General features: G+C 45.3%; 4 protein-coding genes and 1 long non-coding RNA gene across 15 annotated transcripts; 4 read left to right on the plus strand and 1 right to left on the minus strand.

Annotated features, from left to right (window-relative positions):
• Positions 1–5,177: 5,177 nt before the first annotated feature.
• Positions 5,178–62,637, minus strand: LOC138991475 (uncharacterized). Of its 6 annotated transcripts, none has more exons than XR_011467428.1 (5): positions 62,452–62,637; positions 62,206–62,294; positions 45,701–45,787; positions 18,747–18,956; positions 5,178–10,793 (listed from the first exon to the last, which is right to left on the minus strand). It is a non-coding gene; the product is annotated as an uncharacterized lncRNA (long non-coding RNA). The 6 variants fall into 6 exon arrangements; XR_011467432.1 differs by having other exon boundaries at positions 18,747–18,837; positions 62,452–62,631; XR_011467431.1 differs by lacking the exon at positions 18,747–18,956 and having other exon boundaries at positions 62,452–62,617.
• ALDH2 (aldehyde dehydrogenase 2 family member) lies at positions 26,085–51,777 on the plus strand. Its single transcript, XM_070386039.1, has 13 exons — positions 26,085–26,289; positions 36,702–36,806; positions 37,918–38,058; positions 38,880–38,959; positions 41,215–41,326; positions 41,816–41,944; positions 42,566–42,679; positions 44,441–44,543; positions 45,149–45,333; positions 47,749–47,913; positions 49,566–49,723; positions 50,797–50,911; positions 51,351–51,777. The coding sequence occupies exons 1-13, from the start codon at positions 26,167–26,169 to the stop codon at positions 51,381–51,383; spliced, it is 1,563 nt and encodes a 520-aa protein (XP_070242140.1). The 5' UTR covers positions 26,085–26,166; the 3' UTR covers positions 51,384–51,777.
• Positions 62,638–62,735: 98 nt separating the features above from the next.
• Positions 62,736–96,339, plus strand: MAPKAPK5 (MAPK activated protein kinase 5). 6 transcript variants are annotated; one of them, XM_070386040.1, is made up of 14 exons: positions 62,739–63,430; positions 71,291–71,364; positions 71,959–72,034; positions 72,831–72,928; positions 74,390–74,502; positions 75,939–76,024; positions 76,799–76,894; positions 80,676–80,756; positions 83,237–83,424; positions 85,598–85,718; positions 89,194–89,324; positions 89,594–89,715; positions 90,715–90,819; positions 92,927–96,339. In XM_070386040.1, exons 1-14 carry the CDS (start codon positions 63,398–63,400, stop codon positions 93,019–93,021), a joined length of 1,419 nt encoding a protein of 472 aa, XP_070242141.1. In that variant the 5' UTR covers positions 62,739–63,397; the 3' UTR covers positions 93,022–96,339. The 6 variants fall into 6 exon arrangements, with proteins under 6 accessions (XP_070242146.1, XP_070242141.1, XP_070242143.1 ...); XM_070386041.1 differs by having other exon boundaries at positions 62,750–63,430; positions 89,594–89,709; XM_070386045.1 differs by lacking the exon at positions 72,831–72,928 and having other exon boundaries at positions 62,736–63,430; positions 74,390–74,498.
• A 446-nt stretch (positions 96,340–96,785) lies between these two features.
• LOC102273933 (disintegrin and metalloproteinase domain-containing protein 1a-like) lies at positions 96,786–100,498 on the plus strand. The gene is given in 2 exon segments (XM_014480397.2): positions 96,786–98,411; positions 98,413–100,498. Coding segments are annotated over 2 exon segments (2,538 nt in total). The 5' UTR covers positions 96,786–97,959.
• A 5,279-nt stretch (positions 100,499–105,777) lies between these two features.
• On the plus strand, positions 105,778–111,773 carry LOC102270371 (disintegrin and metalloproteinase domain-containing protein 1a-like). Its single transcript, XM_005911642.2, has one exon. It carries the CDS (start codon positions 108,931–108,933, stop codon positions 111,355–111,357), a length of 2,427 nt encoding a protein of 808 aa, XP_005911704.2. The 5' UTR covers positions 105,778–108,930; the 3' UTR covers positions 111,358–111,773.
• Positions 111,774–125,440: the final 13,667 nt, after the last annotated feature.

Raw genomic sequence — 125,440 nt, forward strand, 5'->3', positions numbered from 1 at the left:
GACGTCAAGAAAATAAAAGATTTCTCTATATAGTGATATATATAACATACATTATTAAAGAGAAAAATCACTGACCCTAAATGGCATCACTTGTGCTAATGCCCATGACACCAAACCTAGGTTTAGTATCTAACCTAATTGCTGATTTTCTTTTTTTACATTTTTGTTTTATTTTTTAATTTTTTGGCCACAGCACATGGCATTCAGGATCTTAGTCCCCCGACTAGGGATTGAACCTTTACCCCTTGCAGTGGAAGTGTGGAGTCTTAAATACTGGAGTGCCAGGGAAGTCCTCTAATTGCAGTTTTGACCTTCATAGAAATGCAATCTTAATTAACCAGTTTGGAATTTTCTGGTCAGCACCAACGAAATAATCTATCACGTGGACCCTCTCCATTTCCCTGGCCCTGCCCAGTGGATGAGGAGGCAACCGACACAACAATATCTTTGTCTGTTCCCTCTCTCAAAAAAGATATCCTGGCCAGAAAACAATCCTTTATTTACTTCTGCTAATAGCTGCCTTGTCCCACCCTTCTTCCTATAAGAAAGTTCCATTTTGCACAACCCCTGGGAGTGCCCTTCTAGTCGCTGGATGAGATGCTGCCTGTGTGTGGCCATTAAGGCAGGGTTTCTCAGCATTGGCACTGTTGACATTTGGGGCAGTTATTAGTAATTCTCTATGATGTGGGGGCAGCCTGTGCAACAGCAGGAGCTGGTACCACCTCCAGGTCCGAAGGTGCAAGCGCAGGCTCCAGTTTTAACTACTGCACGATATATAACTCCAAACCTGTGTGTCTGTCAACAGCGACAGCAATGATTTTACTCACAAATCTGCAGTCTAGGGACATAATGCGTGTTTGACAGAATGCCACCCCTGGGGTGGCTTGCAGGCCGAAGGCTGGGATCACCTGAAGCCTTGCTCACACCCCTGCATGGGGCAGAGGAGAGCTGAACCTCCCTCTGTGTCTCTGTGGTTTTACACCTGGTCTCTCCAGTATGGCAGCTTCTGGGTAGTTGAACTTCATACCTGATGGCTCAGGGCTGCAAAGGTGTGTGTTCTGAGAGGACAGGGCTGTGCACAAGCTGATCACCTTTTCTGTCCTTATCTCTGGAGTCACTCAGCACCACTCCCACCTGCATTATAATTGTTAGAAGTGAGATGCTTCCAGAGGTGAAAGATGAGACTTTTCTTTTTGTGGTAGGAAAGTGAAAGTGAAGTTGCTCAGTCATGTCTGACTCTTTGTGACCTGTGGACTGTAGCCTACCAGGCTCCTCCCTCTGTGGGGTTCTCCAGGCAAGAATACTGGAGTGGGTTGCCATTTCCTTCTCCAGGGGATCTTCCTGACCCAGGGACTGAACCCAGGTCTCCCGCATTGAAGGCAGATGCTTTACCCTCTGAGCCACCAGGGAGTGTTAAATTGCAGGGCTTCCCTGGTGGCTCAGTGGTAAAGAATCCACCTGCCAGCGTAGGAGACACAGATTTGATCCGTAGTTCAGGAGGATCCCACATGCTGTGGAGCAACTAAGCTCATGGGTCACAAAACAGAGCCTATGCTCTAGGGCCTAGGAGCCACAACTCCTGGAGCCCATGAGCCTAGAGCCCACGTTGGGCAACAAGAGAAGCCACCGCAATGAGAAGCCCACGCATCTCATCTAGAGAGTAGCCCACGCATCTCATCTAGAGAGTAGCCCCTGCTCGCCCCAACTAGAGAAAGTCTGGGCAACAGTGAAGTCCCAGCAGAGCCAAAAAATAAAATAAATAAACCAAAATTTAAAAAAAGTTTAAAAAATTGCAGACCTGGGCCACCTCCCCGCCCCTCAGCCTGCCAGGCTGCAGGCTACCCACCTGCTCCCTTTGTCTCTGCCCCTTGCCTCACTCGCCCTGGCTCCTCCACCTCCTGTTCCCCCTCTAGGCCTCTGCCACTTCCTGGCCCTCTTGGCAGGGCAGCTCCCTTCTCAACAGGTCTTTCTGGTCCCATGCCACAGGGTTGGCGCCCGTCTCGGCCTCCTGGTTCTCCTGGGCTGCTACCTCCCCTCTCTCTGAACCATTATCTGATGCCAGCCAATGGGCGAGCTGCGCCCTTAGCCTATCGGCCTGGTCCTCGTCCATCTAGCCCAGCCCTCCGCCTATGGGCGGCATTTGAGAGAACCCCTGGAGAATCCCAGGGACGGCGGGGCCTGGTGGGCTGCCGTCTATGGGGTCGCACAGAGTTGGACACGACTGAAGCGACTTAGCAGCAGCAGCAGGAGCAGCTTCCCGGTTGAGGAGTTATTTTTTGTAGGCCTCATTAAATAGATGGGTTTAACGCTGAAGAGGACAAGTTCACGAGCTACACTCTGGAAGCCAGGAAAGATCTTGGAAAGTCATGCAATGATGAATCCTTCTCCCTGCTGGTATTTAAAGCAAAGATATGGCGCCTCCAGCCTGTGGTCTGGATCAGCCTGCTTTCTTGGTATCTCTGCCTGCCAAGGCTTCAACTCCTACAATAAAGTTTTCCATCAGGAAACCTACACCCACTGGCTCTACATTTTCTTTACCATCAGATCCCTTTAGAACCTCGTCATGCCAATAACTGTTCCCTTAAAGGTTATCCTTCATTGTTCTCTATCAGCCATTATATCCAGCATGTCTTTGCAGATCATCACCATGGACCTGTGCCACTCTGAGTCTCCATCCATAAATCTGACTCTCTCAGTCTTCTGGAAACACGATATGCAAGAAAGAGCAGGCGCGTTACAGTCAAACATTCTGGATCAGGCAGACCTGTCCAGATCTGAAGTGACTGCATAGCCTTTAGCTTAGTGAGTTAACCTCTCTAATCCTTAATTTCCTCATCTCTATAATTGAAACAATCATATCCACCCAACAGCATGGTTATGAAAAAATAATAATGCTAAATCCTTGGCACATAGTATTAAATGGATGTCAGTTTTTATCTTTCTTTTGTATGTTCAACCATTTCCTTGAAATCGAAAGGTGAACTTCTTTCAGCAAAATCTCCCTTGTTATTCTCATTTACTCTTTTTTTTTTCCATCAACTATCTCTTCTTTGAGGCTCCCACTCAAATATCCAGCTCCACAGTAAGTGCTTTTTGAAAAATTCTGAAGTCTTAAGTCACTTGTATGTTTTAATATTAGTCATCTAATTTGAACAAATACAAGGAAATTAAAAAAAAAAAATCCAGCCCTGTTTTAAAACCATCTCAGGCAAGGAGTAAATTACAAGAACCTAGACACAGTCATTGCTATATGGTGAGGGCTGCCTGACCAAAACTCTGGCCCTCGAGAGAGGAATACAGCTGTTCCTTGGCCTTCTGCTGAAGGGAGGTGGGCAATTAACATGCGGGCCTCTTCCCATCGCCTGCTGGTGTCCGCATTGTCTGAGCCCATCTGAGCCAGACAAGGGAGCTGGTGGATGCAGCCCATGCGGGCTCCTGGGCACCTGGGGCACAGAAGTGGTGGGGCAGGGCGTGCTTCTGAAGGGGCCAACACAAGACGCCCAGCATGGAATACAGCCTAGCGGTCAGTTTCCTTAGAGCTGTCTCCATTAAGACTAAACAACCTGCTATTCCATCCAGAAAAGACCAAGGGGCTTGCCATTCTTGACTGCTGTAAGGTCTGCTGTGCTACAGCAGAATGGCTGGTGGTAATCCTTTCATTCGCCAGGCGCTAACTTTGCAGGGTGCTCCATACGGGTTGTGTGGACCTCACCTCACTGAGTCCCCACTACTCCCCAGAAGGTCCATCTTATTATCTCCATTTTACAGAGAAGGAAACTAGAACGGAGAAGTGACTTGAGTCACTTGCCTAAGGTACTAGCCCCTCACAGCAAGCAGAGAACCCAGAGTCCAGGACTGGTCTGATTCTGAAGACTATACCAAAGCCATCATGTTTCCACTGACAGGCTGCCAGTGAGAAGGTGGCAATTTTCAGCCTCTTGTCTCCCAGTTATATTTTCAACTCGACGCAGTGCTTTTTTAAAAAATGGCTCTTATGATGTTGGATTTCTTCCTTACTGGGACAAAAATCAATTGCTCTTATAGCTGATCAAGGGCATGCACATCCTCATCTGATCATGGAAAGTCTTTTTTTTTATTATTATTATTATTCTGGCTGCGCTGGGTCTTTGCTGCTGCACGGGCTTTTCGCTAGTTGCAGCGAGCAGGGGCTTCTCTCTAGTTGCAGTGCCTGGGCTTCTCATTGCTCTGGCTTCTCTCGTTGCAGAGCACAGGCTCCCGGGCATGCAGGCTCCAGGAGTTGTGGCTCAGGGGCTCAGTGGTCGTGGTTCCCGGGCTCTAGAGCACAGGCTCAGTATTTGTGGGGCACAGGCTTAGTTGCCCTGAGGCATGTGAGATCTTCCCCGGTCAGGGATTGAATTTGTGTCTCCTGCATTAGCAGGTGGATTATTTACCACTGAGCCACCAAGGAAACCCACAGGAAGTCTTAAAGGGGCCCCGTCTGCTCGCGGGCTTCAGCTTCCCTGGACTAGGGCTACGTGTACAAGGAGACCTGATGGCGCTGGCGTCAGAGGACGGGAGTCTGTCTCTCCCTTCCTAACAGGCACCCTGGGTCCCCGCTGGCAACTCTGCGTTTATGGGAAAAACAGGCCCAGCTGCCCCATGCTACTAGCAGCAGTCCGTGCTCTTGGTTCTTGGATACTCAGGATAAAAGTCATCTGGCCTTTGATGGTGTTGGGGCTGGAGGAAGCACCAGGTCATCCCCCCTGGGAGCACTTTGCCTCTCTGTGTGGGTCTGGGTCTGAGCCTGGGAAAAGGCTTTGGGCAGCCCTTGCTCCAGTGTAGGAAGTAACACCTGTAAGGGTGTGATGACATTTGGGAGGCCACGGGCTCCTGCATTTTCCCTTCATCCATGAGTATCATCCATGTTGGCAAGTTTCAGACAGGGCCACAGAGGACGGAGCAGGAGGCAGGAAGTGCCCTCCAGACCCCCCTTGTGGACCCCAGTGAGGACAGCCGGCCTCCTGGCCTGAAGCTTCTCTCACAGGGAGTCTTTTTCTCTTCTGATGACATTCACGTTTTGCCTTCACTGTTTCGGAAGGGGCACTACGTTGTTAGAGTCAACAGGGAGTTACAGCTTAAGGCAGAGTCATGTTTCATAATAGGAAGGTCAAACTATTCATTTGATATTGTAAATCAGTGATTTATTTTCCATCTTTAACAGGCTCCTTCCTGCCCTTCCTCCCCCTTCAACCATGTCACAGTTAGAAGGCTACCAAAAGGCAGGAATATTGCTGTAGATGACCTGAGGCAAGGGATAAGTACATCGGAGGAAAATGGGTACACGGGTCACTCAGGGGAACCCTCTGGGTCTTTCAGGTGGCCACGCAAAGTCCTGTTCCAGCAGGTGCGTGTGCCCAAGGAGAACATGGTCCTGAGTCTGGCCCAGGCTTTGTGATCCTCCAGGGCTGAGTGGGTTCCGACAGGATCCGTCACTGCATCCGGCTGATCGGATACTTGGAGAGGGCACTGGTGCTCGGGAAGGCCGGTCTGTTTTCTTATTGGACGTCAAATCCCGTTTTCTGAGAGTAGACTTGGCTAGTGAAGCAAGATGATGGTCTTTCAAGGAGCTGTGTCCCTGTCTTTGCTTCGTATCTGCTACTTTGCTGAAGTCCGAAAGGTAGAGAATAGGCCTCACTCTGCTGAGGTGGCCAGAAGGGGAAAAGTCCAGGTCGTGTGGCAGCAGAGGGCAAGGTTTCAAGGTCCACAGGGTGATGGCCCGCTGATGGCCACCCCTGTTACCAGATCATCTTTAAAAACCAGTTACCAGGGGGAACCTGGGGTTCCAGCATCCAGCCCTGCACCACCCTTCTCCTGCTATGTGTCCTAAAAACTTTGCTCTGCTGTGACCTCCTCAAAGGTTGGAAGCCCACACAAAAGGAAATTCTACCTGGGATCCGTAATTCAAATCATTGGTATCGATTTCACAGAGATGAAACAAACAAATATTTCACAAGATACTCTGTACAAAGAATGGAGAATCCATTGTGTTTGGATTACTGAGCAAACCTGAGACTTACACCCTTTTCAGGGTGACCAGTTTTTTTTTTTTTTCTTTGAAAACGCCTTTCTTGGAACTTCTCTGGTGGTCCAGTCTGCCTTTCAATGCAGGGGACACAAGTTTGATCCCTGGTCCAGGAAGATCCCACGTGTTTTGGAGCAACTAAGCTCGTGCGCCACAACTACTGAGCCCATGCACTGCAACCATCGAAGCTGATGCACCCAGAGCCTGTGCTCCAAAGCGAGAGAAACCACTGCAATGAGAAGCCTGTGCACTGCACTTGTCGCAACTAGAGAAAGCCTGCTCACAACAACGAAGACCCAGTGCAGCCAAAAACAGATGCATAAACAAAATTTTTTAAAAAATTCCTCTCTCTAAGGGCTCATGTATAGTACTCCAGTCCCATTCTGCAGAGCAGTTTGACTGTATGTGTTAGAAATCTTAGAAGGTAGGACCTCCCTGGTGAGGCAGTGGCTAAGATTCTACACTCCAATGCAAGGGGCCCAGGTTCTATCCCTGGTCAGGGAACTATATCCCACCTGCTGCAACAAAGATCGAAGATCTCGTATGACACAAATAAGATCCAGTGCAGCCAAACAAATAAATTTTTGAAAAAAAGAAGTCCTTTTTGTGGACCATATGTTTTGTGTGTGGCAGTTTAAGTTATTAGTTTTTAAAATCATTACTTTTTTTAAAATTTTATTTTATTTTTAAACTTTACAATAGTGTATTGGTTTTGCCAAATATCGAAATGAATCCGCCACAGGTATACATGTGTTCCCCATCCTGAGCCCTCCTCCCTCCTCCCTCCCCATACCATCCCTCTGGGTCGTCCCAGTGCACCAGCCCCAAGCATCCAGTATCGTGCATTGAACCTGGACTGGCGACTCGTTTCATACATGATAGTATACATGTTTCAATGCCATTCTCCCAAATCTTCCCACCCTCTCCCTCTCCCACAGAGTCCATAATACTGTTCTATACATCAGTGTATCTTTTGCTGTCTCGTATACAGGGTTATTGTTACCATCTTTCTAAATTCCATATATATGTGTTAGTATACTGTATTGGTGTTTTTCTTTCTGGCTTACTTCACTCTGTATAATAGGCTCCAGTTTCATCCATCTCATTAGAACTCATTCAAATGAATTCTTTTTAATGGCTGAGTAATACTCCATTGTGTATATGTACCATAGCTTTCTTATCCATTCATCTGCTGATGGACATCTAGGTTGCTTCCATGTCCTGGCTATTATAAACAGTGCTGCGATGAACACTGGGGTACATGTGTCTCTTTCCCTTCTGGTTTCCTCAGTGTGTATGCCCAGCAGTGGGATTGCTGGATCATAAGGCAGTTCTATTTCCAGTTTTTTAAGGAATCTCCACACTGTTCTCCATAGTGGCTGTACTAGTTTGCATTCCCACCAACAGTGCAAGAGGGTTCCCTTTTCTCCACACCCTCTCCAGCATTTATTGCTTGCAGACTTTTGGATCGCAGCCATTCTGACTGGTGTGAAATGGTACCTCATAGTGGTTTTGATTTGCATTTCTCTGATAATGAGTGATGTTGAGCATCTTTTCATGTGTTTGTTAGCCATCTGTATGTCTTCTTTGGAGAAATGTCTATTTAGTTCTTTGGCCCATTTTTTGATTGGGTCATTTATTTTTCTGGAATTGAGGTGTAGGAGTTGCTTGTATATTTTTGAGATTAGTTGTTTGTCAGTTGCTTCATTTGCTATTATTTTCTCCCATTCTGAAGGCTGTCTTTTCACCTTGCTAATAGTTTCCTTTGTTGTGCAGAAGCTTTTAAATTTAATTAGGTCCCATTTGTTTATTTTTGCTTTTATTTCCAATATTCTGGGAGGTGGTCATAGAGGATCCTGCTGGGATGTATGTCGGAGAGTGTTTTGCCTATGTTCTCCTCTAGGAGTTTTATAGTTTCTGGTCTTACGTTTAGATCTTTAATCCATTTTGAGTTTATTTTTGTGTATGGTGTTAGAAAGTGTTCTAGTTTCATTCTTTTACAAGTGGTTGACCAGTTTTCCCAGCACCACTTGTTAAAGAGATGGTCTTTAATCCATTGTATATTCTTGTCTCCTTTGTCAAAGATAAGGTGTCCATATGTGCATGGATTTATCTCTGGGCTTTCTATTTTGTTCCATTGATCTATATTTCTGTCTTTGTGCCAGTACCATACTGTCTTGATGACTGTGGTTTTGTAGTAGAGCCTGAAGTCAGGTAGGTTGATTCCTCCAGTTTCATTCTTCTTTCTCGATAGCTTTGGCTAATCGAGGTTTTTTGTATTTCCATACAAATTGTGAAATTATTTGTTCTAGCTCTGTGAAGAACACCCTTGGTAGCTTGATAGGGATTGCATTGAATCTATAAATTGCTTTGGGTAGTATATTCATTTTCACTATATTGATTCTTCTAATCCATGAACATGGTATATTTCTCCATCTATTAGTGTCCTCTTTGATTTCTTTCACCAGTGTTTTATAGTTTTATATATATAGGTCTTTAGTTTCTTTAGGTAGATATATTCCTAAGTATTTTATTCTTTCCGTTGCACAAGCACGGAAATTGAAACTGTAATCAAAAATCTTCCAGCAAACAAAAGCCCAGGTCCAGATGGCTTCACAGCTGAATGCTACCAAAAATTTAGAGAAGAGCTAACACCTATCTGCTCAAACTCTTCCAGAAAATTGCAGAGGAAGGTAAACTTCCAAACTCATTCTATGAGGTCACCATCACCTTAATACCAAAACCTGAAAAAGATTCCACAAAAAGAGAAAACTACAGGCCAATATCACTGATGAACATAGGTGCAAAAATCCTTAACAAAATTCTAGCAATCAGAATCCAAAAACACATTAAAAAGATCATACACCATGACCAAGTGGGCTTTATCCCAGGGATGCAAGGATTCTTCAATATCTGCAAATCAATCAATGTAATACACCACATTAACAAATTGAAAAATAAAATCATTACTTTTTAATGAAAACAACTTGACCAAAAATCTGTCACAGAATTTGAGACCCATTAAAAAAAGTTTAATGAGAAAAATAATGATAAAAAAATAAAAAAAATCAAAAAAGAAGTCCTAGAAGGTGCCATAGTATTGATGTGGCCATTCCACTAGAAGACGTGGTCACAAGGAGTAATTAGATTTGATATTTGATACTAGGAGGTTCATCACAGCAGTGATTATAAAATGTTGAAAACAACTTATAAGGCTAACAACTGAAGCCTGGTCAGATAACGGTGGTATGGGCATGCAGGAAATTCCAAAATAAAATTTATTTCTTAATATATAGAGAGATGCTCCTAAATTTAAAAAATCAGGCTGTAAAGCATTATATAGAGTATGACTCCACTTTTGGTAAGAAATGCAGATGTATGTATGTGTCTGCGTGTGCTCAGTTGTGTCTGACTCTTTGTGACCCCATGGACTGTAACCTGCCAGGCTCCTTTGTCCATGGAATTCTCCAGGCAAGTATACTAGAGTGGGTTGCCGTTTCCTCCTCCAGGGGATCTTCCCAACCCAGGGATTGAACCCGAGTCTCTTGCACTGGCAGGTGGGTTCTTTACCACTGCGCCACCGGGGTGGCCCATGTAGGTATATGCATGTACAAAAAGTGCAAGAGGGTATCCACCAAACATTAGGCGTAAGTCACAGATGATTGGGTACTGGGTATTTGCATTTTCTTTTTTTTTTTTGTCTACAAATGTATACTATTTCTGCCATGAGATATATTATTTGTGTCATAATTGTATTTGGCTTTAAAAAAAGTTGGGAGACTTCCCTAATGGTCCAGTAGCTAAGACTGAGCTTCCAATGCAGGGGGCCCGGGTTCAATCCCTGGTCAGGGAACTAGATCTCACATCCTGCAACTAATGATCCCGCGTGCATCTGAGACCTGACAGAGTCAAAAAAGAAAAAAAAGGTGAAGGGAAGGACCCCATATAACCTTTCCTGATTGCCTGTGGCTCTCAAAGAGGCTTGGATCCCTCTTGCAACAGGAATTGCTCACAAGTGGGGTCTGGCACCCAGACTTTGCTCCCGAGAGCCCGGCAGGACGTGAAGCAGGTCCTGCCGCCAGCAGAGGGCGTCCTCCTGGCCTGTGTGAGGTGCCCACCATCTCTGCCTGATTCCCTGCGGAGCCCTGGGCCTGAGGCGGCGCAGAGCAAGCTCTGTCCTGCCTGGTGGCCGGGCCTGCCCGAAAGGGGCGGAAGGGCTGGAGTAAAGGGGTTCCCAGAGGTAATTTGTGCAGGCACCAATGTGACTAGCCCACGATGCCCTCGAACATTGTCTGCGTCTGGTTCTTCCTCCTGGAAGTTTCTGGGGGCTGGAGAGCAGGCCAAGCGGCAGATGAACTGCGCAGTCTGCCTCCAGCCCCCTCCCCCCTGCCGTCTCCTGTGCTTCCACCCACCTCCTCGGAAGGGCGCAGCCCCGCGCCTCCGGTCCTGTCTCCTGTGTCCACAGGTGAAGTCCCTGATAGAGCAGGGCACGGTCCTGGCAGAAGTCTCCCAGTCCCTCGTAGAGATGGAGCAGCCCACCTCCCGGATGTGGTGGGAAGGAGGCAGGAGGCCTTGGGGGGCGGGGGCCTCACAGAGGGCAGGTCCTGAGGTCACGGCGAGGGCCTGAATCTGAACACGCGAACTCTTCCCTTCCGGTTCTGCACACCTCAGAGAAAGCGCTTGGCTCCTTGACATAAATGTGATCAACTCTTCTTGGAACTGCTTGAGCAGCTCTTCAAAACTGAAAAAGCTACGAAAAGAAAAAAAGAAAAGATACAATAAAAGAGGACTGAACTTTCTGTGTTATCAACCTGATGAATTTCCGGGTCCTAGACAACAGGCTTGACGGGGCCACATGGCCCCCAGCCTCAGCTACGTCCCCCCTGGACTGCCCACACATCAGGTACACTAAGAGTAAGCAAAGGAATTAGCCAGAGGAGAAGCTTTACTTTCAGATGTGACGTTATTCCTCAAACGGCTCTTTCTGAGTGCTTCTAACACCAGGCATGGTGCTGTGCTGACACCTGCCTGCTCCAGCTCTCCATGGGGCCTCCACCCCTTAGCTGAGAGGCCTTGGTTGGGGGGGCAGTGTTGGGAGGGTGAAGGGGTGGAGGGGTGGGGGTGACCCAGGCTCAAGTTCCCAGTTTTGCAGCAATCTAGTGCCAGGTATGAGGGCTGTCAGGGGATCAAATGCCCACACTCAGGGTAGATCCTCGCAGCTCAATTCCCCCGAGTCCTGGCTGGCCTTGGTCCACTGTCCAGTTGGAAACAGAGCTGGCCGCAACCCCGAATGAAGCACAAGCCATTCCCACTCTGGGGACACTGCCAGTCACCTGGGAAGATGCCCGGAGTCTGTCCTTGACCAGACACCTGCTCACACCATACCACATGCTGAGTCACCATCCTGGTCACCACCGCCACCCCCTCCACCCCCCTTGGTGCTGGACACACACCGTGCACCAGGCAGGGCTGCCTCACGGTCCGGCGGGACCCCAGGTCTCAGTTCTGAGCCATGGTTTCTACTCCTCCCTGTGAAACTGATGGTTCTTCCAAGCATTCCGCCCTTGGGTCTGCCCTCCTCACCACGGCTCCTCGTCCTTAAAGTTTGCAGCTCTGGATATTGCCATGATTCAAGTGGTAGCCCTGTCCATGGCCTCCCAAGCGGCTGATAGTGCATTCAGGTGAGCACAGTTAAGATCACTGGTTCTTCTGAATCATTTACAACAGATGCAAGACTCCCTCTCCTTCAACTTGCCCAACCTCCTGTAGACTAACAGCCTCTCTTTGTTGCATACTCACCACACGTGACTTTCCTCTTCCTCCTCAGAACAACCCTAGGAGGGGTCCTAGTCCCTCCTCCATTTTGAATATGTGAAACAGAAGTACAAGAAAGTGAAGTGACTTGTCAAGGTCACTCACTTTGCAAGGAGCTCAGCTCAGATTTGGGGGAACCTAAGGCAATGGCACCCCACTCCAGTACTCTTGCCTGGAAAATCCCGGACGGAGGAGCCTGGAAGGCTGCAGTCCATGGGGTCGCTGAGGGTTGGACACGACTGAGCGACTTCACTTTCACTTTTCACTTTCATGCATTGGAGAAGGAAATGGCAACCCACTCCAGTGTTCTTGCCTGGAGAATCCCAGGGACGAGGCTGCCGTCTATGGGGTCGCACAGAGTCGGACACGACTGAAGCGACTTAGCAGCAGCAGCAGCAGGTTGATCTGTCCCTGGGTTGGGAAGATCCCCTGGAGGAGGGCATTGCAACCCACTCCAGTGTTCTTGCCTGAAGAATCCCATGGACAGAGGAGCCTGGCGGGCTACTATCCATAGGGTCACAAAGAGTTGGACGCGTCTGAAGCAACTTAGCATGCACGCATGCACAGGCCGTTTTTAGGGGCTTCCCTGGTGGTTCAGATGGTGAAAAACCTGTCTGCCACGCAGGATGCCCTGGTTTGATCCCTTGGTCGGGAAGATCCCCTGTAGAAGAGAATGGCTACTGACTCCAGTATTCCTGCCTGGAGAATCCCATGGACGGAGGAGCCTGGTGGGCTACAATCCATGGAGTCACAAAGAGTTGGACACCACTGAGTGACGGACACTTTCACTTTACATTCAGGTCCTTCTTACACCAGGCCCAGCCTCCTAACCATGCCATGCCTCCTCCCCAAGTCTCAATCCCTTGGTCCCTGTCTCAGTACATCAGTTGCCTCCCCATATTTGAGTTTACACAAGATCCTGCCCCTGGGGTTGCAAAGAGTCAGACACGACTGAGCACACACACACAAGATTCTGCCCAGTGCATTGGCCCACCTGCGTACAAGGAGGGCACAGACGCAGTGAACCCCCGCCCTCCGAATCAGCCGTCTCACTCCTGCTTATGGTAAGGTTAGCAAAGGACCATGATGTTCTGGTGTGTGAGGGCCAACGTCCATTGCTCTGTAGCCAGAATGGTTGTTGGGGAGGGGGACGTGGGGGGCAGTATGCCACTACAGTTCCGAGAGCAGTACTCGTGGAGAAAGGTGGACATGCTCACTCACTTGAGATCTGAGCTCTTCAAGGAGTGGGTGCCTGTGAACCCAGGTGGTGGGCAGAGATAAGCCACTGGCTGTTGACCTGGTCTGCTAATCTCATGATTTGGGATGATGTGGCCAACAGTTGCCTGTTTCAGGTCAGGCCATGTGGGCAGGGGCCGTCCTCCTACGTGGTTCCATTTGGTAGGCATTCTCTTCTCCAGGGGATCTTCCCGACCGAGGGATCAAACCAGGGCATCCTGCATGGTAGACAGGTTCTTCACTGTCTGAGCCACCAGGGAAGCCCCTAAGAATGACCTGTGCATGCGTGGATGCTAAGTTGCTTACCTGACACTGGAGACCTGACCCCCTGAGGGAACCACTTTACTGGAGAGAGTGCCCGCCTGCTGCAGCCAGGGCTATGGGCCTTCAGGGTACTGGGGAGTCATGGGGGGCTTGTGAAAGGGCTCCCCCAATACTCCTGCCCCAGTGGTGGGGGAGGCAAGTCCAGGCTCTCCTCTACTACCTGCTGCTCATGGAAGGTAAAGTTAAATTCAAGCCCCCAAACGAATTGCTGTCCAGCGTGTCAGCCCAGTGTGTCTGGGTGCAGAGCACAGACAGTGGGAGATGCTGGGTTATGTGAGGCCTCAGAGGCCTTGGTTAGGAGTCTGCTATTAGTCCTAATTGTGACAAATGTGAGTTTAGGCAGTGGTGTGACACGCACTGACAACACCAGCCACACTGGCAAACAACGTTTTGCAAACTCTGACAAGCTTCTAACACCCTGTGTTCTTGCTTCCAGTCTTAGAAAGGATGAGGATGTTCTGAAAAAGTACATCCTTGGCTGGTGGCCTGGTTTATCAAATGGCTCTAGAATTTCTCTTGTGGCCTCTGAGGTTCCCCTTGCTTGTTAAGTCGTGCACTGCAGGGATGGAAATAGAAGCCGTGCTGTGGGGTGACCAAGAGTCTCCCTCAGATACTGTGCTGCAAAGTGGGGGGGTGGGGGACAGTGAACAGTGCCTGATGGATGCAAGTCACGGAGATGCGGCCTCCAGCAGCCCCTCATCCAGGGTCTCCTATTCTGTGAAATAATTCCACTCATCACTGTGAACTGTACCCTGCCTCTCAGCCGGGGGCTGGTGTAGGCCTTGGGGAATGTGTGGGAAAACAAGCTGGTCCAGTTGCCATTATCAAGGGGCCCACATCTCAAGTGGGGGATGGTGGCGAGTGCCTGAGACCGTGGTGGGTGATGTTGCGGGTGCTGAGGTAGGTGACGTGATAGGCACTGCTGGAGGTGGGGAGCTGGGGGCTCAGAATGGGGGACTGGTTCCAGAAGAGGCAGTTGGGCCAGACCTGCAGGATGCCAACAGGCAAAGCTGCTTCAGAGGCAGCAGCAGCAGAGGCAGAGGCCCCGGGGGACAGCCCAGTGTGTCTGGGTACAGAGCACAGACAGTAGGAGGTGCTGGGTCATGTGAGGCCTCAGAGGCCTTGGTTAGGAGTCTGCTATTAGTCCTAATTGTGACAAATGTGAGTTTAGGTAGTGGTGTGACACGCACTGACTTGAGTTTTCGCTTGTTTGGGGTTTTTTCGGTTGCACCATGCAGCGTTCAGAATCTTACTTACCCCGCCAGGGATCAAAGCCCCTGCATTGGGAGCGCAGGATCTTAACCACTGGACTGTCAGGGTATGAATATGAATTTTTATATGATATGAATTTTGAAAAGATCCTTCTGTTCTCCAAAGTTCACCAGGATGAAGAAGGATTAGAGCTAGTTTCTCAATGCTGCATAGGACTCCCAAAAAACCACTTTCAAAATTAAAATGAAAAAAGAAAGGGACTTCTTTAACCACTGGTTGTCCAGTGGTTAAGAATCTGCCTGCCAATGCAGGGGACAGGATTCAGTCCCTAGTCTGAGAAGAACCCACATGGCACAGGGCAACTAAGACTGCGTGCCATGACCACTGAGCCCGAGGCTCTGGAGCCCCTGAGCCACAATTCCTGAAGCCCGCAAGCCCTAGAGCCTGCGCTCCGCAGCAAGGGAAGCCTGCACACGCAACCAGAGAGCAGTCCCTGCTTGCCGCACCTAGAGAAAGCCTGTGTGCAGCAGCGATGACCCAGCGCGAAAATAAATCAAACAAAAAATGTTTAAGTTAAATTTAACATAAATGGAAAAAAGACAAGGGTAGGCAGAGGGATGGGGGCAGGGCCTTAACAAGACATGAGTAAAGAATCTAAAGAATAAAGGACATTTAACCTGGTCCTTGGGCTTCCCTCGTAGCTCAGCTGGTAAAGAATCTGCCTGCAATGCAGGAGACCCAGGTTTGATTCCCGGGTTAGGAAGATCCCCTGGAGAAGGAAATGGCAACCCACTCCAGTATTCTTGCCTGGAAACTCCCCATGGACACAGGAGTCTGGTAGGCTACAGTCTATAGGGTCGCAAGAGTCGCACACGACTGAGGGACTGAACCACCACCAACCTGGTCCTTGTCTGGCTTCCCCAGCCCCCTCCCACCTGTCAGTGAACAGGGAGACAAACGAGGTAACGAATGTGGTGCTGGACCAGCATAGCGCCCTCTGGAGGGGAGGCAGCGTGTGGTTTGTGAGCGTATGCTCGGATGTGAACGAGCTTGGCGTGGTGATGAGTGTGCCTGACCATTTTTATCTGTGGTGCAATTAACAGCTTACCACCGTCCCTACATGGCTGGGCCTGCCTTCTTATTAGTGTGTCTTGGGAAAGGGAACAAAATGTGATTATAACATATACTAATTATTTTCTTCTCACAGATGTCCCAGAGGTGCTCGACATCTGGGTCCGTATTTACACTTTCCTCCATGGTGCCACGCGGTTATAGCCCTCTTCCCTCCATCCACCCTGCCAACGTGTGTGAGAGTCACAGCAGAAAGATGTGGGAGTCCCAGACTTCAGAAACCTGGGGTCCAGACCTGTGACCTTCTATTGGACAAGTTCTCTGGAGACACTGTTCTCCCAGGAGAGATGGCTGAGGGATTTCCTTATCTGTCCAGTGGTTAAGACTCTGCACTTCAATGTAGGGGGTGCAGGTTAGATCCCTGGTTGGGAAACTAAGATCCTATTAAAAAAAAAAAAGATGGCCGAATAGAGAAATGATTTCAGGGAATTCTCTATCTTTCCAGCATTAGTTAGATTACCTGGTAGTGGTAAAGAGCTATTTGTCACAGATAAACAGAGACAGACATTAAAGTGTTAAGGACACATAATAATATGCTATCACAGTATCAATACTATAATAGAAATCAACCCTGAATGTTTATTGGAAGGACTGATGCTAAAGCTGAAACTTCAATACTTTGGCCACCTGATGCAAAGAGCTGACTCATTGGAAAAGACCCTGATACTGGGAAAGACTGAAGGCGGGAGGAGAAGGAGACGACAGAGGATGAGGTGGCTGCATGGCATCGCTGACTCGGTGGACATGAGTTTGAGCAAACTCTAACTGACTAAACAACAATCGCAGTAAGGACAAGGGCCTGGCATGAACTCACTTCAACTTCCATTTGTACGGGGGTGCATTTTAAGAGGAGAATGAGAGAGCAGGCAGGGGCAATGGCAAGGTTTACACAGGGCAATTCCTGCTAAATCTACAGAAAGCCGGCAGGAGGAGGGCACTAGTCCACACGAAGCTTGTGTGGGTTGCTAACTGGCACTTAAGGAAATTAGGCTCGTAGCCTCCCAGAGACTGGGCAACGGGCCATATCTTGAGGCACTGGCTGGAATAAACAGTAACTTCTGGCAGCCTTGAGTTTTCTCAGGCAAGCATATTTTCTGGGCCAACCTAGGGCTGTGGCCCTGAGCTACTAGAAACAGTGTTTGTTCAGGTCTTCGGATATGCTGCTGCTGGGGTAGACTAAATCTTTGGTGCTGAGAGTCTGCAGTTTTTATAGGCCAACGTTGAAGCCCAGTCAGGAAGACAGCTTACAGAATTCCCTGGTGGTCCAGTGGTTAGGACTTGGCGCTTTCACTGTGGAGGCCTGGGTTTGATCCCTGGTCAGGGGAACTATTCACAAGCGCTCCTGCAAGCCACATGGCACCACAAAAAGCAAAGCAAGCTGAGAGAAGCCTGTCCAGAGATCAGTCAAAGAGAGGCTCTTTGTCAGCTATGCTTCTGGATTCAAACAGCCCTGGGTTTCAATCCTGCCTCTGTAACAGATGGGCTGGGTGATGACAGGGAAGAGATTTTTCATCTCAAGGGGTTGGTTTTCTCATTTGGAAAAATGCAGAGAGAATTCCCTCCCAGGACTGTTTAAAGATTAAGTGAGTTGACTACAGTACACGCCAGTGTGTCATGTGGCTGGAGTCTGGAAGGGACTAAAGAGGAGGCTGTGCTCGAGCTGGGATGTGGGCCTGCGGGGGCCCCACCAGGCCGGGCACAGCTGGACCAGCCACGGCTGCAGCTCTCACAGGCGGACATGCAGGTAGTGAACCCGCAGATATGGTTACAGCGCCTGTGACTCAGCAGGTCTGCCTTCCTAATGCACTCGAAGTTACTGCTTGCTTGTTTGGGGACCCCATCTGGGAAAGCAGGGCGAGGAGAATGGCAGGATTCCCCTCACTTCATCACCTAGATGGAGTTACAGCTGCTAGATGTTCAGTACCTACCAGGTGCCAAGAACTGCACATGTATCACTTTGAACACTTGCAATAACTGGCAGGTACATTTTTTACGCCCATTTAGGAGGTGAGCAGACTGAGGTTCAAAGAGGTTACACAGTATGCCTAAGATCACACAGCCCGTCAGTGAATTCAAACCTAATCTCTGAGACTGCAGAGCTCTTTCTCCTCGGAGGCATGGGTTTTTACCACCTCCGAGGGGCTTGAGAGGCTGGCTGCCTTACTGGAAAAGGAGAAGGAGGAAAAAGAAGCCCCACCTAGCCAAGAAGACATGTCCTGCCATGAAGAAAATGTATGAGGCTGTTTCTGAAGCCGGGGAATCTTGGGGGTGCCTCCTCACTGCCTTCGGGGACAGCCCGTGTAGGGGCATCTGGGGCATCTGCACCAAGAGCCAGGCTGCAGGCGGGTGTGGTGTGCTGGCAGCCTGTTCTGTGTGTGTGTGTGTGTGTGTGTGTGTGTGTGTGTGTGTGCATGCGCACGCAAGGAAGGAAGGCAGCCTGTGCACAGTCTGGACCACATTTTCTCCTCTTAGTTCTGAGAATGTCTTCCAGTTTAAATGCTGCTTTGAAGGACTCGCCTGGTGGAAGACTCTGCGTTTCCACTGCATGGGGCCCCGGTTTGATCCCTGGTCAGGGAACTAGACCCCACATGCTGCAACTAAGAGGAGTTTGCATGCTGCAATTTAAAAAAGATACTGTGCACCGCAACTAAGCCCTGGCACAGCCCAATAAATAATAAATAAATATTTTAAAAAATATTGCTTTGAATTAATTCCCACCAATGTTTTGCAAAACAAAACAAAACATAACACACCTTCCATTTGACAGTGTCAGTGTCCCAGCACTGGGAGTACATATCCAAATATCTAAAATCTCACCATTTTAGATGGACACCTCAGTTACCACTGTTTTTAGAGATCAGGGGGCAGGTAGATTCTTTTTAACTTGGAAACACGCTCTTGGGCCCTAACAATGAAACACGTTGGAATATTTCAAAGCTAAGGCTTGGCGTTATCTTCTTAGAGGAACAGAAGGACTGTTTCTTACCCAACTGGGTGCTTCTCCCAATGATCTCAGCAGGGTGGGAGGACAACATTTATTCATGTCAAAGTGTTCACACCTCTCCCCTCTGAGGCACCTGAAAAGAAGTCACATTTTGCTTGCTTAGCTCTTCCTCTGGCTTCATTCCTCTTCCCTCTCTGGATATTTTGCTTTTGCCAGTTCCATTCCTGACAGTGAGTCCACAGACAAGGGGCACTGGAGAGCAAGGAACAAAGTTAGACCCAGAGAAAAAAAGAGATTAAAAAAAAATCAAAGGGATTTCCCTGGTGGTCCAGTGGCTAAGACTCCATACTCCAAATGCAGGGGGCCTGGGTTCGATCCCTGGTCAGGGAACTAGATCCCACATACTGAAGCTAACACACGGTGCAGCCAAACAAATAAGTAAAATAAATATTTTTTAAAAAATCAGAATAAAGACATAAGAGTACAGAAAACAGATTGAAAGAAAGATGGAAGAAAGAATGAGCCAATACAGATCCTCAGGGAGAATACAGATCCTCAGGGAGAAGTCTAGGCTGAGAGTTAAACTGTATTTAATGCCTTGGACAGACTGAGCCAAATGGAGGCGTAGATATATTAAGGTTTCAGCACAAGCACTTCATCTTGGGCTGCAGTGTTTGGTGGACCTTGAACAGAAAATTGTGTGAAAGCAGCTAAAGGAGGTTAGTGTGGTTCCAGAAGACGAGGATCTGAGCTGAATCTTGGAAGGTAAGACTTCCTTAAGCAGAGAGGGTAGGATGGGCATGAGGAAGTTGGGCCCCCAAAACTACGGGACTAGGGGGCAGAAAGCCGCTGGTGGGTACGGTGAATACCACCGATGGACAAACCAGAATAAATGCCTCTGTGAACTAACATGTGTGCTAAACTGATACACACAGCCGTGCACGCTGCTGGGGACCCAAGCATGTCGCCACAGGCCATCTCAGCATAAATGAATGTCTGTATGTCAATGCATTTTCTCCTTCCCATCCCCACAACCAAATTTACTGGTGTTTTTTTTTTTTTTTTCTGGCTTCCACTTCTTAGTGAACAACAGAAGGTAGAATCTCAGCACCACTTTCCTCTCCTTCCTCATCCGTATCTCTGGCTAGTGAGCAACCTGTCACTTCTACCTCCATGCTTGCCTTCCTAACCATCCTATTGCTTCTTCTTTTTAAAAAATATTTATTTTAATTCTGTATTTGGCTGCACCCAGTCTTAGTTGTGGCATGTGGGATCTTTAGTTGCAGCATGCGAACACTTAGTTGAAGCAGGTGGGATCTAGTCGCCTGACCAGGGATCAAACCCAGGCCCTCTTCATTGGAAGCATGAAGTCTTAGCCACTGGATCACCGGGGAAGTTCCCCATACCCGCTGCTTTTAACCAGGGCTTCATCATCTTCCATGTCAGCTCTCTGCTTCCACCCTGTCTCTTCTTTACAACTGATTTTGCATACTATCGCTAGAGGAACCCATCCAAAACACTCATCACTTCCAGACTTAAAAATCTTGGTTAAAAGAAAGGATGGTGTGAGAGATCAAGACTCACAAGAGAGCTACAGTGGTCACAACAGCATCATCCTGGCACATGAACAGGCAGATCCATGAACAGAATACAGTTCAGAAATACTCAACTACCGAAGGGCATTTAATAAACAAAAAGAGGGCTTTTCACATGGGTGGGGAAAAGATCAATTATTGAATAAATGGAATCAGGAGCTCTGAGTAACATTCAAAAAAAAAAAAACTGGATCTCTAAATCTTTCTTTGTACCAAAATTAATAAAAGAATCAAACTTTAGAATGTAAAATATGAGCAATCAAAGTACTAGAAAATAAAAGAATATTCAATAAGTGGTGTTGGGAAAGCTGGATAACCACACATGCAGAAAAATGAAACTGGACCCTTATCTTACATGACTCACAAAAATTGACTCAAATTAACTGGCATGAACACTTAAGCATGACACTTATAGGAGGAGAAAAACCAACAACAACAAGAAAAAAGCTCTTTGACATTGGTTTTGGTCACAATTTGTTTTGGATGTGACACCAGTCTACGGCCATTCCACCCTGAATATGCTTGATCTCGTTGTCTGGATATGACACCAAAAGCAAAAATTAGTGTTTCTACATCAAACTAAGATGTACTAAGATGCACAACAAAAGTGACAACAAAATGCAAAGGTAACCTTTGGAAGGAGAAAGTATTTGTGAATCATGTGTCTGGTAAAGAGTTAATATCCAAAATGTACAAAGAACACACAACTCAGTATCAGAAAAACAGATAACTTGACTAAAAAATGGGCAGAGGAACCAATAGACATCTTTCCAAAGAAGGCATACAAATGGCCCATGAAAAGAGAGTTGCATCACGAATCATCAGAGAAATGCAAATCAAAACTACAATGAGAGGGAATTCACTGGTGGTCCAATGACTAGGACTCCGGGCTCCCAATGCAGGGGGCCCGGGCTCAATCCCTGGTCACGGAACTAGATCTCACATGCTAGGAGTTCACAAGCCACAACTAAAGATCCTGCATGTGGCGACCAAGACCTGGTGCAGCCAAATACATAAATAAAATGAAAATAAATATTGAAGGAAAAAAAATAGTGAGGTATGAACTCACACCTGTGACAATGACTATGAACAAAAAGTCAAAGATAACAAGGGCTGGTGAGAATGTGAAGAAAAGGGATACACCACTGGTAGGAATGTAAATTGGTACAGCTACTATGGAAAATATCCCATGGACAGAGGAGCCTGGCAGGCTACAATCCATAGGGTCTCAAAGAGTCAGACACGACTGAGCAACTAGGCACACACATTATGGAAAACAGTATGGAGGACTATCTTATGATCCATCCATCCAACTTCTGAGTCCAAAGAAAATTCAAAGAAACTAAAATAACTATCCCAAAGAGATATCTGCACTCTCGTGCTCATTACAGCACTATTCCCAGTAGTTAAGACACAGAAGCAACCATCAACAGAAGTCCCTCAACAGATGAATGGATAAGGAAGATGGACTATTCTTCAACTATGAGAAAAAAAATCCTGCCATTTGCAGCAAGGAGGAAACTTGGGGACTTTATGCTAACTGAGATAAGTCAGAGACAAAATGACAAATAAAGTATGACCATAGTTGTATGTGGAGTCTGCAAAAGGTAAACCCATAGAAACAGAGCAGGATGCTGGTTATGAGGGGCTGGGGATTGGCGGAAATGAGTACATATTGGTTAAAGGGTACAAACTTTCAGTTATAAGATGAATAAATCTTGAGATCGAATATACAGCACGGAATTATAGTTAATGATACAGTATTATATACTTGCAAGTTGTTAAGAGAGTAGATCTTAAATGTTCTCACCACAAAAGAGAAATGAAAATTACATGATGTGATGGTTCATGTTGTTGTTCAGTAGCTCATGTCCGACTCTTTGCGACCCCACAGACTGCAGCACGCCAGGCCTCCCTGTCCATCACCAGCTGCTGGAGTTTACCTAAACTCATGTCCATTGAGTCGGTGATGCCATCCAACCATCTCATCCTCTGTCATCCCTTTCTCCTCCTGCCTTCAATCTTTCCCAACATCAGGGTCTTTTCAAATGAGTCAGCTCTTTGCATCAGGTGGCCAAAGTATTGGAGTTTCAGCTTCAGCATCAGTCCTTCCAATGAATATTCAGGACTGATTTCCTTTAGGATGGATGGGTTCTTCACAGTCCAACTCTCACATCCATACATGACCACTGGAAAAACCATAGCCTTGACTAGACGGACCTTGTTGGCAAAGTAATATCTCTGCTTTTTAATATTCTGTCTAGGTTGGTCATAACTTTATTTCCAAGGAGTAAGCGTCTTTTAATTTCATGGCTGCAGTCACCATCTGCAGTGATTTTGGAGCCCCCCCAAAATAAAGTCTGACACTGTTTCCACTGTTTCCCCATCTATTTCTCATGAACTGATGGGACCGGATGCCATGATCTTCGTTTTCTGAATGTTGAGCTTTAAGCCAACTTTTACACTCTCCTCTTTCACTTTCATCAAGAGGCTTTTTAGTTCCTCTTCACTTTCTGCCATAAGGGTGGTGTCATCTGCATATCTGAGGTTATTGATGTTTCTCTGGCAATCTTGGTTTCAGCTTGTGCTTCATCCAGCCCAGCATTTCTCATGATGTACTCTGCATATAAATTAAATAAGCAGGGTGACAATATACAGCCTTGACATACTCTTTTCCCTATTTGGAACCAGTCTGTTGTTCCATGTCCGGTTCTAACTGTTGCTTCCTGACCTACATACAGATTTCTCAAGAGGAAGGTCAGGTGGTCTGGTATTCCCATCTCTTCCAGAATTTTCCACAGTTTATCATGATCCACACAATCAAAGGCTTTGGCATAGTCAATAAAGCAGAAATAGATGTTTTTCTGGAACTCTCTTGCTTTTTCCATGATCTAGCGGATGTTGGCAATTTGATCTCTGGTTCCTCTGCCTTTTCTAAAACCAGCTTGAACATCTGGAAGTTCATGGTTCATATATTGTTGAAGCCTGGCTTGGAGAATTTTGAGCATTACTTGACTAGCGTGTGAGATGAGTGCAATTGTGCGGTAGTTTGAGCATTCTTTGGCATTGCCTTTCTTTGGGATTGGAATGAAAACTGACCACTGGCCAGTCCTGTGGCCACTGCTGAGTTTTCCAAATATGCTGGCATACTGAGTGCAGCACTTTCATAGCATCATCTTTTGGGATTTGAAATAGCTCAGTTGGAATTCCATCACCTTCACTAGCTTTGTTTGTAGTGATGCTTCCTAAGGCCCACTTGACTTCACATTCCAGGACGTCTGGCTCTAGGTGAGTGATCACACCATGGTGATTATCTGGGTCGTGAAGGTCTTTTTTGTACAGTTCTTCTATGTATTCTTTCTGCCTCTTCTTAATATCTTCTGCTTATGTTAGGTCCATACCATTTCTGTCCTTTATTCAGCCCATCTTTGCATGAAATGTTCCCTTGGTATCTCTAAGTTTCTTGAAGAGATCTCTAGTCTTTCCCACTCTATTGTTTTCCTTTCTTTCTTTGCACTGATCACTGAGGAAGGCTTTCTTATCTCTCCTTGCTATTCTTTGGAGCTCTGCATTCAAATGGGTGTATCTTTCCTTTTCTCCTTTGCTTTTCGCTTCTCTTCTTTTCACAGCTTTTCACAGCAAGGCCTCCTCAGACAGCCATTCTGCTTTTTTGCATTTGTTTTTCTTGGGGATGGTCTTGATCCCCGTCTCCTGTATAATGTCACAAACCTCTGTCCATAGTTCATCAGGTACTCTGTCTATCAGATCTAGTCCCTTAAATCTATTTCTCACTTCCACTGTATAATTGTAAGGGATTTAATTTAGGTCATACCTGAATGGTCTAGTAGTTTTCCCTACTTTCTTCAATTTAAGTCTGAATTTGGCAATAGATGAGTTCATGATCTGAGCCACAGTCAGCTCCCGGTCTTGTTTTTGCTTCCGGTCTGACTGTATAGAGCTTCTCCATCTTTGGCTGCAAAGAATATAATCGATCTGATTTTGCAGTACTTGGATGCAGTCTCAAAGATGACAGAATGATCTCTGTTCATTTCCAAGGCAAACCATTCAATATCAAGGTAATCCAAGCCTATGTCCTGAACAGTAATGCTGAAAAAGCTGAAGTTGAACGGTCCTATGAAGACCTACAAGGCCTTTTAGAACTAACACCGAAAAAAGATGTTCTTTTCATTATAGGGGACTGGAATGCAAAAGTAGGAAGTCAAGAAACACCTGGAGTAACGGACAAATTTGGCCTTGGGGTACAGAATGAAGCAGGGCAAAGGCTAATAAAGTTTTGCCAAGAGAATGAACTGGCCATAGCAAACACCCACACAGATTAGGAAGTGAAAAAGCAAGCCGTCTTGGGGAAGGGGAACCTGGACGTGTGGGTTGGGTGCTGCTTTCAGAGAAGAGAGAGAGACTCACTTTGCAGTTTATCTCTACAGCTGATTCCCAAACTTATCTCCCCTTCTTTCTAGGCACAGAACCCTGTTTCCTCCCCTTAAGGAGGACATGGCAACCCACTCCAGTACTCTTGCCTGGTGAATCTCCATGGACAGAGCAGCCTGGTGGGCTACAGTCTATGGGGTCGCAAGGGTTCAGACACGACTGAGAGACTAAGCACATGGCACAGCCTGTCTCCTAGACTCCTTTATGTGGTGGAATGACTACACGACTGACTTCTAGCCAATGAAACAGGCTTAATCCAGAAAAGCCTGTTTATTTTTAAATTTTTATATTTTGATGTTTATTTGTTTGGCTGTGCTGAGTCTTAGTTGGGGCATACAGAATTTTTGATCTTTGTTGCCACATTTGGAATCTTTAGTTGCCACCATGTGGGATCTAGTTCCCTGACTAGGATTCCTGGTTTCTATCCAGGCTCCCCAGGTTCAATTCCTGAGCAGGGAACTGAGATCCTTCTACAGGATCACTCACTGTCTCTCCTAGATGAATCCTTCCCTTCCAAACCCCTCCCCACTGCCTCTAAGATCCTTCCAGCTCTTGCCTTGCCCACTTCTCTCACCTCACCTCTCAACTCACTCCGCCTTGTTCCCTGGCCTCCGGTCTTTTCTGCAGCATAAGTCAGGTAGCCCCATCGCAGGGCCCTGCCCTTCTCCCCACTCCTCCTGCCACACTTTCTTAGTCACACGATCTTTACAACTGAGGTTTCAGGGTCAATTCCTGACCACGGGCGCCCTCAGCCCCAAGTCCTTCTTTACCTTTCCTTCATCTCCTTCACATCCCTTCTCACTATCTGAAATTATCTCGTGTTTGGTTTAAGGTTGGCCTCTCCCACTAGAGCAGAGGTCCCCAACCTCTGGGCCACCGACTGGTACCTCCGGGCAGATCAGCGGGGGCATTAGACTGGAAATAAAATACACGATAAATGTAATGGGCTTGAATCATCCTGAAACCATCCGACACCCGCTTCCACAAAACTGGTGCCTGGTGCCCAAAGGTTGGGGAGTAATGCCCTAGAGTATAAGCCCCCGCAAGTCAGGGCCAGGGGCGCTCGAGTTCAGGCCTGTATACATTAGGGGTTCAGTCAACGTGCACTGAATTCGGGAGAGCCTCTTATTCTACACCCGCGGCGCGCCCTGCATGGGGCAGTGAGAGGCCCCTCGGAGGTCAGCCCCGAGGTTCACTCCCGCCCCTTCCGCACTGGAGACGAGCTGCGGAAGGGCTCTCCGCCCCGGGCGTGGGGGAGGCGCGCGTAAGCCCCCGGGGCCCCGCCGCCCCGCCCCACGGCTGCCCATTGGCGGCCGCGCAGGGGGCGGGGAGAGGTAGCCCCGCGTGATAACGCGCCCCGCAGGCGGTCAGGCTCCAGCCGCCCTCTCGAGCCCCCTTGTCCCAGCTCCGGCCTCGGCATGTTGCGCGCCGTTGCGCTTGCCGCCGCCCGCCTCGGACCCCGCCAGGGCCGCCGCCTGCTGTCCGCCGCCACCCAGGCCGTGCCGACCCCCAACCAGCAGCCTGAAGTCTTGTACAACCAGGTGAGGCCGCCCCCGTGCTTTGTTCTCTGCCGAGTGGGAAGGGACTGGATCTGTTCGGGCCTCAGTTTACCCCGTTGGGTCTCCACGGGTTTGCTCACAGTTGCTCTTTCTACACAACTTCCCTTCCTTCCCCGCGAGCAGTTTGGCCCCTTAAGCGCCTCGGACACCTCGGCTCCCTGATCCAGCTGTTTCCCCAGTCGTCCTCGGCTTTCGGGTCTCTTAGTCGTCCCTGTGCCTGCGCAGAGTCATCCGGACGTCACTCATCCAGAGGACATGTCCATTTAAGACCCTCTTTGCAGGAGCCGTTTTGTCTTTTCGTCATATTTTATCCCTTGACTCATGCCCTCGACCAAATGGGAAAACAGGAAAAAGGGGTCCTTTTCAACTAAAAGTTCACCAGTTCCCCAGTGGAGAGGCCAAGGCCATGGCCGTGGCCACTTGATGTCCTGGCTGCTTCCACTGCTGGGAATTGGAAAAGGTCTGGGATCTTTGCCACCTCAGTGTCATCCCGGGGTGGTGTCTGCACCTTCCAAGGGTTCTTTCTTTGATCAAAGCAAGGATTTTCCAGTATAACCTCGATTCCCAGTGGCTGACTTCTTGGTCAACCAGGACTTTGGCACATCTTTTCTCTTGACCTTTGAGTTTGGGTAAAGTGCTGGAGAATTCACCGAGAAGGAGACTGGTTATGAAAGAGTTCGTTTTGTTTTTACAACAAGTGTAGCTGCTGCCCTTCTTTGAGCTTCCCCTTCTTCTTCCGGCCTGGGGAGGGGCCGGAAAATGAGCACAGGGGCTCATTCACTGCACGGGCACTTGCAGGAGTCACAGCTCCTATTCTCTGTGCACCTCCTTCGCACCAGTCTAAGCATTTACCTGATTGGCCATTTAATCCTTAAGCAGCCTGGTGAGGTAGGTACTGTGGTTATCTCCATTTTACAGATGAAAAAACTGAATTTTCAAAGAGATGCAGTGAGTTACCCAAAGACTCAAATCAGTGGTCAGGCTGGGGTTCACATCTGGGCTCCCAAGAGTAAGCCAATAACCAGAAACTTCTGTGTATTTTTGTTGCAACTCTAGGTGGGAATATAGGGGTCACTGCTGACCTAAGATGCTGGGGAGCCTGCCTCTGGCTGGCTGCTTTCAACAGGGGACTTGATTGTCTGGTCTGGAGCTTCACTGTAAATCTACACCCTGGCAGTGGGTAGATGTGTGATTTAAAGGGTGGTGTTTAGTTGCTAAGTTGGGTCCGACTCTTTTGCGACCCCATGGACTGTAGCCCCACCAGGTCCCTCTGTTCATGGGATTTCCCAGGCAAGAATACTGGAGTGGGTTGCCATTTCCTTTTCCGGGAGCTCTTCCCCACCCAGGGATTGGACCCTCTTCTCCTGCATTGGCAGGCGGATTCTTTACCACTGAGCCACCAGGGAAGCCCCTTAAAGTGTGTTACAAATCGTCATTAGCAAGGGAATAGAAACAAAGGATAAAATAAGATGCCCTTTGCATAACACAAGCCAAAAAGGCAGCAGCTGCTGCTTCCTCAGTAGACTGCTTGAGGAGGAAGGAGTTCACGCTTGAAAGATTTGCATATCACGCAGAAATATCGACGGAAAGACGGCAGCACCCCAAGCTTTTGTGGCCACAGGTTCTAATAAGGATCCTCCTCCTTTGTGCTCATGTGGAGGTGAGGAAACTGGGTCCAGATGTGCGCGCGCATATCCGTGGTAATAGCACAGGTCCTGAATCTAGAGTTCTCTCTAGGGTTAGTTTGTAACGCCGAGTGAAATCTTTCTGCAGCTGCTTTTATCACATTTCTTTGAGATCATAAAAGTAACCATTGCTCACTGTTTACAAATGCAGAAGTAAAACTTCCAGCATATTCCATTGCACTCCCTCCAAGAACAATGTTAGGTGGTAAATTTGCGGGCACGCGTGCACATGTGCATATATAAGAGCATTGGGCAAGTGAGCTTGCACTAGGTGGTTTTTTTTTCCTATTTAAATGAGATCCTTGCACTTGCTCTTCTGAAGCTCTGTCTCATTAAACAATGCATCTGGTTATCTTCCTAAATTAGTAGATTCCAATCTTACTTTTTCCAAGGTTGCAAAGCAGTTCACGTGAGGATGACATTCTGCTGTACAGGCACATTTTAAAGCTCCTTGGGTTTTCAGTGTTGAGTTCTTATAATCCCTGCTAGCAAGAATGTCATGGTCTAATCCTAACGTTTTAAGTTTCTTACCAGGGATTCTAGGTACAAACTAGATCATATGCTCCAACATTTCTCTGGGGATTATTGACTCCTTGATGTTCAGTGAACTCTTCTGGATCCTGGAGCTTGCCCCAAAGGCGCTGTGACCTAGGCTTTGAAGTTGCTTCTGTAGGCGCTGCATTTTCTCATCCAACGACATGGTGGTGGTGACTGGGGGTGCGGAATGCTGCATTTCAAGTTTGTTGGGTCTCTCCTTGAAGAGAGGGTGGCATAGGCAATGGATCTTTTCCTTCTCACTTCTGTTTCTTAACTAGAAGAGGTACAGTGGGGTGCTTTGGTCGACTTTCTTGGGGTCCTCTTGCCTCAACTTGTCCTGGATGGATTCCTGTTACCACTGCTAACAGGTGATATATACAGAATAGGAGTTTTGAATTATCTTGTTTTCCTTGCAGTCTTATGGAATGAACCAGAACCTCTGTTGGGCTAGGCTGTGGTTTGGAGTTGGCTGCAGGCTGAACGAGTCAAGTGAAATATCCCCACGCTGATTGCACTGCTTTTACTGCTTGTTGAGAAGTTGTGAGAGCCTTTGTAGAAACAGTAGATTTGGGCAACCCAGGGAATCGGAGGATTTCACTGGCCCCACCTTGGTTTTTTCTGCTTCTATTATAAAGAAACAGAAATGCTGTTCAGTATGTCCAGAGCATGCTGGGAACCGGCTAAGTTAGAGGTGACTGGGTTAGGACAACGTTGAGACTGGCCATGTGTGTTGTGGACATACATGTGAACTGTGACCCCATAACCGTGATGACTGATTACTTACGATCTGTCAGGCGCTGCGCCTGATAACTTGAACCTACATTTTCACGTTTCGTCCTCCCAACAATTGTAGGAACCATATTGCATAGATGAGGAAACTGAGCCTCAGGGAGGTCAAGTTCACATTTGTGTGAAACCAGCGTTCAAGATTAGCTCTGTTAGCTCTTAACACACAAGACCCCATGCTATGATGCCTCATGACCAGGCCCTATGGTCAAGATCAGATCAGATCAGTCGCTCAGTCGTGTCCAACTTTTGCGACCCCGTGAATCGCAGCACGCCAGGCCTCTCTGTCCATCACCAACTCCCGGAGTTCACTCAGACTCATGTCCATCGAGTCAGTGATGCCATCCAGCCATCTCATCCTCTGTCGTCCCCTTCTCCTCCTGCCCCCAATCCCTCCCAGCATCAGAGTCTTTTCCAGTGAGTCAGCTCTTCGCATGAGGTGGCCAAAGTACTGGAGTTTCAGCTTTAGCATCATTCCTTCCAAAGAAATCCCAGGGCTGATCTTCTTCAGAATGGACTGGTTGGATCTCCTTGCAGTCCAAGGGACTCTCAAGAGTCTTCTCCAACACCACAGTTCAAAAGCATCAATTCTCCCTGTACCAAGCGTGGATGTGCCCTGGGGATGCTGAGGTGACTCAGGCTGGTCCCTGGTCTGGAAGGTCATCTGGGCTCCCTTGGAGGGGTGGTCTGGGCTAGTCCACCCCAAGTCCCCATGCTCTGCCCATCCCCTGCCCCTGTCCTCTGGGGAAGGACAGAAGCAGAGCCCAGAGGGGCCTGGGAAAGAGGGCAGCCCCCCAGGCAACTTAGCAAACACAGGGTGGTCAGAGCAGAAGAAAAACATGATTGCAAAGGAAGAGTTAGGTCATCTGATTCCAGGCAGCTGATGGATCTGGGGAGGCGGAGCCAGATCAAGAGCTCCATCACGGAGGTCCACAAGAGTGAGCAAATGTCAGTGGTCAAACAAAGATGTAAATATTTATGAGATAGTTGAACTGAATATTTAAATTGGAAGGGAGGAGCCAAGTTTGTGTTCACATTTGTATTTCCACAACAAGACTGGAACATAATTTGTGTCTATGTGTGTGTACTCAGTCATGTCCAGCTCTTTTTGACTCCATGGATTGTAGCCCTCCAGGCTCCTCTAATCCGTGGGATCTCCCAGGCAAGAATGCTGGGGTAGGTTGCTGTTTCTTACTCCAGGGGATCTTCCCAACCCAGGATCAAACTTGCTTCTCCTGCACTGGTAGGCAAATTCTTTACCGCTGAGCCACCTGGAATATAATTACTGCTCAGTAAATATTGAAGGTTGACATTTATGAAACTGTTTACAATCTTGTGTTCTAGTAGCAAGGCATGGGAACCTAAGAGTTCTACTCAGAAGGGCCTTTTTGCAAAGAATTGTGTAGTTAATGTGAACAAGATTGTGAGGACATATTGGGAGTGTTGAAATTGGCTAGAGAAGGGATTGCAGTGAGCTAGAGATTGCCCAACTGTAAGCCCACAGGCATGTTGACAAATGGAAATTGCCTGTCTGGCAAACAGTCCACAGTGGAGTCAGCCCTCCCATCTTGAAAGTGGTGAAAGTCCAGGAATGTGAGACCAAAGACCCTGGGGGATGTGGAGGAGACAGAGGAGGGCTTGGGGGCAGTGCCAGGTAACTGCCCTTGGCCTTGCTATGCTATACTAAGTCACTTCAGTCGTGTCCGACTCTGTGCGACCCCATAGACGGCAGCCCACCAGGCTCCCCCGTCCCTGGGATTCTCCAGGCAAGAACACTGGAGTGGGTTGCCATTTCCTTCTCCAATGCATGAAAGTGAAAAGTGAAAGTGAAGTCGCTCAGTCGTGTCCGACTCTTAGTGACCCCATGGATTGCAGCCCACCAGGCTCCTCCATCCATGGGATTTTCTAAGCAAGAGTACTAGAGTGCAGTGCCATTGCCTTCTCCGCCCTTGGCCTTAACCCCAGACTAACCTGGAGATATCTAGATGATTGTGTGGAAAAGTGTGAATGCGTGTGGCATTCCAACGTTCAGATTCTGAACGTTTCTCCTTAGGATCTTGCAATACGAAAGATAATATGTTTTCTCTTTGACATAAAGTACTCAGCTGCCACTGAAAAATCAGATGCCAGCAGAAGCTATCCAGGATAGAAAGCCAAGCATTTGCTTACTCTTAGGGAAAAGAACATATTCCAGGGATGTAGATTTCCTAGGTAATGGATCCCGAATTCTTTCATGCATCTGAGCTTGGAAATGAGGTCTTTCTAGAGTGTGTCCTGTGTCTGTAAATTGGAGCTACTGAAGGGCATTTAACCTTTTCTTGGAGACCATGGGCAGATGATGACTGTCTGTTGCCATGGGTGGAGGCTGCGCTGGACCATCCCTGTGTCCTCGCTTTGGTTAAGACTCCTCTGGTTAAGACTCCTCTCCAGGGTCCTGCAGTCCTGCTCTCAGCTCTGTTGTCCCTGCCCCAGCTTCTCCCCTCACCACGTTTCTGTTTGCATTTCCTAATCTTCGGGGACCTGGAATACAAGATATCTGAGGAAGCCAAGGATCGTGTTATCCTGCAACTCAGCAGTTCTAATTTTTATACAGTAACCTGCCCCAGCTTTGCAAAGATGCACATCAAGTCAAGATGTTCACTGCAGCAGCACCGTCAGGAGTACAGGCAGAGCTCATTTAATTGTACTGTGCTTTACTGCACTTTGAAGAAACTGTGGTGTTTTTGTTTTTTTTTTTTTTACAAATCGGTTTGTAGCAACTCTGCATGGAGCAAATCTGTCAGTGCTTTTTTTCCCAACACGTGTTGGTAATTTTCACCGTATTTCAAATCCTCCAGTAGCAAAAAAAAAATTACAGCTTGCTGAAAGCACGGAAGATGACTGGCACTTTTTAGCAGTAAGGTTTTTTTCAGTTCAAAGTAGGCGCATTTTTTTTTTTTTAGATATCACGCTGCTGCTGCTGCTGCTAAGTCGCTTCAGTCCTGTCCGACTCTGTGCGACCCCATAGACGGCAGCCCACCAGGCTCCCCCGTCCCTGGGATTCTCCAGGCAAGAACACTGGAGTGGGTTGCCATTTCCTTCTCCAGTGCATGAAAGTGAAAAGTGAAAGTGAAGTCGCTCAGTCATGTCCGACTCTTAGCGACCTCATGGACTGCAGCCTACCAGGCTCCTCCGTCCATGGGATTTTCTAGGCAAGAGTACTGGAGTGGGGTGCCACTGCCTTCTCCAGATATCATGATATTGCACCCTAAAACGATTGGTATAGTGTAAACAAACCTTTCATATGCACTGCTGCTAAGTCACTCAGTCGTGTCCGACTCTGTGCGACCCCATAGACGGCAGCCCACCAGGTTCCCCCGTCCCTGGGATTCTCCAGGCAAGATTCATATGCACTGGGAAACCTAAAGATTCATGTGGTTCCCTTTATTACAGTACTTTATTGCAGTGGTCTGGACTGAAAATAAAATATCTCTGAGGTCTGCTTGTAGTGAAAACTTGTCCTAAAGTGCATTTGTAGGACATGATTCAACAAATTGAGGTCTGTTAAGTTTTGAAGACTGCTATGTTGCTTAAAATAGTGAGACAGATATGCCTGTGGAATAATGTCCAAGATAAACTCACTCATAAAAAAAGCAGTTTACAAAACAGAAGTCCATGATTGCTGCTGAGTGCGCATGCTCCCCGTGTCTGTCCCATGCCCCTCAGAACCGCAGCACCAGTGCAGGTCCTGGCCTCTGCTCTCTCCCTCCTCGCCCTGCGGCTCTGGGGCCCTTCTGGTACCTCCTGGCCCAGGCCCTTCCTGAGGCAGCTCCGGGGCCCTTCTGGTTCCTCCTGCCCAGGCCCCTCCTGAGGCAGCTCCGGGGCCCTTCTGGTTCCTCCTGCCCAGGCCCCTCCTGCAGGCACCCTGTGTCATCCTTCGTGCTCTAGAGGCTAGAAGGGGTAAGTGAGAGCCTGGTAGGACCGCCTCCCAGGGTGACTGAGTTAACATGTTATGTAAGTTAGGCTTTGGGTTTCAAGAGGTCAGGAAGTGTTTGGCCTGGAGTCTGCTCTTGTGTTTATTCAAGAAGTCACTTTGAGACTCTCCTCACTTGAAGCAGAACTTCGGCAGTGCCTCAGTCTTGGAACGCTTCTCACCCTAGTTCCCCCCTTGCCCCACCTCCCCAAGGAGGAGACCATTAAAGCCTGGTTCTAGGAGAGGGAAAGTGGGAACTCTATAAACAGAAGGAAGATTCTAGGTTCCTGCAAACTCCAGTTTCTCCTGTTAGTTAGAAGGGAGGATGGATTGTTAAAAACTCAACAATGGAGAGTGACTCAACAAATTCAGGCCACTGAGAGGCAGGCTAGGGAGCGGACTTGCCAGGATCCTGGACTAAGATCAGGGGACAGTGTGGGCCTCGCCCAGGGGGGAAGGGTGTAGGACCTGGGGAGTTTCACCAGACTGGCCCATTGTCCACTTCATACCTCCTGAGGTTTGTGAAATAACAGTGGAGATTTTCTCAGGATAGACTAATTCTGTGTGCTACTGTGCAGGGTATCTGGAGGAACGCAGGGACTGTAGTGGTGAGACATGGTGTGCGTGGGGTTCTGGCCCAGGAGCTTTACACCCCTTGTGGAATTTTACCCTCACATTTATGCCCCCAGATGTATTATTTCCAGAGACTGATACAGCATCCGGAGATGAAGGGATTGGCCCAGGGTCACAGCTTGAGAGAGGTAGAGCCAGGATTCCAACCCATGTCTGTGTGGCTTAGAGGCTGTGCTTTTTACAGCACCCATAATAAAAACTCAAAATCAAGCTTGCAGTAGGGTAAACCATAAAGGTGGAGATTAAGAAAAAAAGAGTTCTGACCTCCTTGAAGGCAGACATGGGCTCTGGACTGGAGTTGAGAACTGGGCAAAGAGCACAGGTCTCAGAGTTCCAAAGACCTGGGTTCAGATCCGGGTTCTGCCTTCATTGCTGTGTGACCTTGAGCGGGTGGTTTGGCCTCTCTGTGCCTCAGTGTCCCCCACCCCCACCCCCCACTGTAGAGAGGATGAAACTCACCTAGGTTTGCTATGAAGTTTAAATGGGAATGATCCCGTTTTGGAAAGCTTCCAATACAGGGGCTGCTGAATAATGAGTAGCTAAATAACAGTCATTAGCCATTTCCATGACATGTAGGTGTCGGGGGGAACATCTTCATGGGACCAGGCGCTGACATCCTGGTCAAAGGCAGGGAACAGTTCAAGGCTAGCCCGTCTCACTCCGCCGCTGCGGCCTGCCTCTCTCTGTAGCTACTTGTCTCTGGCTTCAAGTGCGTCCGTGAAGCGGTGGGTGTGAGCCTGGAACCCTGAGCCTGCACTCAGGGTGGCGATGGGAACAGATGCTCAGAGTGGTCACAGACTGTGTGCCAGGCCCTCCTCCTTCCTCCACGGATGTTATCTCTGCTCCTGCCCCTGGGCCTCCCTCTCCTCCAAGTTCACCAGGGGGTGAAGCTGATTTCTCAGAGGGGAGCACGCAGGCAGGGTGTGGCCCAGTCCAGCTTGAACTTGGGTCCACCTGGCTGAACTCTTTCTGCCAGACCTGCACCCTCCACTGGAAGCGACCTGTGGGGCTCACTTCCCAGCCCTCCTGCAGGAAGAAACAGAGGTGTCTTTTTTCCCTTCAGATTGATGATCATCCAAATGAAGTGATACCCACACACATTTCCAGAGAACCTGGCTGAGTGACTAGACAACTGCCTGGGTCCTCAGCCAGGGCCAGGCCACAGTAGGATGCTGGGGCCCAGGAGAGCCCTGGGACAGGAAGGTAGTCAGGCCTTGGACCGATGGCCTTGACTTCACCCCACCTGTGACCTCTGCCCCAGCCTTGGTTAAAGGGACTGAAACACCTTAGCCCGCTTCCTGAGACCAGTTTCCCCAGCCTCAGGGGACAGCTTGCTTCACAGGACCCACCCTCCTCTCTGTCCCCATCTCCTAGCACTCTCTTCCTTGTTCACCAGTAACTCCGGCCACCTCTGTTTTTTCTCTAACACACCAGACGGACTTCTGCCCCGGGGCCTTTGCACTTGCTGTCCCTGTGGCCTGCACTGCTCCTCCTCCCCCCACTCTTCCTGCGGCTGGCTCCTTTCATCAGTCAGGGCTCAAGTCAAATGTCTGCTCTTCAGGGAAGCCCTCCTTGACCATCCCAGCTAGAGTTCTCTATCTTCCCCCACTTCAGTACTCTGTCTGCATCTCGTTTTTCTCTTTTGCACTTAAGACTGCAGTCTGAGGCTGCCTTGGGTATTTAATTGTGTCTTTACTTTCTGTGCCTACCAGAATGCCAGCTCCATGAAAGAAAGGTCCTTACTGAGTTTGGTTTCCACTCTGTGTCCTCAACCCTAGAACAGTGCCCTGCCCACTGCAATGTTCACTAAATACTTACTGAATGGATGAAAAGAAGAATCGAACTCAGTTCTCATAATGACCCTGACAGTAGTGTGGTAGAGGAACGGTGGTTTCTATGATATAACATGACCGATGGAATTTGGTGGCAGAAATAAGGCTGTATGACTTCTGAAGCTAGATCTTAGGCAGCCTTTCAGGGACTTCCCTGGTTGGCCCAGTGGTTAAGAATCTGCCTTCCGATGCAGGAGATGTGGGTTTGATCCCTGGTTGGGGAAAACTAAGATCCCACATGCCATGGGACAACTAAGCCTGTGTGCCGTTAACTAGAGAACCTGCGCTCCAACCAGAGAAGCCCTTGTGCCACAGCAAAGAGCCCTCACACCACAGTGAAGACCCTGCACGGCCCCAAAAATAAAGATCAATAAATAAAACAAGTCTTTTGAAAAAAAAAAGGGAAGAAGAAGCCTTCCAGCTTCTGGCTGGTGTTGTTGAACACTCTGGGAAGCCAGCTGTCATGTGAGAGGTCTGACTAGCCTGAGTCTGCCATGGAGTCAGGAAGCCCAAGCACCCGTGTAGCCACAGACATACGAGTGAAGCAGGCATCTTGTATCTTCAGCCCCAGGTGCCCTCGCTCTGCAACCACATGACCAAGCCCTGCCCGGCTGAGCCCAATCAATGGACCCAACCGTGAGAGATGGTAATAAATCATTTTAAGCTACCAAATTTTGAGGTGATGTCACACAGTGGTAGATACAGATAACTGATAAGGAAGGTATGTAGTCTTCATTTTTCGGGCCAAAGAAACCAGGGCATTGAAAGGACTGATGCTCTACCTCAGTACTTTTAGCAGAGTGGGTGCTCCAGCTTGGACTGTCTCCAAGGCCTGTGCTTTTAACTTCTAGGCCACATACCTCTGAAGCTAATTCCTATTTGTTCTCTCTGATTTTTTTTTTTTTAAACATTGCTGTTGGTCAGTATCAGGTTGAGAGCTGCTCCTCAGGACTTTCCTTCTCATTGCAGATCTTTATAAACAATGAGTGGCATGATGCCGTCAGCAAGAAAACCTTCCCCACGGTCAATCCATCCACTGGGGATGTCATCTGTCACGTGGCTGAAGGGGACAAGGTGAGAACTGGTGACTTAACCTCAGGGCAGGGCTAAGCAGGCTGGGGATTGGCAAGGGCGGTTTCACTCTTTAACATAGGTTTTCGTATGGCTGAAACTATCGTGTATTACTTTAATAACTAAAATGCCCATTAAGATTTTTGAGTAAGTGAAGCCACAGAAACTCTTCCTTGTAGATAAAAGTGCTAGATTGTACCCCGGTTCAAGAATTCATACAGCTGTAGAATTGCCGACTTGGAATTTAATTTGAGAATGTCTAATCCAGTCTCTCCGTCCCAGACCTGGAAGCTGAAGGTCAGAGAAGGGAAGTGCACAGCTGGTTGGAAATCTTGTTGAACACAATTTGGGTCTTCTGAGATCTAGTTACGGTGTCTGTAGTATTTTTTTGATTTACATATACCCATGGTAATTAAAAAACTGTAATATTAAAGTTAAAAAATTAGACATTCAGTAAAAAAAAACACTTCATTTTTTGAAACAGAAAAAGCTTTAACAAATGATTCAAGAATGCTTCCTGTCCTCTGCTTTAAGACAGTCTTCTATATGCACATTTAAAGCTTTGCTTCCTTTGCTAAAAGAAAGTGTGAATACTTTTCTGACTCATAGTCTAATGGTAAACGTATTTAATATTAATGACAACCATGCTCCCCACCTCCTGATACACATCTGCCTCTATGAAAAATGCTGCGTTGATTTTATTGCTTCCCCAAGGAGAGAGAAGCTGGTTAAACCTGCATGTGTTGTAGACTGCAGTCATCTCAGAAGGAATGGTTAATTTTACTGGACTTGTTTGGGAAGGAAGCAGGGGCAGAAATGACCAGTTTCTAAGTACTGATCCCTGCGTTGCTGCTCCCTACATAACTCTTTGGGGGATTTGGAAATGGGAAACCATCAGCATCCTCATTCCCTGACTCCTGAGAAGGAAAGGAGCCCAGCTGCTCATCTTAAACCTGGTCGACAGAGCTGTTCGAGGCTGGGAGGAACTGTTTGAGGCAGTGTCTCCACCGGTATCGACTGGAGCCCCTGTGGGTGCGTTTGGCAGTGGGTCAGGAGGTATTTGGAGGAGGTTACTGCTAAGAAGGCCTGAGGTGCCTGGGTGGGTGTTTTCCAGGCAGACGTGGACAGAGCAGTGAAGGCTGCCCGGGCCGCATTCCAGCTGGGCTCGCCCTGGCGCCGCATGGACGCGTCCGAGAGGGGCCGGCTGCTGAACCGCCTGGCTGATCTGATTGAGCGAGACCGGACCTACTTGGCAGTGAGTCCTCAACCTCCTGCCCTCTCAACCTACACGGAGAATGGACATCCCACGGATAGTCAGGAAAGGGTTGCATCGCTGACAAGTAACTGACCAGAATGGTGTAGGCGGGAGACCTTTGGGGTTTGCCCCTGTATCAACCTGGGGAGCCTCTTGAGTGTTTCCTTTGATGTGATGGGTCTGGCTAAGAAAGGAGACGGGTGGGGAGGCGGCTATGATGGGGAGGCCTTCCTGGAGACAGCCCAGAAGATGGACAGCCTGCTATGTGCTAGGCCTCCTCCCTGGCTGCAAGAGGCAGAAGAAACCAGGAGGCAATACCCTCACCTCTCCCAATCCATACTGCACATAGCAGCCACAGTGAACCTTCTAGAAGACAAATTATACCATGATATTCTGCTCTTAAGCCTTCCATGGCATCCTGTAGTCTTAGGATAAAGCCCTGTTCCCTCAACATGATCTACTCGACCTTGCCTGGTCCTCACACTTGTGACTAATGATTTGTGTCCTTATTTGCTGGCTCTTTGTTCTATAAGCTCCCAGCGATCACCTCTGTAATCCTAACATCGCTCTGCCGTAGAGCAGAAGCTTGAAACAAATGTTTATGAAATGACTGAATGAGAAGTTGGTGCCTCCTTCCTCCCGTCCCCGCCTCATGCTCCCTGCCATTGAAGAGGCCCAGAAGTGCCTTGAAATCCAGCACAAAGGGGCCACCAGCCCTCTTCGTACCATGCTGAGCCTCTGTGCTGCTCATCGCCTGATTTGCTCTGATTCATTCCTGTGCCCACCCGTCTGTGCTGATCTTGTTTTTTTTTTTCACTCAGGCCTTGGAGACCCTGGACAACGGCAAGCCCTATATCATCTCCTACCTGGTGGATCTGGACATGGTCCTCAAGTGCCTGCGGTATGGGCGCAGGCTTCCTGCTGTTGGTTGTGGCCGTGCCAGTGAAGGGGAGGGTGGGGTCGGGGCGGGTGAGTGGGTGGGGAGTGTTGCTGGAGGGCTGTGAAAGGATCACAGGAGCTGGGGGAACGTCGTGAGACTCCCTCTCAGGGGGGACCATCCCTCCGTACCAAGACTGTAATTGAGTCGCACATGTCTTCTCTTTCAGTTTTGGCAATTCATGGGTTAGCTGAAATTTGTCCCTCTCTTGGAGGTTATCTGCTTTGTTGGCTATAGTGGCACATCACATTCTCTCTTAATCATTTCGATCTCGTTTTTTATAATCATAATCCCCTACTTCCAGTTCTGACTTCAGTTATTTGTGCTTCTCTCTTTTTTCTTTTTAAACATTATTGATTCAGTTGGCTGTGCTGCGTCTTAGTTGTGGCATTCAGGATCTTTAGTTGTGGCACGTGGGGTCTGGTTCCCCGACCCGGAAACAAACCCGGGCCTCCTGCATTTGGAGTGCGGGGTCTTAGCCCCTGGACCACCAGAGAAGTCCCTCCCTTGTTTCCTTGGTCTAGCTAAAGGTCTGTCAACTTAGTGACCATTTTAAAGAACCAGCTTTTGAATTTGTTGATTCTGTTGTTCTTCTGTTTTTCATTTCGTCTGTCTCTGTTCTCCATTATTTGCTTCCTCTTGCTAGCTTTGGGTTTAACCATAAACATTTTAATAACCGAGAAATACAAGATGAGGAATAAGAGGTTTCAGGCTAACTTGGGCAGCTACAGGGAGTGAGGGGTCTAAACCAACAAGGCCATTGACTGTCACTGCTGCCTCCTTGCTGCGTTCTTTTGATCGACTACCCCAGCCTCTTTAGGGCCTGGGCCTGTCTGCATGCTGGAACCTGGTTGCACACACCTGGGCTTTCTTCTCTGTGCTTGATTCCAGCCAGACTGACCTCAGCCCCTTAGTCCTCATGCCAGTTTCCTGGAGGAGCGGCCCTGATTGAGTCTGACCAGCTGTGGTTCGGGTGGACAGGTCATTATACAAATATTGGCTGCTGCCCCGTGCCCATGTGGACGGGGTGGAGGGGAAGAAGCAGTGTCGAAGACATATGGGCTGGAGAACAAAACAGTGCTTCTTTCTTGTGACAGGGCTTCTCAGCCAGGGCCGCTGTGTCTCCCAGGGGATGGTGGGTAATGTCTGGAGGCATTTTTGGTTGTCACAACTGGGAGGGAGGGCTGCTACTTGGCATCTCGTGCACAGAGGCTAGGGATGCTTTAAAAATCCTAGCGGGTACAGGACAGCTCCCACAGTGAAGAATTTTCCAGCTCCAAATGACAGGCGTGCCAAGATCGAGAGTACTCTGCAAGAATACCCAAGAGGGAGTGGCTGGGTGAACCCCAGGCAGAGCGCCAGGCCCTCCTGAGTCTGAGCAGTATACTTCTGTGCTGATTCAACATCTGTCCTGAGGCATGCAGACACACACCGTATAGGCCTAAGAGGAAGGGAGCAGCAGTGCCTTAATTTGTACAGACTGGCAAAATAACTCCCTGGCTGTTTTTTCCCCAGGGTCACCCACCCATGTTCACACTGAGGTCAACTCTGGTCTTGGGCCAACTGCAGCAGACACATTCATTTCTGCAAGCTCTCTCACACCGCGTGCTGCATCTCTCCCCGTCTTTCATTTTCCTGCTTCCCTGAAAATCAGTACATACTGCACACTCATGGCTCTTCTTCCCCTCGACTATCCTGCAGTGCTTTTTCACCAGTGGTGTCCCTGTGTGTCTGGATGGTAACTCAGTCCTTGATCTGTCTCTGGTCACTGCTCCCTCAGTGGTAGTACGGTGTTGTGCACACAGGTGCCAGCTGTTAGATGGGTTTGCACTTTCCCACTAGAGTGGAGCCATGGTTCTCAGATAGTAACCTACGGTGCTGCACTGGTAAGACAGTCACAGTTTAATATATCTGCTTATTAAAAATACTGACTCCTGGGCATAGGCCGCAGAGAGTCAACTGAATAAGTCCGAAGTGGGTACCTAGAATTCGGTGCTTTTTTACAAGCACCCCAGGTGAGTCTGAGGCTTCAAGGTTAGTTATCTAGAATGAATTACTGAGACCCTAGTGGTTAGCTAACTCTTTGGAAATAAAGCCAAGAGCAAGGGCAGTTATCAGAAAGACCCAGCTGGACCAGTCTGAGTCTTTGCTTTCTGCCAGGGTTTACAGGGTCCCCGACAGTCACTGATTAAGTTGTTATTTTTCTTTTTTTTTTTAAGTTACTATGCCGGCTGGGCTGACAAATACCATGGGAAAACCATTCCCATTGACGGGGACTACTTCAGCTACACCCGCCATGAACCTGTGGGAGTGTGTGGGCAGATCATCCCAGTGAGTCAGACTCAAAACAAACACGTGAAGGTTTACCAGGAGTGCTGTGGGAGGCAGCAGTCTCGGGCAGGTTCATTGCCAAGGTGGGAAGGTCTGTGGGGTGATGTTGGATGGTGGCCTGGGCAGTGGTTGAGAACATGGGTTTTAACAAAACCAACCAGCCCTGCCGTGTGTGAACTCTGTGACCTTGGGCAAGTCACTGATACCCCTAGGAACTGGTTTCCTTATCTGAAAAGTGGAAGTGAGAGTAGCTGTCTGAGGGTGGGAGGGCAGTGTAAATGCAGTGTGGTGCTGCCATATTGGTAAAAGCATCAATGAACATGAGTCGCTGATACTGTCCCCCGCCACCTGCCCACTCGTCTGTCTTCATCTATAATGGAGTTGTGAGGGAAACAGGAGAGGTTCAGAGTCTCTGCTCTCTGGCTGCCGCTTTCTGTGGCTGCTGTAGCTCTTGGCTGAGGTTTTGGCAGTGGCTGCTGTTGATTGCAGTGGAACTTCCCGCTCCTGATGCAAGCCTGGAAACTGGGCCCAGCCTTGGCGACGGGAAACGTGGTTGTGATGAAGGTGGCTGAGCAGACTCCACTCACTGCCCTCTATGTGGCCAACCTGATTAAGGAGGTGCGTGGCTGTGTCTGTCTTGACCTCTAAATGCCTTTTTTAAAGGCTTGTCCTATAGGAGTTCTGATGAGGGGTCCCCTGGTGGGGCCAGGGTCTGACCCCCTTCACCTCTGCTCATCACACTTCAGCCTAGGTGACCCCCCATCCCCTCTTTTCTATGTTGGGTTTCATTGCCAGACTCCTTTTCATTGGAAAAGATTCCAATGCTGGGAAGGATTGAAGGCAAAAAGAAGAGGGCAGCAGAGGATGAAATGATTCCATAGCATCACTGACTCAATGGACATGAATTTGAGCAACCTCTAGGAGATGGTGAAGGATAGGGAAGCCTGGCATACTGTAGTCCACGGGCTCGCAGAGTCGGATATGACTGAGTGACTGAACAGCAACCCCTATGAAGATTATCATTCTGAGTGCCACAGGGGTAGGGGCAGCAGCCACAGGGAATCCCACAAACAGGTTCCTCACTGTACCATCTAGAGCTCCTGAGCAGCACCCAGTAAGACTGCTTGCCTGGGTGCTGGGCCGACTGTCTCAGCCTCTCTTGGAAGGGATGCGTATTCCTCTGCCTGGACTCTGTGGAGCAGGAGAATGACTCCAGTGTCCCTGGTGTTTTTTTCACAGGCTGGCTTTCCTCCGGGTGTGGTCAATGTTATTCCTGGATTTGGCCCCACGGCCGGAGCTGCCATCGCCTCCCATGAGGACGTGGACAAAGTGGCTTTCACCGGCTCCACTGAGGTAAGGCATCCCAGCACCTCAGGCTTGCGGTGCATTTGGCTCAAGCGCCCTTGTCCTCAGAGGACAGTGAGTTCAAGATCAGCCTCTGGGGGAATTTCCTGGTGGGCCAGTGGTTAGGACCTGGCGCTTTCACGGCTGTGGCCCGGGGTTCAGTTCCTGGTTGGGGAACTAAGATCCTGAAAGTGGTGCGATCAAAACAAAAAATAATAATAAGATTAGCCTCTGGGCACTTGATGGGGGTCTGCCCCAGGACTGTCTTTGAGTAGCTCGTGCAAGGGGCCCAGGTGTGCCAGCAGAGTCTATCAGGGCGGAGCCCTCTGTAGACTGGTCGACACTCCAGCTGCTGTGGGGCCAGGGGGTGGGTTGACATCCCATGTGAGACAAAGAAGCCAAGGCTGTCTAGACTTCTAAAGCCCAGAGGTGCCGGCCTGCCCAACGTCAAAGCACCTGGGCTGTGTCAGACTCCTTGGTGCTGTCCTGGTGATTAAAGAGAGTGGGCTTCCGGGAGACATGAGTTCAAATCCCAGCCTTGTCATTATGACCTGGGGTGATTCACTGCATGTGTTTGGGGGCTCCAGTCATTTGTGTTTAGACTGAGGATGGTAGTATCTATGCAGTAGAGATGTAGGTATGGTGTAGTGGCGGAGACGATTGGAGTCAAACTAAGTGTTTCAGCAGCACTTACTTAACTATGTGACCTTAGGCAAGTCAGCCTCCTGAAGCCTCCATTTCCCCATCTGTAAAATGGGGATAATAACTCTGCCCACTTCCCAGGGTTGGCGTAAGTGAGATAAAGCTTATTCAACAAAGGTCTAGCCCAGAGTAAGTACTCAGTGAGTGAATGAATGAGTGAGTGCTGCTCTGGGCCAGGCCCTGGAGAGACAAAGAAGTATAAGATGTCTGGGGATTCCATAAACGTAATTACCTTGGAAGCAGGAGCAAAATTCATTCTAAAGAGCTAACTTGAATTTTTGGGAGGCTTTATCCCATGACTTTAGAGAAGGCACACTGAATAGCACAATAAAGGGGATCTTCAAAATGATTTCCCTGAGACGAAGATATTCAGTCTGTACGTAGAGATGGCGGTTGCGGGAGGGCAGAATAGTGGCTGAGGTGACACGGTCCACTCTCTAACGCCTCAAGGGGATATTGGGAATCTGGCAGAGGGGATGGTTTCCCGACCGAGATAATGTGTGTTCACCCATCATGTAAGCACAGGGGTGTCTTTGTGCCAGGCTTTTGGAATATGGAGGTGAAAAGCACCCCATCCTTGCTGTGTGAGGGGGATACCATTTAGAACACTGAGGAGGAGGCGGGATGCAAGTCTGAACTGGTGCTTGACGCAGTTTGCCCAGTGTGAATTCTGATTCCAGGGCAAATGGGCAAGTGACTTGACCACTCTGAGCTGCCACTCCCACACTTCTGAATGGAGGAGGAGAGGCGGCCCTCCCTCTGAGGTTGTTTAGAGGGTTGACCTCAGTGCTCACAAAGCACTTAGCACAGTGTCTGGTATGTAGATGGTGCTCAGGAGGTAGAAGCCACACGGCAGTGACTCTGACTTGTCGTTACATCGTCATCATCCTGCGAGCTCAGAGGGTGGGGCTGCTATGTGAGTGAGTGGCCAGATGTGGTGAAATTCTCCAGGTCTCTTCTCATCCAGCTGCTCCCTCAAGCTGTGGGGACTTCTGTTCTGTGCCTGTGAGAACGTTTGGCTCTTTTCTTCTCTACTAAGAGTTTGTCCCTGTTTATGCCTCCCTGTAGGTTGGCCACCTAATCCAGGTTGCTGCGGGGAAGAGTAACCTCAAGAGAGTGACCCTGGAGCTAGGAGGAAAGAGTCCCAATATCATCATGTCAGATGCTGATAGTAAGGTTTTCTTTTGGTTGGTGGGAGGCAGAGGTCTGATATCAACTCGCCACTAGCTGTGTCTCCTGTGGTCCCACTCGGCTCTGCAATCCTTATCATCCATTGGATTGGTTTCTGCGCCCAGGGCCTCAGGATGAAAGACTCCTCAGCGTGGCCCTCCGGCCTGTGTGGCCGTGGCCTGTCTCCTGCCTTTCTCCTCTCTGCTGTCTGTAATCCAGCTGGGCTGAGCTACTGACTTGCCCAGCTGTGCAGCCTGCTGTCAGATCAGGCTACTTTCCCTCCATCACGTCCTCTCTCCTGGTCCTGTTGAGATGCTCCTAGATGTGTCTGCCTTGAGGGAGTCTTCCCTGATGGTCGCAGGCCAGCTGGCTTGTCCTCCAGCCGCCCTTGGCTTCAGGACCGTAGTGGGTTAGGACCACTGCTCTTCGTGTCTGTCTGCCACTTGGTCTCCGTGCTTGGAGAAGGGAGAGGTCAGGCCTTTCTTGTTCCCACATGGGGTCTGGCACCCAGCGGGTGTGAGTGCTATTGGCAGTGTTAATAGGTAGCAGCCGCCACAGGGGCCAGGCCTTTCCTTCTCTGATCGTGGTTGCCTTCTGCCTTCCCAGTGGACTGGGCTGTGGAGCAGGCCCACTTCGCCCTGTTCTTCAACCAGGGCCAGTGCTGCTGTGCAGGCTCGCGGACCTTTGTGCAGGAGGACATTTACGCCGAGTTTGTGGAACGGAGCGTTGCCCGGGCCAAGTCTCGTGTGGTTGGGAACCCCTTTGACAGCCGGACTGAGCAGGGGCCGCAGGTAAGCTCGGTGGTGGCACTCAGGTCTCAAGTGTCCAGAGCCGCCGTGGAGAAGCAGAAAGGGCCTTGGACTCTTGAGTCAGGCAGGCCCGGCTCCGAGGCTCAGCTCTGCCAGGCACCAGCTGTGTGCCCGTGGGAAGACACCTGCTGTCTCGGAGCCACCAGTCTCTCACCCGTAACGCCTACCCTTCCTAACTCCCAGAGTGGCCGTGAAGTGGAAACTAACGGTAGAAAGTTACACTTACACTTACCCTTGGTAAGTTACACACACATAATAAATAGGAGGAGTGTCTATGGGAAAGGGAACATGTGTTTTCTGGACCTTGGCCATCCATCAAAATGCCTTGACCAGAAAGACACACACATACCTGTTCGTTGCGGCTGCTTCTGGGAGGCGAGCAGAAGGCCATGTATGGGTAGCAGAGGGACTTCATTTCACTTTATACTCTTCTGAGCTGTTTGATTGAAAATAAAAAAAAAAAAAAATTTTTTTTTTTTTTTTTTACCATGAGCATGTATTCATTTTAATTAATAGTCAATAATAATCACAGTAAGAAACACAGCAGTACCTCTCCCCACCACCTCCTCTCATATCCTGGTCCTTTTACCAGCACTGTCCTTAGACCCAGCTGTCCTGGGCTCACTCTCCACAGGGCCCCGTGCTGGCCACCTCCTCCCAGGGAGGAGGAGCCATAGGATCAGGAATCAGGGATGCTTGCCCCCACAAGTCCCTTCTGTGCAGCCCTGAAGCCACTTCTGGGGCCCACGAGGGCTTCTCTGTGAGCTCCACTGTCCTGGGGGCACCTGTGTTGCTGGTGTCCACTCCCCAGAATCTGGGGCCAGCCAAGGCAGCCCTTTTTTTTTTTTAACAGATTCTCTTTTTTTAGAAAAATGAGCAGAAAGTACAGAGTTCCCATAAACCCCAAACCTTTCCACTCCCTAGTTTCTCCTGTTTTTAACATCTTGCCTTGGTTTGATATATTTGTTGTATTATTAACTAAAGCCCATAGCTTGCATTAGAGTTCACTCTTGGTGGTGTACATTCTATGGGTTTCGACAAATGAATCAAGACATGTATCTACCATTACAGCATCTCTTTTTCTCTCATTTTGCTTTGTGGTTTGTGGCTGTTTAATTATTAAGGTAATATAGATTTGTATTAGAAACTTCATAAAAAAGAGTTTACAGTAAAAAGTAAGATTCCCCTTTTCCCCTCCATGTCCATTTTCCGTAGGTAACCAACCACACTCACACACACAGAATTACATTTTGGTATATTTGTTTTAACAAAAGTTGGAATATATATATCATTCTACAAGCTTTCTCCCCTTTAAGAAATATCTTAGGCTATCTTTCTGTGTTAGTTGATTGATCTGTTGTTAATGATGATACAATATATGGATATACCATAATTATATTAACCAGCTCCTCTACTGATGTATACTTAGAATTGTTTCTGCTTTTTGCTTTTATAAGATGTTCCCCAGTGACTATCCTTGTTCAGGTCCCTTTGTCACATGTAGCATAAATTCCTAGAAGTTAAATAGCTGGGTCAAAGGATATGAACATCTAATTTTTTGTCTAATTTTTAAGACACTTGCCCAAAGAGCTGTACCAGCTTACAGTCCTTTTTTTTTTCCTTTCTAAATTGAGGTATAATTAACCTGTTTTATCAGTTCTTCTAATAGTATATGAATATTACAGAGTATGTAACATACCTTTACCATCAATGTATTTTCATACTAGTTAAAATTTTTAGTAATCTCATACTTGAAAAACAAAAATGGTAGGCTTAATATCAGAGAAGGCGATGGCACCCCACTCCAGTACTCTTGCCTGGAGAATCCCATGGACGGAGGAGCCTGGTAGGCTGCAGTCCTTGAGGTCGCTAAGAGTCAGACACAACTGAGCAACTTCACTTTCACTTTTCACTTTCATGCATTGGAGAAGGAAATGGCAACCCACTCCAGTGTTCTTGCCTGGAGAATCCCAGGGACGGGGGAGCCTGTTGGGCTGCCATCTATGGGGTCACACAGAGTCGGACACGACTGAAGTGACTTAGCAGCAGCAGCATTCATGATCTGGGCTTCCCAGGTGATGCTAATGGTAAAGAATCCACCTGCCAGTGCAGGAGCCATGAGATGTGGGTTTGATCCCTGGGTCGGGAAGATCCCCTAGAGGAGGGCAATGCAACCCTCTCCAGTATTCTTACCTGGAAAATCCCATGGACAGAGGAACCTCGTGGGCTATAATTCATGGGGTTGTAAAGAGTTGGACACGACTGAAGTGACTGAGTGTGGAGCATTCATGATCTGGCCCATTTCCCAGGTATCTCCATGCCTGTGTGGTTCTAAGACTGAAGCTAGGAGACGTCTGGCTGTAGCATCTGTATAACTCTGGGCTCCTTCTCCCTCAGGTGGATGAAACGCAGTTTAAGAAGGTCCTTGGCTATATCAAATCTGGGAAGGAGGAGGGGGCGAAGCTGCTGTGTGGTGGAGGGGCGGCTGCTGACCGTGGCTACTTCATCCAGCCCACTGTGTTTGGAGACGTGCAAGATGGCATGACCATCGCAAAGGAGGAGGTCAGTATGGGTCCAGCGCTTGAGGGAATGTTTTTAGGAGGAGAAGTGGACAGTTCAGTCCAGCATCTTGACCCATGACCCACCTGCTGACCTTGGGTCAAATCCTGGCTCAGTGCATAAGACAAACCATTTGCAATTCACTTGTGACCTTGTGCTTCTCTTCAGCCTCTTGTGGCTGCCAGTGGTTTGGGGCAGTATCTGAATTCCCTGGCCAAGCCTGCAGGTCCTGTGTGTGTTCTGGTCCCGTGAGCGGTGACTCAAGGCATGACTCTTCCCAGTACTTCTCATGGACTTCATGTAAGCTGGACACTGGACTAGGTCAGAAGCCAGAATTCCCCACATGGCGAGAGTCCCTTGATCTTCTTCTCCTTGGTATTGATTATGAACATAGGGCAGCAACTGTCTCATTGATTTGTTTGCTTCACAAATCATTTCTGAGTGCCTACTGTGTGCCAGGTGCTCTACAGACACTGGAGAGCCGGGGGTATCCAGTACCTGTACTCTGCCCTTGTGGAGTTCAGACTCATTCCACCTCCCCTGGGAGGATGAAGCCCTTCAGCGGCCTTACACAGGGAAAATATTACACTGCCACCCTCTTCCATTGATTCAAAAAAAAAGAGCAAAAATCAGGATAGGAAAATACAACAAAGTTCTGCCTCTTTTCGCCATCATGACTACTTTGATCCTTTTTTTTTTTTCCATTCTCAACGGAAAGGGAAAATATTCATTTTCCAAGGAGGGCAGGAGCTCCTTTGCTTTGCTAGTGCCCTCAGTGCACGATGCCCCATCTCTTGCTCCAGCTCTGTACGGGCTCCTGGCAGTCTTCTCACCTCCCTCGTGACACTCTCTACCTAGTCCTGGCATCAGCCGTTTCTTCACAAAGTCCTACTTCCTTTTAGTGGCAAATGGATTTTTTAAGAATGGGCGCTAAAAAAAAGAATGGGCGCTGGTGCCTGGAACTCCATTTTCCTCCTCCCTGCTCCTCCCCCTGACTCTGGCTTGGCCAGTTTCTGCTCCTGTGGTGTCCCAGCTTGATTATCACCTCTCGGGGCGTTTCCTGACCTCCCGCCTCCGACCACTCATTCGGGCCAGGTAGCTCCTCTGGGCTCCCCCTCTGCCCATGTCCTGGTCATAGGCCAGTCACTGGATTGCATCAGGATCCGTTCCCTGGGGCTGTCCCCTGATGGGGCTGAGAGCAGCCACACTGCAACGACAAGAAGCACGCCCGATTCCCACGTTGTGGTTTCTAAATCCCGTTGCCCACTTAAAAGGAAGCAGGATTCCTGGAAATGGCTCAGAAATAAGACAGGGAAAGTGTAAGATAAACCTGGAACATCTTGAGATCAGAGATCCTGTTTTGTGCATAGTTAACTTCTTCATAGCTGTTTCTTCAGCATCTGATGCGTGCCTGGCTGAACGACTGACTTGAGTTCTTTGAAACTAAATGTACATGTAACTTGTCAGTGTAAACCCCTACCTCACAGGTAGAAATAAGCTACGGTATGTAAGGCCCGTGGCCACCGGCTGGCCTCCTTCTCTTATGCTCCAGTGAGTCTGGGGGCTGCTGGAACCACCTGCTCAGCGCTGGGGAGAGCTGGCTAACATATGGGTCTCAGTCTGCCACACCCACCCTTAATGCTCTCTCATCCCAGATCTTTGGGCCAGTGATGCAGATTCTGAAGTTCAAGAGCATGGAGGAAGTCGTCGGGAGAGCCAACAATTCCAAGTACGGGCTGGCTGCAGCTGTCTTCACGAAGGACTTGGACAAGGCCAATTACCTGTCCCAGGCCCTCCAGGCCGGCACTGTGTGGTAAGGGCCTCCTGCAACCCTTCACAACCCTGGCAGAGATCCCAAGCCAGGCTCTTTGGTATTCCCCTGCTCACATCCCGGAGTTGGGGTGCCAGGCTCAGTGCCTCCTGGGTCTGGGTGTGGGGTAGCGGGTAGAGGTTTCCCATGCCCTTCTCCAGGGGATTAAACTTCCCTCTGGTGCGTATGTCTGTGACGCACTTCTTGGACAAGCAGCTGGGTGACTGGGCTCCTCACCAAGCTGTGAGGAGGCCAGCGCTGAGGGTCCGCATCTGTGTCACCCTGGTTTTCAAAGCTTAGCACCTATGTCACACCCATTAGGCCAGCAGTAATGTAAAAAACAGAAAATACCAAGTGTTGTTTAGGGTGTGGAGACAGCAACCCTCCCACATTGCTGGTGGTACTGTAAAATGTTGCACCCACTACAGACAAGTCTGGCAGAAGTTCCCCGGTCAGTTCAACATAGAATTATCCTAGGACCCAGTAATTCCACTCCTGGGTGTATACCCAGGAGGCAAAAAAACACACATCCATACAAAAAAGTGTACCTGAATATTCATAGACTATTCGCGATAGTCAAAAAGTGGGAACAGCCTAAACGCCCCCGAGCTGATGAATGGACACACAACCTGTGGTTTATTCACGCGATGGAATGTTCAGCCATAAAAGGAATGAAGCGCTGATGCCTATTTCAACATGGATAATGCAATACTAAATGAAAGAAGCCAGACACAGAAGGTCACATGTCGTGTGAGTCCATTTATATGAAATATCCAGAACAGAGCCATGTAGACAGCACCTAATTAGCAAAAACAATTCATTAAAATGGGAAGCTAGCATTTGGTGCACGCTGGTATTGACATCCATGTCATGAAGGACCAGACAACTTATGGCTTTGTTTCACACGGCCTGCTTTTGAACCCCTGTATGATTTTAGTAGGGTTCTCCACCTCCCTTTTTCTAAAGTAAAATTTGCTCTAAAGTTAAATTTTAGAGCAATACAGGAAGTTTGAGGGGGCAGGATACTTCATCCCTGCCCCAGCGAGTTACTCCTGAGATCTCATCTTAAATTGTAGGGTCAACTGCTATGACGTGTTTGGGGCCCAGTCGCCGTTCGGTGGCTACAAGCTGTCTGGGAGTGGCCGGGAGCTGGGGGAATACGGGCTGCAGGCGTACACCGAAGTGAAGACCGTGAGTATGGGTGCCTTCTCTGCCCTCTCCCTGTGCTGGGCTCCACCAGTGTTGACTGCAGGTTTCTTGTTTTAAGCCATGCAAGCTACCAAAGAGGGTAAAGATCCGGTCTCTGCTATGCCTTGTGAAGAATAAGTAGGGACTTGACCACCACTGTGCTTACACAGTCCTTTGCTGGGCTTCGTCATACACCGAGTTCTATAGAGCCTGAGAAGAGGGAAAAACCCCCAGTGGAGAAAGACTGGGTCAAGGGGAGGCCGAGTGTGATCTTAACGCAGAACATAGCCCTAGCAGGTTGCTCAGATCGACCATTTGGTTGTCGAGATGTTGGAAAATAAGGAGAACCCTTCTGCTTATTGCTCCGGCAGCATCCAGCTGAGGAGGCCTGCGGACCACAGGGAAGCATGCAGATTTAACAGCTTCTCTGCTCCCCTCACAGGTCACAGTCAGAGTTCCTCAGAAGAACTCCTAAAGAACCACGCTGGCTTTCTTACTCATCCAGTAATGGAAGGCTCAGAGATCAGCCACAAGACCAAGAAAAATGACCCTTGCACGCTAAAGGTCTCAAAAGAGAAACTCTGCCAGAAGAATCTCTTGGATCAAGAAAGTTCCTTCCAATACACGGGCTGGGTGTGGGGCAAAGGGTACATGGAAAGCCTTTTACACTGCAATACTGCTACTAGCTTTCAAGTGACTTTCCACAGATTCAAATATCTCATTCTGTCCATCTGACACACTTCCTTCTGTAATTTGCCTTAACGGGAAGGAAAAGCCATTGTTGACCGCTCTACTATCATTGAGGCAACAGCTAGCACCTTGCTTTGTATTCTGGACTAAAAACTCAATAAAGACACTACGGCTCTTCACTTTCTAACTCTTTCTTTCTCCGTCTCAACCCAAGGAGATGCTGTCACACAGATACGTTGTCCCCTCTGTGCGTGTGTCACACTGTCAACACCTACCACCCTCCCCTCTTGGGGCCAAATAGCCTTTGTATCCTGCACGTAATTAACGGGTGTCTCTGGCCTGCCCCTGTGCGGCGGCCCCTGTGCGGCGGCCCCTGTGCGGCGGGCCCTGTGCGACACACTGAGTCTCGACACCTCAGCAGCACTCGCAGCCCCTGCCCCGAGAGACGGAGAGGTAAGCCGGGAAAAATGCGCACTTGACCCTCCAGGCTGGTCTCAGTGTTGTAAGTTCAAGACTGGGTCAGAACGAATGAAACAGATTCCTGCCGGACCAGTTTCATAAGAGATTAACCTGAAAACCAGATGTCCATTTACTCATTTTAAGTGAGGTCTGTATTTTCAGACTTTTTGAATCTTGTATCCAGAACACTGCCTGCCTTTAGCTAGGGGACCTGGCAAGTTAGTAATCAGTACTATTAGTAAATTAGGAGGCTGAACATTCCTTAGTGAACAATGAAAATGGAGCAAAAAGAAATGAATCACAGTAGTAGTTTGTGAGTGATCATGATTGGGTCACAGCTTCCTTTAAGAATTTGGGGGAAAAGTTTGATCCTTTCCTGAGAAACACACATGTATACTTTTTGCAGACAGTGTCAGGGGAGTGGTGGAACTCAGTGGTTGACCCCTGCCTTTATTTCACTGAGGCTAAGCCACGTCTTGATAAGCGACCCCTATTCTACTAAAGACTCATTTCATTTCTCTGCGTAGCACTTAACAATTTTTGTCATATATGCATATACTTGTACTATAATTTACTTTTTTCTTTAAATTGACATTTAGATAAAATTTTTGAAAAACACCTTATTTGCAGTACATAAAAAAGAACAGCATTTAACTGTCATAAATAGACATGAAAAATGAAAGCAGAACAATATCACTAAATTTTAAACAATAAAATACAAGTAAACCGAATCTTTTAGATTATTAGGTTTACTAGTATTTAACCTTTTAGATTATATATATTTACATATGGGCTTCCCTCATGGTGCTAGTGGTAAAGAACCCAGCTGCCAATGCAGGAGACATAAGAGATGCAGGTTCAATCCCTGGGTTGGGAAGTTCCCCTGGAGGAAGGCATGGCAACCCACTCCAGTATTCTTGCCTGGAGAATTCCATGGACAGAGGAGCCCGGCAGGCTACAGTCCATAGGGTCACAAAGAGTTGGACACAACTGAAGTGACTTAGGACAACACATATTTATATATGTATTCAAAACCTCTTAATCATTCTATAGCTGAAATAGGTACATCTCATTGAGGTGACGATTTTATGACCAGTTGGAAGTAACAAGATGTTCCAGTTCATGTTGCTTCAAGGTGAAATGAGGTTCACTGCCAAGAAAATGATTCTGTATTTTAGCTTTGATGATGAGCTGCAGCAGCAACGGTCCCATGACAAATGAGTGGCAAAAGGCAACATTTTGAGCTCACGCCACCCTCCGCCCCCTGTTCTTCCATCTTGGCAGTCTCCTAGGCATGAGGTGGTGCATGGTGGCAGGAGGTCAGCTGAAACCTCTGTCCTTGTTCTCACAGCACCTGGGTCTACCCAGGGAGAGAGAGGGATTAAACATAGGGACTTAACAGGAAGAGGGTGTTCTGACCGTGCCAAGGGGGATGGCTGGCCTAACCTGGGCCTGGTGGAAGAAAAGGTTACACTCTTCACACTTACATACGTCCATCATAAACAACTACTGGAAGGCTACTGAGTGCTAGGTCGTGGTGATGCAAAGACGACTAAGACCTGTGAGACTCACTCTCTCTAGAAGCTCAGGACATGGTGAGGAGAGACAGACTCTCGGATGATTATAATACGATGTAACTGCCAGATACAATGAGAGCAAAAACGTAATGACATCATGGAAGGACAAGAAGGGCCCCTGCTGACTGCAGGCAGGGAAGAAGGCTCCCTAGAATGTGCTCATGTACCTCTCAGGTAAAAGAAGCCCAAAGGTGAGCAGTGAAGGGCTATTAAAGTGATTCCACAGAGTCTTTAAATAAGTGATTCCTACTATTTCAATGTTCCATTATCCCTACAGCATGACCCTCATCCTTGAGGTTTAATATGACTTCTCACATTCCAGCCATCACAACAATATCCAAGAAGCAAGACGGTTAAAGGACAAAGAACGGTGGGATACTTTATAAGGCAACTTCCAGGAGGCTGCCCACAAAGCTTCTATTTATACATCTTTGGACATACAAAGAGACCTGCCTCTTGAGAAATCTGTATGCCGGTCAGGAAGCAACAGTTAGAACCGGACATGAAAAACAGACTGGTTCCAAGTAGGAAAAGGAGTACGTCAAGGTTGTATATTGTCACCCTGCTTATTTAATTTATATGCAGAGTACATCATGAGAAACACTGGGCTGGATGAAGCACAAGCTGGAATCAAGATTGCCGGGAGAAATATCAATAACCTCACATATGCAGATGACACCACCCTTACGGCAGAAAGTAAAGAGGAACTAAAGAGCCTCTTGATGAAAGTGAAGGAGGAGAGTGAAAAAGTTGGCTTAAAGTTCTCAACATTGAGTAAACTAAGATCATGGCATCCAGCCCCATCACTTCATGGCAGATAGATGGGGAAACAGTGGAAACAGTGGCAGACTTTATTTTGGGGGGTTCCAAAATCACTGCAGATGGTGACTGCAACCATGAAATTAAAAGATGCTTACTCCTTGGAAGGAAAGTTATCACCAACCTAGACAGCATATTAAAAAGCAGAGACAGTACTTTGCCAACAAAGGTCCATCTGGTCAAGGCTATAGTTTTTCCAGTGGTCATGTACGGATGTAAGAGTTGGACTATAAAGAAAGCTGAGCACAGAAGAATTGATGCTTTTGAACTGTGGTGTTGGAGAAGACTCTTGAGAGTCCCTTGGACTGCAAGGAGATCCAACCAGTCCTGAGTGTTCACTGGAAGGACTGACGTTGAAGCTGAAACTCCAATACTTTGTCTACCTGATGCAAAGAGCTGACTCATTTGAAAAGACCCTGATGCTGGGAAAGATTGAAGGCAGGAGGAGAAAGGGATGACAGAGGAGGAGATGGTTGGATGGCATCACCGACACAATGGACATGAAATTGGGTAAATTCCAGGAGTTGGTGATGGACAGGGAGGCCTGACGTGCTGCAGTCCATGGGGCCGCAAAGAGTCAGACACGACTGAGCGACTGAACTGAATTGGACAAAGTTAAGATACATGGCCACATCTAGCTGCAAAGGATAAGGAACTTCGTCTTTTTAGCTGGGAGTCAGTGTGCCTCTCTAAAACTAAGTTCTTAATTCTAAAGAATAAAAAGAAAATGGATTTGGGAAGGCAAATCCCTACCATGATGCGAAATAGCACCCTCAAAATTTAGGGTGATTTAAAAAAAAAAAAATTTAGGGTGATGACTTTCCAATGCCTGACCTTACCACCAACTTAATCCAAATCTCATGATATAGGCGAGAGTACTTCTGGGAAGATTTTCTATACACAATGTATTACTTAAGAAAATTTTACTTGCAAGTATCAGAAAACCAAGTTCAAGTCAGTGTGAAAAAAATATGGTCCCCATATTCCAAAACCCTGAGATCTCGGCTCTGACCGTGGCTTGATCCAGAAGTTCAAAAAGTTTCCATCTCTTGGCTCCAGCTCTCCATGTTTAAACCATACCCATTTTGGTTCTGGTGGGTCTGGATTCTTAGAAGAACCAACTGACTTCAAGAGCTCTCATCTCATACCGGGCAAGGCCCAAGTCCACTGGCTAGGAGAAGGTCCGTGTTTGCTAGCCCCAGCAAAGACTCAGGTTCATGCCAACTGATGTGACGTCCTGCCCTTCCCTCGACCAGTGGCCGGATCGATAAAGCTGCAGTGATCACTTGACCTGAGTTCTAACCGTCCACCCTTGGAGCCCTGGAGGCCCTTCTAGTCTATTTGAGGCTGAAAATGACGGGTGGATCCCCAAAGAAAAGTGGTGCTCTTATCTGAAGGAGAGGACTTAAGACATTGGAACTGCCAACCTTTTAATACTCCAGTGCTGCTGAAAACCCTGTTGGGGTGAATTGGAGAAAACAGAGAAATGTAATATTTCTTGCCCGCATCCCTGTGAATCAGACTCATGGTAAGAGAATCTGCTTCTTAAACTGACAAATAACAAAAGAAATGCCAGCTATTAAGAAAATGTCTGTAATGTTGATTCTGACATCCTAGACCCATTAATCTCCTTGGCTTTTAGTGACAGGAACCTATTAGAACACTAGGTAGCTGTCTGGAAGCAAAAACAAAGTTCTCAGGTTATGAACAACCTAATCTCTCTGGGTTTTTAGATGTGGGTCAGTCACAGGAGTATTGGGTGTAAAGCTGGTGTTTCTGCCTTTGGCCTTGCCCAGCGTCCAAGAGGAAATGGCGGAATAGAGGACGCAAAGAACTTCCTGCAGCCCTGAGAAGGGGGCTGATGTGGGGTTTTCTAAGTCCAGGTGCCACCTTGTGTTTGTAAGTACAACTGCAGCGCTATCCTCTCCGAGATCTGACAGGTAGACCAAATGATCAGGCTGGTGTCTTTCAAAGATAGTGTTACCCGAATGAGCTGATTTACAAAACAGAAAAGACTCACAGCAAACTTACAATTACTAAAGGGTAACAAGGACCTACCGTGTAGCACAGAGAATTGTATTCAATATCATGCAATAAACTATAGTGGAAAAGAATCTGAAAAAATATATCTATATAACTGAATCACTTTTCTGTATACCTGAAACTAACACAACATTGTAAATTAACTATTGTTGTTGTTCATTCACTAAGTCATGTCTGATTCTTTGCAATCTAATAGACTGCAGCCCGCCAGGCTCCTCTGTCCATGGCGTTTTCCAGGCGAGAGTACTGGAGTGGGTTGCCATTTTCTACTCCAGGAGATCTTCCTGAACCAGGGATTGAGCCCACATGTCTTGCATTGGCAGGCAGATTCTTTACCACTGAGCAATACTTCAGTTTTAAAAATGGTTGAAACAAAATACAAGATGGCATTACATGCCTCGTGATTGTATATGGGCAACACCTAGACAAATGCAATGAGTCAAAAGGCGACGGTCACACGCCCAAAATAACAGCAAACAGGGACTCCAACAAAAACTTCTCCATGAATGTTCACAGAAGTACTATTCACAACAGCCCCAAAGTGGAAATAATCTGAATGTCTATTAACAGATGAATGAATAAACAAAATGTGGCCCATTCACATAATGAAATTATTTAACCATAAAACACGAATGAAGCACTGATACATGCTATTATATACATGAACCTCAAAAACATGATGCTATGGGAAAGAAGCTGGACATAAAAGGCCACATATTGTCTGATTCTATGTTTATGAAATGTTCAGAATAGGTAAATCCAAAGAGACAAAGCAGACTGGTCACTGCTAGGACTGAGCGACTTCACTTTCCCTTCTCCCTTTCACGCACTGGAGAAGGAAATGGCAACCCACTCCAGTGTTCTTGCCTGGAGAATCCCAGGGACGGGGGAGCCTGGTGGGCTGCCGTCTATGGGGTTGCGCAGAGTCGGACACAACTGAAGCGACTTAGCAGTAGCAACAGCAGGAGCTAGGGAGAGAAGGAAAGTTGCTGCAGAACAGGTAAGGGTTTCCCCTGGGGATGATGAACTTTGAACAAATGTCTTTGAACTAGATAGAGATGATACTTGCACAACATTGAGTACTAAATGCCACTGAACTGTTCGCTTTTAAATGGTCAGTTTTATGTTACATGGATTTTAATCTTAATTAAAAAAAATAAATTGCCTTACCTCTGGGCCTCCATTCCCTCACAGTCCCTCCAGTCATGTCCCACTCATTCAGCTACTTCATGAAGAATAAAAAGTAACTGATAGTCATTGTTTTTATTAATTTTTTCTGAAAACGAAATGAACATGGTAAAAGGATTTTTTTTTCAGTGATATACACTCCTGGTTTCCAATCTTATGGCCCCAAGAAGAGATATTTACTGTACATCTACTAAGGGCCCCATACTACTGGTCTGGCAGCCACACTTGGAGAACCAAAGCCCAGACCTCTATCTGCTAAGTTTGTTCAAGATAATTTAGGCTTTCTATAACACACTCGTCAAACTCGTTAGAACCTCTGCCCACTGCCTGGTTCCCAACCACTCCTGCATTTTAGGGAGCTGTTATGATAGCACCCCTCTTTCAGGCACCAACATCTGTGTTAGTTATCTATGCTGCATAACAAACGGCCCCTAACTTTAGCACTTTAAAAACATGGATTATCTCAGTTTCTGTGGGTAAAGAATTTGGACATAGCTTAACTGGGTGCCTCTGGTACAGAGGGCTGCAATCAAGTTCTTGGCCAAGGATGCAATCATCTCAGGGTTCAACTATGTGAGAATCCATGCTAAGCTCACTTACGTGACCACTTGCCAGGCCTCCAGTTCTCACTGACAGCTGGTGAGACATGAGTTCCTTGACATGTGGGCCCCCCTAGGGGCAACAATAGTGGGCTGACTAGCATTCTCTCCCCTATTCCTGGTCACATGGAACCTCAGAATGTGGAAAGGTCTCTGCAGATGCAATTAGTTAGGATAAGATGAGGTCATACTAGGTTAGGGTGACCCCTAAATCCAATGACTGGTGTCTTTGGAAGAGGAAGGAACACAGAGGCACACGGAGAAGGTCATGTGAAGATCAAGGCAGAGATTAGAGGGATACACCTGTAGGCCAAAGGACTGCTGGGAGCCACCAGCAGCTGGCAGAGATAGAAATGACCCTTCCTAGAGTCTTCAGAGGGAGCAGGGCCCTTCTGACACCTGGATTTCAGACTTTGGGCCTGCAGGACTGTAGAGCATAAATTTCCATTGTTTTAAGTCACCTAGTTTATGGTAATTTGCTATGGCAGCCCCAGGAAACTAATAAAGCTGCTCACATTTGAGCTGGCTTTCCTCAGAGCAAATGGGGAAGAGAATGGGAAAGCAAGAGAGGGGTACCCAGGAGGGAAGCCACAGCCTTTTTGTAATCTAATCTCAGACATGAGAGCCCAATATTTGAAGTGAGTCTCTAGGTCAGCCCATGAGCACAGTGAGGGGATTACACAAGACCATGAATACCAAGAGGCATAGGCATCTCTGAGGGTTATCTTAGGCTGTCTACCACGTTCCTTGATTTCTTGAACAAATATTTATCAAACACCTACTGTGGGCTAGGTGTTGAGGATGGAACTAATAATGCAGATAAGATTCCTTCCCTTTTTGAGAATATTTAATATAATAGAGGAGAGGACCCTAAAGAAAAAAAAGTGGATATATAAATTAAAATTGTGATAAGTACAAGGAAGTGAATTATGAGGTAATACGAATAATTGATTTAGACTGAACCAAGTGTCAGGCCTTGGCTGAGATGGTTGGATGGCATCACCGACATAATGGACATGAATTTGAGCAAGCTCCGGGAGCTGGTGATGGACAGAAAAGCCTGGTGTGCGACCATGGGGTCACAAAGAGTCAGACACGACTGAGCGACTGAACTGAACTGAAGGGTCAGGCCTGGGGCTTCCCAGGTGGCTCAGTGGTAAAGAATCTGCCAGCCAGTGTTGGAGATGTGGGTTCAGTCCCTGGGGTGGGAAGATCCCCTGGAGAAGGGAATGGCAACCCATTCCAGTAGTCTTGCCTGAGAAATCCCATGGACAGAGGAGCCTGGTGGCTACAGTCCAATTAGTCACAAAGAATTGGGCACAACTAAGTGACTGAGCATACAAACACCAGGGTTAGGCCCAGTCTTTCTGATGAATTAATATTTAGAATGTGGTTGAAGAACACGTAGGAATTGGCCTCTGTGTGCCAAGGAGAGAAAGTTTCTAGATAGAGGGACAACATCTGCAGATGAGAGATGTTGAGTTTAGCTGCGAGACTCAGAATGCGTACGGCTCAGACCTCATCTCTGAATCTCTATGTAGCACAGTGCCTGGCACGGAGAGGGACCTGAGAAATTCTTACTGAAAGAACCAAAGAAACCAAGGCACCTTCTATTTCCTAACTGTCGTAGATAATGTTAATCCAAGTCATTTCAAAATTTTCTCCCACAGTTCACTGCAGAATCACTTTCTTATTTGTGTTACAACAGGCAAAGCTGCTATAACAAAAAGCTGTAAATACATGAAAGCTCAACACAAGAGATTTTTTTTTTCATTCTTCTCTCATATAACAATCTTGAGAGGATGCTGAGATCAACAGGGCAGAGTTCTCTTCCATCCAGGTATCTTCCATTTTAAAGTCTTGCCTTCTCCAGAACCTGGTCATCATCTTCCAGCTGGCAGAGTAAGTGAGAGCATCTGTTGACAGATTTTCCAGGCCAGGCCTGGATATATGCACGTCGTCTTCTGCTCACTTTCCATTGTGGGAGAGCATAGACACATGGCCACACCGACTTTATGGGGGATGGAGAATGTCCTGTAGGTGTATGGCCAATAAAGAGGACACTATGTCTGCACCGCAAAATATATCCCATTATGTGTCCAATTCTCTGGTACATTCCTCAAGAACCTCAAATTAACCAGATAAAAAAGAACTCTAGATTTCTCACTCTCATCAAGTCTTTCATTCACCGAATGGCACCACCATCTATGCAAGTTGCATAAGGTGGTCTCTTAAAAGTTATTCTTTTTTTAAAGTATTTATTTTTATTGCTTTTATTTGGCTGCCCTGGGTCTTAGTTGCCACATGTGGGATCTAGTTCTCTGGCCAGGGACTGAACTTGGGCCTGAGGTATTCAGAGTTCAGAGTCTTAGCTACTGGACCACCAGGGAAGTCCTGAAAATTATTCTTGATTTGTTTCTTATTCTCATCTTCCTCATGGAGTTCTTCAGGAAGTTCTTTCAATTCCACCTCCAAAACATCATAAACCAATCTACTTTATCTTTATGGCCACTGTCTTAGTTCAAGCATCATAATAATCTGGGCTATTCCAACAGCCTCTTAATAACTGTTCACGTCTCCACTTTCACTTGTCCGTATTTAATTCTCCATACAGCAGAGTCTTATCTTTAAAAACATAAATTTGATCAGACCCCTCTTTAGTTTAAAACCTTCCAGTGGCTTAGAATAAAATCCAAAGTTCTCATCATGACCCTAAAGGTGTATATCAGCAGTCCCCAACCTTTTTGGCACCAGGAACCACTTTCTAGGAAGACAATTTTTCTACGGACCAGGGTAGGGGAGAGGGGATGGTTTCGGGATGATTCAAGCGCATTACACTTACTGTGCACTTTGTTTCTATTATTATATCAGCTCCACCTCAGGTCAGGCATCAGATTCCAGAGGCTGGGGACCGCTGGCGTAGATGATACAACCCTCTTCACCTTTCCGACCTCATCCTTTACTGCTCTCTCCTACTCTCCCTGCTCCAGCTACAATGACCGAGCTGCTTCTTGACCACGTTTACCTAGCTTCTACTTTAACACTTTTACAACTGCTGTTTCATCTGCCCAGAAAGTGACCTGGATCTCCATAGACAGTTCCTTCTCATTTATCAGAGGTCTCAGCATCAGGGTTGCCACCTGGGAGACCTCTCCTGATCCTCTACTTTAAAAGTCCTGACACCCAGTTAATTCTCTTACCTCAGCATTGTTTACTTTCTTAGTATCCACAAACTGCTTTTCTTTCTTTAGTTTCTGCTGCTCTTTCTCAAAAAAAAAAAAAAAAAAATCCATGAGCAGGTACTGTGTCTTTTTTCTACTTTTTCCCCAGGGTCGAGTAGGCCTGGCACACAGCGGTGCTCAGTAAATAAGTGAATGAATGAAGAACCACCAAGAGGTGATTAACCAAATACTCTTTCAAGGTTCTTTGACAGGCTGTTGGTATAGCCTGGCTTCTCCACCCCCACTTCCCGACCCCTAATCTCCACCTCCCCTTGCCCAGGAGAGGTTTGGCAGAAGAGCAGCCGCATCTGGTGAGGCCCTCCTCTCTCCCACGGAGCTATGGGAGCCTGAATTTGCTGGCTACTCCACTTTCCGAAAGGGAAAGATACCCAGCTAAATGCCGACATGAGGAAGAGCGGAGCGAACGAGCCTTGGGGTCAGAGATCTGGGGGGCCCCTGCGGCAGAGCTGGTTCCAGAGCCCCCAGGCCAACCCCATGAGCTGTAGGCTGCTCCCCGCCGCCAGAGCCTAGGGGCTGCAGAGAGGGAGGGCCTGCACCCAGTTCAGCATTTGGTCCGCAGATGGGATGCTGATAGGCAAAGGCTTTAGTGTCCGGCTTTCATTGATTACTTGTTTTCTCGAGCCAGGCATTAAAAAAAAAAAAAAAAAGTCATCTGTGTTGGTTGAGTAACGAGCACAAACCTGCGTCCCAGTTCCGACTTGACCACTTCTCAGCTGTCCGCAGTTGTGTGCAAATGAGTTTCGCTCTCTGACAGCCTCAGTTACCTCACCTGTTAACAGGGAACAAGAACACACTTAGCTCAAAGGGCCAAATGCCTACTTTATAAAGATGAGACAAACTAAGGGAAGAAAAGAGCCTCACGTAAAGTAAACGCACCGTATATATACAACTATTATTGCTATTATTATATATAGAACTCTTGTTACCGCCTGACCCGCCCGGAGCCTCAGTTTCCAAGCCTGCATCACTAGTCGTTTATCTCCGGATCTTTCCGTAGGGCAGTTCCCGCGCCAGAAGCCCTGTCCACTGCGCAGGGACAAACTAGTTTGTAGTGCCACCCGCAGGCACCAGAGTCAGCTGGTGAGGGCCCGTAGCCCCGCCCCGCCGGCCCCTGACCCCTTTACGTCATCAGCTCGGCGCCAGCGCTGCGGAGGGCCCCGGGGCCTGTCCTGGGTGTGGCGCCACCTTGGGGAGGCCTTGGCGGACGCCTGCAAGTCGACTGCTTGGTTCGCGGGCGGCTCGGAAACCCCAGCTGACCGCGGCGAGGGGCGCGTGGAGCCGTGGGGACACGAAGTCGGGCGACAGGAGGGGCGGCCCAGAGCTCAGGCGGGGCACAACGCCGGCAGGCGGGCGGCCGGCCGGGCTGCCCGGCGCGGGTGTCCCGGCGATGTGTGGTGCTGAAGCGGCAGCGGGAGCAGCAGCGGCGGCGGCGGCGGGCTCGGCCTCGGCTTCGCGGCGGTGCCGGCGGCGAAGGCGGAGGCGCAGGCTCCTCCTCAGGACCTGGCGAACCCGGACCTAAGCGGCGGCCCCGCGAGGCCCCGACACAGCGCCCCTGATCGGGGCCTTCCCCGCCTCGCCCTGCCCCGGGAGCCTGCCTCCCCGGCCGGGGATGAGGCCGGGAGGCGGCCGCGCGGGGCCCAGCACAAAGACTTGTTCCCGGGAGCCGCTGCTGCTGCCGCCGCCAGCCTAGAGCCGCCTGCCGAAGCCGAGCCGGCCCCGGGGCCCTCGTCCCCTCAGGTTCCTGGGGGCGACTGCTGCCCGTCTCCCCGAGACCCAGGGCCCCGAGCGCTGAGCCCCTTGTTCCCCCGGCTGCGGTGGGATCGGGCAGCTGCGCAGCCTCCGCTGCTCCCGGCCTTGCGGGCCCCGCGGAGCATGTCGGAGAGCGATATGGAGAAAGCCATCAAGGTAAGTTGGGGGAGATGCCTCCCCGCTTTGTCTCTTTGGCATTCCTCTCGGCTTCAGCCTCAGAAAACGGAGAGAACTTAGAGATTCCAGCAACTCCGGCTTTCAGTTCCGTGGGTTCCAACTCCTGGGTTCCGTGGACTGCGTTTTACAGCGCTGAGGGCAAAGGGTTTGTGGAGGGCGCGGGAGGGACGTCCGACTCCCTCCGACTTACCTGCTTGAAGCGGGATGTGATTTGTACTTCCCTAGAATGGAGGGTGGGTGGTGTGGAGATACTTGATGGGAGTAGCACGTAGGGCGCCCTGATACTCTCTATTCGATCACTCCCCAAGTACCATTAGATTTTGTTTTCAGGTGATCTGCTGCAACAGCACTTGGAGAGTTGGATCTTACCCCTCGCTCCAGATTTGTTTGAAATCTGCAGTTTCAGCAGGAGGTGCTTCACCTTACAAAACCTGCCCTTTGGCAAATAGGTTGTTTTCACTTTTCCGTGTGGTTCCTCCCCTTTTCCTGTTTCCTTTTCCTTCTCCTGGGGGGCGTTGAGTTTATTTAGGAGGAGCTAATGGTGTCCTTTACATACCGCTCTGTTAACCAAAAAAAAAAAAAAAAAAGGCAAATATGAGTGTTCCAAAGTGGCCCAAATAAAATTTTGAAAAAAAAAACAAAAAACCCTGCTTTTTACTTTTTTTAAACAGGCAAACATTGCGGCAGTAAGTCACTAGGAGTCAGAAAGTTACCATTCAGCTGTACTGAGGAAATTAAGTTTCTTATGTAAATTGAACACTGAAGCTTAAAGTTTGATATTTATTACTTACTTATTTTACAGTATTAAGTCAAATCTGTGCATTTAGGAATTTCATTTTCTCTTGAGGGATGGGCACCTCGGGGTTATTTTCCCCATCAAGACACAATCACTACTACCAATATCTAATTAAGAACTTCCACTTCTAACAATTTTGGGGGTTACAAAGTTTATAGAAGTCATCAGTCATTTCAAAGAAAATTCACCTTTTAAAGGAGGCATCAAGACAGAACATATACATTAAGAAATATCAGATTTTAAATGATAGAATTAAAGGATCCAAAAGACTGCTTTGATAGATACATTTTTTTTTCTTTTGGTTTGGATTTCATTGGTATAGCATCATGTATTGCCTAAAGTTATATGATTGGGTTGTGAATCAAAATACATTTGGCAGGTTTTTAAATTCAGCTAGCATTATTTGCTTTGTGCAAGGTGTTGTGTTGGGCACTTGTGAAGCAAAGTCAAGAGCCCTAGATTGTCCCTCTTTTGTAGATCTTCTATCTAGATGGTGGAGTTAGTTAATAAACATTGTCAGGTGATTATAATTAAAAGACACATTTCTATCCCTGGATTGGGAAGATCTCCTGGAGGAGGAAATGGCAAGCCACTGCAGTATTCTTGCCTGGGAAATCCCATGGAAAGAGGAGCCTAGTGGGCAACAGTTCATGGGGTCGTGAAAGAGTTGGACACTACTTACTGACTGAGCACACATTAAAAAAGGTGGAGAGTGCTATTTTAGGAAGGGTGGGCAGGGAAGGTGTTCCTGAGGAGGTGACATTTGTATCAAGCTTTGAAGGGAATGAGGGAGCAAACCTCCATTGTCTTGGGGAAAAATATTATAGGCAGTGGGAACAAAAGATACAAAGGCCCTGAGGTAGGTGCAGGTCTCCTGTGACCCAGGAACAACAGGGTGACTGGAATGCAGTGGGTCAGTATAGATTATGTTGGAGCCAGGTAACCAGAAGCTCAAGTACATAGGGCCTTTAGGCCATTGCAAGAACTTTGGCTTGACCCTGAGTAGAAAGGGAAATCTGAGAGAGTTTTGAGCAGAAGAGATACATAGTTCTAGTGGGCAAATACATAAACGGGGAAGCAGTGTTACTGAGTGCTTATAGTAGTTTCTCCAGGTTGACTCATGAGTTGAAATCTCAGCCTCGCCATTCATTTAGCTGTGTCCTTGAATAAGTCACTTTACTTCTCTGTCACTTAGTTTTTTCATCCATAGGAAGAGGATAAAAAATCTCCCCAGCTCAGGTTTTTTTTTTTTTTGAGAATTTAATAAAAATGTACTTATAATACCTAACATTTAGTAAGAACCCAATGGATATTAGCTCATAGCAACTTAAGAATGGTTCAGAAAGAACTGTATGTAGTTTACTTCAGTTGGTCACTATTGTCCAACCTGATTTTCTTACTTTTTTTAAAGCTTTTCTTCTTGTACTTATTAGTAGATCACTGGTGAATCTTCCAATTGTATGTGTTCAACCTAATACAGATTGGTTGCCAGGGCCAGGGTCCAGCCCCGGCTGATCCAGGGAATTCGAAGGGGAGATGGCGTCAGCGAGTACACTGGCTTTAATTAAATATTAATCAAAGATATAAAGAGTAATAGAATGAGGATAGCTCAGTAGGAAAATTCAGTGGAGGAAAGAGGCTGAGTAACTTGGTTTACGTGGAAAACCAATAAAACTTCGAGACAAGAAGTTTGCACCACTTACGTAGGCCACAGGTGTCCTTCCGTTCTCCCGTGGGAGAGGAGACACTGAGGCCTCCCCGGTCGGATCCTAGAAGCACAGGCAAAATTAGTAAGCTTGGCGGGCCTCCGTGCTCCAGATGGGAACTCAGCCAGAGGTTGAAAGAAAGAATGACATGGGGAAACCAAGCTTCGATGAGCAAGGTCCGTAGCTTTATTTTCAACAGGGGCTTTTATACCATAAGTTGCACATAGAGGATAATAGGGGGTGTGAAATCATGCAAAGTCAGCAGTCTTTGATCCTTATCAAAACCAGCATTTCTTTTCTGCAAACTTATTGTATACAAATGGTTTAGGTCATTTACATCATCTTCTGGCCAGAAGGCCTATTAACATTTTATGACTCTGACAAAGGTTTGTCAACTGTAAGATTTATTTTCTCTAAGAGTAATTATTTTAAAGTTTGGCGCCATCCTCCTAAGGTGTTAGATAAAGTTGCATTCCTATAGGGCAGAGGTGCAGTGGGTTTACAACAAAGGAAAGAATTTATTACCTTAAGGGTCTAAAGTTGCTAACACCAAGGCCACTCCTTATTTTTTCTACATACCAACTATATTAATTAATACACATTCAAGGATACAATACAGGGGATGTTGAGACTTGGCAGCAAGCATTGGCTCATCAATGAAATCTTTTACTAGTTGTATTCTGACAGCTTCTAACTCTCCGAGAGGCTCTAAGCTATTTGAATATCTTAAGCTTCCCGTGCCTCTCGTGGTTGGGAGACTGTAAACAATCGTATGCATAGCTGTAGGAGTCCGGGTAAACTGGTCAGGCAAGTTAGAGAGCCATCTGAGGGGTTTGGATTTAAACACTCCCTATTATGCCCAGGAACTTTATTAACTGGAGCTGTAAGTTAACTCTTTTTCAGAGAGAGCGAGATGGTGGTCGGGGACAGCCTCCCGTAAAGTCAGAGGTGACAGCACAAAACAGTAAAGTAGGCAGACTCTGGTTTTGGGGGTAAATGCTCGAGAATATCCAGGGGGACTCCTGAGGCTCGATCCCGCCTTTGTGTATGCCGAGCCTCCTTCCTCATGACCTTTGCCACAGGCGGAGTTCCTCACGCTGGCTCCCAGCAATTAGTGAAGTTTTTGAAAATATCTAACAACCAGTACTGAATAGGATATACTCCTTGGAAGCAAGCCAGCATCACATCAATTAAAACTTTTGGTTTGTGGTGTCTTATATTCATTGTTTTGGTTTTTTGAGGTTGTCCCTCATTTGGTGAGAACTGAGACCTCTAGAGTTCAGCTGGAAAAGCTATTTTCCTGGGTTTTCACTACAACATTTAAACTTCTGCTGCCTCGTTACCTGAGAATGGGTTGACTGGACTTTAAGATATCATCCTATTACTCTTAAATATTTAGGATAAGGCCAGCTGGCTACAACCATAGGCTCTGTCTTCTCAGTTTTGTCTCTCCTGCCATAGCCCGTGACTTCAGAACTCCCAGGTCACTTAGCTAAACCTGGATAATGAGCGTTTGGGGATTATGGGATTAGAAATTGCCTTACATATTTGTTTTCTGTTGTATATCGCAGTTTTTAATATTTGATGAACTTAATAAAAATTCATTTCCGTAGTTTTAAAAAACATTAAAAAAATTTCAGTTATAATTCACATATGATAAAGTTCACCCAAGATAAGTGTATAATTCAGTCATTTTTAGTAAACTTAGAGTTGTGCATCTGTCCTCACTATCCAGCTTTAGAATTTTTCCATACACTCCCCACTTCCCCTGAGAGTTCATTCTGCCTCACTGTGGTCAGCCTGTACACTCACTCCCCACCCCAGACAACTTTATTGATCTGCTTTCTGTCACTATTATTTTGTCTTCTCTAAAAATTCCAAATAATTGAAATTATATACATGTAGTCTTATGTATTTGACTTTCACTGAGACTCACGTCCATCGAGTCAGTGATGCCATCCAGCCATCTCATCCTCTGTCGTCCCCTTCTCCTCCTGCCCCCAATCCCTCCCAGCATCAGGGTCTTTTCCAGTGAATCAACTCTTCGCATGAGGTGGCCAAAGTACTGGAGTTTCAGCTTTAGCATCATTCCTTCCAAAGAAATCCCAGGGCTGATCTCCTTCAGAATGGACTGGTTGGATCTCCTTGCAGTCCAAGGGACTCTCAAGAGTCTTCTCCAACACCACAGTTCAAAGGCATCAAATCTTCGGCACTCAGCCTTCTTCACAGTCCAACTCTCACATCCATACATGACCACAGGAAAAACCATAGCCTTGACTAGACGAACCTTTGTTGGCAAAGTAATGTCTTTGCTTTTGAATATGCTATCTAGGTTGGTCATAACTTTCCTTCCAAGGAGTAAGCATCTTTTAATTTCATGGCTGCAGTCACCATCTGCAGTGATTTTGGAGCCCAGAAAAATAAAGTCTGACGCTGTTTCCACTGTTCCCCCATCTATTTCCCATGAAGTGGTGGGACCGGATGCCATGATCTTTGTTTTCTGAATGTTGAGCTTTAAGCCAACTTTTTCACTCTCCACTTTCACTTTCATCAAGAGGCTTTTGAGTTCCTCTTCACTTTCTGCCATAAGGGTGGTGTCATCTGCATATCTGAGGTTATTGATATTTCTCCCGGCAATCTTGATTCCAGCTTGTGTTTCTTCCAGTCCAGCATTTCTCATGATGTTCTGCATATAAGTTAAATAAACAGGGTGACAATATACAGCCTTGACGAACTCCTTTTCCTATTTGGAACCAGTCTGTTGTTCCATGTCCAGTTCTAACTGTTGCTTCCTGACCTGCATACAAATTTCTCAAGAGGCAGATCAGGTGGTCTGGTATTCCCATCTCTTTCAGAATTTTCCACAGTTTATTGTGGTCCACATAGTCAAAGGCTTTGGCATAGTCAATAAAGCAGAAATAGATGTTTTTCTGGAACTCTCTTGCTTTTTCCATGATCCAGCGGATGTTGGCAATTTGATCTCTGGTTCCTTTGCCTTTTCTAAAACCAGCTTGAACATCTGGAAGTTCACGGTTCACATATTGCTGAAGCCTGGCTTGGAGAATTTTGACCATTACTTGACTAGCATGTGAGATGAGTGCAATTGTGCAGTAGTTTGAGCATTCTTTGGCATTGCCTTTCTTTGGGATTGGAATGAAAACTGACCTTTTCCAGTCCTGTGGCCACTGCTGAGTTTTCCAAATTTGCTGGCATATTGAGTGCAGCACTTTCACAGCATCATCTTTGGTGATGGACAGGGAGGCCTGGCGTGCTGCGATTCATGGGGTTGCAAAGAGTTGGACACGACTGAGCCACTGATCTGATCTGATCTGATGCTTTTGAGGTTCATTCATGTTAGTGTATGCATTAGTAGTTCACTCCTTTTTATTCTTGAGGAATCTCTTTATGGGCACTTGGATTGTTTCCAGGTTTTAGCTATTATAAATAAAATGATAAATAAAACTTGTCCATACAAATTTTTGTGAACATAATGTTTCATTTCTTCTGGGAAATAACTAGGTGTGGAATTACTGGATAGTACAGTAACTTTTTAAGGAGCTGTAAAACTTTTCCAAAATGGAATTGTTCTAGGATCATTTGTTCAAAACATTATCTTTTCCTTGTTGAACCACCTTTGGTGATAATCAGTTGTCATAAGTGTATGAGTTTATTTTTTGGATTCTCTTTTTTTCATTCTTTTGGTTTTATTTTTTTAAATTCCCTTTTCTGTTTCATTGATCCATATGACTGTCTGTGCCAGTGCCACACTGATGTGATTACTGAAGCTTTATAGTAAGTTTTCAAATTGAGTAGCATGAGAACCATCTTGGTTTTACTATTTCAAAATTAAGTTGGCTATTCAAGTTCTTTGTATTTCCAAATAAGTTTTAGAGTCAGCTTGTCAGTTTCTACCGAAAAAAAAAAACGTGTGTTGGGATTTTAACAGGGATTCCGTGAATCCCACATGCAGCAGTGAAGATCAAAGATTCCGTGTGCCACAGCTAAGATCCACTGCAACTAAATAAGTGTTAAAGAAAAAAACTGGCAGCAGAAAGGTATGGAGATGAAGACTATTCTCAGCTTGTTTTACACATCTACATATTCACTGGATAGAAGCTCTGTTTTCATCTCTGAACTTAGCCTGGTGTCTGGCACTTCCTAATTGCTCAGTGCGTTTGTGTTACATGGACAGATGTCCTGTTGCTAGACCTGGGAGTCAGGATTCTGTTGCTAACTATAGTCTATCAGATTTTCATTGCAACAAAACAGTTTGAAAGTCTCATGAGTTTTGGCCTAACTTCTCAAGGTCTACCGTTGATTTTCAGTACTGCCCATGGAACCCTGAAAAATGAATTTTACTCTACCACAGTTTAAATGTATGACTTCCTTGCCTAAAAACATAGCAACAGAAGCTCAGTATATAGTGTGTGCGTGCATGCTCAGTTGCTTCAGTCGTGTCCAATTCTGTGACCCCATAGACTATAGCCCGCCATGCTCCTCTGTCCATGGGATTCTCTAGGCAAGAATACTGGAGTGGGTTGCAGTGACTTCCTCCAGAGAGTCTTCCCAACCCAGGGATTGAAATCGCGTCTGCCTGCGTCTCCTGCATTGCAGGCACATTCTTTACCCCCGTGAGCCACCTGGGAAACGCCAGTATGTAGTGACTACACAGGAGTTCAATAAAAACTTTAGGCTGTAGAGCTCTATATGGAACTATGGAAAGCTATTGGAATCTATTTTTAAAAAACTATAAAGAATATAGTTATACAATGAATGTATGTCTTTGTGTTCAAAATAACACTTGAAAACCAAATAAATGTACTATGATATTTACTGTTATTTTATTTGAACTTAATACGTTTTAGTTTATTCAGTTATTCCAATTTGATCAGTTAAGGATATAGGCCTCTGTGGCATAGCAGCATTTATAAGACCAGTCTTTCTAGAATCTTAGAAAATCCACTTGACCATTTGAAGAAATAAGTCCTCAGTAGTTTTGAAAGGGTATCTTCCACACTCAAGAAGAAAAAACGACAACCAAAACACCCCAAAACCAGCAATGAGGATTGACTCACATGGATCTTGAAGATGAGCTGAAGAATTTCTTTTCACCCCCAAGTTTTTTGCCTTCTCTTGTTGGAAAACAGTGCCTAGCCTAGTCACTTAGGTGAAATGTCTAATTATATAGCCTTTCACAAAGCTCTACTTACCAGCTTCTTTCAGGAGGTATCAATAAGATATTGAGCTGTTACGGTCTTCTGTTGTTCCATCTCTGCCTAACTATTCAACTTTTAATTGGAGAATCATTCTCTGCCTCCTCCCTTTTTATTTTAATAGGAAAGCTCCATTTTAGAAGAATACAATATCAATTGGACTCAGAAGCTGGGAGCTGGAATTAGTGGTCCAGTTAGGTAAGAGACCCATGTGCTGCTCCTGCTGCTGCTAAGTCGCTTCAGTCGTGTCTGACTCTGTGCGACCCCATAGACGGCAGCCCACCAGGCTCCGCCATCCCTGGGATTCTCCAGGCAAGAATAGTGGGCTGCAGACCATGACAAAACTGTTCTAAAAAGGGCCATTCATAATACACATAAAGTTAGAAGCATTACGTGTTCCAGATTTGTGAAATAGTCTTAATTTAACAAGTCGAAGTATTTATGATAGGCTTTTTCTCATCCATGTAGAAATATATTTAAGTGACATGGTCTGTGACAGGATCATTTAAGATGTTGATACCAGGGAGGCGCTGTGTGAGTCACTTGTCACCAGCAGAGGCCATTTTTTCTTTCTTAACCAGCCTCAAATTGATTTCCCGTGTCTGAGGCCTGTGGAGGGTGGGTGAGATGCCTCTTTCTGCCTTTCCATCTGCTAACCCTAGGGGCAAGTTTGTTCTGATGTGCCTGGATATATTTTTGATTAGAAGTACAGTTCTCAAAGAACAGCTTGTTAGATTAGTTTTTACGGTAACATAGATGATTTCTGATTGAATTTTTTTCTTTCAAATCTAGAGTCTGTGTGAAGAAATCAACGCAAGAACGGTTTGCACTGAAAATTCTTTTTGATCGTCCAAAAGCTAGAAATGAGGTATGAACCTTTATTGCCTTGACTTGCCTATATATTTGAAGTGCCTAAGAATTTATTCTTTTTACAAGTAAGGCAGCTTCCTAGAGAGAATACAGAAATGCACAAAGAATTTTATGTTCATACTTACTCTTTTTATGTTCATACTTACTTTTCCCTATTCATGTTGTTATTATAAAGCAGTCCTTCATCCATCAATACCAAAAGCTATGAATAGAGTCTTGCTTCCTTTCAAACCACTTCTTTCTTGTTCTTTTTCAATTAATGTGATTCTTGTACTCTGAAGTAGTCAGGTTTACTTTAGCTTTTACTTATTGGAAAAGGTCCTAAAAGGGTGGAGATAGAATAGTATGAGGAAGGTTCTAGTGAATGATATATTGAAAAGGTGCTGTAGAACTCTGAAGATATGTTTCTAGTTTTTCAGTAATAGGCATTTGTTTAAAATTATTTGGATGTGGTGATGACATGTTAATTATATGCAATGAAGGACTTATTCTTTTGCTTAGAGATATATGAATAATTTCTGAAATAAGATGAATTTTTCATTTGGTAATAGGACAGCAGAAAATACATCTGTTGGTGAGGTTTTTTTTATTTCATGGAAAGAGCATTAAGGAGGTAATTTGTATATGAAAGCATTTTTTTTTAATGTCATTCCAGATGATCAGGTTTTTTACATAATAGGCTCATGCCCAGGCCTAGTGTGGTCACTTTTGGCAGGGGTATGGGGTGGGGGAGTTTGGAGAGAAAATGCTGGCCTCCCCTATGTACAGAAGCATTTCCTCTGTTCTTCTTTAAGGTACGTCTGCACATGATGTGTGCCACACACCCAAATATAGTTCAAATTATTGAAGTGTTTGCTAACAGTGTACAGTTTCCTCATGAGTCCAGCCCCAGGTAAGACTACACAGGGTCACTGTCACCTGCTCACCTCTCCATGGGTAAGCCAAGGTGTAGTGGGATCTTCTCTTTTGTGCTCTCTTTCTCTTCCCTCCCCTCCCTTCCTTCTTTCTTTTTCTTCTCTCCTTTACTTTTTATTTTGGATATTTTCAAACATTTGTAAAAGAATTATGTACTGAATCCCCAAGTGCCCATCACTTATCCTCAGCATTTATTAACTCCTTGCCAGTCTTGCTTCATCTGTACTTCACTCACTCTCCTGTCCCCGCTATCCCTGATTATATATGATTAATTTCTCTTTTGAAAAAGCATATCATGTGGAGATTAAACAGATTCTATTTCAATTTAGAAAAGGGGACCAAATATTCTAGGCGATGTCTTGAAGCTGATATGGCAAAAGGCCTTTATTGCTTAGTCTGGCATTCCTTTTAAAGGAAGAGATCAATGTCATTCCTTTAGCCTCCAAATGCTTGGGAAGCCCATTGAGTGTGACACCATTGGGTGTCATTCTAAATCTTTTCCAGGGAGTTCAGTACCAAGGGGACTGAGATGTGAACCTGTCACTCTAGCAGTGTGGTAGGGACCAAGGACAGGCACGCATGAAATACTTTGAGCTTACAGAGGAGGAGAGCTGCTGTCTGTAGGCTGCGGGGGTGAGGCGTCTTAGCGTGGTTGTTCTGGGCTTGGACTTGAAGGAGATGTGCAGGAGTTTTCCAGGTGGAAAAATATGAATTTGTAAAGAAAAACGGGAAATCAAATGATTATTTCTTAAAATTGTGCTCTGTTGGTGAAAGCATTTGGATGGAAGGTGGAAGCATTTATATCAAAGAATGGTAACCAAAATTCAGATTTTTTTTTTTGGACAACATAGGAATTTTTGCTTTTATTTAGTAGCTGTTTAACCCTATCTCACTGTCTTGCTGGGCATGCTGTGGGTCCTATGGAAAACTAGTGGAGTAGGGGTGGAGAATAGAGACGAGGAGGGAGAGAATGTGCGTGCACACACCATGCCCCTCCTACACACAGACACACGCATGTGCGTGCACACACCACACCCCCTACACACACACACAATGTGCGAGTACACACCACGCCCCCCCTACACACACACACACACACACACACACACAATAAAAATAACAAAGACAGCTCAGCCTATACAAAGTCTTATTCTGTTTTCAATATGCTTTCAGTATAGCTTCCCTAAAATACATATACACGTATAGAATCTTCAAAAGGACCATTGTCTTCAAAACTAATTCTTTTACTTCTTTTGGCATCTTAGAAGCCTTTAGCTCAGGGTTAGTCCTTATTCATGGTGTCCTAAGTGACAGGGGGTCCAGCTCAAAGGGGCTGGTAGGACTAGACTTAGGACATGTTTTGTTGATGAAGTATCTAGCTACTTGATGTTTCAGTTTTTTTTTTTTTAACTTAACAAAATCAAATGCTTTCAAACAGGGCTCGGCTCTTAATTGTAATGGAGATGATGGAAGGGGGAGAGCTATTTCACAGAATCAGCCAGCACCGGCACTTTACAGAGAAGCAAGCCAGCCAAGTAACAAAGCAGGCAAGTTGACCCCGGGTACCAGTCAGACTGCCAACAGTGTTGGTTAACAAGCACAATTTCACTGTGGGGGGAATAAAAGAAAGCTTGGAGAAAAGCTCTATTTGATCTCTCATTGCCTGCTTTGTTATGTAATTAGAAAAGATGCCTTGACAGGAGGAATGTGGGCCCCTTTTCTGCTTTGGGGAGGGAGCTGTACTCTTCAGTGGCTGTCGATTGTTTGCTTATCATAAGATTTAAATAAACTCTGCAAGGAAGGTAATCTTAGCTCCTTTTTAGATGGTAGATAATCTTTAGGCAGGTAGCTTCCAAGCCACTGTTATTGGACTTTGAGATGCTGCTGCTACTACCTAAAAGACTGTGTGGTATGAAAACACATTCTAAGACAATTGCATTTAAGATACTTTTTGCTCCTGAGTCACTTTTCTCTCATCAGATTTTAACAGTATTCTAAAGTCTTTGTAATTCTGAGGGTATTCCTGGTTATATGTTCTTTCTATTCTGACGTCACGTTTTATTGCTAGAGGTGTGATCTTTTCACAAACAATACTAGGAGTCCGACTGGAAATAACCTCATGAGGAGATGGAAAGCCAAACCCTCAAAAGGTTTCTCTTTAGACCAAGCAAGCAAAGCAGAGAAGCATGACATATGGCCCAGTTGGTTCTTAAAGAAAAATTCTTCCAAATTTTCTGCGAGCCTCAAGCATTTTTTGAGGCCTCCTTTCTAGTAGGGTGGAACTGCTCTTTGGAATGCCAAGACAGTTCCATACAGAGTGTTAAAGAACAGGTGCAATCTGTTCTGTTAGGTTTTAAAAAATTATAGCTTGTGTTTTTCAAACATTAGGACTAAAGGATGAGCTCTAATAATCTGTAAAAACAGACCTCTTTAAAGCCACCAAAACAGGCAACATTTTCAACCAGTGGGATGAGCAGATTGGAGCATCAGATGGAAACATCCATTCAGCTGCTTTCTGTTGTTCTTGAAGGCAGAACTTCAAGTCCTGCTCCCTGAAGAGCTCAGGTCTCTCTTGAGCCAGGCGTTCGTGCCACTGCCCCGCTAGGGGAAACGAGGCCTGTTGAAGACTGCCTGGCCCAGTGTTTGCTCTGCAGTGCTTATCACATCTCACATTAATGGAAGTGGAAGTATTTTGTTTTCCCATTTAATATAGGATTTAACCATCAGTTTATTCTGACAAAGAATTATTTTCCTGTTGTATTTTTCTTTTTGTTGAACAAAATATAGGTTGCTATTAAATGAAGCTTACTTCATTTCTATTTCTTGGTATGTAAGTCTTAATTTCTGCTGTAAAGCTGAAATCTGACCACAGTCTTAATTGACTTAGTAAGGGTCATTTTTTAGCATCCTGAGTTTTCTAAGCCAGGGGAATTCAAGAATAATCTCTTCTAAGATGCGGTCGCTCCATTATGTCCTTTTCCAGATAGCTTTGGCTCTACAGCACTGTCACTTGTTGAACATCGCCCACAGAGACCTCAAGCCTGAAAATCTGCTCTTCAAGGATAATTCTTTGGTGAGATGACTTGCTTTTCTGTATTTCAGTGCCGCTACTCCCAACATAGTTCAGGAGTGGTGCATGGGTGTGTTGGTGTGTATATGTTTGGAGTGCTCTGAATCCATGTTGAAGAAGCGTTAGGCCAGAGTGCTTCCGGCAGCTTACTTTCCCCATCTGTTCCCTTGGTAGAGGCTCAAGAGAAATTTTACCATACTCCTGGTACCAGTCATTTTGGATGATACTGATACATGTTTGTACAGAAGGACTTAAGATTTGGGATATCATTTGGAAGGACTTTGGGAAGGGGCAGGAATCTTTATGCTGTTATATGTTACCTTGAAACTTAATGGTTGTGTTTATGGTTAATACCGATAAGGTGTTTTCCTCTCCAGCCCCAACCCACACCCATGCGCTATGTCCTACCAGATTACAGATTACTGACTCTGGCTATCACGAAGCTGACATTAAGGGTGAAGCCGCACTCTAGACTGATGAGAGATGATGCACAATAGGCAGAACCAGGGCACATGCGACTAATATCTTGGTTTGAGTGCTGCCTTTACAAGTTAGGAAACAGGGATGACTGAGTGGGCAGAAATCTCTCATTTGTGTTTTACTAAGAACAGCTCCTCAATACGAATCTTTGTATCCAGACATGCGGACATGCTACACATAGGTTCCAGTTCCAGCCAGAAACTCATGAGAGCTCAAGGTGACATGTCTTACACCTGGATTTTCCTTTAACATTTTCTGAGAACTGTGGGGCAGTGATTCCCATTTGTTTGATTTCAGGATGCCCCAGTGAAGTTGTGTGACTTTGGATTTGCCAAAATTGACCAAGGTGACTTGATGACGCCTCAGTTCACCCCGTATTATGTAGCACCTCAGGTAAGCATGTGCTGTTTCTTCCATAGGATGTATCACCAGGCTACCTGTAGACTCATACTTCTTCCATTCTACAGCATGAGTGGGCATATATTACAAATGGAAAGGGGAGAACTCAGCTTCAGAAATCCATAGGCTGCTTAATTTGGTATAGGCATTTTATTCTTTTAACAGCAACCTTACTGAGGTATGATTAGTATACTGTAAAAATACTTCTACCTTGGGCTTCGCTGGTGGCTCAGAGGTTAAAGCATCTGCCTGCAATGCGGGGGACCTGGGTTCGATCCCTGGGTGGGAAAGATCCCCTGGAGAAGGAAATGGCTACCCACTTCAGTATTCTTGCCTGGAAAATTCCATGGACAGAGGAGCCTGGTGGGCTATACTCCACGGGGTAGCAAAGAGTCGGATACGACTGAGCAACTACACTTTCGTGTAGTTTGATGAGTGTTGACAGATGGATACTTCTGCATGGACCTTGCCAAAATCAAGAAGTAAAACAGTTCTGTCACTTCAGAAACCATCTTGTGTGCCTTTGCAGTCATTCTGCTCCCAAATTAATCCCCTTAATTAAAACCACTGATCTACTTTCTGTCATTATTGGTTAGTCTTGCCTGTTGCAGAATTTCAGTAGAATGGAATTCCTGTACCTTTTGTGTTTCACTTCTTCGACTCAGCATGTTTTTGAGATTTATTCATGTTGCTGTGTGTATCAGTAATTAGTTCTTTTTTATTGCTGAGTAGTATTCCATCATATGACTAAGCCACATTTGTTTTATCTGTTCACTGAGTGGTGGCCATTTAGGGTTGTCTCCTGGTTTTTTGAATAAAGCTGCTGGGAATGTTCATTTACAGGTTTGGGGAGACATGCCCCTCCCCTTTAGGTAAAATCTTTTTTCAGAATGGTTGTGCCATTTCTTATCTCTAACTCAAGTTTGTTCGTATTTATAATCTCAATCATTCTAGTAGGTATTTAGTGTTATTTCGTTACAGATTTAATTACAGCATTTTCCTCATGGCTACTGTTGTTGAATATTTTTTCATGTGTCTATTGGCTATTCTGTTGTGAAATATGGATACAACATTCGGTTATGAAGTATGGTACAAATCTTTTGGCCTTTCTGTGATTAGTTTTTATTTTCTCTAGATTTATATATAGAAGTAGCACATCGTATGGTGCTTTCTTGAGGGGGGGCAGTTCCTTTTACTCAGCAAAATTATGTTTATTTACCTATGTTATTCGTATGTCAGTAGTTCTTTCATTTTACTGCTGGAAGGTATTCCATGATGTGGATATACCATGGTTTGTTTATCTACTCATCTATTGATGGGTTGTTTTCAACTTTGGGCTGTTAAAAATGAGCCTGTTTATAAACATTTGCACACAAGTTTTTGTATGGACACTTTATTTCCTTTTCTCTTTGGTAAATATCTAGAGTGGAATAGCTCTATCATATGTTAGATGTATTTAACTTATTTAGAAATTGCCAAGTTGTTTTCCAAAGTGGTCATTCAATTTTACATTCCCAATCAGAAAGTTTCAGGGCTCTCCACATTCTTACTGGCATTTGGCATGGACAGTCTTTAATTTTAGCCATTTAAGTGACTTTGTAGAGGTATTTCACTGTGGTTTCAATTTGCTTTTCCCTAATAGCTACTGATGTTGAGCATCTCTTGTGCTTCTTTGCTGTCTGTATATTTTCTTTGAAGTATAAGTTCAGATGTTTTCCCCATATTTTAAATTGGATTGTTTATTTTCTTGCTGAATTTGAGAGCTTTTTAAAAAATATGTTTTGGATATAAGTCCTTTATCAGATACGTGCTTTGGAAAGATTTTCTTCCAGTCTGTGGCTTTTCTTTTTTTTTTTTTAAATTGAAGTATAGTTGATTTACAGTGTTTGAGGTATATAGCAAAGTGATTCAGTTATACACATACACACATATCATCTTTTCTGGATACATGCCCGGGAGTGGGATCACTGGGTCATATGATAGCTCTGTTTTTAGTTTTTTAAGGAGCCCATACTATTTATCATAGTGGCCGCATCAATTTATGTTCCACCAACAGTGTAGGAGGGTTCTCTTTTCTCCACATCCTCTCCAGCATTTATTATTTGTAAACTTTTTGATGATGGCCATTCTGACTGGTGTGAGGTGGTAACAGTGTCTTTCATTTTGGTGTGAAGACCAGTTTGTTAACTTTTAAAAAAATTTTATGGGTTCTGCTTTTGGTTTTCTATCTGAGATCTTTGTCTAACCCAATATCACAAAGATTTTCTACTATAAGTTTTATAATTTTAAGTTTTACATTTAGGTCTGTGATCCATTTTGACTTAATTTTTGTATAAGATGTGAGGTATAGATCCAAGTTCATTTTTTAAAAGCATTTGGATATCTAGTTGTTCCTATATATTTGTTGAAAAGCTATCTTTTCTCCACTGCCTTGCTTCTCAGCCTTTGTCAAAAACCAGTTGGATGTATATGTGTGGGTTTATTTTTGGATTGTTCTACTCTGTTCCAATGATTGGTCTTTATACCAATATCATATACTGTTTTGATTGACACTTCTTAGTAACTTTTGACATGAGGTAGTTTTAGCCCTCTGAGTTTGTTCTTTTTCATAGTTGTTTTGGCTATTCAAATTTCTTTGCATTTCCATATGAACTCTAGAATTGGCTGTTGATTTCTACAAAAGAGTGTGCCTGAATTTTGACTAGGGTTGTTTGAAACATATAGTTCAATATGGGAGTACTGACAATATAACAGCATCGAGCCTTCTGACCCATAAGCAGGCTGTATTCCATTTATTTTTGTCTTTGGTTTTGCTCAGCAATATCTGTCTGGTTTTCAGTGTACAGGTTTTTCACATCTCTTTTTAGATTTATCCTTAATATTTTTAATGCCGTAGTAAGTGGTATTTTCTTTTTTAGGTTTAATTAATTCACTTTATTATTCTTGTGTGAGAACATGAGCCTGGGTCCTTTCTGCACAGAGACTGTAGTGTGGGTCTTTACAAGATAGTCAGTGAATATTCCTGATAGGGAGCTTTAGTGAGCATAGTCACCTTCAAGAGGTCAGGTGTAAGACAGCTGTAGGTCTTAGAGGTGGCATCAAAGGTGGCCTAGGCAAGGTTGCCCAGGGTGGCAGTGTGGCCGCTGGCCGAGGTGTAACAGCGTTCAGTACCTGCTGTCAGCAGCATGGTCCTGTGGCCATGAAGGCCCAGACAGTAGCAGTGTGTCTGGGTACAAGGATGACACCTGCCTGCAGAGAGCTGCAGTATTGTGTCTCGTCATGGAACTCTGTGGGGTTCGCTGGTCTTGTGTCCCCAGGAGCCCCACTCCCCATGGCAGTGGAGAGCTGGGCCGCGGTGGGGGCCCCGAGGGTGGCAGTGGTTACCTCCGCGCAGCACTTAGCACCCAGACCCGTGTGACGATTCCAGTGCTTCATGGCAGCAAATACCTTGAACCTGAGCCACTGACCAGCAAGTCTGCTTTCACTGCTTGCCGAGGCATTAAGAGACACCCCTAGGAAAAAGTAATCTCAGGAAGAAGAAATAAATCTCCTTCAGGGACTGAATCTTCATGTCCTTGACCTAGGCAAATACTGATAAGTTGCTGATAGTAAGAGAGAAAAAAGGCTTTTGAAAGTATTTAGAATTTTTTAGAATTGTTGGTTGTTAACTGCCAGTGGCTACCCTCTTCAGCCTTCTAACACAGCAGTCTGTCTCAAGCTGCAGGTCACGGATGTGAGGTTCAGTCAATTGTCCCCTTTGGTGTGACTCTGACAGGTACTGGAAGCCCAGAGAAGGCATCAGAAGGAGAAATCTGGCATCATACCTACCTCGCCAACACCCTACACTTACAACAAGGTAGGAGAAGAAAAACGAACCTCCACCCCTTGGGTGAAGCCTGTATTCTCCTGTGAGGTGTTGTGGTTCTTTGGGAAGGTGGCAAATTCTCTTTTTGTTCCTTGATATTATATTGCCACCTGAGAGGCTGAAAGAAGCCACCTATGCAGAAGAGTATTTGGAATTCAAGTTTCTGTCTGATAAAGTAAGATTCATACCAGTTTAAGTTTTGCAGCAGGAATCAAAGGCTGTGGTCACCTGGAGGTTATTTATTTGACTAGCTGTACAGTCCACTGATCACATTTAAAAGATACATTTTTCGTGCTCTTTTGAGGTGGAGGCCATGTCAGAGAATATTCCTTGGCCATTTATGGTGCCATTCTTTCTAACCCCATAAAATACCCAACTTAGAACAGTGTCTAATACACAAGGCAAGTGTCCTGAGTGGTACCTGTTCCTATCACAGTTGTTAATCTGTACCCTACACATCAGGCCTCTCTGTCCTAAAGTACAAGAGGCTTAAGGCCTCTTGAAACAAGTCATAGAGATCCTGGAGTCACAGAGTGGATCAGAAAAGAATGATGCTGCTTGGGGACTCAGGGAGATACAGATGACAGGAAGGGAGCTGAGGATGGCAAAAGGGCAGGCCAGCTCCTCCTGGTCGCACACCCCAGAGGGCCCCCATCTTCCTACCCACACGCACATGCATACACACTCGCAGACACACGTATCAGAGGGCACACAGGCTCCTGTGGCACTCAGCACCCTCCACTTGGCACTGGCCCAATGTGACTGGAACTCTATACATCTGCTTTCATGATTAACCCTGTTCAGTCCCCAAGTGAGTACTTACTGCTCCACACCTTCTTCCTCTACAAACTCTAGGCTGCTGTGTCCTTATGTGATGAAGGTTGGAAGTGAGGGCTAGGCTGATGATAGTTATCAGTCAGAAATTGCCTCCTGCTTCCCACTGTGGGCAGGAATTGAGTGGTAGAAGCACTTAGCTAACAGAGATCAGAATTTACTTGATACAGTATTCTCAGCATGAATACAATGGATTCTTGTGTGATAACAATATTTCCCAGTACTATTTTTTTCTCCTCTTCCTACTCTGTTTTGTGAATCTAGTGGTGTTTGTGAATTTGCTTGGCATTCATAAAATTTACACTCCACAGATGAGTAATATATTAAAATAATAAGCTCATAATAATTTTGAATGTGTATATATATTCATCTAGTTATAATCTTTACATTGGCAACTGAGTGAACACTGAATGCTACATTTGCAAGTAATTTTTTAAAGAAAAATAATGTAATAAGAGGTAGTTAAATTTTCAAAAACTAAATACATCAATCTTAATTAAAAAAAAAAAGAGGCAGGACACTTGCAGTGACTCCAGCCCCAGTCTGCTGCATGATGCTGGTCGGTGTGCCTAGTTTCACTCTTGACAGATGACCCTAGATGTAACAAGATCTCCATAGCACCAGTTTCCTCATGTGAACTATTTTCCACATCTGAACTTGTTAAGATTTCTTTTCACCTCTATGATTTTATAATTGTTTTACAGCATGGGCCATGTTGTTTATGAATCTCTACTAGTAGGTTGATGCCGAGACATGGCTGAGATACCTGAGGTACCTCCTTTTCCAGGCTTCTTACAGAGCAGCGCCCAGCTGCGATGGGAGGCGCGAGTGGCCACAGCGGCAGGCTCCCTGGGCCGCCTTCCTCAGGCGGACGCTGTTCTGTCCTGCCATTCTGGAGGGGCTTGGGTTGAAGTCTCTGTGGACCCAGCTTCTGAGGCAGGTGGAAATGCGTTTAATTAAAATAGGAGTCCGTTATTAATAAGCATGCTGTGACTACAGGCCATGAAATCACCTTAAACCTACAGACATGGTCGTGCGTGGCAGTTTTGTTCCTTTCAGAATATCTTCCCTAAGAATGGCCTTGAACATGGGCACAGTGAGTCCTTGGCCAAAGGATTGCTTTCCGTCTCCCGTTCTTCCCTACCATGCTTGTCTCTCATCTGTGTCAAACTGCTGTGAGCCTTTATAAAACGACCGGTGCTGTTTTATGGGGTCAGCCCCCTGCATCCTAGCTATTTGTTCCTGCACCCTCAACCCGCCCAGGTGGCCAGAGGACATGTTTCACAACAGCTGGCTTACATCAGTTACTTTTCTGGCTGGGGTCAAAGTGTCTTACATCTGTACCCAATGGTCAGATAGCAGCTTGGGCCTGGGCAGTGAGAATAAAAGTGACTTTTTACCCCAGATTGGCCTTGTGTATATGATGTGCATATATGTAGCATTGATAGCAAATAACAAATAAGGATAGAAAGGTTAATTCTCTTAAGACTTTGTGAAACTTTTCCAGTCTCTGATAAGTGATTCTTGGTTGTGATATCAGCCTGTGGATATCAAGGGCTGTTTTGGGGTTAGTTCTGGGGGCTTTATTTTAGAGCTATGCCTCTGGTATGAGTGACCATTTTCTTTTTTGCTTTCAGAGCTGTGACTTGTGGTCCCTAGGGGTGATTATCTATGTGATGTTGTGTGGATACCCTCCTTTTTACTCCAAACACCATAGCCGGACTATCCCAAAGGATATGCGGAGAAAAATCATGACAGGCAGTTTTGAGTTCCCGGAGGAAGAGTGGAGCCAGATCTCAGAGATGGCCAAAGATGTTGTGAGAAAGTGAGTCTCTGGGCCACTGGGCGGGGGGCCTTAAAAGTGGTGGAATGCAAAGCAATGTTGGGTAGAGAAAATTCTTTGTTTCACAGGCATGTACCTTCTCATTTTTATCATCACAGAAAATCTGCCCTGGAGTCTGAGATGAGAGTTCTCGGTATCCACATCTCGGTGAAATTGGAGCTGTACTCCGTCCTGTTGCATTCCTAGAATTTGTCCCTAGGGTTGAATCCAGGTCCCTTGGTAGCCACTGTATCCGTGAGCATTAATTCAGACTTTAAATGGTAACCCCCCTGGTGTATCCTTCTGCATGGAGGCCAGGCATTTGGGACTGACATGATGCCGGGAGCTGAACTGGGGTGCCAAAGTGACCACGGATGCTTTTGTCTTTTCCTTCCTTAGCTACTGTGGGAGTGTGATTGGTTGTCCAGGACCTCAGTCCCACCCTGGCCTCCCTGCTACTAGTTGGTTGCTCTGGCATATAGAGATAAAAAGGTTCAAAAGGACTGGGGCTGAGTGAGTGGGCAAGGGACACATGGCATGCAGAGTCCTTTGTTTCTTACAGAGCAGCGCACAGTTGTGATGGGAGGCGCGAGTGGCCACCAAGGAGGCTCCCTGGGCTGCCTTCCTCGGCGGACACTGTTCTGTCCTGCCGTTCTGGAGGGGCTTGGGTTGAAGCCTCTGTGGACCCAGCTTCTGAGGCAGGTGGAACTGCGTTTAATTAAAATAGGAGTCTGTTCATAAGCACGCTGTGACTACAGGCCATGAAATCACCTTAAACCTACAGACATGGTCGTTCATGGCAATTTTGTTCCTTTCAGAATATCTTTCCCCAGAATGACTTTGCACATGGGCACGTGCTCCAGCTCCTTAGCTGGAGTTACTAAGAAGTCAGGCCTACATAGGAGGTGTGCTTGGTTTTTCCGCCCACCTGTGCCAGGGGATCTGCTGCCTGGGACTTACGTGCTCTTCTGACATTACTACTTTGGTCTTCACTGAGTAATTGCTCCTCTTGGTTTCAGTTTCTTCATCTGTAATGTGATAAAGATAAGCATTAAAGGGGCAGTACCTGGGAACTGTCTCCTAATAGTACAGCTATTTCTCTTTCAGAAGTGAACTTGTCCTGTTGGTTAGGTGTTTATGTATATAAAAAGGGATTCATTTCTAAAATATCCAAGTGAAGGTGTTTTAGGAGGGAGGAGGCAATTTGAAATCTGTCTTCCCATGCTCTTTCCATGCTGTATTCTCAGCTACTTAACCAAAACATCAATATCCTCTAAGTGGTTCTCTGCAGTTCTATAGACTGTATTTCCTGTCACTAGAGTAACATTGATTATCTTCTCTCAGCATTGAGGGTCTTTTCTAAATAATCCTTTCTTTAGACTCTGAAGCTGTTCACAATGATCCAGAAAGTTACAGAGAACATGAAAGAGCAAGTAGGCATGTTGTCCTGACTGATGTTTGGAATGGGAGGCTATGTATTTGGAAGGAGTGCTGTAAAAGGTCCAGGGAATATGCTGGGGTGAGCTAGGAATTGCATCAGTATGAATGTACAAGATGGAAAGAACTGTGGTCAAAAGCCGATGGTACAGACAATACATTAGGCTTAGGAAGAAATGCTGTCCCCTTCTCAGATATTAGATTTTTAGCTTAGAATGTCTTTGGAGAAATGGCTCAGGGTTCGTGTCCTGCCATATGGTGATATCTAAAAGTTTTATCACAAGTAGCAATCTGGATTTTCAGAACTGTATGATTGCCTAACTAATTTTACAGCCACTGTTGGCCAAAAGAGTACTTTGAGTCCCTTTTGGAAATTATAGCCCACTGTCCTAGAAACATTAGTCTGGGGATTCAATGTCTCAGGAACTGTGAACCGTATATAAGATTGATTACCTTACTGAACCTAGAACTCAGTCTGAGATATCACTGGATTAAGCCTTTTCCTACCATTTTTAATCTCAATTTATTTAGTATAGAAAGGACCGCCTAAGGACACAGTGCCCTCACAACTAACAGTTAGGGAAGAGAATCTCACCTCTGTCCTGCAGAAAGCCTAGGCTGTAAGAGTTGGCAGAAAGTAGAAAGTCAGAAGCTGGAGCTGGCTAGAGCCAGACTCGGGAACTTCCTGGCCTTCTGGAAGCAACTGTGCATGGCAGCCCTTTTGGCCTTTTCTCCACAGGCTCTTGAAGGTCAAACCGGAGGAAAGACTTACCATCGAGGGAGTGCTGGATCACCCCTGGCTCAACTCAACTGAGGCCCTGGATAATGTGCTACCCTCTGCTCAACTGATGATGGATAAGGTTCTGAATGATGCTTATGTTGTTGGCCAAAATGGTGGTGTTGGGAAGGAATGCTGGGGCTTGACTCAGTGAGGGGGTTAAAGGCAAAACAATGCAGAGCACACAGTCTTTCCCAGAGAAACATCTCTGGTCTCCTGAAGATCAGGATTGGAAATAAGGCGCTTCCTTCCATAAAGACCAGATCAAAGCCTGGTACATACACTAAGGGAACATTCAAAGTATCCTCTTCCACACTTGTGCTGTGGGGTTGAGGCAGAGAGCAGTATCAGGTCAGACATCAACCATCCTTTTGCCCAAGGGGTTTAAACAAGACTGGTTAGAAAAACCAATAAACACAAAACAAAGAGGGAACGCGCTCAGATGTCAGAGCTTTTGCATGCTAAATTTTCTGTGAATTCTTATGGGAATTCAGAAAAAGAAGACATCTTTGAAGGGCTGTAATTAGGGAAGGGTTCCCAAAGAGAAAGCAAAACCCATCACAGTTATTAACTATTGTGTGGCACTTTTAAACCCCTTTACATGTTTAGCTATGAGCTGGCCTTGGAAGAGCTGGAGTAGAGAACATGTGTGGTGTTCACCACATACGGTGAACAATATGAGCAAAAAAATTAGAGACTGAAATTCATCAGTGGGAAAAACAGCCTGATTTCATTAATGGGAAGTTGGTGAAATGGATGTGATAGGGAAGGGCCTGGCTTTGAAAGTAGACAGAGGGGTGTAAGTCTTAGTAGGACCTAATTGAGAGGCTCTTACAGATTTCTGAGAAGAGTCCTGGCACAGGGAAGATATTTAGGGATGGTTAATCAGACTTGCAGACTCACCAACCTAATACTACTACAGTAATCTAGAAGCTGGGAAGCTGCTCTAGGAGCAGAGAGGTAGAGATGAACGAATAGGCTCAATATTTTCGAAGACAAATTTCAACAATTTTTGGTGACTGACTAGAGATAAGGGGACAGTGAGTGGCATATCTGGCGATACCACTGACAGGGAAATCAGGAATGAGCCTGGTTTGGGTAAAGGGAAGTCTGTTAGATTTTCATTATTATTTGATGATAGATGGACATTCAAATGAATGAGATGTGTGGTGTGAATTCAGAGTGTGGCTGAAAGGTAAAGGCAGTGACACAGACTTGAGTTACTCACTTAGAAGGGATGGAGTTGAGGTGTGAGAGAATAAGTGAATAGGAGAAAGGAATGCTAAGACCTCCCTTAGTTTAGCTGGAGTGTGAGAGAAGAGAGAACTAGAAGGAACAGAGTTTTCTGCTGTCCCTGATCTGTGTGCAGTTGTTTTCCTGGTTTAAAAGTATCCAGTAATCCAGAAATGGTTTGTTTCAGTTCAGTTCAGTCACTCAGTCGTGTCCAACTCTTTGTGACCCCATGAATCGCAGCACGCCAGGCCTCCCTGTCCATCACCAACTCCCGGAGTTCACTCAAACTCACATCCATTGAGTCAGTGATGCCATCCAGCCATCTCATCCTCTGTCGTCCCCCCTTCTCCTCCTGCCCCCAATCCCTCCCAGCATCAGAGTCTTTTCCAATGAGTCAACTCTTCACATGAGGTGGCCAAAGTACTGGAGTTTCAGCTTTAGCATCATTCCTTCCAAAGAAATCCCAGGGCTGATCTCCTTTAGAATGGACCGGTTGGATCTCCTTGCAGTCCAAGGGACTCTCAAGAGTCTTCTCCAACACCACAGTTCAAAAGCATCAATTCTTCGGTGGTCAGCTTTCTACACAGTCCAACTCTCACATCCATACATGACCACTGGAAAAACCATAGCCTTAACTAGACGGGACCTTTGTTGGCAAAGTAATGTTTCTGCTTTTGAATATGCTATCTAGGTTGGTCATAACTTTCCTTCCAAGGAGTGTCTTTTAATTTCATGGCTGCAATCACCATCTGCAGTGATTTTGGAGCCTGCCAAAATAAAGTCTGACACTGTTTCCCCATCTATTTCCCATGAAGTGATGGGACCAGATGCCATGATCTTCGTTTTCTGAATGTTGAGCTTTAAGCCAACTTTTTCAGTCTCCTCTTTCACTTTCATCAAGAGACTCTTTAGTTCCTCTTCACTTTCTGCCATAAGGGTGGTATCATCTGCATATCTGAGGTTATTGATATTTCTCCCGGTTTGTTTGGTCAGTCCCAAATACAGGATTATATCCTCTGATTGTCGGCACTTGAGTGTTACATTGTGGTTTCCCTCAAGATGTTGGAAATGAAGAAGATTGTCTTCAGGAGTTACTTTAAGATTAGTGTCTGACTAAGCCAAGTTTGAATATGCATAATCTTCTTAAAGAAGAAAAAGGCCTTTTAGGTGGAACTAGAGTGTGACAGTGTATTCCCATTCTGAAAGAAATGATGTGGTCAAGATGCAGGCTGGTCAGCTTTGGAAGTATAGAAAAAATGGCCACATGCAGAAGCTTAATAGTGTCCATCTCGGCTGTGGCTAGGAGATGGAGTCTGAGCTCATGACCTTGCAGGGTTCCCATCTCTTTGGTTGGGCTATCTCAGGTAAGAAGGAAATAGATGCACGGGTCTGGAGGTGGGTAGCCAGGGCCAATTACTGTAGTTTACTTCAATGAGTTTGAACTCTTCCAGATCTAATTATGTGCTTACCAAGGAAGTATTTTTTTTTCTTAATTGTCAGATTTTGTTGTTGAAATTCAAATAACACAGAGGTATATAAACTAAAAAGCAAAAGTTCCTTTTAATTACCCTGCCTCAGTCTCACCCCTCAGAGGTGAGGTGATCTGTGACTTGATGTATCCTTCCTGATCTTTTTCTGGGGAGACACATACACATTCATTTTTTCCTTTTTTTTTTTTTTTTAATACAAAAGTGTGATCATCTCATTCTTACGAAGCTTTTTGCTGATTATTTGCTTTCCCTCATTGATCTGCCCATAGTGAGAGAACACACTAGTCATAAAGACAGACTTGAAGAGTGCTAGACTTTATGACAGTTATTTTTCATTGTAAATTAATTGACTGGCTTTATAGAAGAGTTTGTGAGGGTCTTCCATGCTCACCAGGTGAAATACTTAGGGTTCTGAGTCATTGGGGCTGAGGTGACTGTTTCCACCTTGAGGGCAGCAAATAAATGCCAGTCAGGGAGTCTTCTCAGGCAGCAGCCTGCCAGCCTTTCCCCCGATGTACATGTATGACTCTCTTTACACTTGCCCTTGCCAATGACTATGAGCATGAGCCTTGTTCGTTTTTCTTACTTGCCTTCTGTCCCCCTGCAGGGAAGAAGGGCTTGCTGTTGTGTGGCCCTTGGCTGGCCTAGTATTTCCTGGGCCCTGCTAACCCATGGGGAAGAGTCCTCTGCCTTTTCAAAATTTGTATACTGCCAAGCATAAGACTGAAATTACCTGCTTAGTTCTTTTAGAGATTCTCCTTCTCACTCTGTTAGATTGGTTTTTTAGGTGCCCAGAAATGAATATGAAAACCTGACACCAGTGTTTGCATTCAGGCGGTGGTTGCAGGGATCCAGCAGGCCCACGCAGAACAGTTGGCCAACATGCGGATCCAGGAACTAAAAGTCAGCCTCAAACCCCTGCACTCTGTGAACAACCCCATTCTAAGGAAGAGGAAATTACTTGGGTAACTGAACTTACTTCTTTGATTCTCCCTTCATGGCTGGTGTGGCCAAGGACAGGGTTCTGAAAGGTCAGCCAAGGGTCTTGCCCCTTTTTTGCCTCTTAAGAGGGTGGAAAGGATAAGTTCTTTAAATAGCATCAGAAGTTGGAGATACTTTATAATTATTTTATCTGAAAAATCTTGCCTTATGTTTCGTGTTTAGAGTTAACATCTGTGAAGAGTTGGGTTTTGGGGTCTCACTCTGTTATTACCTCTCTCCCCAACTTCTAAAGCACCAAAGCAAAAGACGGTGTTTACATCCATGACCGTGAGAATGGAGCTGAGGATTCCAATGTTGCCTTGGAAAAGCTCCGCGACGTGATTGCTCAGTGTATCCTCCCCCAGGCTGGTAAAGGTCACACCGTTTCTGCTGCTCTGTGCGCGGCTGCGTGTGTGTGTGCGTGTGGCTGGAGGGGTGGTTCAATCTGGAGTGTCCGTCTTGCCTCTAAGTGCCTTACACACTCAGCCCACTGAAGAGGTGGGCACTTAGAAATGCAGTGGGTTCTGCCCCACCTTTGGCTTCCTATGAAACTTCTAGTTTGCGTTTAGTTGGCACTTTCAGGCATAACATGTAGTTTTGTATTTTCTTAGTTTGTTAATGAGATAACAGGATAGAGGATGAAAAATGTGAACAGGGTCAGGATTAGGTTGGGAAGGTCAGGAAGGTTGAGAAACACCATAGAGCCCATATCTAGAGTACAAGGCTGTCATTAACTTGCGAATATAAAGAGAAGACCTCCCAAGTTCAGAAGTGGCCCTGGCTGCTACTGGTATCCCAGGCAGACTGGGACTTATATACATAAGTCCTTTGAGTGAGAGCTCTCTTTCAGTATATTCTCTTTCCACTTAATGGGATAGGACGGACTTTTCTCAGCAGATGAATGAGATACTTCATGTTGTAGGCCTGAAAACTACTGAGCTGACCAGTCTTCCTAGATCCTTGGGTTTTAAGAGAGCTCACCTAGTGTACCTCAGGTAGCCTTCCAGAGTAGGAAATGAGCTTAGGAGAAAGAAGGCAGCCCACTGAGCCTTGTTCTCCTTCCTTCTCATGATCTTGTAGGTTAACCAGGTGTTTTTGATCAGCAATAGCCCAACATTGCCTATTTCCCATCTCTCAGGGTTAAGACTCTGGGGGCCTCAGGGGATGTCTGTCAGGTGGTCAGGGTAGGAAGAATTCAGAAACCAGAAGTAGTCTACATGTAATGTAGGAACTAGCAGTAATGATAGTCTGGAAAAGCTCACACCTTTAATGATCACTTCTCAATAAAGTTGGACATCCTGTCCTTCCATCTGTGACACTAAAACCCCATGATGCTGCAGAGGAACGCAACTTCTTTTTCACCTTTATTAATAGGAGAGAATGAAGATGAAAAGCTGAATGAAGTAGTGCAGGAAGCTTGGAAGTATAACCGGGAATGCAAACTCCTCAGAGATACTCTGCAAAGCTTCAGCTGGAATGGTAGGAGCCTTAATTATGCCTTTCCCCAGGAATGCAAAAAAGTATTTGTGTTTAGATTATGTAGGATCTCTGGGGGCTGAGCTGGGGCTGTGTTCAGGTGAAGCAGGGCTGGAGTCTGAGTGGAGTATTGTGGGACAGGGAGTTAATCCTGCAGTAACTACCCAGGCATATCTGGACATCCAGCCTTTTTGCTTATTTTCCAGAGTTCAAGTGAATTGTGTGTTGCAGATTCATTGCTGTCCAGAGCCCCCCATCACATACCACCTGGGCAAAAAAAAAGCATCAGATCTCAGAACTCCTTCCAGATACCTGAGCTTTTAACCGCATCATTAAAGAGCAGTTCAGTCCGAAGGGGAGAAAGAGGGCAAAGTACTGCAGAGTCCACCCTGCAGATCTGCTCAGTTTAGAGAAGACCTGTTACACTAAAGAGTAGAGTGTCCCAAATCTGCTGCTCATTGAATTTTTTTCCCCACAGGCAAAGGCAGAGGTGTATTTTTTGAGCTGCTTTTGTATTGTCTTCTAGTGTAGTAGGCTAGACTTCAGGTCTAAGATGCTCAAGGCAAGGAGCCTGGTTTTTGGACATCAGAAGTCCAAAAGCTAGCCCAGCCATTTCTGTACTTGGAAATTAGCTTCTCTAGGATTTTTTTTTTTTTTTTAAAGATTTTGAAATCATCTATACAGAAAAGTGACCACATTTGAGGTGCACACTTACAATAAATTTTCACAAAGTGAACATTCTCACGTAACCAGCACCTGAATATATGCCCTCCTCTACTACCTCCTTCCCCACAGGGTAATTATGAGCCCAATTTCTAGCACTGTATATCAGTTTTGCCTGATTTTATATTTTATGTATATGGAGTCAGACCAAGTCTATGTTCTTTTGTATCTGGCTTCTTTTTGTCAATGTTTGTGAGATTCAACCATATTGTTGTGTGTAGTAGCAATTCATTTCTCATTTATATATATATATGTAAATGTATGTATGTTCTCTCTCTATATTCATGTTTTTTTCTCCATATATATACACCACATAGTTTTTGTATTTATCCATTCTACTTTTGAATGGATATATGGGTTGTTTCCAGGTTTTGGTAATTAAGGAAAGCACTGCTCTGAACACTCTAGTATATATCTTCTTTTTTTAAGATTTATTTATTTCCGTTTGTTTATTTTTAGCTGCACTGGTTCTTCATTGCTTCACGCAGCCTTTCTCTAGTTGCAGTGAGCGAGGGCTGCTCTCCAGTTGCGGTGCGCAGGCTTCTCATTGCAGTGGCTTCACTTCTCTTATTGCAGAGCATTGGCTCAAAGTGTGTGAGCTTCCGTAGCTGTGGTTCATGGGCTTAGTTGCCTGGTGGCATGTGGGATTTTCCTGGATCAGGGATCAGACCCATGTCCCCTGCATTGGCAGGCAGACACCCAACCAGTGGACCATCAGGGAACTCATTTCTCTTATGTATCTAGAATTAGAGTTGCTGGTTCACGGGGATATTCATCTGTTTGGCTTTAGAAGGTACGGCCACCAGTTTCCCAAAGTGGTCGTACCAATGTATACCTCCACTGGCAGGGTTTGAGGGTTCTAGTTACTCTGGATCCACACCAGCACTTGCTATTGTCTTTTTCATTTTAGTCATTCTAATTAGTAGGTACTGTTGGCATTGCAGTGTCATCTTACTTGGCCTTTCCCTGATGACTTATAAGCTTAAGCACTTTTTAATGTTTACTGGCCACTTAGATTTTGTGAAGTGCCTATTCTGTTGCCCATTTTTCTGTTGACTTGTACCTCTCATAAATGTGCAGGAGTTCTTTATATAGTCTGGATATGAGTTCTGTTGTAGACACATATTACAAAGAACTTCTCCCTCTTTGTGGTTTCCTTCTGCGCTGTTGTACTGAACACTGGATTTTTATGACCAGGTTAATAAGCTGCTCAACTCTGCCTGAAAAATGGGGGACTTGAACTGCTTGGGATCGGTGTTGGTGAGGGCTCTTCCATTGGTGAAGGTGCATTTGACACTAGTGAGGTGCACCTTATTGGGTCCCTGTCAAGAATCTTACCATCTCCCCAACAGTTTGGAGACTCACCTTTTCCTTTCTTGGGTTTCAGGTCGTGGATTCACCGATAAAGTAGATCGATTAAAACTGGCTGAAATTGTGAAGCAAGTGATAGAAGAGCAAACCACTTCCCACGAATCCCAATAATGACAGCTTCAGACTTTTTTTAAAAAGAATTTGAAAATTTATTCATTAATGTATAATTTTTATGTAAATTAATAAATCATAATTTCATTTCCACACTGCTTAAAGATGCTATATAAATTTAGATACAGGATTTACTAATAGTATATACAGTTCATTTGTTTTAAGAAAAGCTCAGTTCCTAGAGATATACTATTACTTTAGGATTGTTTAGTCATCTGTTGCAAAGCTGACGGTATTGTCAAGCAAGATTGTTTTATTTGTAATAAAGCATACAAAAACCATTTGCCAGTGGTAGGCAAAGGACCGACTATTTTGACCTCTCTGTGTAGTGAAGAGCTGAATCAAGTACTGTGGAATCTGGTTTCAGTTGCCCTGTGTATTTCCTCTCTGCACTGTTGGTGGATTAGCTCTGGTGCCAAGAATTTTTTGTGGATCCGTGTTGCAAACTGCCTGATGGAACTCAGAGGGTGCCAACTCCTGTGATGGAAGAGGCAGGGAGCTGAGTCCTCGTATCTCTTCTCCCTAATTCCCTAGGGAAAAGTGGTCCCATTTCTTTATTGTCATATTTGTTAAAAGGTATTGGTGTGTTTCTTTAATAGGATTCTCTATTGAGTTTATTCTTTCATGTTTAACCAGAGCTTCAGCCCTGCTGCTTCCTTGAAGGTCCTACCTTGTACTCCCCATTTCCTGAAGCCCTCACCAGCTCCATTGCTTCTTACTTCCTTTTATGGAATGATTTTTCTGAGAAAGTTACATATCATAAAAACTGGACTAATGGATATTCATTGGAAGGACTGATGCTGAAGCTGAAGTTCTAATACTTTGGCCACCTGATGCGAAGAGCTGACTCACTGGAAGAGACCCTGATACTGGGAAAGATGGAAGGCAAAAGGAGAAGAAGTTGGCAGAGGATGAGATGCTTGGATAGCATCACCAGCTCAATGGACATGAACTTGGTAAACTCTGAAGGGATAGACTCTGAGGGATAGTGAGGGACAAGGAGGTCTGGTGTGCTGCAGTCCATGGGGGTCACAAAGAGTTGGACGTGACTTAGTGACTGAACAACAACAACTGGGTTAGCAGCTAAGATGGTCCAGGTTTCTGTCTTAAAGCTACCTTTTCTCTCTAACGTTTCTGCCTGGGTTTCATGTTGGCATCCCCTGGACTGCATGTATTTTATTTAGCACTCTTCATTTTCAGGAAGCATGGTTTTGGCCCAGAGATCAGATACTTGAATAGAAACAAGGCTCAGTGCTTTTCTACTGTGCTGTTGTGCAATGGGCTTCCATAACAAACCATTTTTATTTATTTTAGTAGTTCTTGGCTGTTGGTTCGGTGTTGGTAAATGGGAGAACTAATAGGCAAACTCCAATTCACAGAGAAGGAAAGGCTCGGTAGGCTCAGTTACTCAGTTTCATCCCACCACATTCTCTTCAATCGAAGTCAGCCCCACAGAGCTCACTTACTTTCTAACTCTTCCACTTTCCTAATATGTCTTCAGGATGACACTGGGTTAGTATACCCCATATGTGTGTCAATGAGTGTAGTAATACACGATAAAAATAATACCTTTTAGGAATTACCTCATACATCGGTTCCCTCATATTTTGGGGAATTTTTAATCCATGGTGTTTTTTGAGGTAAGACTCACTAATCTCAGGTGACTGATAACTCATAAATGGATACCCTGTAAAGAGAATTCAATACTTTTAAACATGGCAAAATCTAACAGGCAGCAGAGAAAAACAAACCAAAAAACTTAGCTGAGAGTGGAATTAAAAGTTGAATTCTGTTTTTCAGTGAAATGCAGTCTTATAAATCACTTTCTGCAATCAGGAAAAACTGCACTTGTTTCTGGAACAACTGAATCCCTGTTATGTTTCTTATTTTATTGCAGACGTTCAGTATTTGTGGGCTTTTCTTGTGGCTCAGCTTGTAAAGAATCTGCCTGCAATGTGGGAGACCTAGGTTTGATCCCTGGGTTGGGAAGAGCCCCTGGAGAAGGGAAAGGCTACCCATTCCAGTATTCTGGCCTGGAGAATTCCATGGACTGTATAGTCCATGGGGTTGCAAAGAGTTGGAAAGAACTAAGTGACTTTCACTTCAGTATTCCCTGGGGTGAGGAAGGCAGTAACTAACTTTGTTACTCTTCTTTTTCTTCAGAGGAACCTTCTAACAGAGGAACTAGTCTACCATTAACTTCTCAAATTTGCTATTTAGGTGTCTTCTAAAGGCTCAGGATGATTTCCCTGTGTAGTGAATTTTAGGTATGATCTAAAAGGGCATCCAAAAGATGCTTCCTTTTACTCTGAACAGAGGTTGCTCATGTTTCTTTAGGCTGAATTAAACTGGCCCCCCAAATGAGTAGAGTGTCCAGAGGGTTATGCTCAAAGTTTTAGAATAGCCTGAAAGTGAAGTGGCTCAGTTGTGTCTGACTCTTTGTGACCCCGTGGACTGTAGCCTACGAGGCTCCTCCTTTGGTCCATGGGATTTTCCAGGCAAGAGTACTGGAGTGGGTTGCCATTTCCTTTTCCAGGGGGATCTTCCTGACCCAGGGATCAAACCCAGGTCTCTTGCATTGTAGGCAGACGCTTTTACCAACTGAGCCACCAGGGAAGTCCATAGAATACCCTGGAGGGTGTTTAAAAGTGGGTCCTACCTGACACAGAGCTCCATGACAAAACCGGAGGTTCCAAAAGACTCAGCACTGTTTGGTCTTTAAAGTGGGGTTTTGTTTATGGGAAGTTTGTAGACCAGTAGCATATTCTGCTTTAACTTTACCAGTCAGGTTTGGTAATAAAGCAAAATTAACATGTACTGGAAATGAAACAAAATCATCCTTGTCTCTTTTGACCTGTCCCTCTAATGCCTGTATCTGCAGAAAGTTCAAATTCTAAGAACAGTTCTCATAGGCAGGAGGTTTAGAGTCTTCAGTTTTCCTACATGATTTGCCAACCCTCTGTTTACTATATAACCATTACTTATCACTCAAATACCTTTAGATTTTACCACAATTATTAATCTATTTGATGTGGAACAACATTTGTATTTTTCTGGCTAATGTATTTTATAAGCTAGGAAACACTTGTCAGAAGTTAATTGTCTGAAACATGCAGATAGGAGGAAATGCTTTTTAAAAAAGAAATTTGTTTTTGTATTCATTTGAGATAGAACAAGTTGAAGGAATTATTGAAGTCAAATGATTTAAATCAGATCCTGCGTGTGAATACTTTTGCGTACATGTGTATTGATGAAAATGTTTCAATTTGAGAATTGGAAAACTGGATATTTAATTTTAATTATATTTTTATTTATTTACATAGTAGAAGTGGTCTTTCATTATTGATTTGATTCTTTTGTCCCACAAAATGACTTGATCAAATTTGTCCTGTCTGTTTACTTAAGAACAGGGGAACATCTAAAATCTGTGATAGTTTCCAAGTTACATACTTTTAAGAGGCTTTTCTCTTATATAAAATACAAGGAGGAAGGAAATACACCTAGAAATCATTTCACCATTTTTGCTGTAAATTTTAATGGGTGATATGATGGTATTAATTTTCTTGCTAGATATGGATAAATTTCCTTGTCTGTGTTAGGAATTAAACATTATTAACTAGAAAGGGTTAGTGAGTTCATGTGCTCATGCTTATATCTGAGATCTTGTATACCATTCTTTTTCGAATTATATAGTGCATCTCTCCATTTTTGTGCGGTACTTATATTCCTTACCCTTATTTTGAAGGTTTTATATTGTAAGTATTTGACTTAATATAAAATTATTTTAATGCAAGATAAAAGATGTAGAGTCTTACTTTAGTTGATATTAGGATGCAAAAAAGAATAACAGCAAAGAACGTGATAGATAAAGCTTTTTTCCCCTTTTTTCCTTTTAAATCTATACTACTAAATATAACAGATCAACATCAAAATCAAAAGACATTCATAGACAGTATGGTTCAGTTTTAGTTACAAAAACAAAGAGGTCTTCAAAAAATTCTTATACAGTGCATTTTTATTTTCTTGATGAAATGGTAATTAGATAACCTGGTTATTCAGAGTTTAGTTTTACTCCAGAATTTGTTTTTATGTTGGGAGAAACTGAATTTCGATCCTAGTCACTTGTTAGTCTCCATAGTGAAACTGAGCTTCTTTCATTTAACAGTTAGTATGTCTATACATTCAGAATACTTCTTATTGGAGGAAAATTATGTTTATATGCAGATATAAAATGTCTAAACTCATCTGTCATGAAAAAAGTGAATGAAGGAGAATTTCTGCACCCATGTAGAAGTTTGCTTGAATTAAACAAAAAAAACTGACCCTGACAAAGGAGGACTGGACTGAGAAGCAATGCTGTCAGTGCTGCAGATACTGGGAAAAGCGGCAGTGGGCAACAAAGAGCATCATCCCGCTCTGGGTCCTCAAAGAATCCCCATCCCCTCCCCCCTGACCTCCTGCCAGAATGTTGGGTTTCAGTGAATGAGCAGATTAATGGATATCAGGAATAGTGTGGACTGGGCTGAGGACAGGATAATTTGCTTGAGTAAAACTACTGACTTGAAACCATTAGAGGCCATCTACTTGGGTAGAGGAACCAGCCACAGACCATTAAAACCATTGCTGTTGGAAGGGGGTCATATAGTAAGGAAACCACTGAAGACCAAGAGAGAAAAACAACAGAAACACAGCCCCAAGGTCTGTAAGACTCAAGAGTTGGGCAGCACCCACCCAGTAGGGACCCAGCATAGATCTGGGGCTAACAGCTAAATTTCCCAGGCTCAGCATGCCAGGGAGAGCAACTGCTTCTGTTGGAAACAAGCCCTGCATCGTCACCTGATCACTAGGGCCATGTCAGTGGCAGCATCTGACTCTGTGAGAGTCTCAGTGAGAGACTCTGCCTCTGTACTGCCTTCTATATGAAAAAGGAAAGTGCCTATGTCTGAGGCTATCAGAGTGCTTCAAACTTGGGCTCCTCACATGAAGGGCTTGAGGCTGGCCCTGGTGCCAGGACTTTCATGTGCCAGGTTGGGGATCCTGTTGTTCTTGGTACTGATTTCTCTGCCAAGCCTGTACTGTGACCTGGGCTCACCACATCACTCTTCCTATGAAGTAGTCATTCCCAAGAGTCTGACAGTGGAAGGAAGGGAAGACCAAGTGGAAAAGCTCTCCTATGTGCTATTTATGCAGGGCCAGAGGCAGCTGATTCACCTGACGCTGAAGACAGACTACTTTGTGGATAACTTCCCGGTCTTCAGCTACCACGATGGCATCCTGGGGCAAGAAATGCCTCTCATCTCGCGGGACTGTCACTACGAAGGCTACATAGAAGGAGTCCCAGGTTCTTTTGTTTCTGTCAACACCTGTTCAGGCCTCAGGGCCTCCTGATTAAGGAGGAAAATCCTATGGCCTTGAGCCCGTGCACTCTTCCAAACGGTTTGAACACCTGTTGTACGCCATGGCCCTGGCTCGAGTCTCCTGTGGCGTCACGTCCAAAGACAGCCAAGTGGCGTCCACCAGCCGGCGACCAGAGAGCGGCAAGCCTCACAGCTGGCAGGTGCCATCCGACTTGTGGTCACATACCAAGTACGTGGAGATGTTTGTCGTGGTCAACAACCAGCGGTTCCAAATGTGGGGCAGTGACGTCAATCAGACAGTCCAGAGAGTAATGGACATCATCGCTCTGGCCAACAGCTTCACAAGGGGAATAAACACAGAGGTGGTGCTGGCTGGAATGGAGATTTGACGGAGGGGACCTCACAGAGGTCCCGTGGACCTGCAGGTTGCACTCAGGAATTTCAACAGCTGGAGACAAGAGAAGCTCTTCCATCGTGTGAAGCATGATGTTGCCCACATGATCGTGGGACAGCATCCTAGAGAGGATACGGGGCAGGCATTTCTCAGTGGTGCCTGCTCCAGTGATTTTGCGGCAGCCGTGGAATCCTTCCACCACGAGGATGTCCTCCTGTTTGCAGCGCTCATGGTCCATGAGCTCGGACACAACTTGGGTATTCGGCACGACCATCCGGCCTGCATTTGTAAAGACCGGCCCTTCTGCCTCATGCGAAAAAACATCACTAAAGAAAGTGGCTTCAGCAACTGCAGCTCTGACTTCTTCCACCGGTTCCTCTGGGAACACAAGGGGGCCTGCCTGTTCAACAAGCCTGGGCACAAAGGCCGCTTTACGGAGGGCTTCCGCTGTGGCGATGGCATTGTAGAAGGACCTGAGCAGTGTGACTGTGGTTCTAACTGTGAAAGGCACCCATGCTGTGACACCAGATGTAAGCTGAGAGAGCATGCAGAATGTAGTGACGGACTCTGCTGTGATAAATGTCGCCTGAGATACCAGGGATTCATGTGCCGTGCTGCTCTGGGAGAGTGTGACCTCCCAGAGTATTGTAATGGTTCCTCGGGAGAATGTCCCAGAGACAGCTATAAGCTAGATGGTACCATGTGTGACAGAATTCACTACTGTGCTGGAGGTCGGTGTAAGAACCCTGACAATCAATGCATGGATATATACGGGTCCCCTGCAAGGTCTGCCCCAGAAATGTGTTACGTTTCAATGAACACAAGAGGGGACCGGTTTGGAAACTGTGGTACCACCAGCTCACCGAGGTTAACATATCTGAAGTGTGCAGATGATAACATATTTTGTGGCAAACTTATATGTACAAATGTTAGAGAGATACCACAACTCAAACCCAATCATACACTGATCCAGGTCGCTCACAAAGATGACTGGTGCTGGAGCATGGATGCCTATGGCACTGCTGATGTCCCTGATGATGGAGATGCACACACTGGCACTCTCTGTGCCCCACACAAAGTCTGCATGAATCACTTGTGTACTGATTACACCTCACTTGGGTACAACTGTGAGACAACAGAACTGTGTAACGGGAAAGGAGTTTGCAACAATTTTAGGCACTGCCACTGTGAGGATGGCTATGCGCCCCCCGACTGCAAAGATCCAGGAGAAGGTGGTAGTGTAGACAGTGGTCCTCCTAGGATATCAATTCAGCTTTCAAGTGGAGGTGAAAGTGAAACTCCAAAGAGACGCAGTTATGAGATTCAAGGTATTGGCAACGTTGTTTTCATAGTCCCTTCACTACTTTTAGTACTTTTGATAATTGCAATACTATTTATTAGCCTCAGGACTGGAATTGAATCAGTAGAGACCCCAGGGGGTATCTCAGATGAGACTACAGAGGAAACCAGTAGTGAGGTATTCATAATGGAGCTCCTCCCAAGAGAAGGAGCCCCACCAGGCAGGATCCCCACCAGAACAGGGGCCCAGAGCAGGGCCCCCCCACCAGCTGGGGCACCAGAGAGCACCCACATCAGAGGGACCCACACAGGCACCACCCCCACCAGAGGCACCCCCACCAGAGGGACCCACAGGACTCCCCCACTGGATGCCCCACCACCAGGACAGCCAGTATCACAAGAGGCAGCAGGTGAAGGACAAGGATAACCAAAGGCAGAAGTGTACTGGAGGAAGAATTCAAAAGTATCAAATGTCTCAAGCACTGAGTGGGAATAAGGCACTCACAGAAGCAAAGGTGAAGTGACAACTGATGGACCCTGTAACTCTGACAGGGATAGTCTACAGAAACATAACAACATAGGAACAGGATGACAAGGTTTTCAGTATTCATTTTATTAATTTGGTTATATATTCATATGTGAACTCATATGTAAAATATTCTACACTTTCGCTTTTTTCCCATTTCACGAAACAATTTTATGTAAGTTCTCCTCATGAATCATACTCATCAATGTCATCTTTTAGTTGGGCCAATTTCTGACCTGAAATTACTGTTCACAGCATACTATCTTCCATCTGCACTGTTTGATATACACTATTATTTGCACCTAAGATTATCACAGGATCATTCATCCCACTCATACGTATTATTTAAAGAATGTTATCTGTTCAGTAATCTAATTTGCTTCAACAATTACTATTCATGAATAGGAAATGATTTTAAATAAAAAGCTATTTTAAGAAGCATCACTTCAGACTCCATAGTGCCTAGTCCTTGGGGCTTCTTTATTTTGCGGCTCTCTTGGAAGGGGCTACATCTGCTCCAGGGGGATCTGATCACCTTGGATGCATGAGGGTGGTGCATGAGGGAAGGAGAGCCCTTAGGCAAGAGACAACCTTGTCTAGAGTGGAGTTCAGCTGGAATTAATAATTATTGCTTTTTTTTCTGTTTTTCCACTTATGTTTATTTCTGATTTTTAAGTTAATATATTGCTGATTGACTGTCTAAAGAAACAGAGCTTTGGAGGGGGGTCAACTGTGTGTAAAGAGAGAACAAAGCACATGTAACATCACCAACTCTACGCAAGACAGTGTGTGCAGTCAGATGCTCTACCCTGAGCAATACCCCCAAGCACACGTAACATCACTGACATGGTTCTAAGTACTCTACACGCACCCTTAATTTCATCCTCCCGTGCACAATATGAGACTCCATCGTGAATACGAAGAAACAGAGGCTGGAGAGTTCTGCTCTAGAGTTGGTAAGGAGTGGAGCCTGTGTCACCATCACTGTCTCCTAGACAAATGCACAAGTATTTACCTGATTTCTCTGCTCCCACAGTAGTCTATTTTCCACCCAGCAGACAGAGTGATTCTTTTAAAAAGCAAGTCAGAACCCACCCATTATCTTTAAAAGTTGCTGGTAGGTCCATAGCCTGAGGGCCTCATGTTGATCATTTGATTTGACAACGGAGAGTTGTTTATCCACTGACATCCCGGAGCTGGCAGTTTGGATGGATGCATGGGGGTGAAAGCTTATTCCAGTGGAGTCAAAATGCAAAAGATGGGCCCGAACCCATTTGTGAAGGTGTCCAATCTCTTTAGTATTCAGAGAAATGCAGCTTATCTAGCCGTAGAGAGATATCACTATACACTCACAAGACTGATTACAGAAGAAGGAAATTCCAAGTATTACCATGGAACAGTGGAAACTCTCATCAATTGCTTTAGAAATGTAAACTGGCAGCCACTTTGAAACAGCATATACTGAATACCCTTGACCTTTCTACCCTGACATCTGCATCCTCTGACTAGATAATAATGGACACAGAAGCATACTTCACAGTATTCCAAAAGAACTCCACGTTGTATTCACAGATAATACAATGGACGTTAAATTGTGACAGACCCACACAGAGAAACAGAGGAGTACAGCAACGGAAAGGAATGAATCACAGTGGCACACAAAAGCACCTAGTAAGCTTAAATACTACTGTGGAACTAAAGAGGCTTTGCATTAACACTGCATTCATCTGGCTTCATATCAAGTGAAGAGGAAAATGGGAAGCACTTCCAAAGGTCAAAATAAGGGTCTACAGAAGCCCCCTCCTCCACAAAAGCAGTGGTAACACTGGCAAAAACAGTCACAGTCAACTTTTTTTGCAAGTGTGGAAACTGTCTAGGTCATACAACAACAAAACAGCTCAATCTTGGTGAGAGCAGTGAGGTGTGTGAACTTTTAACTACCCAACTCCCATAGCCTTCTCCTCAGGTGCCCACGAGTCATCTCAAGTACAGCTCAACTGCATCGTCTCAACTGCAACGGCTGTGAAAACAGGCAGCCTGGTAGAATGGACAGAACGGTCTGGAGCTCCCTCAAAAGCCTACCCATAGCATGACTACTAGTTTGCGTGTCTGGCAGGCTCCTGGAGAATCCCCATTCAGGAAACCTGTGTTCCTATAAACCTCATAGGAGAAAGCGTAAGGCAAAAGTTTCACAGCACTGGATTTGGCAAAGGTTTCTCAGCTATGACACCAAAAGCACAGAAACAGAAGAAAAACAGACAAGATGGACTTTAGGAAAATACTTAAATTTTGTGCATCCAAAATTACTATATATTCACAGAGTGAAAAGGCCACCCACAGAATGAGAGAAAACAGTTGCCAATCATATATCTGATAAGGAACTACTATCCAAAATACATAGCGAAAACTCCTAAAACTCAACAACAAAAAACCACACAGCCTGATTCAAAACATGGGCAAAGGACTCAAATGGAAATTTCTCCAAAGAAGATACACAAATGACCTTTTCAGATATGAAAAGATGCTCGATGTCACTCATCCTTAGGGAAATGTCAAGCTAAACTACAATGAGATGCCACCTCATATCCATTAGCATGACCACTACAAAAACAAAAGAAAACAGAAAAGAACAATGTTGGAGAGGAGGTGGAGAAAACTGGAACACTTGTGCCCTACTGGTGGGAAGGTAAAATGCTACAGCTGCTGTGGAATGGTATGGTAGCTCCTGAAAGATATTAAAAATAGAATGACCATGTGATCCAGCAAGTTCACTTCTAGGTATAAGCCCAGAAGGATGCAAAGCAGGATCCCAAAGAGAGCTTTGTATGTCCATACATGTAATGTTCAGAGCAGCATTATTCACAACAGCTAAAATGTGGAAGCAACCTGAGTGCCCACAGAGGGGTGAATGGAGAAGCGAAAGGTGGGCTGTACATACAATGGAATATTATTCACCCATAAAAAAGAGGAAAGTCTGCAAACTGCCACAACATGGATGGATCTTGAGGACATTATGCTAAGTGAAATAAGCTTGTCGCAAGAAGACAAATACTGTCAGATTCCACTTAAATGATGTACTTGTGTAGTAAAATCATACAGACAGAAAGTAGGATAGAGGTTGCTAGGGGCTAAGGGAAAGAAGATAATGGGGATTTATACTTTAATGAGCATAGTTTCATTTTTACATAACGAAAAGAGTCCTGGAGATGGACAGTGGTAAGAATTGATGCTTTTGAACTGTGGTGCTGCAGAAGACTCTTGAGAGTCCCTTGGACTGCAAGGAGATCCAACCAGTCCATCCTAAAGGAGATCAGTCCTGGGTGTTCATTGGTAGGACTGATGTTGAAGCTGAAACTCCAATACTTTGGCCACCTGATGTGAAGAGCTGACTCATTTGAAAAGACCCTGATGCTGGGAAAGATTGAGGGCAGGAGAAGGGGACGACAGAGGATGAAATGGTTGGATGGTATCACCGACTCAAAGGACATGGGTTTGGGTGGACTCCGGGAGTTGGTGATGGACAGGGAGACCTGGCGTGCTGCGGTTCACGGGGCCGCAAAGAGTCGGACACAACTGAGCGACTGAACTGAACTGAATGTAGCACAACAGGGACGTTACTTAGTACCACTGACGTGTACACTTAAAATTGGTTAAAATGGAAAATTTTATATTCTGAATGTTTTAACAGAATGAAAAAAATCCAAAGAAAAAAATGAGATAATTTTCCACTCTAAGAGGTAACCATTGAGAAAGTGCAAAAGCCCACAGAATCGGAGAAAACATTTGTAAATTACATACTGACGGAGGTGAGCTAGTACCCATGAAACATTTAGAACTCTTACAACTCAACAAGACACCCTGTTTTAAAAGGGCAAATTATGTGAGCGGTTGTTGTTGTTACTCAGTCGCTAAGTTGCAACCTCATGGACTGCAGCACGCCAGGCTTCCTTGTCAATCAGCCAACTCCCGGAGCTTGTTCAAACTCATGTCCATTGAGCTGACGACGCCATCCAACCATCTCATCCTCTGTCCCCTTCTCCTCCCGCCTTCAATCTTTCCCAGCATCAGGGTCTTCTCCAACGAGTGAGTTCTTCGCATCAGGTGGACAAAGTATTGGAGCTTCAGCTTCAGCATCAGTCCTTCCAAAGAACACCCAGGGCTGATCTCCTTTAGGATGGACTGGCTGCATCTCCTTGCAGTCCAAGGGACTCTCAAGAGTCTTCTCCAGCACCACAGTTCAAAAGCATCGATTCTTCGGCACTCAGCTTTCTTCACAGTCCAACTCTCACTTCCACACATGACTACTGGAAAAACCATAGCCTTGACTAGACGGACCTTTGTTGGCAAAGTAATGTCTAGGTTGGTCATAACTTTCCTCCCAAGGAGTAAGCGTCTTTTAATTTCATGGCTGCAGTCACCATCTGCAGTGATTTTGGAACCCCCCCCCAAAATAAAGTCTGACACTGTTTCCACTGTTTCCCCATCTATTTCCCCTGAGCTGATGGGACCAGATGCCATGATCTTCGTTTTCTGAATGTTGAGCTTTAAGCCAACTTTTACACTCTCCTCTTTCACTTTCATCAAGAGGCTTTTGAGTTCCTCTTCACTTTCCGCCATAAGGGTGGTGTCATCTGCATATCTGAGGTTATTGATATTTCTCCCGGCAATCTTGATTCCAGCTTGTGCTTCTTCCAGCCTAGCGTTTCTCATGATGTACTCTGCATATGAGTTAAATAAGCGGGGTGACAATATACAGCCTTGACGTACTCCTTTTCCTATTTGGAACCAGTCTGTTGTTCCATGTCCAGTTCTAACTGTTGCTTCCTGACTTGCATATAGGTTTCTCAAGAGGCAGGTCAGGTGGTCTGGTATTCCCATCTCTTTCAGAATTTTCCACAGTATGTTGTGATCCACACAGTCAAAGGCTTTGGCATAGTCAGTAAAGCAGAAGTAGATGTTTTTCTGGAACTCTCTTGCTTTTTCCATGATCCAGCGGATGTTGGCAATTTGATCTCTGGTTCCTCTGCCTTTTCTAAAACCAGCTTGAACATCTGGAAGTTCACGGTTCACGTATTGCTGAAGCCTGGCTTGGAGAATTTTGAGCATTACTTGACTAGCGTGCGAGATGAGTGCAATTGTGTGGTAGTTTGAGCATTCGTTGCCATTGCCTTTCTTTGGAATGAAGACTGACCTTTTCCAGTCCTGTGGCCACTGCTGAGTTTTCCAAATTTGCTGGCATATTGAGTGCAGCACTTTCACAGCATCATCTTTCAGGATTTCAAATAGCTCAACTGGAATTCCATCACCTCTACTAGCTTTGTTCTTAGTGATGCTTTCTAAGGCCCACTTGACTTCACATTCCAGGATGTCTGGCTCTAGGTGAGTGATCACACCATCGTGATTATCTTGGTCGGGGACATCTTTTTGTACAGTTCTTCTGTGTATTCTTGCCACCTCTTCTTAATATCTTCTGACTTCTGTTAGGTCCATACCATTTCTGTTCTTTATCAAGCCCATCTTTGCATGAAATGTTCCCTCGGTATCTCTAATTTTCTTGAAGAGATCTCTAGTGTTTCCCATTCTGTTGTTTTCCTCTATTTCTTTGCACTGATTGCTGAGGAAGGCTTTCTTATCTCTTCTTGCTATTCTTTGGAACTCTGCATTCACATGATGTTCATAATTGATGAATCAAAAACTATGATATATCAATATTAAAAAAATGTTATTTTGCCCAAAGGAAATAAACTATTGGTATCTGCTATGATACAGCTTTGAAAACTTTATGTGAGGTGAAATAAGCCAACCACAGAGGACTACAACTATAATATAGGAATCCATTGCTATGGATTGTCAAGAATAGACAAAATCATAGAGATAGGAAGGAGAGTAGCGGTGACCAGGGGCTGCAGGGAGCAGAGAGTGGAGAGCGACTGCTAATGGACATGGGAGTTTTATTTTGGCATGAGGAAAATGTTCCAAAATTGCTTGTGGTGATGACTGCATAACTTTTCGATCATACTACAAACCACTGAATTGTACACTTTAAAGGATGAGCATTCTGGTATGTGACTTTATATCTCAATAAAGCTGTTATTAAAAGACAACTAAAGTAAAATGATATAATTTGAGGATGCACACATTTAGGAACCAAAATAATAAAGAAGATGAGGAAGTAGGTATCGTAAAAGACAAGATCATGATCTCTCTGAAGCAGGAGGGCATGAGATTGGCAATGGCACGCAGGTGACTTCTAAGAAGCTAAAAGTACTGATTACCTCATCAGGGCTGTACTTAACACAGCTGTTTCTCTCTCTCACCCTCCCTCCCTTCCTTGCTATTTCTCTCTTTTTCAGTAAAATACACACAATATTAAATTAACCATCTTAACCATTTTGAAGTGCACAGTTCACTGGTATTAAGTTCATTCATGTTGTTGTGCCACCATCATCAATATCCACTTCCAGAATTTTTCATCATCCTAAACTGAAAGTCTGCAAGAACTCCCCATTCCTCTACTTCCCTACCCAGGGTAACCTGTATTCTACATTCTGTCTCCATGACCTTGGCTCTTTGTGGAACCTCAGATATGTGAGATCAAAGGTACTGCCTTTCTCATTTTATTTAATACTAATTCACTGAAAAGCACATTTATGCTCTATGCATATTTTGTGACTGTGTTCGGATCAAAATAAAAAACATTTGAGAAAATAAAGAAAGGAGTGGTACTGGAACAGAATGTCTCTACACTGTTTCAAAGAATTTCACTGTGAAACAGAAAAGGAGAAACTAGATGGTGACTGGAAGGTGCTGTGGGCTGAGAGGGATGGTTTTATAAAGGTCAGAAATTACAGCAAATAGTAAGACTGGATCCAGCGGACAAACAGATGCCCAAGATGTAAAAGAGAGAAGGGAGAAAGGTAAGAGTGAATGAAGTCCATGAGAAATTAAAAGGGAAGGACACCCCACACACAAGTAAAAGGATTGGTCTTAGACGGGAGCAAGGACAATTTATTCACGATAGTGGGGGGAGCATTTAGATACAGGTGGTGGACTCAGCTAATGTTCATATGTGGAGGCATCCTTTTGATTGCTTCTGTTAATATTTTTCTCAGTGAAATATGAGGCCAGAAGAAATTAGGAGAGTGAACTGGACAGCAAAACGTAGAAAGAAGTACATTTTGAGATCATGTCTGTGCCAGCAAGGTTTTCGTGCGTTTTTCTGAAGACATTTACAGATATTCAGGGCAGGCACGAAGCCGAGTAGAAACACAGAAGATACAGCAAGTGAGACACCACAGCAACCATACCTGGGAGCTATTTAGTCATTCAATAATTCTTGTTCGTCTACTCTTGAACAAGCACTCTTCTAGACCTGGGAGAGTGTATAAGGAGGAACAAACAGAAGTGGCCACTGAACACATGGAAGTCATATACGAACACAGGGGAGACTTCAGGATTCCTAGTCTTCAACAGGCATGGTCTTAAGATACTGCTCTGCCAAGACCAGCCCAAGAATGGTAATAGGTCTGGAGATACTTACCACCAAGGTTCCCATGATAACTGCACAACGGGGAGACTGCTCTGCTGGCATCTCCCATACACACTTTTAGTGTCATAAATACACACTGTGTTAGAAACAGAACTTGAGAAACTGAATTCTGATGATGTTTTCTTAAAAGTAGGGAATGTCATTTGTCCCACGGGTGACCAGCACACTGGGGTTTATCTATCTGGGGGCACAAGGCAGGTACCACACTGGCTTTATCTAACAGATTGGTCTGTTGTGCATCGCATCTATAATGCCATGTTACATCTAGTTACAATCTCCATGTGATACAGAACAAGAGCTTTAGGAGAGAGGAAACGGGCAATGGAGCGTGCCCACTGAAGACGTCCAAGCCTCCTGGTCTAGAACATTAGGAGTCAGCTGAGCAACGGACGATGGGAGAGTGGGGGAGGGGTGTTCCATGCGGTCCAACTCAAGAAGACATGGAGGTTTTGTTTCCTTTCTCAAGGTACAGTCTTGCATTTTAGAGTCTGCAGTCCCTCTTCATGATTACAGCTCTTCCTAACGTCAGGAAGATCTTAACCACTGGAGTTGAGGGTGTGGAGGGAAGTCACAGAGAAAAGACTATTTGAAGCATAACAGAGAGATCCAAAAGACTAGAAAGGACACAGCCAGAGGCTGACCTCTGAGAGGCAGGCAAGAGCCGCCCTGCGTGCAGCCAGCATAGATCTGAAGTGAGTACCTGTGACAGAGGGTCTGTGTGTCAGGGAGAGCTGCTGCTGCTGCTGGACACAAGCCCTGCATCATCAACTGATTCACTAGGGCCATGTCAGTGGCAGCGTCTGTGAGAGACTCTGCCTCTGTACTGCCTTCTCTATGGAAAAGGCAACTGGCTATGTCTGAGGCTATCAGAGTGCTTCAAACTTGGGCTCCTCACATGAAGGGCTTGAGGCTGGCCCTGGTGCCAGGACTTTCATGTGCCAGGTTGGGGATCCTGTTGTTCTTGGTACTGATTTCTCTGCCAAGCCTGTACTGTGACCTGGGCTCACCACATCACTCTTCCTATGAAGTAGTCATTCCCAAGAGTCTGACAGTGGAAGGAAGGGAAGACCAAGTGGAAAAGCTCTCCTATGTGCTATTTATGCAGGGCCAGAGGCAGCTGATTCACCTGACGCTGAAGACAGACTACTTTGTGGATAACTTCCCGGTCTTCAGCTACCACGATGGCATCCTGGGGCAAGAAATGCCTCTCATCTCGCGGGACTGTCACTACGAAGGCTACATAGAAGGAGTCCCAGGTTCTTTTGTTTCTGTCAACACCTGTTCAGGCCTCAGGGGCCTCCTGATTAAGGAGGGAAAATCCTATGGCCTTGAGCCCGTGCACTCTTCCAAACGGTTTGAACACCTGTTGTACGCCATGGCCCACGAAGCTCGAGTCTCCTGTGGCGTCACGTCCAAAGACAGCCAAGTGGCGTCCACCAGCCGGCGACCAGAGAGCGGCAAGCCTCACAGCTGGCAGGTGCCATCCGACTTGTGGTCACATACCAAGTACGTGGAGATGTTTGTCGTGGTCAACAACCAGCGGTTCCAAATGTGGGGCAGTGACGTCAATCAGACAGTCCAGAGAGTAATGGACATCATCGCTCTGGCCAACAGCTTCACAAGGGGAATAAACACAGAGGTGGTGCTGGCTGGAATGGAGATTTGGACGGAGGGGGACCTCACAGAGGTCCCCGTGGACCTGCAGGTTGCACTCAGGAATTTCAACAGCTGGAGACAAGAGAAGCTCTTCCATCGTGTGAAGCATGATGTTGCCCACATGATCGTGGGACAGCATCCTAGAGAGGATACGGGGCAGGCATTTCTCAGTGGTGCCTGCTCCAGTGATTTTGCGGCAGCCGTGGAATCCTTCCACCACGAGGATGTCCTCCTGTTTGCAGCGCTCATGGTCCATGAGCTCGGACACAACTTGGGTATTCGGCACGACCATCCGGCCTGCATTTGTAAAGACCGGCCCTTCTGCCTCATGCGTGAAAACATCACTAAAGAAAGTGGCTTCAGCAACTGCAGCTCTGACTTCTTCCACCGGTTCCTCTGGGAACACAAGGGGGCCTGCCTGTTCAACAAGCCTGGGCACAAAGGCCGCTTACGGAGGGCTTCCCGCTGTGGCGATGGCATTGTAGAAGGACCTGAGCAGTGTGACTGTGGTTCTAACTGTGAAAGGCACCCATGCTGTGACACCAGATGTAAGCTGAGAGAGCATGCAGAATGTAGTGACGGACTCTGCTGTGATAAATGTCGCCTGAGATACCAGGGATTCATGTGCCGTGCTGCTCTGGGAGAGTGTGACCTCCCAGAGTATTGTAATGGTTCCTCGGGAGAATGTCCCAGAGACAGCTATAAGCTAGATGGTACCATGTGTGACAGAATTCACTACTGTGCTGGAGGTCGGTGTAAGAACCCTGACAATCAATGCATGGATATATACGGGTCCCCTGCAAGGTCTGCCCCAGAAATGTGTTACGTTTCAATGAACACAAGAGGGGACCGGTTTGGAAACTGTGGTACCACCAGCTCACCGAGGTTAACATATCTGAAGTGTGCAGATGATAACATATTTTGTGGCAAACTTATATGTACAAATGTTAGAGAGATACCACAACTCAAACCCAATCATACACTGATCCAGGTCGCTCACAAAGATGACTGGTGCTGGAGCATGGATGCCTATGGCACTGCTGATGTCCCTGATGATGGAGATGCACACACTGGCACTCTCTGTGCCCCACACAAAGTCTGCATGAATCACTTGTGTACTGATTACACCTCACTTGGGTACAACTGTGAGACAACAGAACTGTGTAACGGGAAAGGAGTTTGCAACAATTTTAGGCACTGCCATTGTGAGGATGGCTATGCGCCCCCCGACTGCAAAACTCCTGGAAATGGGGGTAGTGTGGACAGTGGCTCCTCTGGTAAACCAAGGGACAGTATCAACAATAATCCAAGTGAAGAAGAAAGCAAAAGTCATGATTCAGAGGTTGTTAATTTTCGCAGAAACAGTGAAAATAAAGATGAAAGCCAGAGCCTTGACAAGATACTGTATATAGTCCCCCTTTTTCTCTTAGCAATATTTTTAGCTCTAGTTATTGCTGCCAGTTTTCGGGCTAGAAAGGATATGTCACAGTGCTCACAAGAGGACCTCGAAGAATCCGAAGAAGAAGCTGTTCAAATAGAGGAGGCAGTCAGATAAGTGGAGGAACCAGGGGCAGAAAATGAGTAGTGCTAGGAAGAAGTGCTAACATTGCAAACTCTCGATACGTTGGGTAGGAAGGAGGTCAGCTGGGCAACGTGCTGTGGGCACTGACAGTTGCACAGGCTCTGTTTCGGACTCTATGGTCTGCACAAATGTCCAGATGTGGGAGGAGGGATTTTCTTGTTTAGAAGGAAATTATTTTAGTAATTGATTATATGTACATGTGTAAAGTTATCGAAAAGACAATGTTTTACTACTTTTTCCCATTTTCACATTTCATGAAACTCATTTAAATTACACTTTTCTCATGGATTATTCTTATCAATGTCTCTTCTTAGTATGGCAAATTTGACTTCCTCTGTTTTCCAGGGAATGTCGAATCGTGTCTACTTTGCTTGACCTAAGATCTTATCTGTGTGTGCGTGTGCACATGCAGGTGTGTGTGTGTGTACACACACTGCTATCTTTGTTTTTTCACCTCATTCACTATTACATATTATGTTAAGAAAGTTATTTATATGATTTGTTCACCTAATTTGCTTTTAGAAGTATATTCATTAATATAATGTCCGACTCTTTGCGACCCCATGGACTGTAGCCTACCAGGCTCTTCCATCCATGGGATTTTCCAGGCAAGGGTACTGGAGGGGGTCGCCATTTCCTTCTCCAGGGGTTCTTCCCAACCCAGGGATCGAACCCGGGTATCCCACATTGTACACAGACACTTTACCATCTGAGCCACCAGGGACGTCCTTATTCATTAAATAAAAATGTTTAAATGAAAAAGTAAATAAATGTTTGTTTTCAGATAAAGTACCACTATAGCTTTTATGGACTTTATGGAGCCTATTACCTGTTTCTTCCAGTTTGCTTTAGAGGAAGCTACATTTGATCCAGAGAGGTCTGATCACCCTGTGTCTGGGTGCATGGGGGAAAGGAAGCAACCTAAGCAATCTTGTTCAGCGTGGAGTTCAGCTGGAAGTATTGATTATTCTTTTTTCTTTCTGTTTTTCTACTTCACTTATTATATTTATTTCTCATTTCATTTTTAAATTAATATATTGTCGACTGATAGTCCAAACAAATAGAGCTTTGGAGGGGAGTCAATTGTGTATAAAGAGAACACCAAGCATGTATTACATAACATTACCCATTCTGTGCAAGACACTGTGCTATATACTTTACATTAATTCTTAATCATCCCAGCTACTCTATCAGACCTCCATCTTGTCCATGAAGAACTGGAGATCAGAGAGTTTTGCCCTAGAACTGGACTGCATTCTGCCCAAGGATGACAGTCTACATTCTCTACTACCTCATGAGCCTTTTCCTTTAGTGAAAAAAAAAAAGTGAGAGGGAAGACAACTGATATATCCTTAATTGCCCAGGATGTGACTTCCTTCTCAGTGACTCTAATGAAACAGAAGCCTTATAAATCAATGTTGATCTCTATCATGAACTTGCCACACTGTGTAGTTATTATTGATGAAAGAATCCTTTCCCTTATTACATTCTGCCATCATGGAGTGATAGGTTTATGCCCTTTTCAGCTCTGAGGGCCCAGATCACCTTAGGTTCTCAGGAAATGTTGACCAAGTGAATGACTTCACCAGAGCCAACCCTAAAATAAGATGGTAATGTAACTGGATACTCTTGCTAGTTCCTAGACAGAGCACAACTGAAACCTTTCTCAGGTGCTGTGTTGCTACAGGTTAAGTATTCTCAGCCTTGGGAAAGTTTCCGAGCATCAGTTTTTGATGGTACAGTTGCTGAATCCCTCTTCTAACTGCCCACTCCTATGTGAGTGGGAAAAAAGCAAACAAAAGAAGGGTAAAACCTGGTTTAGGCTTTCAAGAAGCTGATGCTAATTACTTTTGGTGGAACAAAACCAAACTTCAGAGCAAAATCCAAATTCAAGCCTTCAGTTATGTAAATTTCCAGACCACAAGATTTGCTGGTAATCAAATCTCTAGACATTGTATCGGAGAAGGCAATGGCACCCCACTCCAGTACTCTTGCCTGGAAAATTCCATGGATGGAGGAGCCTGGAAGGCTGCAGTCCATGGGGTCGCTAAGAGTCGGACATGACTGAGCGACTTCACTTTCACTTTTCACTTTCATGCACTGGAGAAGGAAATGGCAACCCACTCCAGTGTTCTTGCCCGGAGAATCCCAGGGATGGGAGAGCCTGGTGGGCTGCTGTCTATGGGGTCACACAGAGTTGGACACGACTGAAGTGACTTAGCAATAGCAACAGACATCGTATGCCAGGTCAAGATTCATGTGAAAGCACACTATTAGTTGGTAGTGGCTTTGAGAACAAGGGTGAAACTGGGTAACTGAAGGCCTCCAAAGGTAAACCTGTCATTAGAGACTTCTGAAAAAGATGTGGAGGATTTCTGCTGAGAAGCATTCCAGTGCAGAACAGAAGTGGTAACCTTCCTAAGTGCACAGGCTGATGACTATAATAAAACCTAGTAAGCATAGTCTTTTTTAAAAAACTGAAGAAATAGAAGGGAATCCTGATTTAGGGTAATTATGCTTAGCTAACTTAAAGGTGTCCTTTAAAAACCAAAAGTCAGGTAGATAATTGAGAATCAATCAATAAAACCTACTTAGGATTTCACAATATTTGACAACAAAATTTAGCAAATACAAAAGCTGTATAGATTATTTTAAAATTTTTAGTTGCTGTCTTTACAACCAACCCTCACGTTTACAAGACCACGTTAAAGGCAGGAAACAAAGGTTAGGAAAGCCCTTTAAATAAACTTCTTCTGAAAGAATGATAAAAAAAATGAACAGATTTATAAGTTGTCAGGTGAATCTTAAAATGCGTGGAAACTCCACAGTCTCGGCATTGAAGGCCAAAGCTCTTTAGGGTAGACTATAGGAGAGAAGTGACCAGTTTTAATGTGTGCAGGAGAGAGAAGATAGGGTAACTCGCTTTGGAAATCTCCAGGTTCAAGGTGCAATGTTCTGTATTTTGTGTGACTGCCTCTGCTAAGTGTACTCTCTGGCCCATTTAGTTTGGGGGACTCTGAGAAATGCCTGCTTACACTTTCCAATAACCTGTGTTGGCAGTGACTCATGACCTAGCCAGTCGCTGCCCCAGCAAATTCTGACAGTGACTTCTTGCTATCCTTTATCTGCCTTCCCTGGGTGGCTGTTGTCCTCCCTGTGCTCCCTGTGGCCAGTGGGGATCGAAGCCCTTCCTTAGCTTTGCAAAGCGTAGCCACGTTCAGGCTCTGGGCTGGCAGGGAGGGAGGAAGAGGGAAATTACAGTGAAATTTTGATGTAGCCAGTATTAACACTCACAGGGAGACTTGGATAGGTTCTCTCTTTGGATATCCCTAACTTGACCTCTCTTCTTGTTCATGTAAGAGTGCTTTTGGGAATGTCCTCATAACCTGAAGTCAAATTCCACTCTCTTCTCTGGGCCCAGCTGAAGGAAAAAAAAAAAGATTTATAAACACAGGTGATATCATCAACCTCACAGGGATGTGATTCTGCACAAAATAAAGTTTTATATTAGTTTGCAAAATTTTTTGAAAATGTATTAAAAATTAAAAAAAAAAACCTTCTTGTGTTTACTAACATAAGTTCAGAGTACAATTTTGGTGTTTCCTTTGGGCAAATGCGCTCATCAAAAGGTTTTCTCAAAACCCAGAGCAGGTTTCCTTCAAGGATGATTACAAATGGCTGACTCTTTAAAAATAAAATTCCCCATGCTTCTGGACATTCAGTTTTAAAATTCTGTGCAGGAGGGAAGAATAGGAAAGACCAATCCAATACCACTTTTGTTATTCAATACAATTATGAAAGTCTTACATAGGAGGTTATGTAAGGAGGTTATGCCGGAATGAAATACATGAGGGTAACGAATCACTCTGTGAATAACATACCCATGGTGACTCTTCTCTCAGGTAGAAAATATTTTTTAAAATATTTAAAAAGAAAACATCAGACGTGGAATCATGACTGACCAAGTGTTTGCAACCTCATGACTATTTCATTGCTATAAAATATCTTCCTGGCCAATCTAACATCAGGCCTCTGATTCCCCAGACTGATTTTATTGCCAGCCTGGAGTTCAGGAACTCGCATTGCCCCTCTCACCCCCAGGGCTCCCTGGACCCTGCCCCCATTATCTAGGGCAGAAAATATACACTTGGTGGAACATTAAAGGATTGTGACAATTGCAACCTCCTGTCCGTTTCCAACCACTGTCTCCCATGACTTTTGAAAACAAGTTATTTCCTCATATTGCTATGTCAAAGAGGAAGAACCTCTGTCTTCACTACATACCGCGGTCACTTTCCACTCTGGGCTTTTGATCATAGCCTTGTTTCTACTGAATGACCTTACCTTTCCCTTCCCCTAATAAGCTGGTAAATGTCACAGCTCCAGTGAGGCTCTTGAAACTGCTCCTGCATACCTCCATTTTTTGAAAATGAAAACATGGGTTCCCTTTGAGGATACTCTTAGGAACAGCCTATAAGAAAGTCAGCCTGAAACAGATCATCAAGTGGTTGTTTTCTGTAGAACAAGGAGCATATATGCATCCTTATGGTCAAGTGATGTTTCCAAGGTACCTGGAGAGCGAGAAATGTGTTTTTACTCACGGAACATGTTCTTAGAATCTCAAATTCTGGACATACTCTTGTGTTGGCAGGGAAACAGAAAGAAAACCATGTAGCATACAAAAGGAATAAACTCCAAAACTACAATTTCTCCCAGTAAAGCATTTTCAGTCATCTAACAATCACGAGCTGGCTGCAGATGATTTCACATGAAAAGTAGAAACGAAAAAGACATAATGTCAGTGCCAGGCAACAGGAGAAAAAGCTGCTCTCCCTCATGTCTTCCACTGGCCAAAGCCATCTTTATCTACCTAAAGCCATCCTTTACCATTCCATGGATAAATTATGTCACTATAAAAATACAGAAATGAAAATAAATATGCCAAATAAAGCAAAAGGTACCGATTAATTCTTTGCTTTTTAAAAATGAGAATGCATTTCAACTTTGAGGTAACTGACCTTCATGATCTAAGGAAAGCTCACGGACAGAAATCTCTATTGGAGAACTAAAACTGCTGCAATAAAATTATATATATATATGTTAAATTCCCCCAACTACTGAGTCTGCATTGAAGAATTTACATTTTATATAATCTATTAGTCTTACACTAGAGTTTTTCCAAGAACAGATACCATTTTTAATCAATTTTATTGTCCCATTAGCTGTCTTTATAGCAGCTAATAACAGCTATAACAGTATATAACGGCTATAACAATTGTGTTTCCAAAACCACTCAAGCATTAAGAGAAAAGAGTAGGATAGCTTTCCTAAGCACTGTCAGAACTCCCTTCTTCTCCTTGGAGCTAAGAGCATGAGTGCTGTATAGGCTTCAGGCCTTGTGTTCTTCGAGCCTAACAAATCCAACCAGGAAAAAATTTCTGAGAGTGAAAAACAGCCTTTTCATAAAGGATAATATTGCCTTTCTTCTGATTGAGGGGGCTTCCATATTCCACGTTCCCAAGTCCCAAGTGTTACTTTTTGGCTGATTGGTCTGAGATGTGGAACTTCACTAACCTCAGGCCTGGGTTTCCTCCTCAGTTGGATAACCACACAAAGGGTTCTCAACCACACAGCGTGACTGGGAGATTCAGTTAGATCACATAAGTGATGGTATCTAGTGCAGTACCTGGCATACAGCAGGTGCTCAAATAAATGCTGAGATAATCTAAAATCAAATGTGATGATGGATGTAAGACAGTATTGTTAATTCTAAGCTATTCAGCAATGATATAATTTAGCCACTATCAAGTCATCATACTGAATTTCCTTTACATCGATGGCATTCTGACCTACCATATCACCATCTGCAAACGTATTCTATTTCCCCTACTCAATCGTACATCTCTGGGAGTGAGGCACAAGATCTGGCTAGTGTGGCAGTCACTGCCTTGGGTGCAGTTATGGGTAAGAGTGATGGGGACTTTATTGTTTTTCTCAAGATCATGGTGGCATGCAAAGTAATCTTGCTTATTGGATTCTAATCAAGGACTCCAGCTTCCTCCCTCTTCTGACTAACCTCAATCTTTAGCATGTAAATGGCCCAGGACAGTTGCTAGCCAAGCTTGATGCTTTCTACAGACGTCTAATTTTAATCAGAAAATGAGACTTGTTGCCGCCGCCTCTAATCGCACATTCATTCAGTCATTCATTTGGCTGCTACTGAGTCTTCATCCATGAACTGTTCTATTACTGTGGAAATGGTAGTCAATAAGATAAAGTCTCTGATCCCATGAAATTTTTATTATTTTTTTTGAAAATTTTAAAACTTACAAAACTGACACAAATAAACAGAAAACTACACAATGTGCCAGGCTGTGATGTGTGTGATGGAATGCCATGAATGCAAAGGGAACAAGAGTAATGCTATTAGCATAGAATGCTATTTCAGGCCAACGGTCAGAGAAGTCCTGTCTGATAAGGCGATACTGGAGGAGAGACATGCAGAAAGTGAGGGAAGAAGCTCGGGTATCAGGGGGAAGAGCAAACCAGGGGGAGGGAACTCTAAGTGAAAAGGCCTTGAAATGGGAGCATGCCTGGCATGTTTGAAGAACAGCACGGAGGTCAGTATATCTGGACACAGTGAGCATCACAGAGAGTAGTATGCGGGCTGAGAGGAGACCAGACACATGAAGACTTGGAAAGGAATTATGTTTTTATTTCAGCGGAGATGGGAAGCAGGGAAGGGTTTTAGCAAAGGAGTAAACAGAGCTGAGGAGCACTGAAGGATAACCCCATCTGCTATGGCAGTCAGGAACAGGCAGGGACAGGGGAAAGGCAGAAGCGGAGAACCCTTAGAGACTCCTGTGATTTGCCAAGTGGACAATATTGGAAGCTTTTAGGAGGATGGCTGTAGTGACAGTGATGAGAAGAGGCTGGAATTTGGGTATACTGTAAGGTAGAGCTACAAGGATTTGCTGATGGAACAGACAAAGAGAGTGAGAGACAGGCAGAAAGGAAGGATGGTTCCAGTAGCTTTCCCTGAGCAACTGCAAGAAGAGAGTTGCCCTTTATTGAGATGCGGATGAGTGTGGAGAAAGCACGCACCAGACACATTCAGTTTGAGATGCCCATTAAACACCCATGTGGCCATGTCAGCTTGGCAGTAAGATGACTGAGTCTGGAATTCAAGAGAGAAGTCAGCCAGACTTCTCTATATGTGATGGTTGTCAGTGTTCAGATGATATTTCAAGCAATGGGACCAGGTGACACTGCCAAGGGAGCAAGTACAGCTAGAGAAGGGAAGAGATCCGAGGACCCAGTGAGGACTAAGCCCCAAGGTGCCCTCTGTGTAGATGGTGATGAGATGAGGAGAATTCAGGAAAGAAGTGAGAGAAATATTGGCCAGTGTGGTAGGGGTACCACCAAGAGAGAGTGTTGCCCTGAAAACCAAGAGAAGAATGTATTTCTAGAGGACTTTTACTCTACAAATGGTACAGTGCAGGGCCCTGTAGGGCTCCTGGGCACAAGGCCTTGGTGTCCCCCATTGCTTTGATGACAGGAAACAGCCTTCTGTCAGCTTCCATGACCTTCCCTGAGTTCCAATGGACAGATTCGAACAGTTGCTTATTAGGGAAGGGTGGGAATGAGAGACCAAGGAAAAACAGTCAAGAGCAGCCTTGGGGCAAGGTCCTGTTTCCCCATCAAAGGATACATACAACAGTATCTTTGAGCTATTTTGAAGATATTGAAGCCCTCTCGAGGTAGGAGAAGTTAATGATTAATGATGGCATATTGCCTATAGCATGTAGACACCAGATGAGTTGGACCTGAAGGTTGATGATGTGGACTCCTACCTACCTCACCGTCAACCCACTAGAAGAATGCCCATGAGCTGATCATGCCCTCTTTGAACAATTACTATAAAGCTTGTCACTATCTTCCCCAAGTTAAGACACTTGGTATTGAGGGCATTAGCTCACTGTGTTCGCCTTTGCCTGCCAAAGCAATAAAGCTTCTCGTCTCTACTTCACCCAAAACTCTGTCTTTGAGATTTGATTTGGCATCAGTGTACAGGGAAGCTGAGCTTTCAGCATCACAAACTCAGGGCATCTACGAATTCTCTTGGCCCTACCTTCAATACATACCCAAAATGTAACCCATTACCACCACTTTCAACTCTCCAGTACACTGCAAATTACCATCACCCCCTCCTAGACAACTTCAAAAGTTTTTAACTGGTCTTGTCTCACACAAGAGCCTATTTTCCACCCAGCAGACAGTTATTCTTTTAAAAAGTAAGTCAGAATACACCCATTACCTTTTTTGTTTCTGTTTTTTAACTTTTTATTTTGTATTGGGGTATAGCAGATTAACAATGCTGTGATAGTTTCAGGTGAATAGGAAAGGATTCAGTGGTAAATATACATGTATCCATTCACCCTCAAACTCCCCTCCCATCCAGGCTGCCGCATAACATTGAGCAGAGTTCCATGTGCTATAGCAGGTCCTTGTTGGTTACCTATTTTAAATACAGCAGGGTGTACATGTCCATATCAAACTCCCTAACTATCCTTTCACCCCTAACTTTTCCCCTGGCAACTATAAGTTCCTTTACAAAGTCTGTGAGTCTGTTTCTGCTTTGTAAGTTCACTTGTATCATTTTAGATTCCACATAAAAGGGATGTCATATGATATTTCTCCTTCTCTGACTAATTTACTTCTTTCAGTTCAGTTCAGTTCAGTCACTCAGTCATGTCTGACTCTCTGTGACCCCATGGACTGCAGTATGCCAGGCTTCCCTGTTCATCATGACTCTTTCTAGGTCCACTCATATTGCTTAAAGGACACATATTATCATTTAAATGCTGCTGGTAGGTCCATAGCCTGAGGGCCTCATGTTGATCATTTAATTTGACAATGGAGAGTTGTTTATCCACTGACATCCCGGAGCTGGCAGTTTGGATGGATGCATGGGGGTGAAAGCTTATTCCAGTGGAGTCAAAATGCAAAAGATGGGCCCAAAACCATTTGTGAAGGTGTCCAATCTCTTTAGTATTCAGAGAAATGCAGGTTATCTAGCCGTAGAGAGATATCACTATACACTCACAAGACTGATTACAGAAGAAGGAAAATTCCAAGTATTACCATGGAACAGTGGAAACTCTCATCAATTGCTTTAGAAATGTAAACTGGCAGCCACTTTGAAATAGCATATACTGAATACCCTTGACCTTTCTACCCTGACATCTGCATCCTCTGACTAGATAATAATGGACACAGAAGCATACTTCACAGTATTCCAAAAGAACTCCACGTTGTATTCACAGATAATACAATGGACGTTAAATTGTGACAGATCCACACAGAGAAACAGAGGAGTACAGCAACGGAAAGGAATGAATCACAGTGGCACACAAAAGCACCTAGTAAGCTTAAATACTACTGTGGAACTAAAGAGGCTTTGCATTAACACTGCATTCATCTGGCTTCATATCAAGTGAAGAGGGAAAATGGGAAGCACTTCCAAAAGGTCAAAATAAGGGTCTACAGAAGCCCCCTCCTCCACAAAAGCAGTGGTAACACTGGCAAAAACAGTCACAGTCAACTTTTTTGCAAGTGTGGAAACTGTCTAGGTCATACAACAACAAAACAGCTCAATCTTGGTGAGAGCAGTGAGGTGTGTGAACTTTTAACTACCCAACTCCCATAGCCTTCTCCTCAGGTGCCCACGAGTCATCTCAAGTACAGCTCAACTGCATCGTCTCAACTGCAACGGCTGTGAAAACAGGCAGCCTGGTAGAATGGACAGAACGGTCTGGAGCTCCCTCAAAAGCCTACCCATAGCATGACTACTAGTTTGCGTGTCTGGCAGGCTCCTGGAGAATCCCCATTCAGGAAACCTGTGTTCCTATAAACCTCATAGGAGAAAGCGTAAGGCAAAAGTTTCACAGCACTGGATTTGGCAAAGGTTTCTCAGCTATGACACCAAAAGCACAGAAACAGAAGAAAAACAGACAAGATGGACTTTAGGAAAATACTTAAATTTTGTGCATCCAAAATTACTATATATTCACAGAGTGAAAAGGCCACCCACAGAATGAGAGAAAACAGTTGCCAATCATATATCTGATAAGGAACTACTATCCAAAATACATAGCGAAAACTCCTAAAACTCAACAACAAAAAACCACACAGCCTGATTCAAAACATGGGCAAAGGACTCAAATGGAAATTTCTCCAAAGAAGATACACAAATGACCTTTCGCATATGAAAAGATGCTCGATGTCACTCATCCTTAGGGAAATGTCAAGCTAAACTACAATGAGATGCCACCTCATATCCATTAGCATGACCACTACAAAAACAAAAGAAAACAGAAAAGAACAATGTTGGAGAGGAGGTGGAGAAAACTGGAACACTTGTGCCCTACTGGTGGGAAGGTAAAATGCTACAGCTGCTGTGGAATGGTATGGTAGCTCCTGAAAGATATTAAAAATAGAATGACCATGTGATCCAGCAAGTTCACTTCTAGGTATAAGCCCAGAAGGATGCAAAGCAGGATCCCAAAGACAGCTTTGTATGTCCATACATGTAATGTTCAGAGCAGCATTATTCACAACAGCTAAAATGTGGAAGCAACCTGAGTGCCCACAGAGGGGTGAATGGAGAAGCGAAAGGTGGGCTGTACATACAATGGAATATTATTCACCCATAAAAAAGAGGAAAGTCTGCAAACTGCCACAACATGGATGGATCTTGAGGACATTATGCTAAGTGAAATAAGCTGGTTAAAAAAAGATAAACACTATATGATCCCACTTAAATTATTTACTTGAGGAGAAAAATCATACAGAGAGAAAGTAGGATAGTAGTTGCTAGGGGCTGAGGGAAAGCAGACAATGGGGATTTTTATACTTAATGAATATAGGCTTTCTTTTTTACACAATAAAAACAGTCCTGGAGATGGACAATGGTAATGCTAGCACAACAGTTAACAGTACTAAATACCATTGAAGTATATACTTAAAAATTATTAAGATGATATACTTTATGTTCTGAATATTTTAACAGAATAAAAAAATCAGAGAGAAAGCTGAAATAATTTTCTACTCTAAGAGATAACCATTGAGAAAATGAAAAAGCCCACAGAATGGGACAAAATATTTACAACTTATATACTTGATGGGAGACTAACCCCAAGAAATATTAAGAACTCTTACAACTCAAAAAGAAAAAGATACCCTGTTTAAAAAAGGCAAATGATGTGAATAGACACTTATCCAATGAATATTAAATGAGTAATAAGAATATGAAAAACTGTGCAATACCACTAATTATTAAGAAAGTGCAAATCACAGCTACAATAAGATACCCCCTTACTTCCACTAGGATCACTGCAATCAAAACGGCAAATAACAAATTCCAGTGATGATGCAGAAAAACAGGTGAAACAAGCCAGTCACAGAAGACTACAACTATAATACAGTGTTCCATTGCTATGTACTATCCAGAATAGACAAAAATCATAGAGACAGAAAAGGGAGTAGTGGTAACCAGGGGCTGGAGGGAGCTGATAATGCAGAGTGACTATGAATGAACAGGGGAGTTTTGTTTTGGCATGAGGAAAATGTTCTAAAATTGCTTGTGATGATGACTGCATACCTTTCTGAACACACTACAAACCTCTCAATAGTACACTTTGAAGGATGAGTATTCTGGTATATGACTTTATATCTTAATAAAGCTGTTATTAAAAGATAACTAAACTAAAATAACATAATTTTGGGAAGCACACATTTAGAAAGCAAAAACAATTAAGAAGGTGAAGAAGTAGTTACCATAAAGACAAGATAATGATCTCACTGAAGCAGGAAGGCATGTGATTGGCAATGGCACATAGATGACTTCTATGAAGCTAAAACAGATCACCTCACCAAAGTTGTACTTACACAGCTATTTCTCTCTCCTCTTCTCCCTCCTTTCCTATTTATCTCTTTTTCAGTAAAATGCACACAACATTAAACAACCATCTTAACCATTTTTAAGTGTACAGTTCATTGGCATTAAGTTCATTCATACTGTTGTGCAACCATCATCAATATCCACTTCCAGAACTTTTCATCCCCAAATGAAAGTCTGCGCCCATCAGACAAGAACTCAGCATTCCTCTATTACTCCACCCCAGGTCACATCTATTCTGCATGCCTCTGCATGTCTCCTATTTGTGGAATTTCATATATGTGAAATCACACGATGTTTGCCCTTTTGTGTCTGGCTTAACTGTTTTCATTCCACTAATTCACTGAATAGCACATTTATGTTTTATGCATATTTTGTGACTGTGTTAGGAGTCAAAATTAAAAACTTCAGAAAATAAAGGCGTGATACAAACTGGAACAGAATGTCTCTACACTCTTTCAAAGAATTTCACTGTAAAACAGAAAAGGAGAAACTAGATGGTGACTGGAAGGTGCTGTGGGCTGAGAGGGATGGTTTTATAAAGGTCAGAAATTACAGCAAATAGTAAGACTGGATCCAGCGGACAAACAGATGCCCAAGATGTAAAAGAGAGAAGGGAGAAAGGTAAGAGTGAATGAAGTCCATGAGAAATTAAAGGGAAGGACACCCCACACACAAGTAAAAGGATTGGTCTTAGACTGGAGCAAGGACAATTTATTCACGATAGTGGGGGGAGCATTTAGATACAGGTGGTGGACTCAGCTAGTGTTTATATGTGGAGGCATTCTTTTGATTGCTTCTATTAACATTTTTCTCAGTGAAATATGAGGCCAGAAGAAATTAGGAGAGTGAACTGAACAGCAAAACGTAGAAAGAAGTACATTTTGAGATCAGGTCTGTGCCAACATGGTTTTTGTGGGTTTTTCTGAAGACATTTACAGATATTCAGGGCAGGCACGAAGCCAAGTAGAAGCACAGAAGATACAGCAAGTGAGACACCACAGCAACCATACCTGGGAGATATTTATTCATTCAATAATTCTTGTTCGTCTACTCTTGGACATGCATTCTTCTAGATCTAGGAGAGTGTATAAGGAGGAACAAACAGAAGTGGCCACTGAACACATGGAAGTCATATACGAACAGAGGGGAGACTTCAGGATTCCTAGTCTTTGACAGCAGAGAAGGCAATGGCACCCCACTCCAGTACTCTTGCCTGGAAAATCCCATGGATGGAGGAACCTGGTAGGCTGCAGTCCATGGGGTCGCAAAGAGGCGGACAAGACTAAGTGACTTCACTTTCACTTTCATGAAATGGAGAAGGAAATGGCAACCCACTCCAGTGTTCTTGCCTGGAGAATCCCAGAGATGGCGGAGCCTGGAGGGCTGCGTCTATGGGGTCGCACAGAGTCAGACACGACTGAAGCGACTTAGCAGCAGCAGCAGCAGCAGCAGCAGCAGTCTTCGACAGGCATAGTCTTAAGACACTGCTATGCCAGGACCAGCCCAAGAATGGTAATAGGTCTGGAGATACTTACCACCAAGGTTCCCATGATAACTGCACAACGGGGAGACTGCTCTGCTGGCATCTCCCATACACACTTTTAGTGTCATAAATACACACTGTGTTAGAAACAGAACTTGAGAAACTGAATTCTGATGATGTTTTCTTAAAAGTAGGGAATGTCATTTGTCCCACGGGTGACCAGCACACTGGGGTTTATCTATCTGGGGGCACAAGGCAGGTACCACACTGGCTTTATCTAACAGATTGGTCTGTTGTGCATCGCATCTATAATGCCATGTTACATCTAGTTACAATCTCCATGTGATACAGAACAAGAGCTTTAGGAGAGAGGAAACGGGCAATGGAGCGTGCCCACTGAAGACGTCCAAGCCTCCTGGTCTAGAACATTAGGAGTCAGCTGAGCAACGGACGATGGGAGAGTGGGGGAGGGGTGTTCCTTGCGGTACAGTTGAGGAAGGCATGGAGGTTTTGTTTCCTTTCTCAAGGTACAGTCTTGCATTTTAGAGTCTGCAGTCCCTCTTCATGATTACAGCTCTTCCTAACGTCAGGAAGACCTTAACCACTGGAGT

The sequence above is a fragment of the Bos mutus genome, chromosome 17, assembly GCF_027580195.1.
Source record: "Bos mutus isolate GX-2022 chromosome 17, NWIPB_WYAK_1.1, whole genome shotgun sequence".
In the NCBI taxonomy this organism is placed as follows: Eukaryota; Metazoa; Chordata; class Mammalia; order Artiodactyla; family Bovidae; genus Bos; species Bos mutus.

Bases quoted from the DNA above. Each gene is read 5' to 3' on its own strand.
- ALDH2 (XM_070386039.1), top strand. From the start codon at position 26,167: ATGTTGCGCGCCGTTGCGCTTGCCGCCGCCCGCCTCGGACCCCGCCAG. The intron at 41,945-42,565 runs GTGCGTGGCTGT...TTTTTTTCACAG, and splicing joins TGGCCAACCTGATTAAGGAG to GCTGGCTTTCCTCCGGGTGT. The intron at 50,912-51,350 runs GTGAGTATGGGT...CTCCCCTCACAG, and splicing joins CGTACACCGAAGTGAAGACC to GTCACAGTCAGAGTTCCTCA.
- MAPKAPK5 (XM_070386040.1), top strand. From the start codon at position 63,398: ATGTCGGAGAGCGATATGGAGAAAGCCATCAAG. The intron at 71,365-71,958 runs GTAAGAGACCCA...TTTCAAATCTAG, and splicing joins GGAATTAGTGGTCCAGTTAG to AGTCTGTGTGAAGAAATCAA. The intron at 74,503-75,938 runs GTTGACCCCGGG...TTTTCCAGATAG, and splicing joins CCAAGTAACAAAGCAGGCAA to CTTTGGCTCTACAGCACTGT.
- LOC102270371 (XM_005911642.2), top strand. From the start codon at position 108,931: ATGTCAGTGGCAGCGTCTGTGAGAGACTCTGCCTCTGTACTGCCTTCT.